A 107,432-nucleotide genomic window follows, 5' to 3' on the forward strand; every position below is an offset into this window, starting at 1 on the left:
TCGGTATGGAACTTTTTCCTTTTTTCCCTTACAAATAAACAAATCGAGGCAAAAATTTACCTTCCATTCAACTTTTTGGCTGAGGTTTATTATTCAAATTTGTAAAAAAAAAAACATAGAGGAGTTAGTAAGAGCTGTAGATTTAAAATGATTAAAAGCGTTTGACTGCCCATCTGTCGATTTATAAATGATACATATTTGTTTATTTATATAAATAATAATGAAATATTGATAAAAATAAATACATGATTTATATATGACTCGGAAAAAAATTAGATTATAAACAATTATGAAATAAATCATACCAAATTAAATGCCAACCTTTATTTCTAAAAATAACATTCATTTTTTAGGATGTGGTAACAATGATGCAAATGTTTTGTGAAGATATTTATACTAGAGTTGCTTTAGGATATTACTTTAAAACATATATTTGTAGATATGACCAGGGACGGACAGCCACGCTAGCCTGCTAGCCCGTGGCTAGTCCTTGTTTCGGATTGCTTTAAAAGGAAAAGAGTAACCTTGAGGATTTGTTGCGGAGTTGTAATTCTTGGTAGAACTCAAACTAGAATTCAAGATCGACATAGGAGTTATTCTGGCGTATGCCCTTGTTTATTTCCATCTACCCCTCGTCACAGGTGATCCAATGAAACGTCATGACAGCTAACCTGCCCTCTTCTAAGCCATTCTTCAAATTGTCAGGGTTACATTGTTGATTTTTCGGTTTCATTTTTTTATATGACTGGATTTCCAATAAAACTTTAGAAATTTGCCTTTAGAATGAAACCACGTCCACCTCGCTACTACTTCTATATTCTGATTACCATGCATGACTAAAAAGGAAATTATTATACTCCATCCTGTATATCAGACCCTATGTATTAAAATTATGTTATTACATCCTTTATACAATCTTATTTTTATAGTTTAGTCAATAAATTAACTAAAATATTGGAAATACTAAGATATTTTTCTCAAAATCGTTAATTAAAATATTAAAAAAATGGTACAAATCTAGCCCATTTTAAGGATTTTAAGTTCGTATCGCCTCAATTATGTATATTCAAATATTGTTGTTTATCATTGTAATCAAGTAAAATTCAAATATTGTTGTTTATCAATGTTATCAAGTAAAATTCAATGCAAGATTTTTTTATTCCCCTCTATCACCCAAATTATGTCAGAATTAGATTTTGAAATTTTTCTTTTAATATAAACCTGTATTTAATTGACATGTCTCAAGTTTGATACATCAGACATACAGACACGTATAATGAATGATATGGTCAAATATGCCATATCGGGCATACAAATACAAAATGTCATAATTTGTATTTATTAGTCGATAATACTAAAAATAATGATTACATGTGCACATTGCTCATAGGACAAAATTGTGAGAGTAGATGATGAGCAATCAAAACACGTGTACACCTTTTAATGTTTAGATGTAACTGAAATCCCGCGCATGTTTTTGCGCAGTATACAGTGTCAGTATTATTCCCAACGTGTACTTAACCACCCTGATAAGTTTCCAACAGATGCATCCACAGTTATTTGATTTATAAGTAATTTTCCAAATTTGTCACATTGGTTCATAAAGGGTTGATGGGAAGATGACTTGGAAATGTGTCTATTTTATGTAGTAAAAAAAAATATCAATAGTGAATCCCTAAAATGGAGTTTCCTTCAATTATGATGCAATGTATGACGTCAGTGAAAATGCTTTATATAGAACCAAAAATCTTGTTAAAATTTTGTTTAACGTAGAAGTATGGAATAAGTTGCATGGTATAATGGTACACACTTTTGTGGTTAATTTAATAACAACATGAATAGGAAAAAGATATGTTGAATAGAGCGGTTTGAGTGTCATTTTTTTTTCTCGAAATTCGATTAAGGGTAGTGCGGAAAAGTTGTGATCTTGTATGAAAATTACCTATGCAAAACAGCATGGTTCTACGATGTCATCTTTAGGTCGCACATCTCGAATGGAAAAAACCGATTAACTAGATAAACAGAAGACATTTTAGTTATTTTGCATAATGTAATTTTGATAGATATTTTTGTCATCTATAAGAACTATATTCTTTTTTCATTATTATTGTTCTACGGAATAAGGAAAAGTCAAGAAAGTGTGAAAAGTTGATGATCCGCTTTTAGTGGGCATTCTCATTTTACATTTTCAGAAATGTAGGATCGATTTTTTTTTTTTTGATGTTCTATCTTTTGGCTCCATAGGGTAGCTTAATTAAAAAAACTCTTTAAATATTATTTTTGTACTTTAGAATAATATAATTAATAAACGCAAAATAATGATTAATTCTAAATTAAACTCTTAAATTGACGAAATAAATTACTTTTGTATCCTTTCAAACTTTGTAGTGTATGTGATACCTAAAGATAACATTGTAAGAAAATAAAATTTTGCATAGGTTATTCTTTTACCATGTGATAACTTTTCCAAGCTAGCCATAATCGAAATTCGAAAATCGTTTAAAAGAAAACCACACTAATATGAAGTATTATTGTTAAAATACTTTTTTACCCGTGATAGTATTTATTATACACACATAAATCTACTACGTACTATGGAAAGATAAAGATTTATTAAATTGTCTTTGAATTGGAAAATGTAAAAGAAAGGTACGTAATACGTTAATAAGGTTCTTATCCCATTGAAAAGAAGCACATTATTGTTATAAAAATGAAGGTTAAGCCAAAGAATACTCTATACAGAGTAAGGACCAAGCATGCAGTAACATCTAATTAAGATTGCATCCATGTTGTTTTTAATTACAAGATTTCATAACACATCCAAACCAAAACTGAAACAAAACTAAGCAATTTATGTTTTTTTCCCCCATATCTCAAAGTTTAAAATGTCGGAGTAACAACAAAACAGACAAATTTTCCGTGTATTGTCAGTGACGAGAAGGCTGCAGAGTCTACGAGTATTTCCAACTGGACTGCCTACAACATTAAGAAGTATATTACAGGCCCATACAACCAAGAAGTATCAACACTTCTGCAGTAACAATAAAACAGATTTCTGCCCTACTTCCTCTTGTCCCTCTGTCCAGCACTCACCTCAATCCTCTGGACTTTATAGTAAGTATATATGTAGGTGGACTTCTTTTAGGGTGTATTATAGAGAAATGAAGGTCATACCTCTCATCCAAATTTAGATTCGATCCAAGCTGCCATAATGACACGTACTTCATCGTAAGAAACTGTCAATCTGTTCGGTGGCGTGTCGAATATGTTATTGATTGTTAAAGAGGACATATTGAATAAAACATTTAGATATTTAAACATATCACACATTAATTTTAGTCGTCTTTTCTTAATTCCATAAAAATCACATTTTGTGTAATTTAGTGATGCTATTACAAGTTTTGGGTCTCACTTTGTATATTGAACGGCATTATTTTTACCCTTTCTTTTTTTTGTGAGCACACGAAAGGCCATTTTTTTTATTTCATTAATTGTAGAATAGATATGAAATGAAAGAGATAATTGAATTAAATCAATGATGTAACGAGTAGACATGAAACTAAAATGGTATAAATCCTCATAAGTATAAATCAAGAAGAAAAGTATATCTTGGCAACTTTGATAGACGATATATCTGCTGACAGAGATACCTATAAGTATCAAAATTATAGTTTGACTTGCTCGTTAGTACTTTTTCAATTTACAAATAGAGATAAATTATTAATTGTCCAGTAATATGCTATAGATTGGGAACATAGTAAAAGGTGACCAGAAATAAACTTACAAAAGTTCAAGGAATTGTTTAATGATTTATCTTACTTTTGAATTAAAAATAGGTAAACTAAGAGTTCTATAAATACTATTTGAAGTATAAAAAGTATTTTTCCTCAGCCTTGACACGTCACCGAAATGAGAAGTAACCTGAGGTAATATCTTCCATGGACAGGAAATCCCATGCCACCCTGATGGATGACTTGAGAGAGTCAACGATTTTGTTTTTAGACTTGCTCTCCGCAGTGTTCCACCAATAATAGTCCAGAGGCTTGAAGTTGGGAGATGATGGAGGTTTACAATTTGCATATTTGTACATGAGACAGGCTCTTTTCTTCTTTACTTTGTGACAAGGAGTTCCATCTTACTGCAACAAATAATCACAATTAGGATAATTAGCCGTCAACCAGGAAAGACATAGGTAGTACCTGAGCAGTTTGTAATAGACCTTTGTATCGACAGACTACCCTTGTTTGAACAAGTAAGGGCGTTCTCTTCCCGTCACTGCATATGATATCAAAGACCATGATAGAGGTTTTTCTGTGACCAGTCCTTTTTTACTTTTATTATGTACCAGTAATTCCTACGGCTGTAAAGTTAGTCTACCGTGTCGATATTAAGGGATAATGGCAAAGATTTCCAGATTTTCTTGTTGTAAAATCATTTTTCAAGCCATTTGAACAAAACTCTACGAAAAGAAAGAAAAATAACAATACTGTTAGTCAAACTGAAAAAATGGATTGCCAAATATCCTAAATTATCATCAAAGTCATTTAAGTACATGTCCAGGCCCTCTGTACGTTTTTTTTAATTTACACTAACGAGAATTTCGACAATTTTTATATCCCTAGTAATGATCAACAAAAATAACTTTTTTTTTTCATTTATCTATTAATTTTATAGAATAATTATTAGTAAAACAAAGAGGTTTTTTTATTTGTTAAGACATTAATTACAAATAGTTTTGTGACGATCCTTATTTATTCCGTATTATTATTATAACAGATTCATAAAAAAGGAAATAAAGTCAAGTGACGTCATCAAGGCCCAAACTTCTTAGGACTTAATCGGATTGTACAAAGACTAAACTGGACGGGACTGCAATTTTCAGTTCTAAATAAGGATCGATACAAGACTAGTTGCACGATTGTTTTCATTCCATTGTCTCTTTTAATTCGTGTGGAGTATTTTTTTTTTGGTTAAACCTAATAGAGTATTTATATGAAAAGATATGATGGGATTTCCCTATTTGGCACTTTTTTTATTTAAATGTTGATAATTTGTGGTCTTCTAGAGGCTCACTCGCACTCATGTATTTTATATAATAAAGCTACATATCGACTCCTCATTCAATCCATTTCATTCACAACAAGATAGTTTAAATAAAACTAATTATATTGGTCAACATTCGAAAGGGATTCGAAATTTATATTAGTGCAGTTACAATATCAGATAATAGGTTAAAATTCATCATGGAGGAAAAGTGTAACTCTGTTGTTCATGTGGGAATCACTTTTGGGTCAATTTTTCGCATTTTTATTTCATTACAATTTCCATAAAAGGTTATTTTGTTATAGATAGTTTTGTGGTTCGGTTTGAGAACAATTTTTTTTCACCGTTCGGGATTACATACCTTTTGATACACACAGCAACTTGAAGAACAGTTTTCATTACATTTTAATATGTTTTTTGTTTTTTTAATTAGACTATTTAATATTATTTGATCATAGCAATTTTTTTTGTTAGTCAATTTTATTTTTTTGCTGTATGTACCGACATACTTACGTATATAACTGTATATGACTATACTATACAGACATCACGGGGGGTAATGTACATTTAACAGCTTACAAATCGACAAAAGTAATTTGTCTGACATCAATAAATTACATATAATGAATATAATTTACCCAAGTCTATGTACAAAATTGAATAATAAACAAATAAAAATAATTTCCCAAAATGGAGGTATACACATATACAAATTTTCATTTGTACAACCTTTAACTCCATTCATACAGAACACAAAAAATTATCAAAGTGAATAAAATTATTACGGCGATAATTATGTTCGACGTGTCATCAAAAAATAAATAGAATCTGTAGAAAAAACTAATTAATACGCCACCCCTTCACACAAAAAAATCTTCCTCACACCCCTGCAACATCACCATTAAATTATTTGGGCAGCCCTCTTCCCTACAAATACTTCTGATTTTAGTTGTTTTATAAGTTTCTTTTTGTAAGAAAGATTGCAAGATACCATGTAGATTGCATATGTTTCCATCAATATCATTTTCTAGTACATATACTAGCAAGAGTTCACAAATTGTTTTGGAGTTATTAGGCGTAAACAAACAGACCAAAAACAGAAATACTTTCCTTTAATAATATAAATATGTTCTCTCGCTACTATGATGCGTTGAGCTTTAGATACACATGCTCATTGCTACATGGGTTCATACATTTATGATGTCTAGTTGGAAGGGGTTCCCGATGGATCGACTGTGTAGGATGAGGGGAGAGGGAAGTGTTAGGGGATATTTTGAAATCCACAACATTGAGAACTGATCAACAAAACCTTTTCAATATGAAATATATCAGCAAGGGCGTCCCAAAGTGGGGAGACTACAGCCCTTCTAGCCCCCGCAAAAGAAAGTTTATTTGTTTTATACTTAAAATGAGGCTTTGGCAATGATACATACAAACAAACTTTGCTTTATCAATATAAGTATTGATTCTATTCTTGTGTGACTATTTTTAATCTGAAAGTATAGATGAATAAACTTTTAATTAGTATTTTCAGATATATTATTAAAACAAAATGAATATTCAAAATCAATAAATGTTTAAAGGTGCAGTTCTACAGTTAGCTTGTGCACATTACAACTCCAATATAAAAACTTGTAGAAGCAAATTGTACAATTCTATCATTACAGACTTACAACTGCACGCATTTCCACGAATCTAGAATAACTCACATTTATCTGTAATGAATTAAGACATTATGGTATATTGATCAGATATTCCACATAAACCTGAGTTTCTCCAATATGACAGAATGATCGACATACATGTTATCTCATGACGAGCCATTCTGAAAATATCATATATTTTCCATCAAATATATGGCGAAGCTTTATAGTATATATTGTACTTCATCAAGGTAGCTCATTTTAAAGCAATAAACAAAAACATGAGTTACTGTTTGATAGTAAAAAAAGGAATAGATTATAAATAAAACCGGGCGTTAATCTTAATGGTGAAACGAAGACCATGTGATTAATATTTCAACAAAGTATTTAGTAGTTACATTTTTTATCAGCTAGAACGTTGAATATTACTCTATAACTAAGGATGGTTTTTTTTTTGTAGAGCGCAAAAAGAAGGCAGAAGCGGAACTTAAAGTATTTTTGAAATAATACCCGTGTTAACTTCAGGTGCATGATATATGTTTTATGGGAGAAAAAGAATTGTAACTTCTTATAGTGAATTTTGCCAGCTACAGCCAAAAAATGAGATGAAAAATTTTGAACACATCGGATGAGGATAATACAATAAAAATAATATTACTTGGGCGGTCAATATGTTAATAACGATATTACTTTTAAATACAGTGTAATTTCAAAAGAATAAAATGAAATAATACAAACAGTTGGTAATTGGAATGACAAATTTTGTAATTATACGTAAAGATTGTACATGTACAGTCTACTCTTTCAAGTTACAACTTGTACATAAATTGAACACAAAGTTTATATTTTATTGTGTAAGAAGTAAAACTAAATATGAATTTTGAATCTATTTTAAGTCATAGATCATTAAATGTTGCTTGTAAATCGCTACTGATAAATGTGTAAATGTTATTAACTAATATTTCACATTTGCAAAGGGCGATATTTGAGCTAATACCGAGTGTAACAAATAATAAACATGAAAAAGCAATTATGAAGTTTGATTTTTTTCTTAAAACGTCAGCAATATTAATCAAAGATGAGACATATATATTTAATAAAATAATCGTAAAATCAAAGAATGAGATCAATCAATCTGCATTAAAACAATTATCCTTCAGAGATCCCCAGACGGATAGGAACAACCAGTGCGACCGTTTACAATGTTGAAAGGATGATGGAAGCCGATAAAGACATGGCTAGACATCATGGCTCAGGAAGGAAGCCTAAATTGACCATGACATTGTGAAGGAAACTGGTAAGCATGTCCAGTTGAAGAATATGCAAGCAAAATCAGGTAACATCAATATTTCTAGAATGTCATAAGCATACAAAAAATGGAAGGTTTTGCATCAGGACAATACCCCAGGTTACATACCCCGAGGTTATTCGAGGACAATTTGCCTTTTTGTAGAATTAAAAATGTGAAAAAAAGTTTATGTTGTCCCCTAACAACCCGGATCTCAACCTTCTGGTTTATACTTTCTGGTTTTAAATTGGTAAGCCTGTAGATTTCACCACTTAAGCATTGATACATTGCAGAACACAGCCAGTGAGTACTGGTTACTGATGTCCAAGGGGTATACAAAGGCCGTCTGCAAGAGCTTCCGTAAAAAATATAAGGCAGTTCAAGCAGCCAATAAAGGCTTTTAAGTAAAAACTTTGTTTCTTTCATATACTTACTGTTTGCGTAAGCAAATCGTAATGCGCCAATTATTGCTCTATAAAGTTATTATTACGTGTAATCAATGTTGGGGTATTAAATGAAATATTTTGAAATTTATTGGTATTCATACGCTGTATAATTTGCTGCGATACGTCAACAAACAACAACAATGAATGCAAAAAGGCAACATATTGCAGAACTTGTAAGGGGGCCATCACTCTGTAAAAGAGGATGCAGACATTGTGAATTGACTGGTTGACTTGTCCAGTAAGACAGAAGTGGAAAAAAACAATAAATTTGTCACTGAAGACTTCTTGACTAGTGTGTCCTTTGAAATTAAACCCACGCAAAAAGGAGACAATGAAAGAGTTGTGAAGCCCTTGTTAGATTCAATCTATACAAAAGTGCTATTAAAGTAGGAAGTAAGACTCAGCATCTGGACATATCGCTATAAGAACTACAATTTAGTGCAAGGAAAACCTCACAGATTTACGTCCTCCAAATTTGTAGGCCCCCCTCCCATCATCACTCGACTACATGCCACTGGACTATGGGTAAAGATGGATTTATTTAAGAGTGAAGGAGAAGGCAGGAGCTTGTATTACTGAACTAAGACTCATGTTAATATCTACTGTCTGTTTTATGATTTTTGGCGGGAGAAAATGAATTAATGTGATAAACGCAACTTCACCATTTAAAGTAGCTTTAGTAAAGGAAAAGTATTACAATTATATTTAAATTCATAATATTTATATTATTTTGCATTTTTAAATCAATTTAAACTAAAGGAAGACAAGCGTTCTTCATTTAGAGGCAGATGCTAACTCATTAATGAACAAAAAAAAAAAACAGCCTAAAACTGTTTTTCCTTTTGTAATCAGTTTATTTGTTGTTTTCTTTACACACATACCTTATTAAATATGGGGCTTCGTAGCATGCAAGACTTGCAAATGTTGATTCTCTGAATGTCTACGTTGAGAAGGTGGTGGTTAATATATCAAATGACTACGTCATCAAGGTGCGCAATGCCTTTCGACCCAGAATAGAGGCTAGGGTGTCCGCAGAAGTAGAAAATTTTCATACAGAATCGTATTACCATAATACAAAAATACTTATTGTTTTAGACTATGTTGATTTAAATGTTCCTATCAAAAATAGTACAATCATCTTACCCCAACTGTATGTAAAAATTATCTATTTTAATTTATTCATTTAGTACTAGCTGTTGTTCTTGATAAATCTAGAGAATTATTTTTTCCGTTACACCCGGCTTGTAAACAAATCTCTAGTAAATGGTGAATTATCCTTTAATGATGTCATACATTTGTTCATCAGTTTCATACGGATACAAGTACATCATGGAAATATACTACTCCTCTGAGTAAATGATATAGTAACTCTTTAGCAGATTCCCAGGTGTAACATATTTTACTCTTAATTTAACTCCTTCAAATCCTTTCCCCATCATCATAATCTGATTGTTGCAAATTACCTGGTCTATATATGCACATGGCATTTAGACAAAATATTATAAATCAGATGTTACAAGAGTAAGCTTTGAAAAATATAATCAATTAAATACAAGCATACAAATTAAAATTTTAATGCTAGGCTTTCAAAACATAATGCGTAAAACCTAGTCGATAATATGTATTGCCTTACTGTAGCACACGTCTTATATGTACGTTAGAAATAAGTGTGAACATTATTTTTTGGCAAATAACATAGCCAATAATAATAAAAATATCACAAATAACGTCTAAGAGGACATACTTGTAACTGATTTTTATATTTAAACATATAAATGCAAATTTTAATAGCCAAGGAATTAAATTAAAATATATTTAAGCTTAAACAAACAGAGGAAAAAAATTGGTGCTTAAATTGTTACAATTGTAGAGTTTTAGATGAACTCCCTTAATGAGAGAGTTACTCTTTTTTTCCTTTTCATTTTTGACCAACTTCGAGCTATTAGGGTGCTCTGAAAAGCTTTTTACCTCAACGATGAGGATGGCAGTACTCGTAAATAATAGGTATTCATATCTTCAGATATTCAGATATTTGATATCTGTTGACAGTTACTAACTAAAGTTTCAGCCATTTTGGACGTGCAATTGTTACGTCACAGTATTTTGAGAGACCTGATGTGAGTGTTCTTATGAAAATGTACAAAATCGAGAATTGAGCTGTCATTATATATTTGTTTTTGAAAGTGTGACATTTAAATAAACTCAAACACTAGGAAACAAATAAAAACCTTTTTATGTAAAAATTTGATACGTCTAACTCAATACAACTCGGAGTAATTGATCCCAAAAAAAAAAAAAATGTCTCGAAGACAATTATTTTGCAGAGAAAAAGGCCGAGTACTATTTTGACGGGTTACAAAGGTGGAGCATGGCTGGAAGAAGTTCGTGGAATTACAAGGAGACTATGTTGAAAAATAAATGAAAAATGGCGTAGTTACTAACGTCGTTTCTTGAGCTGTTCAAAATAACCTATTTCAAGAGGCAAGAAAGTTGTAGTTTAAAGTAAGAGATGTGTGGGTAAAACTTATTCTGATACTTTATAGCTATGATATATTTTTTTCTTCGTTTTTATATTATTCGATCTTAGTTATGAGTGAAAAATTGCTATAAGATAGCTAGAACCTTAGGACTAAAAGACAGACGTAGTCTCTCCAAGCTCAGTTTCGCTCCACTTTAGTTCGGTTCTGCTTATCAGTCCTAAAAAAATATAAAGTTTAGTCTTTGATTATTTTATTTATTCTTAGTATAAAGAGTTTTTGTACTGGCATTCCGAAGGACTTTCAGTCTTAATGACCGATCCTACGAATGGGCTGGACTAGAAAAAATAGATAAGGACTGACACAACACGAATTACAATTACTCAATCAAACCTAAGAATTGTCTTTGAAGTCCAAATACATGAAATAGATGTTCATCATCTACAAACAGCTGGGTATCCATCCAACAAAACTTGAGTTAAAGCAAAGATTTTTCCAGAGCGCATTCTACATATAAAAATGTATCTATATGCGATATTTTGGTGTTACCGAATGTTATGTTATGCACAAAAAAAAAATAACAACATTGCATGAGACATATTTTTTTTAGTTTTTTGTACACATAACTTTACTACAAAATGAGTCCATACCAAAATTTGAAGTGAAATAGTAACAGTTATAACGATCTCAGAATAATACTCTCATTCTAAATGTAGGCTATTTTTGAGAAATACACTATCAAATTATATAAGGAAAAAGTCATTGTTCTTTTGAACGATTTAGCTTCTTTTTTTTTTGTAGTTTAAACCCATTAGAAGAAATTTCCATAAACTTTTTTTTTTGATTTTACAATTTTGTATAATTACTTTATTACCAATATTCTCAACACGTGACATTACTTTCAGTTTATTATGCAGTCTGTGATGTAAGTAAATACGCTGTAAACATAATTTTTTTCTTAGAAATTTAGGGCTTTACAAAAAAGAGTGTAAATTGTTTGAATTTTTTCGCAAATTGAATTTATAATGAAGGAATTAATGTTAAATACAAATGTGGATCTATAAAAAATTTATGCAATTAAGAAAATAAACATTAGTTTATTTTTGTATGATAGTCTAATGAATTTAAAGTGATGTGTAAACAAAAGCTGGCTAATTGAATATAATTATCCATTACCCTGACAAAAACAAGTATTTGCAAGTCTATAATTTAGTAACGTTAGATATTGCCATGTGAATTAATGAAAGTGTATGTAATGCTTAGGAACTTTAATTATTCAATCAACACACACGATTTAGTGGATGAATTTACAGAGGGCACAACCCGTCTGTTTTGTAAACAATCAGTTATCAGTGTTGAAATCATAAAATTCGATTATGAAAGCTTGATGGATTCTGATTTATTTTATCCAACAAAATCACCTTCAGCCTCAATTACAGTATCTACACATAGCCAAAGAGCAGAAGCTGGACTTTGCAACTTGCTGCCCTGGTAAATCCTAAAATTCCTTCTTATCCAACTGATAAATTCATATATGGTATTACAGGTGGTTAGTTTGGTTTGTCATTCGAGCGTGCACCACACAAAAAAATCCGTCAGATTCAGATCCTGTGAGTTTGGAGGACAAAAGTATGGTGAGATGAAGTCGTCAAAATTATCTTGAGGCAATTGAGACTTTTTTTTTTTTAGGTGTGGGAGGGAGCCTAGTCTTGCTACCACATATTAGACCTCCCATTGGCAACCATCAGTCTCTAACATGTTAAGGTAGGCATCAGTGTTAACCCTGAGGTCATGCAGGAACACATGAGGAGACGCCAATTCTGGCGTCTGGACAGAGTCAATTCGATCTCTAACCTCAGCCCACATTGCTGTTGCTTCAAAATCATCTTTATATCCCTCAAATTCCCTCCTAACTAACGTATCACTGAGTCCCAGAGTTCAAATAATTGTTATGTTGTCGCGACCGGCACAGATTTCCACGAGGGCTCTGTGCATTTTCCAAATATTTGGGACAACAAATTCGTCAATTGATTCCAATTTTTTTCAACTGATGCAAGTTTGAACAATCTATCTTATAGAAAAATCATCTGCTTAAGTTCCCATATTTTCCCAAGAGAGCACGCCAATGTGGCGTCATAGATAGCTTGTGCACAATGTAATGTTTAGATTTGTCTTTTTTTAATAGTTTATAAATTGATTAAGTTCAAAATGAAATTAATGACATAAACGTCAAAGAGACGCAAAGTTAATTTATGTTTATAAAAGCGATGTATTAAAAATAGAGATTTCAGCAAATATTACTAAATTTATTATTATTTTTTAATGAATAGGTTTGACGTCATTTTGTATTATATCTTTTTTTCTAAGTGAAACTTGTATAATTGTATGGGGTGTTACAAAAAAGTATACGTACACTTATACACAATAACTTATTACCTGCAAATAACTTTTCACTTGTTATACAAATATTGACTCTTATTTATTTAATAAATGCTGAAAATATCCTACACTATTATTTTTATAACAACCTCTACTCGGAGACTGAAGGTATACCACAAGTTGCCTAATTACAGGATGTGGAAGCATACATTTCTGGTGAACAAAGTCAAAACTTTTAGGCTCAAAATTATTAACTGATTTGATAAAATATAGTTACAAAAGTTGTTGGTAAGTCAAAAGGGTTCTATCTTATTGGATATAACCTCCATTTGAAGCAATTAAAGCATCAATACGGTGATTGAAGCTGTTATTGGCTTTTACAATTTTTTCCTAAATGTAGTTAGGCCATAGCTTGGAGATGGTGACTTCAGATCATCCACCTTTTGGTTTTAAGTTGCATTTATGATAATCTCGATGGCACCCCAACAAAAGAAATCAAAGGAGTTCAAATTCGAGGATTAAGAGGCCACATGTCCTAGGGTCAGAAATTAACACAGTTTTGGGTGCAGAACTCAACTTCTTGGAGCTGTAAAGTTCCCCTTGTTAGTGGTCTTATCATGCTGGATATTGCAGACGTCCCTCACATTTACCCCACCGATTACAACAATGTATTTTTGGGCTAAATGTGCGTCAAGCAAGTTGGATACACGATGCATTTTGTTCCCAAACTGGATAAAAACAAAGCTAATTTTTGATTTAATCATATGGGTTAAAAAAATTCATGGAACATCTTACTCACACAATGTATTTTAATGTGATTGAATCGATTGGAAAATTTTTCCTCAGAAACCGTATATATCGTGTTTATAGTTATATAAATTGTCGTAAAATATAAATTGGTTCGTCCTAATTGTACTTTTCAGCCTTCTGATCCGATTTTCTACTTCTGACCAAATTTGAGCTTTTGGTGGAGATCTTTCTCCACCAATTAGCTATTTGACTCAATAAATAGTATTCCAGGTAAAACATTTAACTGATTTGGAATATTACAACGCGGACATCTGCGCACAAGCAATGCCAATATCTTCTACAACTTTGTTTCTATTTTTATATTTCTTTAACTCATGATAAAAGCTATAATAAAAAGATTTATATAGCGGATTTATGGTAAACATATTTTTATCAGACCCTCAGTTTATCTACCAGGCACGAATTTCAGAGTGTATACTTTTTATTTAATCACCTGGTACAGTTGTATAATATTACATGTCAAAAAGGTTTCACTTGTTCAAAAATATTCTCCATTCTAGTAGTAGTTGACAAGTTGATCACGAGTCTATAATTAGTTTCTACGGGCTCAGGAGAAGTTATTCCCTTGAATTTAATGTGTGAACGTTCGCGCCCAGACGATTCCGGGAGAAAGAAATATACTTTATGTATATGGATTTTACGAGAAGATTCTTAGTTTCGATAGAGTACATGTAGTACTATAATTTTTAGGTATACTTAATCAGTGGAATTCCATCTAACCAATTAAAGGAACATTTACAAAATAATAGTTGTTGCATATCAAATCTGTTTTAGGAGAATTTTTCATTTACATTTCTGGAATATTTATATCCTTTTTAAAGATTTGAGCAACTTTTGAAAAGGAAAGAAGTCAACCATCCACATAAGAAAATTCCTTGCAAAAATTGCGTAACAAAAATTACTTTATGGGTGACGTTGATCTCTCTTTTTTATTTTGGGATGTACTGTTTAAATATTTATAACCTTCCTGCAAAGTTTCATAAAAATAGATTTGTAATAGATTTTATAAAGTAAGTAAGAAGATTTAGATTTGTTAACTAGAAAATTTATTGAATTTTACTTATTGTTAGATTAAGGACAGAGTTATTGGTTTGAAACTTTGTTAGAATTCAAAAGATATTTTTTTTTGTAGTATGATTAGCAGTATCTGATATGAAAAGCAAGAGAGGAAAGGTAAAACCTGTAATCATTTTTCTGTACCAAATAAACGTATATACAATAAACAAGTTTCATATTAAAGTTGAGCACAAGTCCTATAATTATTCGAAAAATGTACGTTTCAACTTTGTTTGGTAAAAGTATATACTTGCAATGTTTGATATAAAAAAAAGTTACAAAGTTATTTTTTTTTTCTACTGCTCGAAAGATATTCACATAATAACACAACAGAACAAAAAAGACATCTCTCAAAAATACAAACTCGACTCGACTCATTATTTAATTATTCGAAGTCGATAGCTATACCACTTGCAAAGAAATTAATTATACATTAGTTTTGCTAATCTGTTGAATTGGTAGCAGATGGGCTGAAAAGTCCAAGCCTTAACTAAGAAAACATGTTTTTGAGCGAAGTCGACACCATAACACTTTTCAAACCATTGCTTCGCTAGAACAACATTTTTCTTATCACGAAGTATTGAAAAATTAAAACACGAAATCGTTTTTGACCCAAATAGCATCATACTTAGTAGCACAATAACTCACAAACTAAAGAACAGATTGTAATGTTTGATAGCTCTCTCAGGAAGGTTGGTGCTGATTGAAAATGAGATGAACTAAAAATAAGTGCCATCTATTTGTGAATCTCAGATATTTTCAAACCATGTTTTACCGGTAGTTACATAAATACGCGGACTATTTGTGGCAAATAATTAAATGTGTAATAAAATTCGTCTGACGAATTTTTTTTGAGAATTATATAATAAAGAATTTGTTCTGGTATAAAACTTAATATAATTACTGAATATAACCGCCATCAGCTGTTATGACACCCTCCAAGCGCCCGCAGAAGGCCTTGCACTCATTGATGATGTAATGGTCTTTCATGGCTGCCCATTGCTCATCGACGCTGGCCTTCAATGAGTCTAAATTCGGGCGGTGGGTAGCACAGGCATTCTTCTCAATTTGCAACTACACACTTTAGTCACGGGGATTCAAATCAGGTGATTGAGGTGGTCAAATGTTTTTGTGAAGGCCTCCTTCACCTCATCCACATTAATTTACCGTGGTCTGCCGGTCCGAACACCCTCTTTCAGATCTTTTCCCTCCTTGACAAGCTTCTGGAGTTTGAACACAGTAGTCCTAGATAGTCCAGTGTCCTTGATTATCTCCTTGACAGACCTACCAGCGAGGAGGAGAGTGGCAGCCATATGACGTTTGGCCTCTTCATTCATCGTAAACGACTTTGTTTGATACGAGTAAGAAAAACAAAAACAAAGCTAAAAGATTTACCGAGTTACTTGTGCTGAAATTTTTTTATTTCGGGTCACGGAACCTTGAGATATAAGCGTTTAAAATTTTGTCCGCGTATTTATGCAACTACCGGTATATTGATTAATCATATTGTTTCATAAAATCAAACTGCTTAAGAATGGATCATATGGTACTTTTTGTTTTAATCACTCTTCTACAAAACAACGAGACGAAAAAGTATCAATTTTGCTTCGTTCAGGATTGTCCTTATCTGAGATTAAACAGCAGTCTGAGGTCACCTGTGCCACCTTCTACAACATTAAAAAGCGTTTGGACGACAACAAAAGCATTGAATAGAATCACAATGAGCGTCTAAAGAGGTTGCTGGAGCTGGGGAGGGACAAGAAGCCCCTAACAGCAGAGCCAACAAAATCAATTCGCAGTCATGCAGCCAAAATGGGTTTTTGGGGGATAGGGGAAAGATTGTGCCAGAATCATAACTTGAGAAACAAAAAAATGGATGGTAAATAGTCCTTCTAACGTCCCAAGTATAATGAAGGCCATGTACCCTCAACAAGTTATGGTTCTTGGCGTTGTTAGCATCGTGGGTCACGTTATACCACCTTTCATCTTCAGGCAAGATCTGAAGGTAAACGCCAAGTTCTAAATCTGTGTTCTACGTACTAAAGTGATGATGGATCTGCAACACCATGAAAGATTGACCTTGGATCTTGAAACCCTGTCACACAATCAAAAGAACGCTCTATTTTCTTTATTTTAAGTAGTTAATTTTAAGAAGTCTTGCCGAGTTCCTTACCTCTTAACTTGCCAAAATTGAACCCTATATACTATTTTGATGTGAACAATGTTTCCAATCAAGGTCCCTACAGCATCACAAGTTTCCTGAAAGCTTGGATAAGGAGGGCATTACGGAATTTGTCCAGAAGTACGGTCAAGATGGCAGTTGGACATTTATAAGGACGTAATGAACGTATGGTGCAAGATTACGTCGATTTTATTAATCGAATGTCAAATTCATCTTATAATATTCATTTTTTGTGAAAGTTTTAATAAAATATGTTAAGAAAAAAAAAAGTCCCAGCAGAGTTTTACTTACTTTACTTTTGTGAACGTTCAGATGAACCACCCTTTATTCTACCGATAGAAAAAAGTGATGTCTAGTTGGTCTAAAGAAGAAAGGGAAAAACGGAGTATATGTTTCTTGTATAGAGTACTCCTTATATAAACATAGCAATGATCAAATAATATAATTAATAAACAACAGCCAAATAAATACATACGATGCATAAGAAGATTAGTTTATAATTGAATAACAAAAGATCTATAGATTTGATACTATACAGAATATTTTCTTAACAATAACACAATAAAAAAATATTTCTGAGAGCATCATAAATGAATTTCATTCAATATTTTATCATGCAAGAATTCATCCTTTGAATTATTACAATAAATGTATCTGAAATATAATATTTCATCTACGTATTTTATCTTCTTCTTTTCTTTGTCAGTTGTATAATAATATATAATAGAACATTAATGTACTTTTTCGAATTTTTTGAAAAAAATTGAATGATGAAACTTTACTACAACGACGCTCTTAATTTCATAGTTCTTTTTTTTTCTATTTACAGCTCATGGATACAGTAACAAACAGGGTGCACAAACTATCTGTGTCGCAAAAAGGATTTTCTTTTTCAATTGCAATTTTCTCTCCAACAAATTAAAACAATAAAACCAGATTCTGAAAGCTTGATGGATTGTGATTCTTTTTTAAAGCCCAATTATTCAATAAACTCACCTGCTGTCTCAATTAAAGTTGCTAAACGAGGACAAAAAAGCGCGAGTAGGACTTTGCCTCTTGGTACCTTGGAAAATCCTGGATTTATTTTCTTTTTGTCGTTTTGCGTATCCCCCACAAAAAAAAATCCATCAGATTCAGATCCGGCGAGTTTAGAAGTCAAAAATCGAGTTGAAGTCGTCAAAATTGTCTTGGAGCCATTCGAGACTTTATTTCTAGGTGTGGCAATGAGACTATTCCTCCTGCCACTTGTAAAAACCTCCCATTGTCAACCATGTTCATCCAGGGCTTCACTTTGGTCTCTAGTATGTCCAGGTAGGCATCAGTGTTGAATCTGAGGCCTTGGAGAAACATATGATGAGACATCACGTGGCTTTTTACTTCACCCGGATAGGTGCTGCCTCAAAATCACCTATAGAGGCCTCAAATTCCCTCTTAACCTTATGATCAAACGTCTGACTCTGTCCCAGATTTCGAGCAATTGTTGCGTTGCTGCTCCCGGCTCGGATTCCTAGGAGGCTCCAACCACATGGTATTTGTTCCATTGTGAGATCATCGAATAACTTTAAGAACAAAGATATTTTGTAATTAAGTATTTTTTTAAAACATACTTGACAAAAATGGAGTAGTTTCATCAAAAAAAATTAACTAGGATAACACTTTTGGGAAAGTATTTATTTTTGGAACCTTTAATGAATTTTTAAGCCAATATAAATGTTTTTATAAAGGATTAAATAAATATTTTAATCCTGTGACATTATATATTTCGATTTTTGAAAGAGAAATAATTATTTTTGAGGGTCGTATATAATACATTTTTTTAAAGTTACCTTAATTCAAGATAGTGAATATAGTATAAAAGTTTAATTGTTTTTTTGATTTTTAAACTTACTTCTTTGGCAACTTTTTCTTTTGATCCTCAGGAGGAGTCACTAAATTTACGGTCAAATTTAATATATATATGAACTTACATAGTTATAATATCCATCCATCAAAGTTCCTTCTCCATACTTTTATGTATTCATCCTTTAACTTTTTTTTCGACACTGACACCAATCTGGAGAACATTGCACAAACCTTGCATTTTGTATTGTTCCTCCAACATTTTTAACTTAAAGAAATGTGATAAAAACAAATCGAGTTAATTTTTGTTTCAGCTGTCGTTTGGTTACGTAATGAAACCTTATAATTAGGAATAACTGCGATAAAGTCACAACTAAAGGCTATGGAAAGGTTTCGTTCCCCACTTTATACCTTAAACAAAGCTCTACGTCACACATTATAAAATCTACTCTATGATGAGTGTGAACCTAATTTCAAAATTATTGGGACTCAAAACTCAAACTAAACCTTGGTTTTGACCATTCATGTATATGTGGCCATATGCCTACGAAATATGTCATAGGTAAATTATCTAAATTAACAAAAGTTAGGGTAAATAATAAGTGTATATCCATTAAACTTTTTTGTCTTTGCTTTCAATTGAACTATGTAACTTTAATAATTTTATTCGTGAAAAAGGTATTATTTGACAAAGAGTTAAATGTTTTAGCTTATTTACATAACAATGTTAGCTCATACAAAATACCTATATTGACATGTTCATGATATTGAAAATGTAATAAGATACTTTACTCTGAGTTATGTTACAAAAAGTAAGTCGTACACTATTATTGATATATCAAAGACTAGCGGTAGTGCATAGCCAAAAGTTATTATAAATTGTATTGTTACAAATAAATTATCTGTATAATAAATCAAAAAAGTTATATTTTTGTTTGATAATGGTTTTATTTTTTTTAAAGTTTTGTTTTAGACAGTTTTGACAGTCATATCATATAGTTAGCGTTTTCCTTTTTCATAAACAGAATAAAATTTGGTACTTTAATGGCACAAGACTTCTTCATTTTATTGTTGCTCTTAAAATAACATTTTTTATCGTTTTTTAATAATTGTGAATGATAATTTGATTAAGTAAATATTTTTTGGTGACTCTGCAAAGATCTTAACAATTTTGGGCTTTCCAGAATACATTCAGTTTCAATTACAGAATTTGGACAAATCCCACTAATTTATAATTCTTGCATGACAAAAAATCTACCGGCATCAGTTTAAGCTCCCTATATTTTGTGGAGTTATTCGCGTTCAATGTATTTAAAATAATGAAAATGAATTAGAAAAATTGTTTTCGGTATATTAAAAGTTAAAGCTTTTAACTGATTTTTATAGATTACAAAAATCAAAACTAAAAAAAAATCAATTAGTTTAATTTGACAAAATACTCTGTCAAACTTATATCTGGTAAAAAAATTCGACGGCAAATGTCTTGTTCCCATTACTATTCCAACACATGATAATGACTGACTTTATTTTTTGTTTAAATCTTTAGAACTTTGTCTCTAGAATTAAACCCCGGCGCCCATCCTGCAACTAACTCTACAGCCTGATTGCTACACATTATAAAAAAGGAAATTATGTTGTCCCACGCCATATAATGTACTTCCCTTATCTTTTATTTTGAATGAGAGCTTTAGCTACACACACTCGTTCATTTTTACAAACCGTTTTTATACGATTTTTCTATTTTATAAGATGTTTCTATTTCGAGGAAAGGTTGCAAAATACAATAAAGGTAACAATTAGTAATGGAACTAGTAATCGGAAATCTGAAAGTCTGGTTTTTTTTCTGGAATAGGCATTGGCAAAAATAATGTCAGAATTTATTTTTTTTTGAAAAAAAGTTGAAAAATTTAATTAAATTATCTTGTAAAAAGCAAAAGTTCTTTAATGTCTATTTTTTTCATAACTTAGAAAAGTAATAAAATGTTAAATACCAGTTATAAATGAGAATTGGAATTTTTTTCTTTCTTAATATGACGTACTTGCTCCATTCACTTATTAACTCTTAGGTCAAGTATTTACGCAATCCTAAGATACACTCAAAAATATCTGTGTGGAATTAAAACATACATTTACCAAAACAGACGAAATTTGCTTTATAAATGTAAATATATTCATCTTTCATTGGTAGCTATTATCCTCATCACAATCACAACATTTTTTAACAGTTCCATGACCAAAATTGTTATATTTATTTTCACAACTTTTTTGATGTAAATACATTAGGCTTGTGTAGGTCCTTAAAATGATTAAAATAAACCGTGTTCCTTCAACATACACTCTAGTCCCCATTATTCATGTTGTGTCAGCCCTTATCTATATTAGGACCGGTCCTATCAGTCCTTGGGATCGGTCCTTAAGGTTGTCGGTCCTTCGGGCTCTCAGTGCTATAAATAATATATAATAAGATAAAAAAAAGTTGTGGAAAGTCATCAAGGACCAAACTTTATACGTTTTAGGACTGATATAAAGGACTAAACTAACTCGACTGGACCAAGACTTAACTGGATAGAAATCCAGTTTTTAGTCCTAAAGAAGAACTGACACAAAGAAATATCTCAAGTGCCTATTAATTTATTGGTTTTCGTGACGGTTCTCCAGCAGGGTTCTTTTCATGTATATTTTATTTTCTTATTTTTTGAAAGAAGTGTTATGTATTGAAAACGTTTTGGAACCATTACTTAAATCAGATGATTGTAGTTGGGGTTTCTTTAATATATGAAAATGATTTAGACATTTCTCCAATTTTAGACTTTCTTTTATTTTAAATGTGAAAGCTCGACATTCAGCTTTTTATGATCTAACTTTGTGATAGATAACAGATATTTTCGCTCTATGTATCTTATCTATAAGACATAACTTTGTCTTTTTCTTCAGTTTTCACTTTTCTTTATCTTGTCTTCTACATAAACGTTTATTATGACTTTTTTTAAAGCATATACTATGTGCAATGTACATATTAGTATTGAGGTTCAGTATAGAAATCTTAGACCGGTCTGATATGAATAGAGTTATTACTAAATTACCGAGTCATCCATTAAAATCCAAACACTTTGAATTTTACAACTCAACAAGATATAATTTATTAATAAACGATAGAATTTTGAAAAATTATTACTATAAATAAATATGTGTACGAGCTACCTTAATCATTAATGTATCGGCCCTTAGCGGCAATAATGGCATAAAGGCGAGCCGGAACGCCTGGTATCCGCTACAGTTGTAGTCATCTTTCGTGGTGCCCCAGTCTTGGCTGATAGTGGCTTTGAGGGCCTCGATGTTTGAATAACGGACACTGCAGGTTCCCCTTGACATGTGCCAAAAGGTGTAGTAGAAGAAATTGGCATCAGAACTGTAGGGGGGCCAAAGAGTTCTTCAACGGAGGAGATGGGTTTCTTTCATTGCTAGTGTCAAAAGCGGCCTTTCCACCCTTGCAAGGCTCTTTCATCCCTCTTTTTTGACAGCTCCTTAGACAGTCTCGTTTGAAACCCCGAGATATCTTGCATGGCCCTCATCGACTTGAGGGGATTGAGGTCTGTATTCATTAACATATCCGGTTCCAGTTGGACATTCTTGACTGAACCCTTCTTCTTTTTTAACGTATACGAATTTCAGATGGCGTAGACGGTGGTCATAGAGATGCCCCAATGTTTGGAGCGCGCAAATGTAAATTCGTCAATCACGTTCAAGTGTCAATTTCTCGACTTGTACATAATCTAGAGATCTTTTTTGTCATTTATTGGTTATGCTTCAATATATCGAAATATGAACTGAACCTGCATTATTAATTGAAAAAGTACTTGTAGATTTCTATAATGATGTAATTTATAAAAGATAGTTCTATGGGGGAGCTTTTGCCTTCCACTTCAACTATAGAACATGACCAGACGAGGCAATAGATCCTTAAAAACCGTCAAACACAAAGCTATGTATGTTGACCGAAAGGTCAAAGTCGCCGTTAAAAACGCATAATCGCTTATAACTTTGGAACAAATTGAGTCATATAACTACAAATTCAATTGGTTTAGTTGAGATAATAAAGCCACTAATATTTATTTTGATGGAAACGAGGTGAAGGTAAAAAAAAAGGTTAAAAAATGTGCAACAGCTAAATTTTTTGACTATTAGCATATAGCTAAAATGCAGGTAAATTTCTGGAGGAAATGATTTTTAGGTGGAGATTTGCACTTTTTTTTTCGAGTGGCCATTTTAGTTTTAAAATAATTCGGTCCAGTTTCTGTCTGGACCAGCCTTGTAATAAAATCAGTCATTTTTTTATTTCAAAAATAAATTTTAGAGAAAAATTGGTATTTATTGTGGAAAGAAAAACGAAATGCAAATTCCAGTCCATTATTTTAATTACAGTCTATAAAAATTTCGTTCCGGTCTTAATATTAGTTAATATGCAACGACGTATCTCATTGAAGAATGCACTTGATAAAAGTTTTTAAAGTGCTGAGATTAGATCCACAGTTACTTCCAGAGAAGAAAATATACATCATTTGTTATGTAAATGGAATTACAAGACAATTCCTATATCAGATTATGTAATTTTAATATTATAAATTTTACTTATACTTAATCAGTGAAACTCCACCTGACCAATTAAAGGATCATTTGTAAAATAATAATGGAAAAAAGACATAGCCACCAGAATGCCCCCAAATATAGCTCCCCCTAGGCCAAGTAGATCTCAAAGGGGTCTAGATGAAGCCCCGTCCATACGGCCCAGATTATTCAGTAAGGATTAGAATACAATTTTGAATTTTTTGAGGAGTAGGCTGTCGTGTCAGATGCATACATCAAAAGCACTTGCAGCAAATATTGGCACACACATAAAAGCAGTAGTAATATTCAATGCTAATTATCATTTATATCAGTATGATTTATAATATTAAAAAATTTCCCTTTTTTGATTTTTTTTCATATCTTTTAATATTTGGTTTTTTCTTGTTCTCCAAGGTCTATAAAAACTAAATATACCAGTCAAATGTATTTTGGACCACGGCTATGCCTGCCGTATGGGCCTTGAAAATTTATTGTTGGTTGCTCTAAAAAAAAAGGCAAAAACACTTGATTGCTTGTATTCTTTTGACTATAGCTTTGCAATGGCTTGTTGTATAGCATTGATAGGGTTATCAAATCAAAGCCACTAAACTGTGCTTCAATTTGTATATTTATGTAATTTAGTCTTCATTTGTGCCCTTGGGTAAATTTCACCTCTGATTTTAAAAATACTCGTTTTTTATTTATTTTCCCGGTCTTTTTAGGTATTATCCTAAGTTATTATTTTCTGAACGTATATGTTCTATAATAAAAAAAACAATAAATTATAATATACTGATATAACACTTTTCAATTTCAATAAAAAAAAATTTAATTATTTTAGTATGGCAATCTATTTTGGCTTTTTTGAGAGCAATTTACGACACTTTTAAGTGTTATTTGTTAATAGAAATTGACGATAATTCGTGAAAATATACAAATATAATCCACACTTAATTTCAAGAAAAATAACCCTAGCTTGTTTTTGTGGTGATGGGAGACATATAAGCTTCATTTTTCTCAACTTGACATATATACATACATGTGTGTATATGAGTATACATAAATTCGCTGTTTTTTCATTCATTGGAAAGTCAGATGTTCTAAGTACATTTTATGTGACTATGTATCTTTTATTTCACTATAAGTATGTTGTCGTCGTTGTTGTTGTAGAAATAGCGAAATGGATAAAAAAATTAGGTTTACGCTCCAATGAAAAACATTTTTATTTCGTGTTTTAAAATTTGAATATAATATTTTATGCTTTATATTTATGTTCTAACTTCTCCTTCATTAGTAGAAATAGATCAAACTTTTAAATGGAAAAGATATGATTTATAATAGGCTGAGGAATAAGTAATTTCGTATTTCCCCACCCTTTCTTACCAAAGTACCAGACAGTCCCTTGAAATCTTGACCATCTATAATTCAATAATTAATCAAGCTTGAGTTATAAAAACTGATTCATATTTCGATATATCAAAACATATGGAATTAGTTAGAAAACAAAACACACATGAGCTTACGTACAAGTTGAGAAAATGACAATTGAACGTGTTCGACCTATTTCCATTCCCCAAATCTTAGCAGTTGGGCGTCTCCATAACACTTCTGAGCGCTATCAAAAAAAGTGGGTGGAGAGGCTACTTTTGACACCAGCAATGAAAAGCTTATCTTCTCCATTGCAAGACTCTTTTGAATGAGTATTTTGAGTTTTTTTTAATAACTCTTTTTTGACACTTTTGGCTCCCATCTCAGCCCTTATACCAATCCCCTCGACTACATCTTTTGGGTCCATGTCAATGGGAAGGCCTACAGTGTCCGTCATTCGAACACTGAGACCCTCAAAGCCACTGTCAGTCAGCACTGGGATGTCATCTTCAGCGGTGCTAGGCCTTCGGCTGCCACTTAGAAGGCATAGTTGCCGTTAAGGGAGGCTAGACCAATAATTAAAAGAGCTCAGACACAGATCTATTTATCGTATTAATTTTGTTGAAATTATATTGTTAATTAATTAATTATATCTTGTTGAATTTGAAAATTCAAAGGTTTCAGATTTTAATGGACCACTTTGCATATCTTGTTCAGTATTGGTCACATCTATTCAAACGATAAGGTGCAATAAATCTTTTGGGATATCATTGTGCTTGGCCGCATATTTGCATTATTGTGTGTCGAGAATGGAGCCACCAATGGAAGAATATTTTACATTATTACTACCTGAAAGGGAAAAACGTAACTCAAGTGACCAAGAAAATGTGTGATGTTTACACAGACGATAGCCTTTTGGTTCGTGTTGCACAACAGTGGTTCGAGAGATTCCCTTATGGTGTAACAAATATGAATGATGCACCACGTACTGGCAAGCCTTTTGTCCAAAATGTCCATATAATCATAAAAAATATTGAGATAGACTGCCGTGTTAGTAGTTGTAACATCTCCAAGGAGATGAACATCGATTATACAACTATTTTGAAGCCTTTGCAGAAGGATGGATACAAAAAGAAACTCAAATGGGAGAGGAATCTTGTTTTCATCAAGACAACGTCATGCTGTGCACATCGTGCACATCTTTGATGACGCACAAGAAGATCTGGGAGCTCGGATTGGTGGTTGTTTTATAACCATCCTATATTCTGGACATGGATCCAAGTTACTACCATCTGTTCCCGTCTAGGGTCAACGCGCTTAGATGTACCGATTTTCCCTTAAAATTAAGTCTGTAAAATAGATTGTCCGAGTATTTTGCTGATAGGGGTAGATCTATTAGGAATTAGGAAGTTGGAATCTCTGTTATCCGATCTTATCTTGCATATATTCTTAGAATAAACGGGGAATAAATAAGAGAGACTTCTACAAAGGTTCGCGTGTATTACATATAGGTATATTTATATTCTAAACTCGGTAAGAAGCATTAAAATAATCATGTCAATTTCATTGTTCATTCCAGACCACAATATTGATTCTCTCGTTCTTCTTTTGGTTTTCGTCATTCCTTGATGTAACAAATGGAGTTTAGCAAGGACGCTGGAGGGACGACAATTCCTGTTCGTTTCAATAATAAACCGTCCTCAACAGCTTAGTTTTCGATCATGTTCTGAAATAATCTTACATAATGATTTTCTACTCTTCGTTTTTCTTTCAAACCACATTTTATGAATTGTACGAGTGCTCGATAGTCTTCATCCACTTTTGCTATATTTCGTATCTCTTCAAGGATTGGATCTACTAAAACAATATTTCGGATTTGATTCTCTATTACAGCTATTCTCATTATGGCTAATCTAATCGTGTCTTTCATTCCACTTTCTAATTCTTCTTCTTCTCTCTCAGGATAATCTACTGGAGCTCGTGATAAAGCATCTGCAATGATATGGTATTTTACTTTCTTCCATGACACATTGAACTGATAATATTGAAGGTACTTTCTAATCTTCTGTACTTTGGCGTTTTCGATTTGGGTTATAAAATAGTTATTGAATATAGTAGAGAGGGAATGATGATCGGTTATTACTTCGAAGTGCATTAGTCCACTAAGGTAAATATAACATTTTTTAAGGGCCCACTTGATGGCAAGAGCTTCTAACTCAATCATCGTATATCTTGATAGTGTTTCAGTGACAAATCTCGAACCACATTCAATTAGTTTCCATCACTGTCCATGCTGTTGCATTAAATTGAATCCAAGACCTTGGTTCTTGATGCGTCTGCCTCTAAACGTGTTTCTCTTAACGGATCAAACAGTGCTAAGATGGGTGGCTTAAGTAAAATATCTTTAATATTGTCCATCACATGTGAGTGACCTAACACCCATTTTCTAAACATTCATCTATTTGAGCTTCAATACTCATTAATCTCTCTTTGATGATTGTAACACTTCTTATAAAGCATCGAAATTAAGTGACAAATCTAAAATTACTTTTTCCCTAACTTAATATTTATTTTTAACCCTTCATTAGTAAACTGCTATCTTGAGAATAGTTTAAAATGAGATATTTAATTTTTTTAATATTTGTGTGATTATCTTCCCCAATATTGAAGCTAGAGGAATCAAATTTTCCTTTTATCATTAATATAGTCCAGTAGTTGGATTATAAGTCTGATCTTTATGTATGTATGTTACAAATACCAAATTTATAAAATGCATTTATAAAATTTCTGAAACTTAGTATTCAACTGTGCTATTTGGTTGACTTGTATTAAAATGTATCTTTCATGTATATATAACTATATTAAAGATACTAAAAATGTGACTGTATACATGTACCTAGTACATGTAGCTATTGAAATTAAATAGTGTTATAATTATATTTGTTAAAGGCTAATAGAAAAAACTGTACACTGCTGCAACTATTAGTCAGTTTAAAATACTCACAATTTATCTCACTTTATAAATTTGGAAATTATAGCTTTCATCTAGTGCCTTTTATCTCAAGTTAAAAGTTTTTAGTTGTTGGCATTGACAGGCTTCTACTCATTAAGGGTTAAAGCCTCTTAGCATGGTCTTGTACTGAATAAATTAAAAACACATTGCAGTTAGGCTGTTTTTGCTTCTGAAATATGGAAAAATATTGACTTTTCGCAAAATTTATATATTTATGATTACCCCAAAAAGTTATGAAACTCATAATTTTTTTGATGTTTTGCTAGTTCTTATGTTTTTGGGTTCAGTCAACAAAATATGATGTAAGTATTCATAAAAATTTTCAAATAATATCTTATAGTACAAATAAATATTTTCTAAAAAGATTCTACTTTTCTATTTATATTCTTTGTTAACTATGCAAAAAAAAATATCTCCCACATTTTTAGCTTTCCTTGATATACTGTTGTAGTTCGGGGATCCCAAAACTACATCTTATGGTTAAAATATGGCTTCTAACATATCTACATTGCGAACAACAGATAAGGGATTATGAATTTAACCTTCGATTTTATACATTCAAAAGACAAATATTTTCTTTTGCATGAAGCTTTAAATAAAACACGACTCCATATTTAATTATTCAATAGTTATAAATCGAACTCAAGACTAATAAATGTTATATTCAGAGTAAAAGTGACCAAAATTATAATTGTAGACCAGTGGTTCTCAAACTTTTTACAGGATGTACCTACAAACAGGGAAATATCAAGCTCTCAACTTGCTCCACTTTTATGAACAAGCTAAATGTGCACTAGTTGTTACTTACTATATGTATGACGTTCCTCCACGTAGCAGTGTTTGAGAACCACTGAGGCAGACGTTAATTTTTATATGTTTACCGTAAACGAAAAACGATGTTACATTAATTTTATATTCGTACACAAAAAACTATTTGAACTGAGGCTTCCATATGATTTTTAGAGAAAATAAGTACAATAGAACATTGTACATGTTTGCAAATGTTTACAATAGGAGTAGTGATCAATATTATTTGGTGACCAAACAAGCAAAAAAGAATAATACAATAGGGTCTACAAAAAAACATTTACAATAATTGTCAAAATTCAAAACAAATATTGTTTACTAAATGATAGGGTTGTACTTTTTAGGGCTAAAGACAGCAGTCCTTTCCAGTTTAGGCTCGGCCCAGTCCATTTAAATCCTGCATATCAGGGATTAAACTTATAGTTAGAGTTTGGTCTAGTCTTGCATATTTTCCTTAAACTTTACAAAATTTGGTCCAGTTCAGTCCTGCATATGTTTCCTTAAACTTATATCTAAAGTTTCGTAATGTCACTCAGCTTTATTTCTTATTTTTTTAATCAGCTCTAGTTATGACAGTCCGAAGGACCAACAGTCTTAAGGACCAGTCCAAGGACTGATAGAACCCGTCCTTAGACTGGATTGAACCAAATAAATAAGGACTTACATATTTTCACTTAATATGGAGTTTAAAATCGGTTCTGTCCCACGTTCAGTGCCGACTCGTCACTCTAAATCAAGTCATCATTTTCATTAGTACAATAATAAAGTACATCATTTTCTTTTGAAACTTGAAATATATCCTGTATAGATTGTGTAATTTCTAATAGAGTGATTTTCTTTTTAAAACAATAATCACTATCTCATAGTTAGTCCGGGTACTTCTGGGACAATCTCGTATTTTATGTCAAAATATATTTTCGAAATAGTAAATAACTTCACATAGAAAAACCATACAAAGACATTATTTTAATTAATCAATGTCTTCTGAATATTATTTCTTTAAACTTTAAGACCAGTTCGTGGCTAAAACTCTTTTTTTTTTTTTTTTTTTTTTGAGCCAGTAAAAGAATGTAAAATTGGTCATAAAATTTCAATTTTACGCGTAACGCGTGATAAGTTTTACAAGGACTGGCCCTATACTATTTATTGATGTCTCAATTTAGCAATTTTAAACTGCCAAAATTGCTAAATTGAGACATAAATAAATAGTGTTGTATCAGTCTTTGTTTAGTCTGCAGTTCCGTCCTTTCAATCCTGTATATCGTTCGTGAAAATTATAAATTTTGGTTCTTGATGGTGTCACTCAACTGTATTTTTTATTTTTTTTACCAGTTCTAGTATTTAAAGCCCGAAAGACTGATAGTCTTTAGGATCAGTCCCAAGGACTGATAGGCCCGGTGCTAAGACTTGGCTGGTCCAACAACCCTAAAAAGGAATTTTACCATGTTTACCAAAATATTTCACGTTTTTACATGTGTGTAAAAGCGTTTTCTAACTTTGATACAGCAATAAACAATTCTATGTTCAGAGAACTAGGAATTGTAAAATCATAAAATGTATTATATTTTTAATTGAAACTTGCACAAGTGTAATTATTTCCTATTTAATATTATTTTATTTAATCTGGGGGGTTTTACTATAATCTAAGATTACGTTACATATATATATATTTATTACTTTTTTTAATTTATTTGCTTTTTAGTAATTTAAACCCCTAAAATCTAACAGTATAATGAAAGCAACTCCTTTGTATGTTAGTGCAATATTTATCCGAAGGAAGCTTCCTATATTGTTTTATATATTATTATTTAGCCTTTATTTTGAATGAATATCCTCGTGAAGGTCGTCCTTTAGATTTTTTAAATTCTTTTTGTATTGTAAATATGTTGAATCGAACAGGTTAACTATGACTATGATTGTTAAATATTCCAATAGTTTATCCAAGTTCCTTCATAATTATTTTCTATTATAATTTTTTACTGTTACATTATTTGAGTCATTGAATACTAGCTGGAGTCTGCTACATTGCTTGGATTCATTAGGCATCAACAGACAAACGTGGCGTTAATAATATACCTATAAGGTTTAGCTAAAATAAATGTGAAAGTTTTTTTTTTTTTGTTTGTTTTTTAAATCTTTCATTAATGTTTATTTCTTTGGCAACCCAAAAAGTGCTTACATGATGTTTGAACTCGACGATTTCCATTATTGTATCCATATTTTCTAGAATTGGCCTTCCAGAGCGTGGTGCATCTCTGACATCAAAATTAACAGATCGGAAACGAAAAAACCAAAATTGCTCGTGATTGGCTGTTACATTATAATGTCTATAAACATTATTTACATTGGCTGGCTTATGTTTTTGCTGCTATGGAATAAACACTGTTGAATATTCCGAGTTTTCTCTTTGCTGGTGTCCATTCAAGCAATTCATAGTGAAACAATCAGAAAATTGTCTAACAAAATTTTTTTAGTGCAAAATCTTACATTTATAAAGCCATATTTTGGGAAAATATTTAATTTTCGAAGCCTAATATAAGTATATGTATTCCCATTTTCTTTTCTTTTTTAAGATGAGGGGCTGTATTTTAGTCACACACGCTTGTGGCTACAGAAGTATGTCTAGGATCATGTAGACACGCAGTACTAAGATATTAAGTACAGGTTCCAAAAGAAAGGCATCGACAGACAAACATTGCTTCATTCATATAAATTGCAGTCTAAATTATCTTTTAGACAGAAGTGGCCATATTTGAGTACATGTTTAGTCTGGATATTGATTAGCACTTTTCTTGGCTATCCTTTACATGAAGAGTTTAAATGGAGTTTCACCTTTTTTTTCAGCTTGGCAAATCAGGTGATATTCCATAGTGATATTCATCATTTAGACTATATGAACTAATAATTGACCACCTTACAAGGTGGTCATTGTAATTTTGTCACGATGTCACCTCGTTGCAACTCACAAACTTTCTACCAAAAAGAGAAATCCTTTTTTAATGCATAGCAAGAGTTAATTCGAGTTCAACCAATCAGCATTCAAGACACAAATAAGAGAAAAAACTAGTAGCAAAATAAAAAAACAACAAAAGAGACATTGAAAATTTTTATTTTGGTATAATAATGCCGTGGTCTCCTTCTAAGTTATTAATTATAAAACTTGATATAGAATTATTTTAAATGTAAAAAAATGAATACACATAATTAATAAAAGCAATTTCTAAAATTTCAGGCTTGTCTATAAACATATGTAATGTCCCCATAATTGTTTTTATCTAGAAAAACAAAACAAAAATACATTAATCAGTCGTATTTACTTCTTTTGTATCTAGTGTTCCATTGAAATCTAAACATTTACTAATTTGTTCATTAATTAAGGCTGAGGGATTGAACCTAATTCAGATTTCAAAATATGAAAGCAGAGACAATTTGTTACAAAACAAAACATATTTGATCTTTCTACTTACGAACAAGTCGAGAACATGACATTTGAACGTGAACGACGTTTTACATTTGCGCACTCCAAGGACTAGGACGTCTCCACGACTACCATGTACGCTGTCAGCAAGTCCAAAACGTTAGAGAAGTTGAAAGGCTCTTTCAAAAAGGCCAAACTAAACTTAGATAAGTTAAAGAAAACAGCCTAGGCCAATCTTCTCAAGTCCTTGAGGGCCTATGCAAGAGATGTCGGAGTTTCACACCAGAACTATAAAAAAAGTGGGTGAAGATGCCACTTTTGACACTGACAATGAAAGAACCAAATCCCCTCCAATGCATGACTCTTTTAAATGAGTCTTTTGAGATCTTTTTTTTCTTTTCTTTTTTGACACTTTTGGGCCCCTACAACCCTGATCCCATCCCACTCCGACTACATATTTTGTAAAGAGGAAGGCCTACAGTGTCTGTCATCCTAACACCAAGGCCCTCAATTCCATCATCAGCCAGTACTGGGGCGCCATGACAGAAAACTACATCTGCAGTGGGAACAAGACCTTCCTCCGCCGCCTGGAAGACATCATTACCACTAGGGACAGCTCAGACATACATTTATTGATAGTATTAATTCAGTTGAAAGTCCATCGTTATTAATAAATCATATCTTATTGAATTCTAAAATTCAAAGTGTTCAGACATACCTGAAGGATACCGGTTCATAACACTGTTCATATACCCATTGCAAGATACAAAGAAAGAATTAATTACTTATAAATTCCTCCTTTTTATCTCAGAAAGTCGGGAACTGTTCTATATATATATTTGTATTTTTTTTTTTTTTTTTAATTCAGGCTGAATTTTAGATACCCCCCCCCCCTTTTCCTCTAGAGTCCTTTAATTATAATGGAAGTTATTTCAACTAATAAAACATTAAATTATGGCGCATTACATTTCCCCCCTTAATCCATTGCATTATTATCAAACAAAGTAGAATATTAAATCACTCTTAATAGAAAAAAATTGAAAACAATATGAATATTTTATTTCTTCCTCTCTAAAGATATGTATTTGATGAAAAAAAATCTTTTCATGGAAAGTAAGTTAAAAGGTTTTAATAAAGGCCATTATGGAAATAAAGGCAATCTAAGCTTTTATTTATTTATTCTTCAATTTTTTTTATTAGCTCGTTCATAGGACTGTAATTCTTAGAACTACTGTTTCTTGATAGATAAGTGATAAAGGGCAAAATATTGACTTTTTTTCGCATATTACTCACCTATTAGAAGTGATATTGAGATTTGACTTTTTTTTTTTTTTTTGCAAAGTTCAAATCCATATTATAACTTTTGGCACCAACTTTAAAACATATGTAGTTAATGGCACTTTAGCTATAATTTCAATTTTAATCTTCCCTCATCTATGGAAAATGTTGGCACAGTCGTGATTATCAATGATTAATACTAAAAGATAATATTACTAATCCAAATAAAAGAAGAAAAAATTAATTCAATCAAATTATAAAGTGTACTTCTTTTAAACGTTTGCAATTTTCTCTTCTCTGGCTTTATCCCATCCCCGTTGAAAAAACACTCATGGAGAATAAGTCTAGTATGTACCACTTCAGTTGTTCATTATGATTAGTCAGGAATAAAAACGTTTCGTATTTTGGTCCATTTAAATGGGAAAATAGACAATACGCTTTTGGCTAAATTGGTCGGATTCACTACTCAATTCGTCCAGAAATTGAGAAAACGTGTTGAGTAAGATGATGCAGACCTACTAACGATGCTTCTCCAGGAGTTGTGTGACCAAAAAGGGGCCCAAATCGGTCGAAGTCATGCTATTTTGCGGAAAATTAACAAAAAAAAAAAATCCCAAAAAACGATGAACCCAATCGCTGAGAGTATTGACGTAGCGTCCTACCCAACTACCCATCGTGATATTAATGAAGATCTAAGGTACCAGAGGTATGCACGTCCCAAATGACATAGAAAATAAAAAAATACAACCATTTTTGTAGTTGCAACCTGAACATATTTTTTTATATTCTAAAGCTGTTATCATTATTAAGTTATTATTGAGAAGGGAACATATAAGTATTAAGTAATAGTTAGTGCTTATGAAAGACAAAGAGTAATAATGAGGGTTTGCTTGGTGGTTACAAGTGAAAGTCTTTGCTGTTCTCAGAGTAGAATTGAGGATCGTCATCGAAGTGATTCTAGAATTATGTCCATGGTGTTTACGGAGTGGTTTTGTATTTATTTCATTTTACTCATGAATGCTTGCAGCTGCTTTAATAAAACGTAATGCCAAGTAAGCTGCTCTTCTCCCGAACATTCTTAACACAATCAGGATTCCCCTTTTTATTTTCGGTTTCTTTTATTTTACATACCTGCAGGACATATTTTATTCAGCTCTCCATATACCCATTTACTTACTTTATTTCTTTATTTTATTAAAGATATACATTTGATTCTATTCAAAAAATTCACATAGAAATAATTTTTAGAATTTATTTTTAAAAAGCTCAGAATTAGTAAAACTCATTTTACAATGATACAGCCTCAATTATTACATTTAAACTAGAGTTCGAAACAAACTTTTGAACTTCATAAGTAGTACATAGAAAAGTTATATTGTATATGATATTGCTGCAAATTGTACGTACGAATGATTTTTCCATTTTTTCCTCCTCAATACTTCTTTTTCGTCCTCTGTCTCCCACATAAAGCTGTCAAACTACAGAGCAGAGTCAATCACTAATCAGCGTCTGCATAAGTAAGTATGTAATGGTCGTGTTGGAGAGCATACCAACACTAACTACAGGTAGCTTAGAAGCCTTAAGTTGAATGGTAGAACATAGGAAGAGCGACCGCCCCGCTAAGCAATTGCTCGTAATGAAAAGAATTCTTACTAACACAACATAATATAACATTAATCATCATACATATAACCAATAACTACAAACCCTATATCATCGTGACCACGACATTCTCGTCGTATGAAAGGAATGAAAAGTTCGGCTCTATTTGCATTAATTTAAACTTGTCGAAAGACACCGCTGAAACGTGTCGCAAGTATAAGAGTCTGGAAGTTTCATATCACATTTGACACCAAAGAGTCCAACAGTCCTGGAATATGTGAGAGATTGTCTCCACTTGATTGCAATCAGCACAGTGCGCCCGGGCGTCATTAAAATGTCTCCCAGTAAAGAAGAACCCCGACGATCTCCAATATTTCAGGTACATTTCTGTTGGATATTTCTTGAGATATTGATCTATATTCTCCGTCTTCACTGTTGCTCTAAAAAAATGTATTTCTGAAATCGTCCTTCACCTAGTTGATCCTCATCTTTCTGTTGAGGATGTTTAATGGACTCCCTTGCCTCGTAATTGGGTTGGGTGTGTGCTTTCCATGTTGGGTTTGGACCATTATTATCATGGGTGAGTAGTCTGAATTTTTAAAACATCGTCTACCGTTTTCAATCCAAGAGATGTCTTCAAATTTGCAGATATTTCTATTTGGAGAAGCTCACTCTAATGGAGTATGGGAGTCACGGGATATTTTTTGGGAATTATGTAACCTTTATAACTATGTGTGGAGTTTGGGATGTGACTCGTTCTTTTATGACATCTGGTCAATCTTTTACAATTTGACTTACTTTGAGAGAGCCGATCAGAGTAGAAGATTTCAGAGACATTTTAATGGGTGCCACAGCAAGATACGTTGCTTTTAATATAAAAATACCAAGAGTATATGGAAAGTTATGGGATTTTGCCTCTGACACAGTGAGGTTCATACCCTCTGAATCAGAACATAAACTGAAAAATATAAAACATAATGTGAATTTTTTTAGAAAACATCATCGTTTCTCAGATAAGATATAGCTGTGGAAATTTTATTACAACTTTTATCGTTTTCCTAATATTTGTGTCCATTGTTTCAATATTTTTGTTCATCCTTTTCATTTTTATTTTACTTCAAATATTGTTAAATGAACACTTTATTCTTTTATAGAATTGTTTAGATTGAAACTTTTAAAAAAAACCGGATGAATTAGTTTATCCCTGGAGGGTCTAATTCTAAACTAAAATGTTTATTTATATTGTTATAATGCAATTCCTCTAGGTATTTTATTTAATTATTCATTGCTTTAAAATGTAATATTTAATAATAATAAAAAAGACCACAATAAAAAAGAAAAAAAAATAAGTGTTCATAAAATATAATATATTTTTATTGATAACATTTTTATCAATCTTGGGATGTGTAATATCCCAGTTCACTAATGGTGTTTAAAATAATTCACATTTAGCATTATATTATTCAGTACTAATTTAACTCCTGTAGAATATGTCTTACAATAAAACCATCTCAATGTCTACATATAATAATCAATAAATATATTAATAAAAATATATCATAGGTACATATTATATGGATGAAGTATGTTACCAAGTGAGTCTTTGCCTACGTTACATTATATGTATGAGTGTGTCAAATTGCTCTAAAATCCTATTCTATTGCAACTATTCAGACAGTAATTTATGTTCCAACAATTTCCTTTGATGATGAGGAAAAATTTATTTAGGTAAAATATGTACCATATAAAAAGTAATTGAATATTTTTGCAAATAACATCAACTTCTTTGTATTTTTAGGGTAGGCATGAGACAGTTGCTCCCATCTGGTTTTTACTCAAATTTCTTACCACAGCATACCTAATAGAATTTTACTCTAAAGTACCCGTTTTTCGGGATTTCATAGGGGTTTGGAGCTAAGGGAAATCAAGTGTTCAATTATTAATATTTCATTCAATTATTTATAACTAGTTATAGTACCCGGCATTGCCCGGAGTAATAAGGTGTCTAATTAAAGACAACTTTTGCTTTAAGTATATAAGAGATAACTCCCCCAAAATTTCCAATGTTACTCACTGTATTTCATGAGCACACTCATCCTTAATTACTCCATACTTAAATGTTCTCTCCTCAAGAATAAAAGAAGAATAATAGTGGCTTAATCAAATAATTGACATGACATTATGAATACTTTATAGTTTCATTTAATTATATATAGCCAGGGCAGTCACACTAGCCGTGGTTAGTAAAAACCTAGTCGGGTTAGTTCAGGATAGTCTGTATCTAGCCCGTTTCGCTGCGTAATGCCTAACTTAAATACTGCAAACACATAGGATTTTTTTTGGTTTTAAATCATGAGTGTTACATTCAGTAATACGTCTATACGATGAGTCTATACGATAAATAGACATTGAAAACATATATTATGTGTGTTTATCAAATTAAAAAATATTTTTATAAGAAAAATTCCGGATATTACATTCCTATGTATTTCAGAAATGTTTCTCTACAAAATTGATATTTCCAAGCACGGAACACAATTTCCATCCAATTTTAAAACCAAAAATTATAATATTCATAAATCTAAATTTCCATAAATCTTTGGACACGAATAATTACGCATATACTGACGCAAAAGAGTCAAAATTACTCCTTTAAATCTGGAATTTTGCAAGAATTTTAAAACGGTGCGGTTTGTTTAAATCAAGAAATCGAAATTGGATTTATTCTGATAAAAAAGCTTTTTTAAGACTTTTAAAAATTGCCAGTAAATAATTACTTAATGAACTAACAGTCCACAATTATGAAATAATATCTATCGTTTATTAAATTTTACATTTTTCTGTATGAGAGTTTCCATCCCTCTAAATCATTTCAATGAAAAGTGATTTAAAGTAAACAGAAAATTCAGATTAATATTATATAAAAACCCAGATTTCGGTTTATTCAGTGCATGGATAATGGGAGTTAATTCATATTTCAATATATTAAAGGATAAATAACTAGTTACAAAACAAAATAAATTTGAGGTATCTAGTTGAGACAATGATACTTGAACGTGTTTGACGCATATCCATTCTCCCAATTCAAGCAGTTGGGTGTTTCCATGACCTCCATCTATGCCGTCAGCAAGTATGAAACGTTTGAGAGGAAGAGGGGCTCTGTCAAAAAGGTCAAACAGGATCTGGAGGAGTTAATGAAAACAGCCTAGGCCTATTCCTCTAAGCCATGAGGGGCCATACAAGAGACGGGATTTCATACCAGACTTTACAGACAACTATGAAATAAGTTGGCGAAAAGATCGGTGGAGAGACCAATTTTGGCACCGGCAATGAAAAAAACTCATCTCTTATTTTAAATGAGTATTTTGAGTTCTTTGGGTATCTCTTTTGATAAGTTTTCCCCCTACATCCCTGATGCAACCCCCCTCGACTACACCTTTTGTTTACATGTCAAGTGGAAGGCCTACAGATTTCGTCATCCAAACACTGAGGCCCTCAAAGCCACTGTCATACATCACTAGGACGCAATGCCAGATGACTATATCTGCAACAGGTGCCGGGCCTTTCGATGCCACTTGGAAGCCATCATTGCCGCTAATTGGGTCTATATTAATGATTAAGAGAACTCAGACACGCATCTATTTATATTATTAATTTTGTTAAAATTCAATTCTAAAGTATATCTTGTTGAAGTTTCAAATTCCAAATGTTTAGTTTTTAATGTTCTACTCGGTATTATACCTGGATAATTTTTAATGTCCAAAAAAATGGGAGTGTTGCAACTGTCCCCTTTTGCTTTGTAAAATTGGATATTACACCAATGCTTAAGAAAGTAAAGAACTGAACTTTCTATAAGAAAATGTATTTAAATATTTATTGAACATCAGTCAGGATTATTAATATTACTTAATAGCATTTTGAAGTAATGTTTCAACAATAGGCCTATCATCGGTATTTCCCTTAGGATATAATGGAATTATTTTTCAGTGAATGTACTAAAAAAATTGAAGAAGAGAAAACCGTTTTTTCTAGAGGCAAAAGTATTACTTTCAAATAAATTTGATTTTTTATAAAAAAGGATATAGACGGGAGGCAATGTAATTTAATCAAAAGACAAGTGTCAATAGAATGTGTACGTACAAGAATAAATTTAAAAAATCTGTTTTTTGTAGAAAGAAGTATGATTATTGTTGTAATTTGTATGTGAAATTGAACAATTTTTGTAATTCAAGGATACACATCATTCGTGTTGTTTCAGTCTTTATTTTTAGGTACAATCCAGTCTTTGAACTCGTACTATCAGTCCTTCGGACGATCTTTAACACTATAGGTCCTTTGAACTCAAAAAATAAAGTTGAATGACGTCATAAAGGAGCGAACTTTGTAAGTTATAGGACTGATATGCAGGATTGAAGTGGGCCGAAGCGAGAATAAACTGTGTGGAATTGCAGTTTTCAGTCCGAACTTAAGACCAACACAACATTAAACATCATTATTCTATATCACGACGTTGTACCGTTGTTTTCCACCAGACTGTATAGAAAGCTAACAAAAAGTGGGTTGAAAGAGATTTTTGAGGGTGAGTAGTACACTTTGGCACAACCAATTAAAATAAACCCATCTCCTCTGTTATAAGACTCTTATGAATTTGTATTTTGGGTTCTTTTGAACTCTTTTTTGACACTTTTGGACCTCCTGCAGCCTTGATGCCAACCTCCTATGCTACTACGACTTTTGGGTACCTCTCCAGGTCCTCAAAGTTACTGTCAGCCAGCACTGGGACGTCATAAAAGAGAAATACATCCGCAGCGGTTGCCAGGTCTTTCACAGCCGTCTGGAAGCCATCATTACCACTAAGGACGGCTACATTAATGATTAAGAGAGTTGAGACACAAATATATTTATTGTATAAATTTTGTTGAAATTATATGGTTGATTAATAAATTATATATCTTTAAAGTTTAAAATTCAAAGTGTTCAGATTGTAATTGCTCACACGGTATTTTGTATTCTTTCCTCAAAAAAAAATCAAAATCAGAAAACAAGCCCATAATCAAAAGTAAGGGAAGAAATAACCCAAAATGAAATTAGAGTTTTATATTTATTGTGAATTGTTTATAGTTTAACAAAATGTTATTCGAATTTTACCAATCAAAATTTAAAACACTTATAAGGGAGAAAGAGGCAGAAATATCGACAGATGAAAACAAAATAATGTGTAAATTTTTATTTTATTGATTTTAGAAATCATCATTATTAAGTCTGCAAGTGTATTATAGGATTTGTATGATAATCTCAAATCCAAATACTTTCTTTAAAGCATATTTTTGTAGAATGTGTTCACCTGACATTAAAATTGTAGAAGTCACCATTTTAAAAGGCATACACAAACAAAAAAATATGGATAGGATTTAAATAGAGCTGTGAAGGCTATGTCCTGTCGGTATATAAAAATAATGTTGGAGAGGAGAGCAGTTTAGATGTCCTGACGTTTCATTCCATTAGCTACAAGTAGCTATTAGATGAGAAAAGACATATACAAAAATACACTTCATTTGTAGCAAAAAAGTAGGCCTGAATTACTTTAATGTTGATCATCAATTATCTTTTGAGTCCAACAAGGACTTATAATTATTACTCACCAACATATCAGCAATGTTACTCAGTGTCTTTCATGAGCACAGTCACATATAGTTACTTATTACTTAGATGGTCTTTCCTCAAAGTTAAAAAAATGATGAAAACTTAAAGTTTCCCAAAGATTTTTAGGGGAAATTCGACCATATTTATAATAACTGCATATCCCATTTGTAAAAACAGAATTTAAATTGTCAAAATATTTCCAAAAGCTTTTGAAAACTGTTTAATATTTCCTGAATGATGTATTTAATGATTTCAAGAGTTTCAAGAAAACTTATTGGGTCGTTTTTGAGGAAATCAATAAAGTACCTAAATCCAACTTTTCTATTTTTTAATGGCTCCAAAAACAACAACTCATTTTTTTCAAAAGTATATATCATTCAATGTGTAGCTCTGTAGAAAATTATTAATAAATTATATAAAAATGTATGTTTCATTTAAGTTTTTGTAAATATTGTTTTGGTATACGAGTATACCAGCAAGTCAAATAAACTGGGCCGTACCTGTTTTTTCTACAAAAAAAAGCTGTGGAATTATGGTTTTATTTATTTCATTTTTGTGATTGAGTAACACTTCTATTATATATGGTGAAGGTAATAGTAGCAAAGACTCTCACGATCATTTATGCATGCACATCAAAAAGGACTCCTCTTCCTGCAGGTCTGAACACATCGTGAGATATATAGACTCAACGGACTTTTAACCAATAATACACTTTTTTATTTTTATTGCATAAAGGGGATTTCTCCCCATCTTTCAAATCATTCATGCCTTTTGAATAAGCTTTTTGACAAAATATGTATTGAAGAAAAATATTAATCTTTTTATGACATAATTTTTTTCATTTTCAATCCATTCTTGTGATTGGATCAATCGATTTCAAATTTATTGTTTTATAAATCAATCTAAAACTGTTTTTTAAACTATATCCCATGCCAATTAGTGATATTTCCTATTAATCTAACATTTTTTTCGAAATTAAACACGTATAGTCCAGAATCAAGAATATATTGGATTTTGCTTCGCTTTCTATGACGTCAATAAAATTGTCTATTTATAAAATAATTATTATGCAATTAATACATTAAAACGATTTATCCAAAAGTACTAAAAACATATAAAACACAAATAAATATTCATTAAAATCTTCAAGACCTAAGCTTATCAGTATTTTAAATGCTGATAAAGTTTCTTAAAATATTTCTCACGCCACTGTCAAGCTTGGAGATGGATGCATTCATGGCGTAGATGCAGAATTGTATTTTCACAATCACTGCACGAGGATATATTTTGTCGTTGGAAGCTAGTGGGAAATAATCCTTTCTGCTCACTGAGTCTCCGAAGCATTCCATTACCAGCTCTCCAAGAGTAGAGTAAACAGGTTTTAAAACTGGGCACTTCCACGGAAAGTGAGAAGCTGTCTCTCTTTCTGAATTTAAGAAATAGCAATTAAGATTATCTGATAGATATCCTGATACCTTCAGTTTTTCCTGTCACTACTCGATACGGGAACCATTTCTCAGGGGGAGTAAGGAGACGATTAGCGTAACTCATACAAGCCTGAGGAGCAGACACATCAACACTCTTGAGGATTTACCGCATCCAAGGATCACCGCAACCATAATCTTCGAATTGATTTGACACTCATTGTTTTTACCTGACTCCTGAATGAGATATCAATTAAACAATGTAGTCTAAAATGGTTTTTACTCTGTAACCACGTAAGCCTTTTAAAAGTTAATGTAGCCAAAAGATTGGGATACAAACCCTCCAGGTCTCTAAGAACGTCCACACCATTTCTCAGAAACAAAGGATTCACTTCTGTAAATGCATCTAGGCGACAAAATAATTCAAGCAATTGGAACGTTTCTCGGGTATTAATGATAATTTTATTTATTATACCAATTGCACTTAGTTTTTGAAAAACCCACTTCATTCCTTGATGACAGTTCTCTTCATTTAGGATATTATCTATGACACAGTGGTTCCAAAAGTCCTTTCTTTTTAAGCATTTCAGTAACCACTTGGCTAGCATAGCTTTCCATATGTCTCAGAAACTAATAATTTCTAGACCTCCCCAACTCTTTACAGACATTTTTCTCTTCATTGAAATATTACTTTTTGTGCTGAGATGAAGGAATGCGAGAAGAATTTTGTCCACCTTATTCGACAAATTTTCATCGAAGTCAGTTAGACGCATGATATGTAGGCATTTAGAAATCACAGAGGAGTTCCATGGATCAATTCGATCCTATCTATAAAATCCAAGCTTTTTATGAAACTGGTACGCTGATATATTTTGGATAGAATTGCTCTCTTGTTGCAACTCATGATGTCTTTTCCTATGAATGCACCAAGTACCCTGATCCTGTTTTGGACTATTGGTCGATAAATATTTACGATGTATGGATGATTTGTGATTATGCTCGACTTCTCTTCATTAGCTAATAGACCTGACGTTGTGCCAAAGGATGATAAAACTTTATTGAGTTCTATGAATGTTGCGATTGTCAACACTGCGTTTCCATTGATTATAACAGATGTACCGTCTGCATATACAAAAAGACTATCCCTAGATAGGTTTTTCCTCATTAACTTGTTATTATTTATTTGAATGAGAAGAGGATCTACTGCAATTATGAATAGCAAAGCCGCCATCGGATCTTCTTGTTTACAGCCACTTGACACCTGTAAAGTTTTTAAGCTTTTAATTTGTGCTCTGTAGGGTGATCGGTAGCAAGTTTTGACATATTGGGGGTCTTTATCTTTTTTTGGAAATGTTATGAGCAGGCCGTCATTCACAAATGGAGGAAAGGCCCCTTGTAAAAAGTATATGGTCAATGAAAATTTGTAAAATCGGTGTTAGCTCGTCTGCAAACATTTTATAAATTTCAAAACCTATCCCCGATAAATCAGGTGATTTGTTCCTTTTGTTACAGTTTTTGATTCATTAATCATTTCTTTTTCATTAAACTGTTTTTCAGTCATCAATACTGAATCAGGAATATATGGCTAAGTATCAACAGCAGTGATAAAATCTGCACTGTTCAATAATCATTTTTTACATTTATTTCCCCCAAAACAATCTCTACATACATAGAGTTTTTCGTAGTAGTCGGTAAAAATAGTGTTAACATCTGAGTGACTTTCTTTTAGGTAGTTTATTATTGTCATCAAATAAGCAACCCACTGGGATGGTGGGTTTGCCACTGTCTTAAGTAGAGGTTCTTCTTCTACTTTGGTCCTCAAATTTTAGCTCTGATATGTTGCCCCTATAATTTTATTAATAATTTCGGAAATCATATTCCTGATTCAGTATTCAAGTATACTTTTAATGACGTTTTTATTTTGGTTGACTTTGGGACATGTAAAGGACTTTATAATTTTTTCCATGTTTTCTAACTCCTTTGAAATCTCACTCCCTCTATAATCCGAATCTTAGTGTTGAAAATTACATCATGTAGTCTTTCTCTGTATACACTGTCTTTCAGAATGGTACTATTCAGAATCTATCTTTTATTGTGTCTCCTCTCATTCATAGTTGCAAATTCTATAAGAATTGATTTATGATGAGAGATGACGTTTGGAAGAAGATCTATCTTCGATCATCCCACATTGCTCCTAGTGAGGGACACGTCCAGTTTTGATGCCACGATTTTATTTTTCTTTGTTTTGGTTGGGAATTGATAATTCTTATTAATTAAAAAATCTGCACAGTCAATAATCTTCTTTTTCAGCATCATAGCCCTGAGTGTTGTGGATGCCTTATGGTTTCCTTTTCCTTTTGTTGTGGAGTCTTCATTCTTAGGATGCAAGTTAAAATCACCAGCAAAGATTGAGTCACAGCTCTCCATACGTGGGGAAAGTAGTTTTGAGTAAAACTTAGGTTTGTCTTGATTCAGGCCATAAATCCCAAAAACATTAAATATACAATAATTAAATTGTATTTTGACTTTTCATATATTTCCACTCATATGGCTGAAGGTGCCACATACTTCAATACCTATTTTTGTTCAAATTACTACAGCTCTTCTTGCCTCGTTTGAGTTAGATTCGTTAAGACTATACATTTAGGGAATACCATGATAGTTTGTCATGCTTGTTCTTGTGTAACAAAGAATTACAACATCAGGCCACTGCAGATACCATAGATATTTAAAACGTCATTCTTTTTTTTATCCGAGATTAAAGAATTCACATTAAAAGAAAGGATTGTTAGAGTCATTAAAATATACTTAAAATGCTATTTCTTTTACTCCTCCTCTGACTTGTAAATAAGTCAGTTGAGTTCCATTGACTCGAACTCACTGATCTACTGATTTTCTGATTTAAAAGAATCATCACCTTCTTTTAACACATTACATGAATTTTTATTTACGTCTTTTGTAGATTAATATCCCCATTTCCTCTCTCATAAACATTTCCCCAAAGAGTTTAACAACGGTGTTCTGATATTTTTTGTTGTATTATCAATTTCTTTAGAAGAAATGCTCTGTACTTGTATTGATGCTTGTATCCTTATGCGTACCATTGTGATCAGAGATGGGTTTAAGGAGGTAGTTCTGATTTTCAGTAGGTAAAACCATACCAGAGAATTCAGCTGCATCTGATGGGGCTTCCGATACGAGTGTTGTGCTCCCTTTATCAATAGATTCAGGGGAGATGTTGTTGTTACTAAGTTGAGTAAAAATGTTATCCGAAGGTCAATGGACACTCACTTCGATGCCCTCAACACCCTCTGTTTGAGAGGGCATAATATTAGATTTTAAATCATAGTGAGGTTCATACTCTTTAACATAAGAATTCCCTACACTGATCTTTGACAAAATATACATATATAAATCTAAGTTTTCTATGCATTTACAAAAAAAATATAACTGCATTAATATTAATACAGATGCCTTTTGATTCTTAATTCTTATTATGTTTGTTTTTTTCATTCAATTAATATCAAATAATTATTTTTTTATGTTTGTTCAAATACCCATGAAAGAAATTTATTTGGTTAGTTTTCTCCTAATTTTCCAAGATATAGCATGTGAATATTATATTGAATATATAATTAGTGGTCCGTTATAATCTGCACATTTTGAATTTCAAATTTCAAACAAGGTATAATTTATTAATTAACGAAAGACATTCAACAAAATGAATACTATAAATAAATCTCTATCTGAGCTCTCTTAATCAATAATGTAGCTGCCCTTAATGATGGCTTCCAGGCTGCGGTTGTATTCCTTAGTTATGGCGTCCCAGTGATGGCTGAAAGTGGCACCGAAGGCCTTGATGTTTGGTTGGAGGACACTGCCATTCTTTACATCCACCCATAAATTGTAGTCGAGGGGGATAGCATCAGGAATGTTGGGGGCCAAAAAAGTCAAAAAGAGTACGAAATAACTTAAAAGCCTAACACAAAAGAGTCTTGTAAGGGAGGAGATTCGTTTATTTCATTGATGTTGTCCGAAGTGGCCTCTTCACCCTCATAAGGCTCTTTCCACCTATTTTTTTTATACCTCTCTGAACAGTCTTGTGTGAAATCCCAAGATCTCTTGCATAGGCTTTCATGGACCTGAGGAGATTGATCTTGGCTAATTGTTTTAACTCCTCAGAGTCCAGTTTGGAATTTTTCTCAGATTCCTTCTTCGGCCCAACGTTACAGACTTGCTGACGGCGTAGACGGTGCCTTGGCAACACCTAACTGTTGCGAGTGTGGGAAAGAAAATTCGCCAATCACGTTCAATTGTCAATTTCTGGACTTGTGCGTAGGCTAGAAAGCTCAGATTTTATGTTTTTGTAACTAATTGTTTATACTTTAATATAACGAAATATTAATACAGTTGAATAACTCAACCTTTATTAATTATTGAATTAGTATGTGTTCAGATTTCAATGAACCACCCGGTAAATAATTTAGATTATAATTTATATAGGGGCATTACTGAGGTTATAAATAGTAAGTATATTCGTTATGTAAAAAAAATGAGCACGGTAATCCTGACAAATTAAAGAATCTTTGATGATTGAGCGGCTAAGCTGTCATGAATTTTTATTTCATTAACTGTTAGAAGCAATGATAAAAAGAAGGAAATATATGTCCTCCACAGTATCAAGCAACGACTACATGAGTAGGAATTCCTCCTTTATCGATGCTAAAATTCTACTGTTAATATATTAGCCACTTGCATTTAAAACTAGTGCTGTGTCCTTAAACTTATAAAGTTTGATCCTTGACGAATTCACTCAACCTTATTTCTTCTATTTTTAAATCAGTACATAACAAAACAAAACAAAATCTGAGCATTTAAGCTTACATACAAGTTGAGAAAATGACATTTGAATGTGAACTACGTATTTCCATTCGCGCACTCCAAGCAGTTGGGCATCTCCAGGACCACTGTCTACGCTCGGACAGCAAGTCCAAAACTTTGGAGAAGAAGAAGAAATCTACCAAAAAGACAAAACTGGACCTAGAGGAGTCAAAGAACCCCGCTCAGGCCTATCCCTAAGTCCATCAGGGCCTATGCAAGAGATCTCAATATTTCACACCAGTTTATACAGAGAGCTTTCAAAAAGCTGGTAAAAAGAGCCTTGCAAGGGTGGAGAGGCCACTTTTGACAACATCAATGAAAAAAAATTATTTCCTCCGTTATAGGACTATTTTGAGTTGTTTTGAACTCTTTTTTGACACTTTTAGCACCCACCCTACACCCCTGTTGCCAAACCCCTGGAGGGAAGTACTGCAGTATCCCTTATCTAAACACCAGACCCCTCCCAGCCTCTGTCGCCCAGCACTAGGAAGACATGACAGAGAACTACATCTGCAGCGGGAGACAGGCCTTCTGCCTACGTCTGAAAGCCATCATTGCTGCTAAGGGCGGCTATATTAATGATTAGATAGCTCAAACACACATCTCTTGATAGTATTAATTTTGTTAAAATTCTACTTATAACTTATAAATTGCTGAAATTATATTTATAATTAATAAATTGTTGAACTTTAAAATTCAAAGTGTTCAGCTTCATCAACATTCATTTTCCCTCAATAATAATAACAACTTTTAACAACAAGAAAATTTGCTCAACAAAAAATACTTAGATTTTAAAGTCTTATATATAAGTTATCACGTAGTTACTTGTATTGTCTCACACTACCTTGCCTAAAAATAAAAATAAACTGGAAAAGGCCTAAAATCAGCTGTTATTTCGGCAAACTCTTCCCAAATATGAAATTATTACCTACTGAATGTTGGGAATTCTTCACAGCATAAATAAAAATCCTTCAAAATAAGAATTTTGGGGAGAAGATCAGTTTTGCTGTCATAAAATATAATTGCTTCAGCTGCAATTAGCCGTAAGAGGAATGTAATGAACACAAACCCCACTTTGTATGTAGTAAGGACATAGAATTACTTCGACGTCAATCCTCAACTCTACTCCGAGTTCAAAAAGGACTTACACTTATAACTCATCAGCGTACTCTCTCCGTCATTCATACTATAATTTGTTAAACTATATGGTGAGGACACGAAAATAAAAATCCTCTTCGAGACCCTTTAACCTCAGTTCTAAAAGTCTGACAATTGTTTACTTGGCGCCATTCGAAAGAACTAACAAAAAGCTACAATTTGATGTTTGTTTTGTGTCCTGAACAGGAAAAATTATTGCCTTTTGGCTGAATCAAGAGCTCAGGGCAAGGGAATCTTCAGGACCAAACATCCAGCTCAGATCATGATCTTCGGCCATAACAAGATGTCACCCTACTTATTAAATATCAAAGAGAAAGTCAATACGGACGTCTACTACAAGGACCTCAGGTACTACGTCTTACCAAGGTTATACAGCCAGGGACAACTATATGATTAATCAATACAACACCCTCCACCCCCTTCCAAGAAGGCTCAGGAAATACAGGCTGCCTTCAGGCCTTCGTCCTCACCCGACATGAATCCCCTGGACTTTGTTATTTGATGACCCTTGGAGGGAAAAACGAAGAAAACTTCTCACTGAATGTCGATGCCCTGAAGGGTGTGATTACGGAGGAGTGGAACAACTTGGCCTAGACTTTATCAAAGGTAGCTGTGCTTAATTTCAAAGTCTTTGTTCCCCGCATTCAGGTTATAGCAGTGATACTAAAATATGTCCTGACAACAAGATACAGTGCAAATAGATTTTAGAGCTAAATTTAACTATCATTAAATAGCGTTAATAAAATAATGAAACTTGTAGAAACCCATAAAAGTTTTTATGGATGATAATAATTGAACAATTAGACTTTTATCAAATAAAATAATAAGATATTTTTTTTACCAAATGATACCATTATTTTTGATCGTATATTTTGACTCGATAATAACGATGGGTAGATATAATATTATTACTTTAAAGATGGTAGATTTGAGCAAATATATCATTATTGGTTATTATTTTTTCGTTGACAAAAATTTAATAAAAATATCAATTGGTGTCTTTCTTTAATTGTTGATTACTAAATTTGTCATGGGATAATCAAATAATTTTCCAGCAAGATTTTAATAATATATATATTAGTTTTGTTTTTTCACCAATATTTTCTAAAAAGATGGATTTAATACATGGGCTGAAATGTCCCAGGCTTCACACATAGATGGACCCATTTATTTTTTTGATACAACTCATTTTCATTATGAACCAAGCTTCAAAATAACAGCTATCAAAATTTCATGATAATATGTTCATTAGGTTGTGAGTGATTGGGCTAAGTATGACACTACTTTTGTTATTTTCAAAACAGTGGATGAAAAATAAACAATTGTATTTTAATTCTACAATGCTTCTTGATGGGAAAAATGCTTTTCAAGCTAAGTTTTGGCTAGAAAAGTGTTATGGGAACTCTGCTCTATAAAGGCAATAAAAGGCCAACTTTCAACGATAAAAAGTATTTTCTTTGATGTACCTGGGACTTTTCAGACAATGAGTTACAAAACAGTTTCTTTAAATTCATCTTTGTCAGGACTTTGATCATTAAAATCATCGAATACGATTTGCTCCCAATTCTCACATGGTGCAGTAGCGATTATGGACGGAATACAAAGCTGTGAACTACAACTTGTAGTTGTGTGAATATTAGAATGTAGAAGTCGAACAGTCTTTTTCTCAAGGTTCAGAGTGTTTTTATCAATAAGGGCTGCTACAGCAAAGGACACACTTTTCCGGCGGGATTCATAAATATTACGAGAGAGTTCCGAGGGTATTGGATCGGATTCTGTGTTTGTGTAGCTTGGTTTATCTGCTGTGATTATGTGTGGAATGGAAGAATCCGAATATTCTTCAAAGGAAGGATCGTTGAATGAATTCCTTAATATTTTTCCACCTCCTTGGGATTCCCATGAGCGCCATAGGAACATAAAATATAACCAAAATAGTAGAGCTAATGAGCCAAGAACAAAGCACATACCACCAAGAATAAAGACCTACAAATATAGAAATGTATAACAAATTTATTTTTTTAATTTGATTTAAAATATACTTTTAGAAAGAAGAAGTTTCGTTGATATTCTTTCTCATCGTCCATGTTTTCATTTTCAGCCTCTGTATCATTGCTGAAATAAGTAACGGGTGAAATTGGAAGAGTGGTTTTTAAAGTGGACGGACTCGTTGATACGGATTCTTTTTCATCTCCAAGGACTACGAGCATTATGCCAAAAGTCTTTAGTTCACCATACTTTCGAGAGAATCCCAAATAATACTTTTCCATTTCACATAGCCATATCCCGCGATCCGATATATCCGCTTGATGAAGTTGAAGACCACATTCATTATTAGAATAGTTTCCCCAGAATGAGGCTTTGTTCTGTGGGAAATCACAGGATCGTTGATCTATTTTAGTTTTACTCGTTCTTTCGAAATCACAAAATGAGTTATGATGAGTCCATCGGCAGTATTCCCATGGATGATCCGTTTGGCATTTGAAGTTTACATTTTCGTTCTGCAATGTATCATTTATCATATAATTAAATGAGGAAGAACTAACAAGCAAAGGAAAAATGATGATAATATAGTTAAACAATTATCTATGACATAATTTGTTTATTTTTATAGTATGTTTCCATATTGCCTTGCAAAAACAAATTTGCTAGTATTTGGTTTAAGTATATGTATATACAAGCAAATTTTAGTATTTTTTCCTTAGTATGAATCTATTTCATTAAAGAGATATGTGGTCTGTCAATACAAAAGCAAATTAAAATAATTTTTCTTGCCCCTCTGTTAGTGAACTAGGATATTTTAAACCCCAATATTAATAAAAATACTCCATTAAAGCTACATTTCATTATGTGACCATGAGATACAGTATAACTAAATTAAGTACAATAATGGTTCATTGACAAGAAATCTTGCTAATTGTTTTGAAAAAGTATTTAAAAGGTAATATTGATTCAACTTGAGCAATCTATTAAGTAAAATATAAACTATTTATATCTGTTTGAATTAAAACACGTCACCAGCTACACCGTATATGCCTGATTCATTATTCAATACAGTATATAGAAAAATTGGGAGTCTATTATAAAAAGGGAGCACTGTACACAATAAATGAAATCTCCCTGGTGTTCAACACATATTAAAAAAAAAATAAAAAAAACGGAAAGTACTTTGACATTGAATTTTAAAAAATGAATGTGACTTTATATGAGGTTTAGGAACGAGCTAAAGTACTCCCTGGCTCATCAAATCATATTATTTTTTTATTCTTGAGGAAATAATGCTTAAGTATTGAGTGAATAGCAACGTGTGAATGTGCATACGAAAAAGAGAGGGTAACACAAAGGATTTGTTGGGGTGTTATCTCCTATGTTATTAAAGTAAAATGTGCATTTTTTCCCACGTCCTATGACTCAGCACCGTGCCAGGTACTACATCTTGTAATTTATTGCTATTATTAAGCAATAATCTGGGAATATGTCTAAAAGTTCATTTTTGATTTAGTGAAATTATCATTTCATAGCAAGAATTGCTCAAATTCCAAAAACGTTTCAAATTTTCGATCGATGGTTAAATTAATTGTACAGGGTGGTCCCGATAAATTGGAAAAATCTGGAAAGACTTATAATGAACGATCTACACGAGGTAGAACAATTTTTTTTTATTATTTGAAAGCTACATTTTATGATATTCAAATGTTCATAATGATATCAGCCACACGGTACTGGAAGCATTGGCAGACCTGTGCGACATCGAGCAGATCCAGCTTTGCCATTTTTATGGTTTTACCCAATCTACAGAGTGTTCCATTAAAATTTGAACACTTTTAGCATATAGAATTTCAACAAAGTTAATACATTAAATATGTAGATGTGTGTCTACGCTCCGCCGAAAGTGTCAAAAAGAGTTTTAAAAAACTCAGAAGACTCATTCAAAAGAGTCTTACAAAGTAAAAGATGGGTTTCTTTCATTGGTGGCGTCAAAAGTGGACTCTGCTCCCTCACAAGGTTCTTTCCAACCACTTTTTTGATAGTTCTATGGACAGTCTGGTGTGAAATGCCAATATCTCTTGGATGAGCCCTACTGGAATTGAGGGGATTGGCCTTAGCTTATTTCTGTAACTCCTCCGAGTCCAGTTTTGCCTTTTCCACAATGTCCTTCTTCCTGCCTAACGTTTCGTACTTGCTGACGGCGTAGACGGTGGTTTTGGAGACGCCCAATGTTTTGAGTCTACGAATGGAAACCCGTTGATCGCATGCAAGTCTCATTTTCTCAAATTATATGTAAGCTAAAGCGCTCAGTTTTTTTTTACTTACATATGTAACTAATTGATTATGCTTTAAAATATCGAAACATAAATTAATTTCAATAACTCAACCTTCATTAACTATGTATTGAATTAGTAAATGTTCCGATTACAATGGACCACCTGGTAGTTCGTGGAATCTGGTTCTCAATTTATCTGAAACACCCAGTAACTTCTTTAATTTGTTACATACTTTCATTTTAATTAATATTTTGCAACATTTCTTTAAATGTTTTTGGAATTTTTTTAATAAAATTAGTAAAAAACTAGAATGGACAATAAGTATAGTGCAAACCTTTGCCTAAAAAACGACTTCCCTAAAAATGAACATCCATTTGTTTAAAGGCTATGTTCGATTATGCATTTTAAAAGTTTTATGTGACTCAGATTAAATTTTGATGTAGATACATTTATCATGTGTGTATAAATAGTATAATATGAAATCATTTTATGGGAAACGTCATTTTTAATTTGATTCATAATTTCAAATAGAAAGCCACATATGTGTGTCTAAAAATAGCATTCAATATATTTCCACATCATTAAGTTAAATATGTTCTTTTTATTGTATGAAATTGAATGAATTATATCCTGATATAAACTTTTGAATGATATATTTTAATATCCTTAATGAAAAAATTGCAATTTTGTACCCGTTTCTGTTTTTTAAGCTTCTCAAATAGCTAAAAAATATCCCTACTCTGGTTTCTCTCTCGTGATCCTGTATCTCATTTTCCCGGGACGGCTAATCCTGCAGGAGTTATTAGAAGTCGACGAACAGATAAATTTGGCGTTAATAATTTAGAAGATAACTCCCCATCAAATCGTTGGTGTTACTAATCGTTTTTCATGAGGACACTCACACCTAGTTACTCAATATCTAGACGTTCTCTCCTCAATATAAAAAAAAAAATAATAAGAGATTGTGAAACAAAATTTAATATGATTTGATGAGCCAAAGAGTACATTAGCTCATTGTTAAACCTTTTCTATAGTCATATTCACTTTTTTAAATTTTAAATAAAGAACTTCCCTTTTTTTTTGGTTTTTGAATATGAGTTGAACTTAACGCCAGCAAGTTTTCATTCCTTTTTACAGACCTGCGTTTCATACCTTATACGACTCTTAACATATAATGTAAATGTATATGAATTATTACTAGAGTTGATATATTTGTAATGAAAAAACTACATATAAAAATTAGAAAAGTAAAACCGGTTCTTGCGGTACTCTTTCTTACTGTATTTTTCAGTATTTTATAGGTAGTCGTGATGTTAACTTCTACGCCTGAAGTAAGCACTATTGCCTATATTTAGAGTAAATTGTTGTAAAATGCATGATAAAATTAATTTAAATATAATTACAATAATTTTCCCGGCACTATAGCTGTTTTAAATGTAGAAGGACTCCTCTTTATAGCAGATATTCATTTTCTCCCCCAAATTAAACATATAACAGGCAGTTGATCAGTGTCTTTATTCAGTAGTACCATATGTCTCGCTTCTGTCTTCTCCTTGCACTCTTTATTTATTTACAAACATGGTATTATACACTTATATTATTAAACTTATAGAGTGCTCCCTGTATATCATACTCCCATTTTTCTTTATACAGTATAGGAATATAAGTTCCGTAGAACCTTAGGCTAAGGTCAAAGCTAAATGCCTTCAGTATTTGTGTTTATTATTATTGTCCGCTTTTGTTTTGACGTATTAAATGTTTAGATTGTTATATTTTAGATCAAAAATATGTATATGATATACATCATGGAGCACTATATACAGTGCCCCCTGTATATTCACTCGATTTCATTCATTTCCTTATTTTGTTATTTATGGATCAAAATGTATTTTTTTCAATTATCCAAATATTCATGTATACACATAAACTTTGATTTATTAATTTCAATTAATTTCATAATATGAGCTTCATTTAAATATTTATATAAAATTTATTAAACGCTCAATTCTACTTATTAAAGAATCACTCAATTTCAAGTATTTTTCTTTTTTCTTTTGATACCTTATGCATAAAATAACATACTTAATATAGAGAGTTTTCCCGGTTGACATTAAAATTTCCAATTAATCTGGAATAAACTCTATCAAATGGCTATAAGAATAATAAAAATAAAAAATATCTGGGTTGATATAGATCTAAAATTGTTTTGAGTTATTCATTTTAAAACAGTTGTTACATTTTTGAGAAAAGGTTTTTTTCTTAGTCTAATTACCGCCTAGTTTTTTTACTACCGTATTGAGGTAGTCAAAATTATTCATATGATGACATTAGTCGACTTGAACTCAATACTTGAGAACTCGAACTCGATAGTTATAACTCAAATCCAACTCTCATATTCTCCTCCAACTAAGCTTCGCATAAAATATTTGTTCTATTGACATCAAATCATTAATGATCTATATACTAAATTACTAATCTACTTCTTATATGGTTTGTTTGATGACATTATCATCAAATACAAATGATCCCCATTACTCAATGGAAATAAATATATAATCGGGTAGGGACCAAAGAATGGTATAAATAAGAAAAAAAATATAAAGTTTCCTTCCATGTAAATGGAAGCAATCTCATCATTAACTAAATCAACAAGGAGCCCCCAATAAAAATCGAAACATGGAAAATAACTAGCATTTATTTTTACAAAATCGGAGCAATGTAAATGAAAATCATCTATGTTATGTGATATTTTATGAATGATAATCGTTTTTATTTATTATGTTTTATAATAAATGTCCTTTGGAAAAAAGGAAAAAAAATAGATGAAACTGTTATACAGTTATTTCTCTTCGGATCCCGTTTTTCATGGAATTTTGAGGATTTTGACACCTAAACGAAATTGTCATATGGATCTCTGATTTAATAGGGCATAAGAGTTTCATTACAATTATTTTATCCATGTTTGGACAATTGTCCACATAGCGTAGTGTACCTTTGACATCAAAATTACCGGAACGGAATCGACCAAGCCAAAATACATCATTCGCATTTTGAACCTCCTGGGTTACGTTTTACTCTTGTCCCAAGATCAACAGTAACATCCGGCGCATGTTTTTACTTTTCTGGTGTAGTTCTGTAACGCCGCGTTCTCAGTCAACCCAATCACAAAACTTTCCTGGAACTGTTTTTTTGTAGAAAACCTTATTTTTCTAAAATTATTGCATGAAAAGGAATCATCTGTATACAACTCAAGATACACATTTCTAACTTCATCTCTTGAAAAAATTATATGACTTTTGTCATTATTTTTAGACTATGATAAATGATATAGAATCTACCTTTTATAAAGTTTCATCAATCCAATGTACTACATTATTGCACTGTTGGATATCAACGACTGTCGGACGCATATTTATTTCCTTCCTCTTTGGGAATTCGTAAACAATATTTAAAAAAACAAAAAAACATTTTATATAAAAACACGCACAAAATAATCAAAGATGTTCAAACACAATTTCAAATTAATTAAGATCTGTGATGGCTGTGAAAATACGTAGTTGGTTTGTCCTGAAGGACCTGTAAATGCATTTTTCCATTCACTAAAAAGTATTTCGAAAGAGAAAATTAGGAACTACATTACTCCACCTACCTCATCTGGTTTGAGGCGTATCGAAAAATTCAGTAAGAGATGGGGGATCAATAAATGTGCCAAGGTGATTTTAAAAAGTATTCAAATCCCTTTGATTTCCATTACACATGGTGGGTAAATCATAGGCTGATTAAAAATTCACTGCCTATAAATAATTGGATGGAAAATAACGGTACAAGTATTTGTAGGTTATTTGAGGAGATAGAAAAGGATGATGTTCATTTATTTCTGAAGTATCCATATTTAAAAGGTAGAAGAATGAGAATTAGAAAATATTTGGAAATCCATGACGAGTGGGATATCTACTTGTCGTCGGACTTAATGATATCTAATGTCATTACATTGAAATTTGTGTCTACGAATTACAGACTATTATCGATTGATAAGAAGTCCAATGCATTGATTGGAAGGTTTATTGACTATAAATGGTCTAGTTTAAGTGATAAACTAGTTTTAGATATGTAAATTCTTTATTTTGACACTTTAAAGCTTATTTTAGTTTGAATGTATGTTAGTTATTTTTAATGTTTGTTTGGCTGTTGGTTTTAGAAGGTAACTGTGCTGATGTTACTAATATGTGTTTACCTTGAGGAAAATAAACCCCCCGACCTCCAGGGCAAAGAAAGAAAAAAGATTGCCATAGGTCTTCTAAATGCCTGCTTTCTGAACCTTACATGTGCAATTTTGTTGTACCGCTTGTGGTACCAAAAATAAAATATTTTAATACCTTTTTGATCAAAATATAAAACAAAATATTTGTAAAGGACAGTTTACTTGCATCTACAGAGGAATCAGAATATTGCTATTTGGAGGAAAAGGCTATAAACGTTAATAAAAACTTCTTCCCGATACGTGTAAAATAATAAAAAAATTACTAGCAAAGATTTACACTGCGTCGATCAGGCCAAGGAAGGAGCAGGAAATCACATTGACAATAATAATCAATATTATTTTTTATTAATGCATAGAAACAGCGCCAGTATATCATTATGAATTTTTAATAAATTGTGTTATAAATTTCAAATAACTTACCAACGTATATCATGAAAAAAAATTAACTAGATGAGAAGTAAATCTGTAATTTTCTTTTTTGTCAAAATATTGTGAAATTGAAAACTAGGGAAGAAAATTATAAATAACGTCTTTGTAATAATTTTACAAAAAAAAAATGACAGAGATTTCAGTTGAACAACAATTTTTGTGTGAAATTTATATGTAAACGAGTTTCCAGGCAAATGTCTATAAACTTTAGCTTATCGACAAAATCCAACATTCCATTGGAAATCCATTTTTTGCACCCGAAAAAAAACTCCCAATGATTTCTTATTTTGCCTTATTTCTTTCTTATCTTATCCTTACCAGGTTTAAAAGAGGCATCCATACAAATTTTGAGAACTGATACCAAACGGTGTTGGCACCCTTTACGCCCGTATGTGACTAATTCGTGATACTATAAAAAAATATATATACATTAAGAATAAGAGTTTAGAAACATAACGAGGCGTGTTGATAAAGGTTCTGTTTACGTTTTAAGTTAATGGTGCATCAGAAAAGCGAACCACTTTTCAGTCAAAATACAACTTTGATGGTGCATTTACGTGCATTTCAGTTAATCTGGATGTCCATTTCATTTTACTGGGTAGATAAAATTCCGGGAACGCTTAGTATTTGTAGCAAATCATGTATGTTGATAAAAGTATCCATTTATGTTACTAAAGCAAAGAATAGGTTGAAATTTACAAAAATACAACCGTTTTTATAAGCTGGGAGTTTTTAGCCACATCTGCGGTACAACTGACAATTTTTACTTTTAAAGATGTACATTTTTGACGAGTGTCAAAAAAAAAAAAAAAAATATGAAATATCCACACCCTAATATTTATGTTTCAATAATTTAATTGTTATTTAAAATTAACAAATTATGGGCGCAAAGGGATGAAAGACGCACACATGCACTAATTTTACTATGTAAATACAGATTATTAGGCAATCTGCATTTATCCAACAACTCAGTTGTTAAAAATCATTAGTACTACCGATCAGTATACACATAAAGAACCAAAAAATTTCATAACTTGTTAACTGAAATTTAGTATATATAACGACATTATGCTTTTGTTTTTTTTGTGGTCTTACATATCACTAGGTCATATTTTTTACTACTTTAGAGCAATTCCTACTTTGCTCTTTTAAGATATTTTTTTTTCTTATAGGCGGTAAGTTTGGTAATTTGCAATAGCATTTAACTACAATTTTATCCCCATTATTTATAACAGCAAGACTTCACTCAGCAATCAACGACAGCTGAAACAAAATAAACACGTTTCGCTTTAATCCTATGTCCCTCAATGTAAAAGTTTGGGAGCAACAACAAAAAACACAACACGTGCGTCATTACATCCACGCCGCTGTCAGTCTCTAAAAGGCTGAAAAGACCGTTGGCATCCCCACCTGTACTATTTTAACATTCATAAGTTAATTACAGCCCCATGAAGCCAAGAAGTAACAAAACTTATGCAGCAAACATTACGCTAATTTGTAGCCTGTCTGTATGTGTCCCTCCCTCAGGCCTTACATCAGCCAGTTTGGGGTGAGATGGAGAAGAATACTGCTTCAGGTATCATTTAAATTTGGATTTGCTGCGAGCTGCAATCAGAACAATTTCTTACTCCAAAGAGAAGGCCTTCATAGTCAAAAGTGTCCAGTCTGTTCGGCGGCGTATAAAGGTTGTTATTACATGTGAAGGAGTACATATTGAATAAAATATATAGGTAAATATAGTATCATAAGATATCACAAATATTTTTTGAGTTGTCTTATCTTGATTTCAGAAAATATCGTATCTTAGTCATGCTATTTTAAGTTTTGTATCCCCACTCGGAAGAACAAATAATGATTTATTTCTTCTTTTTTAATTAGTTCTAGTACTGATAATCGAAAGTCTTGAGGACCAGTCCCAAAAACTGATTGAACCAATCCTGGATCTAATCATTAAAGATTGACAAAATACTACATAGAAACATTTGTTCTACCATGCATTTCAATGTGGAAACATTTAGCGAAATCCCGTTCATAATGTATGTATGCTTATCTATTAAACCAAGCAACATAAATATTTGACTATAACAATCTCATATCCGCTGTATCAACATTTTGATAAGAGATAATTTAATTTCCCTAGTATAATATTTATTCTATGATACATAAAAAGGTTCTAAGCAAACAAAGTCAATGTATACCTAGAGAACTTTTTACGAAGATTTTATATAGGTATATAGTATACATACACTTTTACATGGTTTCTTTTATAATATATATTTTTCCATATTTATACATTTCAAGCCCTTAACTCAGTATAACTTTATCTCAAGCGTATATCTATTCTTCGAGTATATTGTTCTTTTTATTTTCTATCTATTCAATCTTTCCGCTTTTATATTTTTTTATCAAAATAATGACCAGTCCGATCCATGGCCTCTAAATGACTTTTGGAGATATTGGAATAAAGCTTTCTCTCATGTAACTTATAAAAAAGGGATGGAACTATTGAATTAATGTTGTGAGCTAACACAAAAAAGCCTTGAAAAAGTATATAGGAAGATAGAAATGTCCAATATATCTTTTGACAGGATGTGAAAGGAAAATGAGCACATTCAGTGATGCGCAGTGATTCATAAAATATGGTAATTATGACCATTTGAAGAATTTTTGGAGGAAAACACCTGATCTGTCATGACGTCTTATTAGATCAGCTGCAAGCAGCTGTGAGAGACAGAAAAGGAACACAAATCCCATACATAAAAAACTGACTTAAAGACTAGAATTCCTTCAACGTTGCTCCTCAATTCTACTCCGTGTCTAGAAGGACTTATATTTATCATTCCTGAGCAAACCCTCATTCTTACTATACGTCTTTATTGAGTACAGCCACTAATTATTACTCTATACTTAGATGTTCTCCTATCGAGAATGAAACTATAATAATTACAACTTTCGAAAATAAAAAAAGCCTATTAGAAAAAGCCATTCCAGCTTTTTAGAACATATTTTATACAACTTTGGTGATGCGTATCTGTATGTGAGTGAACTCATGAACGATGGACAACAATCTCTTGAAGATTTACTACATAGTTATAAGTGTAAATCCCTGTCGGATTCGAAGCAGAATAGAGATTAAAGTAACTACTACTCGGTAACACATAAATACCATATGTTTTTTGCTGTCAGCTGACGATTCCCTCGTCTCACTTGAAGCATCATGGCTATTTCATTATGATTATTATTTTTTTGCTAAATAAACAATGTAATTAGTTATGAATATTCATGCTCCATTTCCAAAAGAACAAGAATACAATTTATTGTTGATCCCGCGTCACATATATATATATATTGGTTATCTTATCATTTCTATGAAGAAATCTTGGCTATCACATACAAATACTAATATATAATTAGGCTTTTAATAAAATATGAAAAAAAAAACAATATAATAATACAGTATCGAATAAAATACCTTATAGGATTTCAATATTATGAAATGTATATGTAGTATATTTAATTCATTTTAAAGATTGTAGAGAAATAATATGACAATGATACTCGGGGGTAAATAAGAGTTTATGTGATTGACTTAGTTGGCTAACTGGTAGATGATTTCGGGCCTTTTTTCTGCTTATTTTTAAATGAAAGATTGTGTGATATAATAAAAGTAATGACGTCCCCCGGTTATTATAATTTTGTATTTCTTTATTTCATAACAAAGCTTCCCACAGCTAACTTAACAAAATATAATTGTAGTGGTTTACCCTAACATATCTTATTTTAAATTAAAAGTACTTCTATACTAGGCTAAAAATGAACCAATGTTTTTGATATTCTGAGGCACTAATTGTTTCAAATGGCTAGAAATTAAACAATTTGGCTAGTGGCTAATTTTAACAACCGTCAAGCCCTATTTATATTATAGCTAAAAATAAATAATAAACTCTATATTACAACTTAAAAAGATTTGCCCTAAAAAAGTGGACTTGGATTAATTTGTAATTTTCCTTATGGAATTTGAAATTTTAATAGTCATTTTCCTGTTTTATATCTTAAATAACAATAATAAATGTGGGAGTAAGCCAAGGGGCGTGAATTATGTTGCATAGTGTTATTCAAGTTGTGCTTAGTTAAGCCACAACACTGAAGATAAAGGATGGTTCGTCTATTTCCTCGATTAACTCTGGCAGAAATGAGAAGGGAGTGCTCCCAACTGGGTTTGAACAAAGACAGCTGAAAAAAAATAGTACCATCTCAAATATATAAATCGAATGTGTGTAGCAACAACAGTATTCGACCAGTTGGGATCAGAGAATTATGATTTTTCTTTATGTGTCTGTTGATTTTTTTCTTTTTTTTTTCGACTGGCATCTGTTTGTTTTTTCCAACTTTAATATGCAATGACTTTTTTTTCGGAAAAAAATATCTTGATATTTTTTAATAAAATTTTTAATGAAAAGAATACTTTTTTTAAAGCCCAACCATAACCTTGATAATCAATTGTATCCATATTTCCTTTACTGCTGATTTTTATTAGAAAGTATTAATAATTTCCATTTTTAAATACTTTTCCACTTAAATATGAAATATTTTTTCCAATAATTACATAAATAATGCAAATTATCAGAGTAAACCCCCATTTTTTAGACTATAATCATCTATAAGAATCTCAGACTTCATATTACAGCATTAATATTTAACCTTCCAATTATTGTTTTTTTTTTTAAATTTATTATATTTTTTTATAAAGTGTGCAGAAAACACTTAATTTTAAATGCTTCAGTCCTCATTATTTGGTTAAAACATGTAAAAAAAACCAATCATATATAAAACATACTGCATACACAGTAATCTTCATTGCTTCTCTCAGTGTACATTCCAAGAAAAGTAGAAAAAGGCCTGAAATTATTTGGTAACTTGCCAACTATATAATTCTTCTCAAATATAGGGCTATCTTTTTATTTAAAAGTTGGAATATTGGTAACTCAACGAGAAATAATTTGAATTTATTCAAACTAATGTTTAGAACACAAATAAGGGAGATGTGTATGTTTACGTACAAATCAACAGCAGACAAAGATATAACATTGAATTTATAGAAATAACATTGTTTTATTCATGGTACTATATCAGGCCATGCAAACTTTCACAATCTGTAGTAGCCCCTCAAAAAGGCACTATTCATGTTTTGGCAGCACAAAATGAAATGAACTGGCCCATTTTTGACCTACAAAACAGCAACTGTTTTTTTTTCTACTTCCTTGTGCTCGGTGCTTCGTGAACATACGGCTGGCTCATGTGTACGGGGTGTGAGAGAGCAGGTGGAACAAACCTATAAATTAAGTGTCAAAAAGAAGACCTGTGATCAATATTTGTACAAAGTAGTTGTCTAACGGATAATTTTTTTGTCCGTTAAGAGCAATAAATATACTTGAATATTACTTTATAACTTCTTACTTGGGGAAAAAAATCAAATGAATACAGTCAAGCACTTCGCCATTATGTTTTAAAGATTTGGGACGGGAGAGGAAGAAAGATAGTATGCAATCAGGAGAGTGGTTATGTAATGTAAGCTAGCGCCTGGCTACACACGAAATCCGCAGAAGGACGTTGCCGTTTCCTCTCATCCTTGGCCATCCAAGATATATGTACAAGTTGTTGTTTTTTTCAAGTATGTATAAAATAATAGCTAGTGTGTGTGCTCATTAAAGACGAAGAGTAAAGATGAGGGTTTGCTCATGAGTAATAAGTGTAAGTCTGTGATAGACTCGGAGTAGAATTGAGGATCGGCATTAGAGTATTTCCATATAATATGTCCTTGTTAAATAGGGAGTGGGATTTGTTTTAATTTACGTCCTTGCAATGATGTTTGCAGCTGATCTAATAAAACGTTATGTTATCAATCCTACTCTCATTCCAAACATTCTTCAAATTGTCAAGGTGATCACGTTAATTTTTTCTTTATGGTATTTTTACAGGCTGGCTGGTGTATATATTATACGCCACTAGATATCCAGCATGCTGTCAGGCAGGTTGTGTAAAATTTTATTATCCCGATACAAAAAAGTATGTAGGCCCAAGATTTAGGCTAGTGATTTAGTTAGGGTTTTATCGATATTTTTTTTTCACAGATGAAGCTTTCTAAAATATGCAGCCTTATCTCATTAATTTGAGAATATGCAAGAAAAATAATTCAATATCATTTTTGACTCAACTGCCTTTGATCGAGATGGATAGTTTCCGTTATGAGGATTTGTGTGTGTGTAATCTATCTCTTTCATTTTAAATGTAATAACTCAATCATTTTATGTATAAGCAAAATATATATATATATGCACATAGTAATTTTGTAGTAAGGCTTAAAATGAATAGGTCAAATCATGATTATCCCTCTGTTAAGTAGTGTTGTGCTGGTCCTAATTTATACAGTCGAGTCTTTAGACGGTCCTATCAGCCGGTTCTTGGAATAGTTCACCAAAAATGACGATGGCTCCAATAAAACATATGGGTTGAAAAGCTCGGAGCTTCACACATACATATTGCTATTTTGTATTATTATTCACCTCATTTCCAGGCTGTAAGAACTTTCAAAAGACAGTTGTCAAAATCTTTGGTTAAAGAGTTATTGTGCTAAGATGACACTATTTTTGTTATTTTCAAAACAATAGATAAAAAATAATTTCATGGAATCGCTATAGCTCATGGACACGAACGTTCGGGATTTATTTTCTTGAATTTGATGTGTCTACGTTCCCGCCCCGGAGATTCCTAGAGAAATCCATATACTATATGTATATGGATTTCACCAAAAGATTCTTAGGTCAGATGGAGTAAATGTAATACAATAATGTTTACTTCTACTTAATCAGTGCAACTCCATCTAACCAATTAAAGGAACATTAAAAAAAATCGTGATTTAATTTTACAATGCTTCTTGATGAAAAAAAAAATACCCATCAAGCCAAGCAATGGCTTGAAAAGTGTTATGGGAGATCCTCCCCTTAAATATAATAAAAATGAATAAATAAAATAGAAATAGTTTGAAAAAAAAACCAGTTTTTCCATTCTTTAGTCCAGCACTTTACAGCCCATGTGTTATGTATTATTGCACATATCTTGGAAAAAAATATCTTGTTTGAAGTATAATCTATATTACGAATATTATATTTGTACTTATATGTTTTTATATTCTTTATTCTATTATATAACAGAGTAAGTTAAAAAAGGACAAATACACTCAATGACGTCGCAAGGGATCTATTTTAATTTCTTTAAGGACTTACAAAGGGCACTAGATGGGATGGGAAGGGAGTAGACTGGACTGCGGTTTTAACATAGGTGGCTGATCGATTTTTGTTATTATTTATCGGGTTCTGAAACATAATAGGAGTTATTCATTGGTTAGCTCTTTTTGATCTAGGTTTTGTTGGAAAAATATATAAAGAGCCAAATGAGAAGGAAGAATAATATACTAAAAAGAAGACTAAGACCAGAAAAACCTCTTAAAAAATTAAGAAATATTTTTTTAATCAGCACATTTATAAGGTTTTATAAACAAAATAAATGAAAAGTTTATAAAATTTGACTTTTATCAAAAAACTATTGTTTGTCAATAAATTTAATTAGTTTAATCGTCCAATATGTCTTTTCCAAAAATTATTGGTGAAACTTGGTTTTTCTAAAAAAGAAAGTCATTAGAAAAAATTAGTTATTTTGTCACAAGTTTGAAATTTGATAAAAGAGGTGGCATGTTTGTTTTTTATTTGCATAGTAAGTCTATAAAATATACATTATTATATGTCCCATAGATGGCTTTATTAATGTGCATCTCGAGTTGTATAAGTGTAATCGTTTTACAGTAGATGATGGAAGAAAGATAAGATTTCGTAGCATTCTTTTTTTTTTAAAGGTAGAAGTGTGATTATTTTACAAAGTATTGTTTGAGCATGCGCCAAAGATGGATACCAGCAAAGAGAAAATACGTAAAATTTTACCGCTTTTCCTCGATAAAGGATAAAACACAAGCCAGGCGGCTGATAGTGTGAATGTTGTTTATTGTTTTGATACTGTAAGAACCAACCAGGATCAATTTTGTTGGTTTATATTCTGTTCCGGTAATTTTGATGTCAAAAGCGTAATGCCAATTCTCCAAAATACGGATAAAATAATAGAAATCGACGAGTCTAATGGTTAAGTAAGCACTGTTTCTATTTCTAGTGTGTTATATTAATAGAAAAAATCCATTAAAATAATGAATTTCCTTATGTTACATTTTGAGAGACATGGGGCTGGTTATCCCGCAAACTCTGTCTATTCCCCCAAAAGAACAATCTTAGTAACAGCCCTGGATATGAAGAAAAATCAACGTAGGGTTAAAAGATAAAATATTAATTTGATTAGAGGAATATTCACATATATAGATGATTAATTGTATCTTGTGGTACACTTAATTTAGATTATAATAAATCGAAAATTTATTCGTCTATTGTCTTTCAACTCGGTGAACAATAGGTTTCGTGACTCCAAAATCCTTATGTAATGTTTTGACTCAATCAAGACAAAGGAAACAAGAACTGCCTAGTAAAATGAAGTAACAAAGGAGTGAAATTTTGATGATTCTCTCACGCAGCATATCCATCATTGCCATATCCAAGGACCTCGGGTGCAGCCGTACCACTATTTATCGTGCCAGGGACTTATTTACCGCCGATATGGTCTTTAGCTTTGTGTCCAGCACACTATACCTCTCATTTTGGTAGAGAGGAAGGAACGGCTTAATCCAAATACTCACATCGAACTTCTGGATAAGAAAGTGCTACCTTGAGTCAAAAAAGTTCGGAGACAGCATTGTTTTCACTGAAGACAGTTTCATCATGCCACCAAGACCAAGGCCTCCCTGAGAGACAACTTTCTGGACTTTTTTGACCTCATATTTAGTCTCCCTCCTCTCCAGAAGCGAACCCTTGGACTACTTTATTTATTCACGTATGTAGGTAAAGGGTGTTTGCTACTTCTCACAGGAATATCCAGTCTCTAGAGGCTTCCATCAAGTAGGAGTGGGCCAAGCTTGAGTCTGAAAACATACTCAAGGCTGGCAAAAGATGTATGCCTCATATGGAGGAAATTATTAGAGCTGAGGGTTCACATATTGGATAAAAGTTGTGCCAAGAACTATTTTCAAATGATTTTGTCAAATAAATGTCCTCACAAAACCTCTTGTTTATATTTTAATCTTCAAAAGTTGAAAATAATAATATGTGTCCCACTAGATAAGATCAACCCTATACATATTGAACAATTTTCCCAATTTAAAAAAAGAAAAAAGAAATTTTGTCAAACGATAAATTGATTCATAAAGTTTATTATATGATGTAAAAGTTTGTTTCTTTATGGAAGACATAAAAAGTTTGTTCTTCTTTATTATTACTTGTTCTTTTATAGATAACATAGTTTATTTTTACAGCAAGTACCTTCAGAAATGAATGACAAAATATAATCAAGACACGGGTTTTTTTCCTCGAACAAATGAGTCAATTAAAAATGATTTGAGATGCTTCTGGAAGGAACTAAATTCAAGATATTACATTACTGTATTGAAGTAAATGAGTCTATAAATATTAATAAGTTTGGAAGTTTGTACAAGGTGTAACTTGTATAAAGACTAGGGTGATAATAAAATCAACCTTTTTGGAAAATTTAATAGCCTAGGTTGAAAAATGGTTCTTAATTGAACAAAAAACATTTCAGAAAAGTTGGAACAGTGTCAAAAAATATTTAGAGGTAGCTCAAGGGCCCTTAAGTATTAAAAATTTACATTTTCAACCAAAAAACTGAATACTGTCCATATACTTCAAATGGCAGCCGTTTTGTAAAAACAATAAATTGAGCTTACTAAATTTACAATAAAATATATTTTATAATTATTCCAACAAAATTAATATTTATATGTTCAAAATAACGTCAATTGAAGTAAATTGAAATTTAGTTCCTTTTTTTTTTTTTTGCTTTAATAATGTAGAAACTTGTGTGTATTTTGGGCATGTTAAAAAAAAGCTTTAATCTCAAGCAAATGGACAGTATTCAAGAAAATACGCTGTTTTTTTATTTAAAAATGAAAATTTTATAACTTTAAGGCCGTTGAGCTATCTGTAAATATTTTTCCAAACTGTTCAAACATTCTTTAAATGTTTTTTTGTACAAGTAAGAGCCATTTTTTAACCTAAGCCATTTACTTTTCCAAGAAAGTTGATTTTATTGTCATGCAAATAATCAGATTGTAAAATTTCCAATTTATTTATCTTATAATGTATTATTTATTATGACATAAGTAATTCTAATTCATCGTCATTCATTGATGGTATTATTACATTTGCCCAGAGTTATTAGGTGTAGATGGAAAGACAAATTTTACTTTAATATCATAGAAAATGACTAGTGATGGAAATTGAGTGTATTTGGGTATGTAAATACACGCAACTGAAAATCAACATCGTAACCCTCACAATTTCCAAAAGAAAAAAAAAGTATAGCAAAATTTAAACTAAAATCTGTTGACGTGAGTTTGGATCACTTAAAACACCTTTTGACGACTATTCCATTAGTTATAATTTATAAAACAAAAATGCATTTTCATCATAAATAACTTACTTTAATCACCAATCAAGAAAAAGAAAAGAAAAATAAATAACAACCAAGTCGTTTTCATCATCCTGAATTAATAATATACTTGCATAAAGATACGCATATACACATGCATGGTTGTGTATAGTCATTGAGTCTATGCACTTATACTCACTTGATTTATTTTTAGTTTTAAATTTGACTTGGCATTAATTAAACTTTTTTGTTTGTGAAAAGAAAAAAATTTGGTGGAGAGCATCTTTACTCTCATGAGATTTCATAAGATCAGCTATAATCAGCTGTGACAAGGAAGGAAGAGGAGCAGGAATTAAAGTAGTGTATTGCCGAGAATTACTCAGAGGTCGATCCTCAATTCTGCCCTGAGTCCAACAAGGACATACAATTATTGCAGCAGAACAGTTGTTATGAATATAAAATAATGTTCCATTAGGTTTTGGATATAATTGAATGAGGTAGGAAAGGAAGTTCACTATTCAGGACTTAAAAAATTTTTGGGATAATAGCTAAGGAACCGAATGTTCATTCTTCAGATTACTCATTCCATAAATTAAATAAAAAATTTCCCTTACAAAGCCTCAATATTACTCTCCATTTTTCATGAGCACACAAACACGTAGTTACTCAATACTTAGATGTGAACCAGGGACTACTTTATCTCGTTGTTCAACCTCATCCAAAGTAATAGTCACTTTTTTTTAAATTTTATATAAAGTAATTCATTTTTTAATAAAGGCGATCTGCAATTAAAAGTTAGATCTGAAAGGAATACAAGAAAATCTTGTATCTAAAAAAATACCACTTTTTTCGACAATATTAAATCATACTCGATCATTTTTTCTTTGAAGTACTCTTGTTGTCCGACAAAATCTTTTACTACACGATACACAATTTCATGACTGATTACTAAAATCACAAATAAGGGTTTTCAATGGACGATCGAATAAGCCCCTATCTCTACCTTCATAATTCATCTCTTTTTAACAAGAATTAATTATTCGCTTCGAAAACTGTTATTTAATGAAATAATCATTTATTATTTATTTTAAAAGTTCTAATAATGAGGTTGCGTGCCTGGTGTCTATTTAGATGTTAAGTAATGTATGGTTTAACTAAACTCCTGCAAGATTTCATTTCTTTTTACACACCAACGTTTTATACTTTTTACAACTCTTAACATATTTTGCAAATTATACATATTATACTTCTTTTTTTTCTTTTTGCTGTATAGGTGCATGATATAGATAAGGGAGCACTGTATACACTCTCGATGTTACATGCAAAACCCCTCCAAGACTCCATTAATACGACTACATTGTTATTTCTTAGATCAAAAATATGAATATGATATACAGCAGCGATCACTATATATATTCCATATTACATTAATTTATATATTCCACATTACATTCATATATATATTCCATATTACATTCATATGTATATGCCATTCATTTATTCTATCAATAATTGCATTATTCTCAACTCAATTGCTGTAAATTTTTAATTTAAAATTGTCCATACCATTTTTGGGTAAAAGCCTGTACAATCCTCTTTTACAAGTTACAATTAGTGCAAAAGCGTAATTTGCACATTGTATGTGTTATACGGTCTTGAATAACGAACATAATAAGTGTTATTGATGTCTGCATGATCAAAAAATATTCATAAGTCATTTTTTACGAATACAAGTCAAGTCTCAAATTATTTTTTACAATACAAAATCTGAAGTCACGGTTAAAATAATCTTAAGTGTGAATCGAATCTGTATTGGTGAGTATCTTAGAGCCCTATCCTAATTCAGTCATCATGTCAATATTAAAGTTCAATGCCATAAAAAGATAAATGGTGCTCAAAGAGGAATAAAAAATATTTTTAATTTAAAGTACGTATGTGAGTGACAATCCTGGAAAATTATTCCATTCCCAGTTTGGAACTTCAAGTTCGAGTCAATGCTGTTATCTACAAATTCAAGTTTGTTCTGCAGTTTCCGTTTAATGAGTTTATAATCTGAACCGTAGAACAAAGATCACATCATTAAATAGCTCTTATTACAAACTCTGATATTTGAATTTATTTGTTTTTTTTTGTCAAAATGGCGGTCGATTAACTTTGCTTCATAACATAGATAGATACTACCGGGTTTTTTTCTTTTTTAATATAACATGTTGAACTTTGCTACACATATTTTTTATAATTTTTTTAATATGACGCGCTAAGCTTTAGCTGTACACACTCGTTGCTACGTTGTTATTTCTTAGATAAAAATTGAATTTACGCCAATCATCTATACATTTAAGCATCAAGACAAACTTTACTTTAATGATATAGATTTCAAAACATAAAATAATAGCCGTAAAGCTAATATTTGCAAACAGTTGCGAATAATATAATATACCAGTATGTAAAAAATAACTGAAAACGGACATAGTAACTTTGAGAAATTGGAAAAGGGAGCAGCCAAACTCTTATGGAGTTTTATCTGATTAGCTACAGGCAACTATGATAGGACAAATACTACTTCGTATATAACAAGGACATAGGTAGGTGGGAATTACTCCATTTTGGATACTTAACCCATTACATGCGATAGATTAATTAATTTACCACTACATATAAGTATTAATTTTTCAATATACATGAAACATTTATTAATAAATTTATGTTTATCCGTCGTCTGGAATAAATAATATATATTGATAAAAATAAGAGCATACATTATATATTGGGATGCCGCATTATTCAAGAGCCTAGCTAGTATAGAAAATGTTGCTTTATTCAAACTTATAGCTTCCAGGAAAAGGTGAATATCTTGTAAAGTATAAGATAAATATTAAATTTCAATAGTATAATTTTTTAGATCTATATCTGCCTTATTTATAATTTCTCCCTCATGTTTATAATTCTCCATCTATTTTTGAGATATGCAGCTAGAAGAAGTTTAAGAGGCAGCAATGGCCATCATTATATTAAGTCTCAGTTAGGAAATTTACGAAGGTAAGAATCTGGGATTTGTGGATGTAGAGGTAGTGTGGAGGAATTGCAATTTAAAATGGCTCCAAAAGTTAGAAAATAGTGCATATACATTGGCTTTAAGGCGGAGAAGTAGATTCACAGAAAAAGTTAGGAGCTCCTTACAAATAGAGAGTCTTTATAGATCCCAGAAAACTGCTAGAAGTGACCACAAAAATATGTAATAAAAGTCCAATATAGAAAATAAAGGCGAACTTGAATTGTTTCAGATGCAATATTGGGTTACATCTACATTGCTTTTATAATTATTACAAATAACAGCAATCAAATTAATAATTATGATAGGTTTTTTTTTGGTTTTTTTATTAAATAATAACGTCTATAATATTACAACATATAAATTGAAATAAACATTAGCTTCGGAATCTAAAATATTTAAATACTCAATAACCTTAATAAAAGGATAATTTTTTTTTTCTTGACTCGCCCTCCTCCTTCAAAGAGGATCACAAACGAGTAAATCTCCTGATTATATATTCTCAGAGAGATAGGGAAGGAAAGAAATAAACAACGCTTCATTGGATGGACGCTATTTGTCAACAGCTTATTTGAAACCTCCAATTGAGGAGTCCATGAAATTAATCAAGGTGGACACACAGCTTCGGATTCCAAGGGGAATAAAAATGAACTTTGGAAATAATGTTCTCTATTTGGAGACACTCCTCATATGATGCAGACGTGACGATAAGCCAATCCATCTGAATGAGTCTCACTCCGTTGTGACGCCATACGATGTCTTCCCCCGCCCCACATGGGTAAAGCCATCTGGCAAAAGTAAAAAATATGAGATGATGTCTCAGTATGAGGCAATACCTGAGAATAAAAGCAAAAGCGCATGAGGGGGCTTTTTTATATAATTGGACACTTCTCTCCCATTTTTCTTTTATATAGTCTTCATTTCTAATTGTAGCAATCTTCGCCATAGTGGATACTTTAATTACAAGAAGTGATGTTGACAGGGCGAATTCAATATTTTGTGAATGTAACTTCACAGTTAGTAAGTATTTGTGTTTTTCCTATATTTATAGATAGTCCTGATATTTTTCCAAACCCTTCTATTGTTTCAATAAAAGTCTCAATTGATTGTAGTTTTTCTTCAAAGATTGTTCGTGAATATACAAAATGAACATATCAGAAAAAGTTTATATAAGTTTTGCCACTTTGTTACAAAGTGTTAGTAATTACTTTATTTTTAGATGTTCCCTCCTTGAGAATTAGAGAATAATTATAACATATTTGAAGGATAGAAAACCACTGCTTAGATTGAAGCGTTTCAAGTCTTATTTTTTACAGCTCTATGATCACATCCAAGAAGGTTTTTTATATAATATATATCTACAAATAATATAAAATTATAGTTGCAAGTTTATTTGTCCGTTGATAAAAAGCATAGAGTATTTATTTCAAAAACGGAGATAGATACACACTTTAAACACAAAATATAAGTTATTCAAAATTTTAATTTACGAGCCCAGGGCTATGTTTCATTCTAATCAAGACCAAATTTCTGGGCTCTGGAGGGCAAGTTTATTTTTTTAAGGTGCGGGTTGTCCATTCGAAAATTCACTACAAAAATTAAAAGTACAAAAACGAATTATTTACTAACGGAAAAAGGGAGAACGTATATTGAATACGAATTAAAAAAGGGAATTAGGAAGAGGATTAGGGAGTTTGTCTTAGTTTCACTATGGTTAAAGGAGGAACATATTTCCAATTATTATGTTGTCTATCGACAATTTGTACTAAATTATGGAGTTATTTGAAGCATTAATAAAGTAATTCGAAATCAAATATATAATTCGGGTACGTCCTAGTATATATATATATATATTAGGAATATTCTTTAACAAATGGAATCTGCTCTATATAATGATACAACTTTTATATGAAAAAACTACTGCTTTACTTTATTTATGTTATTTGCAACTCTAAAAAGGTTTTTTTTTTCTACTACTCCATTGCCATTTACAAGTCATTAATCATTGGCTATATCTTTTTTTTTTTTTTTTTCCCGTAGAATGTGGAGTAACATTTGTACCTAATACATAATAGGTACAAATAAGAAGGCAAATAAAAGGTAAATACCCCATAGATATATAAACAAAATTTATTGTTCTCATTTGCCCATCATTGACTTGAAAAAAAAATCATTATATTGGAGAAGTGAAATTGCAAACATTTGTACAGTTTACTTGTTCCAGTCACAACTAGGATATAACTAGTGATGAAAATAGTGTGTATGTTGGGCATGTTTAAAAAAAATCAACATGGTAACCCAGACAATTTGAAGAATTTTTGGAGGAGAGCAGCTGCAATCAGCTGTGATTAGGGAGGAGGAGGGAGAAGAAAAACTCCGATGCCGATCCTCATTTTTTCTCTAAATCAAACAAGGACGTACAATTATAACTCTCCATCTTTTATGAGCACCCGCGAACGTTCAATCAGGTTTTGAATATAATTGAATGTAATAGGAAAGGAAGTTCAGTACTCAGGAGTTAAATGATAATGACAACAGGTAAGAAAAAGAAAATCCATTCTTCAGATTACTAATAATTAAAAAACGAGCCTGCTAAAAAAATATATACAATTGACATAATGAGATGTAACAACTTGTAACAGCAAATTGTATCCTCACACGATTAATAATAATGACACAAAAAGTATGTGCGATGGAGAAAATCAATTTTTGATCCCCGGCCGATTTTGTATGTTTTTGCCCATTTAAATTGAGAATAATCAAGATGGAAACATGACAATACAAAGTATCAAAATTTAATTAAAAAATCCCTCATTTTTTACCAATGACATAGTTTTACATAATATTTACATACATATTCACACCTAAGAAAGCAATATATTTCGGTTAAGGCCAACTTGTATTGCAATGCAGTGATCCCTTTAAACTAAGATTAATTAATATTTTGTTTTAAGTTTTTAATGTAACTTAGTGGAGGTATTCTATGTATACCTTTGTTATAGCTGAATAGTTGGACACCATTTAAATCTTAGAGCTCAAAAATCTTTAAAAACTTTGCTTCTATTTAAATAATAATTGAATTGTCAAAAAGATAATTCCATGTTTATTTCTTTTGAACATCTAACAGCTATTTATTAGAGTTGAATATATATGAAATAAAAGAGGGAATTATATCAAACGTGTAATGAATCTTTTTGTTGAATAAAATATTTTGCATAGGTTGATCTTTATATTTTATATCCTAAAATAATAGTTAATGAATAAAAAAAGTTCTGTTAAGACGTAGTTCAATGAACAACTCGCTCGGCGGATATTATTTTGTTGGACTCAATGTGCGTAGGTTCGCAGCCCGGTCGTTCCTAGAGAAGAAAATATACTTTATGCATATGGACATCAAAAATATTCCTAAGTCAGACTATAAATGTTTATTTATACATAATCAGTGCAACTCTATCTGACCAATTAAAGGAACATTAAAAAAAAAGCTCTGTTAATTTTTAGTACATTTATCATACGTTTGTTTTAATACGATTATCTATGTATTTCATTTGAGAACTATTCTACTACTATAATAGATAGCTTTGAGTTCTTAAAAAAAGAAGAAGAAGAGCTAACTAGAATGAGCACTCGGTATAGCACAAGCCTTCATAAAAATACCCATTTGAGTTCTGTATCTCAATATATTTTTAAGTAAGGGTCGATTTTCTATTTTTGTGCTATATAATTATAATATTCCTTCTTCGGTTTCATTTTGAATATTCCCTTTATTTTATTTTTGCTTTCTCAAATATTTTGAACAAATAACTTTTTTTGGACCCCATTTAAATGGTCAGTTTAAAATTTAAATAGCTCTAAAAAGCATATAATAATGTATGGTATATAAAATTTCATGAACATATTTATTTTATTATAACTCGTAACTTTTCATTGAAAAATATTTTTTTTTAAATTGAAATGAATTAATATTTGGCAAACGTCATCAATTTCAGGACCATTGTTTTTCAAATACTTGAAATATGCTCATTACATACCAAGATGCAATTCAATTGGAATATATCAGTATTCAAGACACTTATAAAAGGCAATAATAGGCATACTGACAGCTGACAAAAAGTAGTATACAAATGTTAACTTTAGTGGGAAACGTCTATAGTAAATCGTATTATAATCTATTTTTATTTAAGGTATTTAAAATAACGATTAAGGTCACTGATATGCATAACTACATTTGATATTTTATATGTAAATAAAGAGGGTTTTAGCCTTGAAAATTTAGATTATATTGTATCATTTGTCTTAATATGTAGGAGGTCTTAACTAACACAAGTTGAAGTCAAACAACTATTCTTAAACTTGACGTTATATCTTATTTTTATCTCCCATAATATTTATAAATAACTAAAACATTGCCATTCTTGAAGTCAGCAATTTTGGAGACTTAAACAATCAGAACTTTATAACAAGGGTATCATAATTTTTTTTAACTAATTATTTAGTTAAACTTTGTGGTCCAGTTTAAGGACATAAAGACACCCAAATCAAATATTGACATAGTCGAAAGTTGTTTAAAATCTTCACAACATCCTTTTTATTAGAAAAACTGATGACTTTTTTTGTATAATATATTTTGGTCTTTAATTGTCTCCTTGGGGTTATACGCATATACAAAGGGGAATTAATTATATATATAATTATTCACTATTTCATCTTTATTTAAAAGAAAAAAATTGGTTCACTCTTAAAAAAAGATTTATAAAAATACAAATATATTATGCTATATTATGGATTTATTGTAAAAAAATTATAAGTTTTATTTAACCAGATTACCGTGGGGGAAGTCAAATATTCACTCGCAAAATTTCAGCCTGATCTGTCCCTTGTTTCTCAATTTACCCCCGAAGATCAAATTTGTGATACATACATACATGATTTTTATGAATATTGAGATAGCTTTGTTTTTATTTTATATTTAAATATGTCAAAAGAAGTATTCTGAAGATATTATCAAATAGTAATTATGTATTTGTTTTTCCAATGTAATACGAATACAGTCTAAAGTCCTCTATAAAGTATTCCAATGAACGGAATAGGCCAACTTTATCGACAAAGTAAATTGCTTCTACTAATTATACTTTCCCCACTCAAACATTATCTATCGAGGTCGCTAGTACTCCCTAAGAGACTTGCTCCTATAGTTCTATCCTATACTCCTATCTCATTAACATGTATTGACTTTTTAGAACAAATGTAAGTAAACCATTCAAACCTATTAAATGGTACTTTAACTACTCTCTTTGATTATAATCCGATTGGTAATTTAATTTTAATACATAGTTACATATGGGCAGTCATTCAAACAATATGATTCGTTTTTACGGTCTCAATGAATAATATAATCATGTAATAATTAATCCTATTATTATTTATTAGTCTTTTTTTGTGCAGTTACATTCGTTTGTTTAGTCGAATAGAAGAATGGGAATAGTTGACATGCCTGTCAGCGGGTATAGTTCAATTTTCTAGAAGATATCTGCAAGTTGTGCTCCAGTACCGCCGTGGAGTAACCAACTATATGTGCTGCATTGACTACGATTCTTTGAGGGTGGTATAAAGACCCAATCATGAAATGTCACACATTCTCTAAAATTATACTCTCAGAGTCATGTCTTCTATGTTTATTAATTTTATTCTGCAATCCAAGTATTTTTATAAAAGTTCAAAAAACCCTGTTTATTTGATTTCTTAAATGTAATTATTTATGCTTAATTTACGAGTGTAGTTAGTTGGTTAAAAATTCATTAATAAATTAGTATTGAAGTCCAAAAGTAGCTCTAGAGCAAGTTGGTTAGATATTTGTTGTTTAGATTCATATGATATTCAAGTTAAAAATTGCGACATAGGAATACTTGGGTCATAAACAAATTGTGGGGAAATCAATATACTTAATTTTTATATTCTATTGTGCGTAGAAAATAACACTTTAACTACATAAAAATGTATAAAAATGTTTAGAATTATAAGAGGCTCACAAATAAAATAATATATTTTTTTGAAAAAAAGAAATTTCACTTTAATTATATCAATAACCAGAAATATCTGTCCATATCAGTTTAGAACAAATCACTTAAGACAGAACTGAAAAAAAATCGATTTCGGAACGAATTTTTCAATAGTAAAAATTAAAATTAACCATATAAAGAATTTGATTCTGAAAGTTGCATATTTTTGGGGTTTTGCAAGAATAAAAAATCAGGTCTCAATATCTTTTCTACAAGCTGATATGCAAAAAAAAATGTAATCTTGATACGAACTATTCTCCTTTTTTCCACAAAAATATATTTCCAAAAAATAGTTTAACTTAATAAATGGGTATGTACAGGTACAAGGCAACTGTTGACAAAAACGATAAAGGTCAATTTCTTAACTTTTTCAATCAAATGTAGACAAAAATATATTACAATTGACGAATCTATAACATGTGTTATGATATAAAACATACCTGGCATTAGCCAAAAGAGATGGCACTGGTCTGTATAGGACAAAACACTCTGCCTCAAGTAATTGTTTTGGGAGTTATTTTTTCAGCCTGAAAGAGAATGTCCCCTACGGGGCCAATTCACTACCATCAAATCAACTATTCGTTGCCTTTGTTGTGTTTGCATCGACATATTTATTTTATCATTTAAGAACTGATTACTATTAGAATAAATAAATAGAGGCAACAAAGGGATTTTGTTTGTGATTTCGGCTTATGAAGGCTGGAGTCCATGAAAATCTTTAGTCTGCAGGAATGAACGTCGGCTATATAAAAGGGTAGAAACAAAGATACCTTAGGCCCACGACATATGTGCAAACTTTTATTTAGATACGAGGTGGTCGAAAATTGGCAACAAAACGCAAGAGGCTCTTCAAGCTTATTTTTTTATGGTTATTTCTTTTAGGATACATTTCTTGACTTACGAACTCCTGTCCAGAAATGAATTAAACTTGTACCATTCGGTACATTTAAATCTGAACACTAAACAAATTCAATAATTAAAGAAATATGAGTCATTCAAGTTAATTCATATTTTGATATATTAAAGCATAAGCAATTAGTAACAAAACAACACAAATCTGAGCTCTCTCGCTTACGTACAAGTCGAGAAGATGATGCTTGAACGGTATCGACGAATTTCTATTTGTCCACTCCTTGAAGCACCATCTACGACGTTACCAAGTCTGTAACGTTTATGATGTAGAAAGGCTACGACAGAAACGCCAAACTAGGTCGGATGAAGTTTTAAAAAAAACAGCCCGGCTAATCCTCCAGTCGATGAGGCCCTATACTGGAGATCTCGCAGTTTCACACCAGACTGTATAGAAAGCTATCAATAAAGTGGGCGGAAAGAGCCTTGTGAGGGTGGAGAGATTACTTTTGACATATCAGCAATGAAAGAAACCATCTCCTCTCTTGCAAGACTCATTACACAGTTTGGGTGCATATCAAGAGAAAGTCCTGAAGTGTCAGACATCCAAACGCCGAGCACAGGGAAATCATGACAGAGAACTACATCCGCAGAGGATACCAGATCTTCCTCCGGCACCTGAAAGCCATCATCGACACTAAGGACGGCTACATTAATGATTAAAAGAGCTCAGACAGACATATATTTATATTATTAACTTTGTTGAAAATATATTTTTAATTAATAAATTATATATTTTTGAATTTTAAAATTTAAAGTGTACTGATTTTAATTTACCACTTGGTATGCTCTACCTTAAACTGTATTGGGACAATAAGTGTCCACACTTTTCTAAATAGATGGCAAATTTTGAGATGGTGCCAAGAATCAATTGATGACATGTTATACTATATCGCTGAAATTGTATAAAAAATCGACCCTTAAGAATACTTTGTTAATCATGATTGGAAATCAAAGGGAAGCTGTAACTTCTTGCAATCAAGAGGAAATAAGTTTTCCAAAAAATACTGATCTTAAATAAACATAAGGGAAATAACTAATCGTTTGGATTATTTTACATAGGGATATCTGGTAAGAAATGCTAATAAATACAGCTATCATGATTTTAACTACCAAAAACGTACTATTGTACGGGAATGGAACAAAATTCCTCCAAGAAATATATTCATGACTCCTGCAACGCTCGGAAGAAACGTTTCGAGACTATAGTTCAAAAACAAGCCAAATATATTGACAAAGTTGATAATATTTCTTAATAACATAGATATAATGAATAAAAAAACAAAAAACCCAGAATAAGGCAACTATTTCCTCATGGTGTAAAAAAAAGTGTGCCGATATAATGCCTATATATTAGTAAACTCATACCCACAAAAAAAAACATGCAAATAATTCTTAAAAATTGACGGTCTTTATTTTTTGTTTTATATTAAGCAGCATAGTTTTAAATTAATTTTAATTTCTTAATGTCCTGGGCAGCGATGGACAATATGTGAGAACCATGAAATATATTTTTCAAGAAAGCAATAACTTAACAAAATTAATCTTGGTCTTACTAATATTTATTGTCAAGGTCCCTTTGAACATAAATAAATCACATCTTTAATCCTTTTACAAAACCCACTTACACACATATATCAAACATATCTCTATAAATTTTTTATTTCCATCGAAAAGTGAAAGCTATTGGTAAAAGAAATAAATAAGAAATGACTTGATAAATTAGATTAAACATATATTGAATATATTGCTTTCGTATTACAAAAAAAGGAAAAGGACTGTCAAAAATACATTTTTTCTACATGATAAATTGAAGTTAAAAATAAAAATCATAAACAAGTCCACTCATAACGATTGACTTAATTTTATGCTTGGATGGAATGAGTTTTCTATAATTGAGGTCTAAGATATGTACATATTTATCATAAATTACATGGAGATATATATTTCCTAACCAAATAAATAACTTATTTCCTCTTACAAAATGGCATTTATATGATAATGAACTTGTTTGATTATTTTGATCCTTTGGTGCAGAACCTGGAATAGCACCAGTGTAGTATAAGATGTGCCATTAGCACATCTTGCAGAGTAGGCAGCCAAAAAAAATAATTGGGCTGTTTATGGAAGCAAAGCAGTGGTTCCAGCGATTCCATTCTGGCGATATGGACGTCGAAAAAAATGATAAAATAATAGAAATCGGTATTTGAGTTCTATTTCATTGCAGAGAAACTGAAGATTAGTCAGAAAGCCGTTTGGAACCATTTAAATCAGATAATCCTAACTATGTTAATTTTATTGTCAAAATAAAGCGAAAAAAGGCTAAGAAATTCTTACTTTACCTCTTATTATTTTTTTTTAAATATGCTACAATACATGCAATTATAAATTTAATGTCTTATCAGTAATCGAATAGTTGTTATTAGAAAATGTCTTAAAGGAGAATATCATAGCTGTGCTTTGTCAAATAAAAAACACGCACAGTACTTCATTTTCCCAAAAAAACGGCCACAACTATTTAAACTGATTTTTACAATCCAATTTTTAATTTTAAGTTTTATACAACATATTTATTAGAAATATATTAACTTTGACTGATTTCATATGATTTATAAAGCATTTATTTTGATATTTATGAAAATAAATAAACTGTAATCTATTTGTTGATACAGGACAAATAAACGAAAACATAAATTGAATCTATTTCATATAAAAGTGTATAAAATATATAATATTATCCTCATCATTTTCTGTATCAATATATAATAATGATTTAGAATCTACCGATAACTTTTGTATATTTCCTTAAGAGTTATATGTCTTAAGGTGAGATATGAAGAGTCACTGCTTATCAGAAGATGGTGAATTTGACTTGTAAGGTCACTAATTCTTGTGATTTTCTTGAATAATTAAGTCTGGTATTTCTAATTTATTTATTTATTGCTTCTACATCTTCTTCAGAATATGGGCTAATTGGAAAAACAGGTGAATAAATCACTTGTTTTCCATTAATCAAAACTTTATGGAAAGAGGGAGGCATTATGGACCAATTATATAAATCGACATAAATTTCTGCCGTTTTGATAGTATAATCATGAAATGTATCCATATTAATAGGAGAGTTTGCAGATATCACTTGAAGAATAGTGTAGAGTATTTTCATGAACTTAATGTCAAATAAAGTAATTTCAGTAAATTTTGAACGGCTCTTTATGCAGTGTTGCCATCATGGTTGGCTCCACTTTCCACACTAGAATGATCTACAATTAAGCTAAATTGTTTGTTTTATTCTTCTTTAATTTTTTTTTTTTTTTTGATCTGGCAAAACTGTCTTTTTCTTCCTTTGTCCTTACACTCCTTTAATGTCCATGTTATATCCTGGATGGAGGATAAATTCAAAAAATTGAATCCAACAATCCAGTACAGAAATGCCAAACTTCATTGTTAAATGTTCGTTGATTTTTGTATTTTTTACAAAAATGATTCATTTCAGAAGGTTTTGCCCGCCCTATATTACATGATTGTGCGGGCCTTATAATCGTAAGGGCATTAATTACCTTTCTATCTGACGTAGTGATTACAAGATTATGTTTAATATGGAATATGATCTCCTTCTTTTCGACAATAATAGTGTATGATAAGTAAAGTCTATAGTTTCAAAATTAGCAATTAATTTATAACATACTTCTTTATAAATATTTGGTGTTTCACTTGATAATTAAAAGAAAATAGATCTGCAATTAAATCTACTTGATGGAACATGATTATTCCACACATTATTATTTTCAATGTCCACGGGGAGGGGAACATGTTCAATGTTGGAGTACACTCTCAAGCATAATCCATATTTTTGAAATGTGCGCAAATATACACTGATTTTTATATGTTATAATCTTGTTTAATGATGTATCTAACTAACCTAAGTGAGTTTTTTTTTGTGCACACTTATTTTTCTATACAAAAACGTAAGGAATATTAATAGTTGTGTGTATTTAAATCATAAAAATAATAAAATTTAAAAAAAAATGAATATACTTCACTAAAATGTATATCATAATAGGAAAAATTACTTTAAAAAGTTACCTTTTCCGAAAAAATCGACGTATTTTTATTTAAAATTATGTTCAAACTTATGAAAAGTCTTTAAACGTAAACTGTAGTAGATTATATGGTAGGTATATTCACATACGTATAATAAACTCGCAAATTAAGATAATAAAAAAAAGTTTTAGTGTTCATTAAATTGATTTTTTATTCCTTAACAACAAAATATAGACACACTTTTATAGATGTTTGCAAAAAAGTATGCCCTATAAGAAATATCAATATTTAGGGGTTTTATCTGTTTAATGAAGTACTGCGTGACAGTTGAAAAAAATCACTTTAGTAGCAAAGATATCTTGTGCACTCTATATATTGATGAGAGGTTTTCAACCTCCATGAAATTGTTTCAACCTCCCCCCCCCCTCTCAAGGTTTAAAAATACTTGAAGTAAGCTATCTCAATATATATAGAAATAATAATTACTAATTTGTATATATGTAAGTGCTTAAAAAGTAGTCTTATTTTCATAATTATCAGAATATTGAAGGGTACAAACTCTTTAAAACTTGATTAGTCGTTTAAAATAAAGTTATGTCCATAGAAAAAAAACTTTTATTTTTTTAAGCTTTACTCTTATAGAACGATTTTTTTTAATTAGTTTAATTTAACTGACTGCCAAGTTTTTTAAATACCTATATAATATAAATATATATATATATATATAATTAATGATATATTTTTTAATATTTACTTTTCAAAAAGAGTTTTTTTATGATTTTTTTATATCAATCTTATTTCACTCATTATTTTACGAAATACAAATGGTTCAACACTAGCATCTATAGTGGACCGGTTGATATCATTTAGTAATCACTCTTAGAAGATAAATAACTAGAAAAGTAAAAATGCACATATTTTTAAAAGTGCAAGGATACAATTGTACTAACAAATTGCACGTGAAATATGAAAAATCATTAAATTTCATCTCAATCAAAAATCGTTCATCTTGTGATTTTGTATTATCGGGGATGACATTTGACCATTCCTGCCCATTTTAGTTTTAAGCCCTTAAAAAATAAGTCAATCTTACTTTATTTACAACAATCCTCGTTGTGAGATTCTCCGTGAGTTCAAAAGGTCTTGGTATTCCAAAATAGAAGCCGTAGGATAGAACCATATAGAATGAGAATATTGTAAAGGAAATTATGAACGATGTCATTGTTATACACTCACAAAATCGTTGTCTGTAAATTAAAAAAAAAAACATATTCATTAATTACTAAATTTGTTTTGTTCAAATCCTTTTATAAAAAGATATCTAGTTAATTAGGGTCTGTATTCATTTGAGCTGTGATTTATTTAGGAAAGTTTTCTTTCAATAAGGTTCATTTTAGCGACATTTTCTTACTTAGGAGTTTGAAAATTGTCAAAATCCTCGTAAGCATACTTTTAAATAAAAAGTATATGCTCCTATCCTACAAGATATTACGACTATTATTGTTAAATACAAAATGATAATAAAAAAAATTGTTATATGGTATGTCATATAGATAAATTAATTTTTGTTATTTTGTAAAAAAAAATATTTTCTTATTAATAATGATCATATATAAACAAAGCATAGTTGCATATGGTTCGAATGTAGTTTGCATATTTACAATTGTACATCTTTACATAATTAAAAAAATACTATAGCATGGGTAACTGAAGATCTTGTCAGATTTCAACTCAACTCCGTAGGCTTTTGCGGAGGAAATAATTTAAATGGAATCATTGAGTATAAAAATGTTCCAGCACTTTCACCAATGGGTCTTCGTGGAGTAAGATCAATTAAAATGATTGCACTATCTCCGATTATTCTCGTTGTCCATATTATACACGTTAACCTTTTATTTATGGACCATTTTTGACTTTGTTGAGAACTAAATGTTTTTTTAAATGTCTTTTAAACTGTACTCGCTGAAAAAAAGCCTGATCGAACGAATATCGCTCAAATGAGCAGACAGGGATTTATTCCAACTCATATTGCATTAAACAAAAGTCCTTTTTATCATTTTAAGTAAATGTGAATAAATAATATTTCATATTAAACAAAAATTGGCAACCTAAGTATGTCAAAAATATAAAATTTAGGAGTTATATTCTAAATAAAGCTATACAATTATACTAATTTGTAGTTAAGAGTCATTTTCACCTATTTAAATGATTCATTTAGTCAATAAATCATGGAGAAAATTAATAGGGATAGCAAATAAATTTGAAACATACTCACATGTTTCCAATATTCTCTACTTTTTATAGTTTCCTAATGTTTTTCGAGGGAAAGTATGTTGAAAATAGAAAAAGTCCTTAGAACTTTACACCCAGGATATTTCAAAAAATGACAGCACGTCCTATAAATTTGGATATATATTCGTATCTATAGGCATAAATCAAGTTTTTTTCTGAATGTATAAATATATGACAAGTCAGTGGATATACAAAATAGAGTGCTTCACGATGTATACCATAAACATATTTTGATCTAACAAATAACAATACAGTCGTATAAATGAAATATTGCAGGCGTGCATGTGCATGTAACATTGAGCATATATACAGGGTGCACTATATAACACTACTTTATGTAAAACGTATAAATATTTTTAATAATAATAATGCAGTCGTATTAACTAAATATTGCAGGCGTAAAATCACTGTTTACGTTTGTTTTTCTTAGTGGTCTCTTATGTCTATCATAATTAGAGTTGATTTTTTTTTGTTAGGAAAAAAAGAGGGCGAGGAGAAGGCGGTAAGTCGCTATAAAGAGAAATACCCTTTTACATTTCAAATAGGAGAAGGAGAAGCTAATGACTTTTTAAATGGTGAACAAAAAAATAATAGACCACACAAGACAACTGTTCTTCCTTCTCTGATTTTTAAAAGTAGTTTTTTCATTACAAACTTTTCAACACCAATCATAACTCAAGTCAATTTTAGGTATACGCCAAGGGTAATAGAAATACAAGGTTAGAGCAACATGTAATCGGGCTTTCTAGAGTTTTCAATCTGATATCTTGTACTGACTCATGGGCAAGACAGGTATATTTTGACAAAACACGCAACTACTTATAGTATATGACGTCACTATTGCTACAATTTTCATTTTAATGTATCGTACCGACTGCTTGGGAAGAAAAACAGATTTTGACAAAACACGCAACCACTCATATACTATGACGTCATTATTACAAGCGTGGTGAAAGTCAAACATCAGTCATACACGGGTTATGATTAAGGGTGATAATTTTGGTAAGAATAGAAAAGCGTGCGAGGAGAAGAGAAGAAATACTTTGGCATCATTGATTAAATAATATACATCTTCTTCTATCAATCAAGAACGTTATCATTCCCGTCTTTATTATTCAATATTAATATTATATTAGATGGTGATAGTCGATAGAGAACTGAATAAAAGGCCTAAAATAACTTCACCTTCTGCCTGGATTTCTGAAAATGGAGGCCCAGGAATTTGGAAAATACTTACCGGATGAGAAACAGATGGTTGGTCGGATTTGTTGATATAAATGTGCCTTTAGTCCCCTGTCTAGAAATTACACGCCACTCATTATCCTCATCTCATATCAAGAGCAAGGATTTTCATCTAAAAAATCAAGATAATGATGAATACATCAAGTCAAACTTTAAATTTGATCTCACAAAGATGCTTATTGCATGTTATATAACCTTATCCATTGCTAATCATCTACGTCCGAAAAATTTATGGAGAAATACACGGGTAAACCTATCCCTTCCCAAGGAACCATCATTAAATTGATGGAGGATGTTGGTACTGATGTCATTTATATAAATACATATAAAAATGTTTTGAGTCATTCACACCAAATGACGATCAAGTTATCAGTAAAAAGTATAAAATATTTACTCATTTCGAAATGGAACTCTGAATTTTTGTACTATCTAACATTAAGTATTCAATTTTTTTAAATCTAACCCTAAAATATGATCTATTTTAGCTAAACATATCAAGAATTATGATACACAACTCATTAAATAGCAAAAGCAACTGTTTAAATGGTTACAACAACGGGGGTAGTAGCTTTGGATGGTTTGCAACTAGTTTGTCCTCACTTAAAGACTTGGGTATGATAATTAGGTATTCCAATATTACTTAGTCAATAAATATTACTTTTTTTATCACTTAAGGCTTAGCTATGGTTGATAGGCTCCAAGAAATGGTGTTCAGAAAACTCATAAAAGGCAAAAACAACTGCTTAAATGGTCACAACAACGGGGGTAGTTACATTGGGTGTAGCATTATAATTAGCAATTGTGTATATCCTTCATGATAATAGTATGTTGTTATATAAGCATAAATAACGGGGGAAAAATCTTTTGATGCTCTTAATAAAGAGTAATATCCCCGACATTACTACATAATTAGCTTTTGCTCTAAATCTTTAAGATGTATTTATTTGTAACATTTTTTTTTATTAGTATATTTATTTTCTAATTTTATGATTTTGACATTTACTTTATTATTAATAGTTAGTTAGATTCCATCGGTAGAGATATATCTATCCTGTGCACAATTGTATATAGGAACTTCCACATGAAGAAAAGGGGCTTTTTGATTTGATTAAACTCCATGTCTCGCTTGTGTTTTGCAAGCTAAAGTTATGACATATTGAACTGGATTCTGGTGTCAGAACAAGAAAATATTATTTGGATCAATCTATTATTTCAATATTCTGTATATATAATTTATTGTTATTAGTTATATGATTCCAATTGTTTAATTTTGTATATTTAACATAAATGTATGATGGTATATTTTTTATTATGTAGATTATATTTAATTAAAGCCTTCTTTTTTTTAAACTTGGAACTTCAAATATATTTCAAAATACTCTACTTTGTCGTTTCATTAGCTATTATTCCGAGAATAAGGTTCATAATGAATTACAATTTCATGGAGTATGACGTTATAAAATCTACTGTAACGGATAAAAAACGTCGAAGTCAATTATACGTGGTATGTCTTCATTAAACATTTTGCTAATAAATACTTTCGTTATACCCTCAAAAATCATAATAAAGCAGGCAGATGATAATCACATCAGTGTTTTAAACAATGATACCATTTGTTTTTTTCCCCCCTTCTCCTTGCACGCGTTTTTCTCTACAATATTATCAACTTTAGTTATGATATAACCTTGTAGCTCTATTAACGTTGGTATATGTTAAGATTTGAATAAAATATAAACGCTGTTATGTTGAAATGAATCGTATTTGGTTTTATTAGTGAGTACTCTTAGTACTAAATTACTTCTCAGTCATCCCAACATATAAATTTTAGGATTTTTTAACTCTTATAACTATTCTCTCATTTTAAAGTAGAGAACACGTCATATAAATGTATATAATTATTATTGTTTTGAGTTATTATGTGTTAGTGTGCTCATGAAAAATGGAAAGTAACCCAAAGGATTTCCGGGGGTATTATATTATATATTAAACAGGGAAACACTCATTTTGTACAAATGAATTCAAGCCAAAAAGAAATTTTTCTATGAGTGCAGAATTCAAAACTGATCTCAGTTTTTTTTCTTCAGTCATCTTAATTCTGAAATATCTATGATTACAGTGATTTAATTCTATTCTTTTTCAGTAACAATGCCCCAAATTAAAAGTAGGATATATAAAGTTTATCTCAAAGTGTTTTTTATGATTAAAAAGTGTTCTTATTGATTCTGTATCTTGTTTCGGACTTGATCTGTTTCCATTTTTAGGTGGAAAAATGATGGCAATAGACACTCTTCTTTGGACACTTATAACATATTCATTATACATACATATTGATGATAAATATTATAGATTATATTATAGAAAAATATTTAATATATAATTTTATAAAAAGATCTATTTAAAAAATGTGCATATTCAAGGATTTTGTTCCATTTTGTATTTTTTAAGTGATCCCATATTACAATATTAAAATTCTTTACTCATCGTGGATATTTCACTTTATTGTTACAATCTTGGTATCTCATTTCCAAGAAAGGAGTCCCCTCTACTTCCTCATGCGGTTTGGTAGTTTTCCTTGGATAAATTCTCCTCACATCGTCCCTGGTAGAATTTGGAATCGTAATTTGAATATCTTTTGAGATAGATGATCAAGTTCGAAGTATCCTCCTTTGATTACCTCGATCTTCCTTATACGAGGCATGCCGTCATGAAATTGGCGTTGATATCGGAAAAAATAAGATGATAATGTTGACTATTTGCTATAACAATCCTATAAAAAATTGGATCACACTAAAATGAAACAAAAATTGCACTTGAATGGCAATATCAAGACCACAAAAGAATATTAACATTTTCAGTCAATGTAAAATATGGCGTATTTTTTCTGTGCTAGTGTTAATCTTTGACACGCGAAAAAACAATACCGAGACAAAAAAATTACCGAACTGGCTAAAAAGTTGTTTTTTTGATACAAAATCTTCTCTTTTTAACATCGTCTAGTGTAAACCAATCACAACTGTCCAAAACACAAGATACACATTACTCAATCAATTTATTCTGGCAACTTTTCCTCCAAACAAAACAAAAAAGGACTAAAATCAGGTACTATTATTGTTTACTGATTGTTAATATTTGTTCACAGCCAAATAGTACTTAATTCTAATTGAACCAATCAACGTTAAGAACATTAATTAGGAGAAAATATCTAGAATCGTTGACAGCTAACTTCAAAATACATCTTATTTTTTTGTATTAGCGATGTAAAAAAATTGGCTGTCTACTAGCGGATTTCCCCACTTTTTTCTATATTTTTTTTGGAGGAGGAAATGTTAAAAGATCCTATCTAAAAATCCCATATTTAAAGGTTTTAAATATGTACCTTTCCAATATGAACTGAATATACTACTAGCTATGCATGAATATACAAGAAAATGTAAGTAGAAATCTATAACTCTTTATATGGACTTATAGGAAATAAATATGATTACGTCAACGAATTGGAATTTCCTTCATTTCAAGTGTACAACTTTGTTTCTATCGATATGTATACAGTATGTACAATAACGACAACCAATGAAATCTTTGCGTCTTTATCCATTGTTTCTCCATTGTGATGATAAATTTCATATGAATAAGTTAGGGGAGTTTATAATTCAACCTTTTTCAAATTTCGATTACTCTTAGGTACTATTAAGTTGCACAACTCTTTCAGTGAAAATATTTAATGCAAAATAACTAGAAATGCATTTTAAAGATTTATATGGTCTAAGCAAAGTTTTTATTGGTTTTTTTATAATTTGTGTGCGACATAAAATGACCTTGTCAAGGGCGTCCGCAGGGGGTGGGCTGAGGGCTTTGTTGTACTAGAGTAGTTTTTGTTTTGGAAGAAATAAGTCTATGGTGAAAAAAAGGATCCACCATCGAAGTTAAAAAAAAAAAAGAAACAATGGAACCCCCCTATTAGTAAATTAGACTCAGGTCTCAGTCGATGTGTACTTTTATAATTATACAACATTAAGCTTACAAAAGGCTAATGTCTTTTCTTATATTCCCCTCCATTGTAATCTAGGCCCTAGTCATACAATGCATAATAATAATAAAGATAAACAAGATTTAATTTTATACACATTCATGTCCTTGTTCCAAGATGTACACAGTAGAGAGTTTGCCTCCTTTTTTTAATGATATTATTATGGTATGTAGTGTATAGAGACATAAATTTAAATGATACATGTTCAATGTTCATATCTTTATCTGTACATATGTCTAGTAGTCGCAAGAAGCGAAATGTTCATATCTATATATACAGGGTACATTAGCTATATATACACCAATTGAGCAAACGCTGTCCTTCCGGCGAATATTTTTTTTTTTTGCACAGATCGTTCAAACTTGCATCAGTAGATAAAAAAATGAATCAATTTACAAATTCGTTGTCCAAAATGTTTGGGAAAGGCCCTCCTAGAAGTCTGTTCAGGAGCAACAACATAACAATTGCTCAAACTCTAGGACTCAGTGAGACGTTCCCTCATAAAGTCAGGAGGGCATTGGACATGCTGACGAAGTTACCTGACGATCTTATCAGGGGTGGTTAGCTCTGAAGGCCACGTCATCCCCCTCATATGTTCACCCAAGGCCTCAGCGTTGAAACTGATGCCTACCTGGACTACCTAGAGGTCAAGGTAAATCCCTGAAACGGAATGAGTTCCAATAGAGACCTAAGGATGTGAAACCAGGACTCCACTCCCAGCCACACCCTCTAAAAAAGTCTCAAACGGCTCCAAGACAATTTTGATCATTTCATCTCACCGGACAACTATTAGCCTCCGCCTCCATACTTGCCGGATCTGAATTGGATGGATTTTTTGTTTGGGGTGCGATCGAACGACAAACCAACCGAAACCCCCGCAGCCCCAAAGACGAACTTATCAATCAGATTAAGAAGGAATTCGATTGTTTTCCAAGGAACTTACTGGAAAAGGCCTGCTCGCACTTTCGGCTCATATAGAGACTGTAATAGAGACTGGAGGTGATCTTATGGAATACAATAAACCATAATCTATAAAGCATTTAGAATCTAACTGTATTTTTTTACCCTGATAAATAATCGGAGATAAAATTGCGTTTGAAAAAATCCTTTCTGGAGGACAGATAGCTTGTGCACCCTGTGCAGAGTGGGGATTTTAAATCCGGTCCAAATTTAGATTTCACTATCTTACCAATCTTATAATCTATATTTATGAAAGTGTGTTCATCCTATTCAGCCCACAAAACTGCATAAGAATATATACCAATTTCAGGCATGTCCTCCGAGTACGATGGCCGTACGGCCATTATTGTGTGCCTCTGTGCCGGGCACACCCCCAAAGAGACTATTGAACCTACAAAGCTGTCAAATCAACCTTTTACTATGTTGCCAAGGCTTTCAGGGAGTCCGATGGATCGGGAACACCGTCAAGGAAACTAACTCATGATCGTTCTGAAAGCATTAAACGTACTCCAGACTTTCTGAAAGCCTTGCAGAGCATGATCAACACAGGTTAACACAGTTGAGCAAAGTTGGAAGCTCTGAATCTCTCTTAAACATGGAACACTGGCAGGATTCGGTTCCTTTCCGATGAAAAGTTGATCTGTATGGATGGAAAGATCAACAGAAGGAATTACATGTAGATCGTGAGTGACCCCGAGGCTGCCCCAATCATAGGAAGAACCAAGTTTCCACACTCAGTCCACGTCCTCCCCCTCGTTTACAGTGAGGGTGATATCAGGAACCCACACTACTTTATAAAGAGTTAAAAAAAAAACCAAGAACGTCTACCTGGATATCCTGACGGACGTGTGCAAACCCTGGCTGCTGGAAGCTTTTTCTGAGAATTTGAACATGTTTTGAACAAAGTAAATGTGGTCTCCTGACCAGTGGAATCTCAACCCCTTGGACTACTATGTGTGGAGCGTCTTGGAGAGAGAGTCAAATACACGTGCATACAACAGTACTGTTAATTTTTAGCAGGCTTCCATTCTCTAAGCTGTTGCAATATGAACAAGGAGCCCTCATCAGGGCCTGTGTTAGGTGCAGGTTTGAGGCTGCGATTCAAGCTGAAGGTGGTTGTGTTGAGTGATGTAGCTCACCATAAAACGCCGTCTTGTACGAGCAAAATATTTTAAATGCTGAATTAATTTATGGGAAATAAATTGTAATATTTTACAGATTTAAAATCCCCACCCTCCATATATGTAGTATCAGTAGAGTTCTATAAAATATAACTTTAAAGCGGATTATATTTCTTTCTAGGAGGTAATCGGTAGAGTGTTTTTATTCACCTTTTAAATCGGCTATAATTATTCTTTAATTCTTAAAGAAAGACGAAGAGTAACAATGAAGATTGTTTCGGGAATCATGTGTGTAAATCCTTTTATCATATATTTATAGGGTTGCAAATTCCAAGCATTTTTTTAGTGTGCAAATTTTGTTGTTTTTGACAACCTGTTCTCATTGTTCTTTCATTATCGAGGAGTATAGATAGTAACTCGGAATATAATTGAGGTCACCATCAATGTAATTTCTATCTAATTCTTTGCTAGATAGAGAGTTTATATTAGTCTTATCATAGCTAATACCAGCTAATTTCATAAAACGTATCTTGCAAGAACATAAATGGGAATTACCCCAAAGGCAATCCTTAATTCTTCCCATGTCCAACAAGGACTTACAATTATAACTCCCAAACAAATTCCTAATGTAACTTTTTGTCTTTCATGCAATAGATATTAATTTATGCATAGATGTTTTATCTTCAAGAATTAAAGAATAATAAGAGCTTTGGAAACTAAAAAACAATTGCCAATTAGAAAAAAATATCATACCCATTAAGTCATATTATATACAACTCTAAAAATAGGTATAAGTAGTACTGTGAAGAAATTACCCCAATTATTCTGATGGCAACAGCTTTAGAAAAATAAATACCCGTCAAATCGCACAACTAGAAAATAAATCACACGCATTAAGGTGATATTTAATACAACTGTAAACATGGGCATTAGTAGTACAGTGCTCATAGTTGAGTTCACTACCTCTTTAGTTAAAAATAAAACAATTTATTCGTGAACTCTATAAAAGTTTTATATATTTTATGGTATATTCTAATTCTATGTATTTTTGATTTGGTTGATCAATTTTAAATTTGGCGCTTATAAAGTTTTATAAAAGCTTTTTGTGGTTACATTATTATTTTATTTTATAATCTAAATTATATATATATATGTATATTTAATATAATTATTAGAAGAAAAAAAATGAAGTTTAACACATTTATAAAAATATTTAGATCATATTATACAGGTAAAATAATTATTAAATTATAAACATAATTTCGAGACATTGTATAATTGGTAAACGTTAGTTCGAATATTTTATGTATGTATAGTTTTTCATTAATATGAATAAAACAAAGTTCGTCTATGTATGCGCTATTTTTGAGTGTGCACTTATAATCTTAGAACTGCATGGCTTCATGACTTAAGAAAAACAACCTAGCAACGAACGTTTATAGCTAAAGCTCAGTGAGTCATATTGAAGGAAAAGAAAAGGGGAAGGAGAAACCTATTGTATTAGTTGAATAGAAAATCGAAGGTGAGTCATTTCCACCTATGCCCTTTCAAGATACGGAGAGGGGTTTGTGTTTATTTTCTATGTCTCATAGCTACTGGCAGATGATCAAATAAAACATCGTGACATCTAAGCTTGCTTAAGATTAAATTGTCATTGTTACCACGTATTGGTATTGTGCAGCTTGTCATATAGAATTTGCAATGCCTTAGTGAACGACACTTGCTTAAGATTCACAAAGGAGCAAACGCTCATTGATTTTTAAAAAATGAACGGTAGTGCGATCATGATTTTAGATGAGTGGGAAAAATTGTTCATTAATTTTTTTTAGGAAAAGGTTTTTTGCTTTTTTTAATGTCATAAAAAAAAAGTTGGAAAACAAAATAGGGTGCTCAATTTAGGAAAAGTGAGAGAGCACTCTCAAAATATGTTAGTGAGCGGGAGTGTGCTTGTGATTCCTTGAGTGGCACGAATACATTCAGAGTTCTTCATTTCATATCACAATCATTTCTCCAATTGAGACGAAAAAGAGATAGAAATAAGACCCGACTTAATTATAATGAATCATTAATGGGGGGATTGTTAACCAATGTTGTAATTCCCCCCCAAGTTCGGGACTCCATAGATAATTGTGCTTCAGACTTTAAATTGATGTTAAAAGAAGATCCGGTGTCATGGTAAAATTTTAAATCGAGTCGGTTTGTCCAAATCGGGAAATTGGAACCGGATTTATTGCGGCAAAACCAACATTTTTTAGGCCTTTATGTTTTGGGCAAAGGAAATGTGGTCTCCAAGCTCACTAGATCTAGATAGCTTGAACTACTATTTTGGGAGTGTCTAGGAAAGATCTTCCAATAAACAAGCGCATTGTAGGCTTCCATTTTCGAGACAATGAGTTCCTCATGAACTCCTCTCCCAGGTTGGAGATAGTGGTTGAAGCTGAAGATGGTGGGCTTTAGTGATTGACTTACTATAATGGAACGAGTCATGTAGGAGGAAATGATTTTGTGTATTGCTGAACAAATTTTCATATTTTGGTACATAAATTTTAATTTTAATTATCCTTAATTTTTTGTATGAATCGTTGATGCTTTGGGTGTATCATCTTAATACGAGTACAATTTGATCTCTATTTCCTCATATTTTGGTTGGTTGCTTACCTATAAATAATTATAGGTGAAAGATAATTGGAGTAAGTACAAAGTACAAATTAATACTCAGGGCAGTAATTAAGTCCGACCTAAATTGAAGTCATTTAAGAAGTATCTGATAGAGAGATGAAAAGCTTGTATGTTGGAGAATCTCTACAACAAAGACTTAGGGGTGGTGCAGCCTTGTATAAATTTCTTGAAACCCCCTTTAAAAACCGTTTAATGTACCCATACTATTTGAACTTTTTTTATGTCATATTTTATGTGCCTTTCAGATTTAACTAAGAACCTTCTTTGGTCTTTCTTTTCCTTTTCTAATGTAAATGGTCTTATCTTGTGATACACATTTTATTTTATTTTCCAGGAGTAAAATTTAAGCCAAAGGATTTTGAGCAAATTTATTGAACAAAATTACCTGAAAATAGTGATCGTCATAACTTTCATTGGATATATGATCTCCCACCTCTAATAATTGCATAAATTCCTTAGTAGATTTTAACTATGTACTAAGACTCGAGCTGGGTCTACTCTTTCTTGATAGAAGCCTCTAGAGACTGGGAACTTCTGTGAGAAGTAGCACACGCCCTCTCCTCCAGAAACTCTTAGATAGAGTAGTCCAATAGGTTTGTGTCTTTAGAGGAGGGCGGTCACATATTGACATATAGCGGTGCGATAATATGGAACTCCGTCTATAATGTGTAAAAAAAAATAGTCCCCAAACTTTTCTCTGGTCCAAGGAAGCGCCTTCTTATCCATAAATTGGATGTAAGCATCTGCATTGAGCCGATCCTTCCTCTTCACAAAAATTGTAGGGTAGCTTTCGCCTGTGCTGGCCACAACGCCAAATGCCTTAATTCGGGCTTTGTTTTTACCTGAAGAGGGCAAAACTTTTCCCGATTTTTTTATTGGCCTTGATAAAATAATTTTAGAATCTACTTTGCTCTTTCCAACCATCTCTGCTTGCTCTGTTCAGAGATAAGATGTCTTGGTGTCCTCCTCCGTGATTTTGCACCAATGTCAATCCGGATTGAAATTAATAAAATGTGTACCACTAGATATGATGAACCCTGTATAGCCACCCATTCTTGTTTATCGTGGGGTTACATTACTAACAGAATAATTGACACTGTAAGCAATCATCCCATATTTGTGACAAATTGGCCAACACCTACCAACTAGTTCCATGTCTTTTCGGTTACAAGATCCAATAAAAGTGACGACGTGTTCTTTGGCACAATAGAAGAAATAAATAGAACGTAAAATTGGCATAAATACATAAATTATATAATGCACAAATTTAGTATTGTGCGGGAGTTTATTCACCTCTGGTGCATTTTTATTTTAAAACCATTTTTGACTATAATTTTATCATCCATATAAAGGAATTAGAATATGAATCAACTGTACATTTAATAAAATATATAATTAAGATAATATTTATAATTATCAAATGACAATATTGTAACTAACAGTTGAATCAGCATGTCTGTGTGTCTGTATATGTACAACCTACATTCATTTTTGAATGTAAATTAGGGCAGCGTATATACGGGATGTAAGAAATTTCATTACAATCAAGCGTGCGCCTTGTTTTAAAAAAGAAAATAATAGAGATTATTTATCTATAGAGTTGTATGATATAAATATGAGTTAAGGATTCTATTTTAATTACAACCTTGTGTAGGTAAACCTCATATTAAAAAGAAAAAGAAAAGGTAAGTGCATTATGTGAAATAAAAAATTATGAATTTGACATTAGATGAGGTTTAATAATGAACTTATTTAAGCTCAGTGCATTTTTTAGTGTTTGAGTGGTTTTGTAGTTGTTGTCGGCAAACTAATCAATGTATTTTTCAACCTATTATCATTCTTGAAGTATAGGCTAACTGCGTCTGCTCATGAAAAATGGATTATAAACCGAGGATTTTTCAGAGAGTTATTTCTATATAATTAAGTTTCAAATCATAATATTGCAACTTATGCTGAATCAGCTTCTACAATCTATATAGTACATTATCTGCAATAATTGATCTGTATTAATAAAGTGAAGTTTGTCTGTTTCTATGTATGTCTGTATGTGAACACTGTATAAAATGAATTATATCTTGCAAGCGTTTAGTTCAACTGCTATTGAAAAAGAAAATAAAAGGAAGCACTTTCAATAAAATTTTAAAAAATGAATGTGACATTAGATGATGTTTAATTAAGGGCGAAAGTACTCCTCGACTCGTTAAATCATATTAAAAACATTTATCACCCCTTATCAAGATCCACATTAATAGTATCATTCAATTATAATAGATTCTAAGTTAATAAACGTTTCATTTACAAAGTAATCATTACATCAGTTTTGAGAGTGTTAACGTTACAAGTTCAATGCAAACCAAAAAATTATTCTTCTTCAAAAACCAAAATAACCAAAAGAAATTTAGTATCAACTATTTTTTAAATGTTAAAAAGTATATATAAGGTATCGAGACTAAAAGAAGAAAAAAAAATGTACTCCATTTTTATGAAAAGGTAATTTTTGGATCTTGTTGTTTGTTCAATGCAGAGTTGATCTCATCTAGTGGTACACATTTTATTCTTTTCAATCCGGAATGACATGGGTACAAAATCGCGGAGGAGGACAACAAAACATCTTATCTCGGAACAGATCAAGCAGAGACAGTTTTGCTCTTTTCTGATGAAAAAAAATTCATCATTGATGCCATTGTGAATAAGCAGTACCGCCGCTATATCACAACCGAACACCCAGCTGTCTTCATAACATAATCCAGCTGGAACCACAATGCTGGACGTAATGGGCAGTACAGGTGAAGTCTGCTCTCCCATTTTTGTGGAGAGGAAGAAGCGGCTCAATGCAGATACTTACATCGAACTTCTGGAAAAGAAAGTGCTACCTTGGGCCCTATAAAATTTCGAGGACAAATTAATTATCCCCTCAAGACAAAGCTCCGTGTCATTGCGCCGATAACACAAAAGCATTCCAAAGAGACAACTTTCCGGACTTGTGGGACCTCAAATTAAGGCTGCCCTCCTCTCCAGACGCGAACTCCTTGGACTACTCTATCTAAGTGCGTATGGAGGAGAGGATGTGTGCTACACCTCATAGTAGTATTCAATTTCTAGAGGTTTCCATAAGGAAGGAATGTACCAAGTTCGAGTGTGACTACATAGTGAAGGTCTGCAAGGGATGTATGCCTCGAATTGACACAATAATTAGGACTGAGCGCTCACATATTTTATAAAAATTGTGCCATGCACAATTTGCAGTTGATTTTGGTAAAAAAATCTACTCACAAGACCTCTTATTTAAATTTTACTCTTGAAAAATTTAAAATAATGAAATGTATACTACCAGATAAGATCAACCCTGTATAAATTTTAAGTTGTACGAAGAGTGATTCATCTTCTAAGGGTTACACCGTACAATTACGACACTCTTAAAATATATCCGCTATAGAGAGCTCATTTCTCCAAACGAAAATGAGAAGGAACATCTCCTATGACGGACTTCAAGATTGGAGTACTGTCTGTGATGAGTGTCTCGAAAATATAAAAGGTTCTGAACTTTTATTGGCTTATAAAAATGTGGAATAGCGAGAAACCCTGGTATTTTATTCTCCTTTAAATCAAGGTTAGGTCATTTTAAGGGGGTCAAAAGGCCCTCATGTACCGTTCAGGATGAAAGCCTCGTTAGTTTTTACGTCAGAGATCAGGAGATTTTTCAAATAAATAACTTTGGTTCCTCGTTGTGATATTTGGAAAGGAGAAACATCACCAAAGAAACATGTAACAGCATCGAAGTAATAAAAAGTAAATATTTAACATCTTCTGAGAGATGGTTCAAATACCGATTACTCTCAGGAAATCTTTAAAATTATTTAATGATCAGAAGAGTATTTGACCGTTTTTCAATTATGCAAGAGAGACTAATGACCATCTCTTCTGGAGTTGCAGGCTTTTAAGTATAACTATGATCAGATCTCATATGGACTACTAGATAATTTTGGAGCAACAACTGGTAGAGATGAATTTTTAGGACACTATTGTTAGAAGGGGTAAGCCAAGGTCAACACCATCATTACAAAAGCCCAACAATTAATATATGCAAAAAGGACTATAAAGGACTAAAAAACCTTACAGACGTCCTCCCCATAATTAATTTACATATCAAAGTCATTAAAAAAATGTACTAGTTCTTCAGTTAGATGAAGACTATGCCACGAACGTTATTTAGTTTTTAATTTTCGGTGTGTTTTTATCTTTATTTTTATTTTGATAATTTTCTTATATTAACCATTGTTTTTTTAACCTTAAAATTTTATGCTTTATGCGATGTGCTAAGCTTTGGTTTTGTCGAAAAGCTTATATTTGGTTCTGAATAAATTTACGCCATATGCTCAAAAAAAGTTGTACATTTAAGTATCAGAATTAAGAACAATCTTGATAAATACATTATTAGTGTGATTAAGGAACATGTTGAAAGTAATTAGCTTTTAAACACAATCATGGAAATAGGTACACATACAGTCAACCCTTGTATTGAGAGGTCTGGCAAAGGATCAGATAAGCGACCGCTTAGTACAGGTGACCTCTTAAATAGGTTTTCTTAATTGTAACAATTCTAAATTTGAAAACTGGATATGGCAGCTTAATGTGGTGACTCACTTATACTAAAACCAATGGCCGTAAGACCCGGTTTGAATGTACACATATTGTGCTTTCGAACGTGGATATGGATGAAAGATCATACCTTGAATAATAGAGAGCCTTTTTCTTCTTGAGCCTTTTTACAAGAGCTTTATGTTCATTTCGTCTTAAATTCCTCAGAGTTTTTCTAAGAGTAGCACTCATTATTCGAGCGGATGTTCTCCTGGAGCGATACGAAGAGCTTTGAGAGGAACGAAGGGACGGTGTATACTCCACACCATGATGTGGTATATCCAGAGCGGAGTTAAGACTCGGGACTCCAAGAGATTTCTTCAATCCATTACTCGCCTCAGATACTGTAGTATGCTCGTCAACGGACATGGTAGTGACTGTTTTAAATACAGTTGAAATTTAGGTCATTCTTCGTTAAAGGAGTTCTTTGGACTGATTGTGAGTTGTTTTTTTTTTTAACTTGTTCTTTCTTATTTCTCGATAATAAAAAAAGATGAGGATCGTAAATATATACTATAAGTGAAAGAGAATCATGTATAACAAAAAAGAAAGCCCACTTCTCAAACCTCCCCCCGCACACTAAACAAATTTCATGCATTACACATAAGGGACTCTAACTCGTATGTAATAATGTCAAATGACCCTATTTTTGCGTTGTGCATGAAACTTTATCATTTATTATGCAGAAACATCTTATTAACAACAACAAAAATCCGAGATTTCAACGTTTAATCGATAAATAAATACATAAAAGTTCAATATGAACATTATATAACTAAGCCATTTACTCGATGTATACTTGTGTTTATCTCGCATGATCCCTTTTCTCCGGAGTTTTACCTATGGTAATATCAATGAAAATAAAATATTTATTTACTCAATAAATCTGAATTTATTAATTTCATAATTAAATGAATCAAACATTCTTTACTCACAGCTTTACTCACGCCGGTCTTTAACATCTTACGAAACTCTAAAAATACCCGGTAAAAATAATGATAGACACTGGATATTTACAAAAGATATTTATTTATATGTATTGTTTAGATTTAAGAGAGAAAATCGCCGTCATCAGCCACAATCTCCTCAAGGTGGTACAGGACACAGGCACAGGCGTTCACGACATCGTCTCTCGGTATCTTGGAGAACACGTACATAATGGAGGCGATGACATACTCATTTTTGCTGCTATGGGGAACCTATTAGCATCCATCTTAGCCACACTTCATAAAAATAGCCAAGCAATTAACATCGGGGGAGCTTGTGGCTAGTAATAGAGTATATTATCGGAGAGCCACAGCAAGGTGTTCTGACTCATGAAATGGCCTTATGAAGCAAGTATGGCTTGTGGCAGATGTCCTTCTTCACCACCTTCCTCAAAAAGAAATCTAAGACCCCAATCTCTTGAGCTATAACCTTCATGTACAGTCTAAGGTTATCCTTAATGCTATCCTGTATTTAATTGACGATATCACCGCTATCAATACTATGGTGTCTTCCCATCGCCTTCTTCAAATCAAACTCATCAAGATTACTACGATCCTTTAGGTAGCTCATATAAACTCGTTTATAGTTCTTGATGTTTTGAAGGGGGTGTTGTTGATCACAGCGATCTATGAATTGGTCTTTTCCATACAGAACCCACTTATTAGGATTCCTCTCTCAGCCTCCTTTACCCACACATTCATAGTTACAACTCTAAGGGAACTGTCCCACAATAGTCTATTCTATGTTAAATCAGCTGATATCAAAGTCGGCCCAGTACAACAATTTTCAGGGGTAGATACAGCCTTGTCTAAAACGATTGTAACCTTGTTAAAATAACCTTCTAATGAAGTTTTACCAAAATTGGTCCCTAACTTTTTCTGTATTCGCCTTACAAACAAACAACCCAAGGCAAAAGCATAACCTCCGTTTAATTTTGTTGGCAAAGGTAACTAAAATTGGTACTCGTCGAGCACAAACCTCAGCCTAAAATAATTTTACCTGATAAATTCAGTTATGTATCTCAATTTGTTTCAAAGTTATGATTGATTATGCGATTTAATACTTTGTGTGACTTTTGACCTTTCAAAATTTAATGACCTCTTAATGTTAACATTTATAATCTTTCTAAAAGCTTAACCAAAATCAGTCTTTAGCCATTTTCGTAATACTGCATTAAAAGAAATCTAGGAAATTACATAACCTCCTTTCAACATCAATGGTGATACAAAACCTTATGCACGCATAATCAAACAAAAAGGTCAAGAATATTAAATATGGCAAACTTTTGACTAATGGCATACAGCAGAAATGTATGTTAATTTTTATGGGAAACGATTTTAGTCCGAGCTTTGTGCTCTACCAAATTCCCATTCGACAGACTGAGTACCCAAAACTTGTAGTAGCATTTTATACCTGTTAATATTAATTACAAGGTTTCATTACGCAACCAAGCGACAGCTAAATCCAAAATATGTCAGTTTTGTTTTTACTTTGACTTGAAGTTAAGCTAAAGAACTCATGTTTGTTTTGTATTGTAACTAATTATTTTTGCTTTAAAATTGATATGAATTAATTTCAATCACTCAACCTTCATTGATTATTGAATTAGTAAGTGTTCAGATTTCAATAGAACACCCAGTACTCCATTACCACTATATGTAGTACCAATATACCGTACACAACTAATAGCTTCTAACAAAATTAATATAACACTATATTACTTTTTTGTAATGGCTACGTCTTCGGTTTAAATGTTTAACTTTTGCTAGGTCGTATTTGCATCTATTTTAAGCAAAATGCTCATAATATGATACTCCTTAGTTATAACTTAGTATACACAAAAATATATTTAATTTATGTTTACCATTTAAATATTTTAATATATGTTTGCTATTTAAATATTTACATATTTCTCATTAATATTCATTCTAACCATAGGACATTTTTCTTACATAAAACTATTTTCGTTTACATACATAGAACGATAGGGGTTAAGTTGATGAAAAAGAATTTTTTTATTTAACCCTTCATATTGGGAACATAATGAGATGATAAGGATTTTGTACCTGCAATTATTTTTTAGCATGTTAATATCGAGTTACCTCCGCCCACGAAGTTAAATGGAGATTATGTTTTTACGTCTGTTTGTTCGTCCGTTGGTCACCCGGACTACGGCAAAAGTTACATATCTTAGAATCACGGCAAACCAACGGATTTTCCTGAAATTTTTCATGTAGTTTCTTAAGGCTCAAGAGATGGTTCTGGTGATAAATATTTTGACCTTCAAGCCTATGGTGGTCTAAAATAATATTTTCTAAAGACGAATTTTTTGACTAATATACGACTATTTCATATAAAACAAAAAATAAAAACCGTCATAAATTTCAACGAAACAAATTCATTTCACTAGTTTAAAAAAAATGTAATTCTTTCAAATTTAGTGTCTTCTGAAAAATTTTAATTCTAAAATAAAATAAAAAAATTTTTTGTTTCCTCTAAAAAAAATTATTCCTCAAATTTGGTATTTATATTTTTTTTTATACTTCTTTTTCAAAAATGTCAAAAAGTCCAACGGCCCTGGCAACACAAAAATACAATCTACCGTTGGTGACAACGGCCCAGTCCAGTCACACTTCTCAGTCCTTAAAGAAGATAAATTAGATCCCTCGTTATGTTATTGAGGTCATTTTTCCTTCTTTAAATTATTTTGTTATATAATCGAATAAATTATATAATTAAGTAAAAATAGAGCATGTCCCTAATATATTGCATTATAATGAAAACATGAATATTTGTTGCAAGATTTGTAAAATGCTCTTAATATATCACTCATATACGTAAGCCTTAGATTTCTTGCGGAGTTATAATTATAAGTCCTTGTTGGACTCAGAGTAGAATCTGGGATCGACAACGGAGTTATTCTAGCAAATGTCCTTCTATATTTCCTTCCCTCCTTCCTCCATTGTTAAAGTTGATCTAATGCAACGTTATGACGGTCGGTATTCTTTCTCTCCCCAAAAATATTTTTCAAATTATCAGGGTTACCATGTTGATTTTCAGTTTTTTTTTTTTTTTAACATTCCCATTTTACACTTGATTTTTATCATTACTCATGTCCTATTAAGTAGAGAAATAGTGGATAGTATATGGTAGCTATGCTACAAAATGCAGATTTACGTAGAGAAAAAAACTTGCAGGGATCGTTTTGAACATAATTGAATCTATTAAGGAAATTATGCTCACTACTCAACTATCACCCTTGGACACAGTCACATTCTTGACATGAGAACAAAGCCTGACTCAGGTCTTCTAGATGTATCCCTTGCACATCTGGTTCCATGATGATGACATTTAACTTATCCCCATGTCAGTGACAGATCATAAAAACGTTTCTCTCCAAAACGCTCTATATATTATACTCAAGACCATTCCCCCGGCAGAAGGACTTGCCCTAGAAAGAGACAAAGTATGTATATAGACAAAACTTTTGTGCTTGGTAAGAAATATAAAATGGAGGAGGTACGCTGGAACCCAAGAGCTAATTGCCCCATAATTATAGTGAAGTTTTAATATTTCTATATAATAATATTGTTAGTTTGCAATTTCTATGACTTCACCGTTATATAATTTGGTCCTGACCTCCCTTCCAACATGCAAATAAATTCCAGCCTCTCTGAGATGGATTCCTGTTCCGAGTCCATACATAATTTCTTGAAAATAATTTTCTCTTACATCTAGGTAACACAGTCGACTTCAAAACCATGTATTAGGCCTCAGAATTAACTCTTTCTTGTGATTGAAGACATATAATGACACTATTCTTGTCATCAGACGCTTCGATGCCTAAGCGCATGACCAGAGAAGGTGCATGCTTTGTAATGAAGGTCTTCTTAATTGCTCCGAATGATTCTACAATGACCATGGAATTTTGGCAGTTTAGAACCTTGTTCATAGTGAAGATATTCGTCCCTTAAAAAATTTCATTGCTTACAAGATCTGACACCCGTGAAGTTTAGGAGTAAAAAATTAGGTGATTGGATTTTGATTTTCTTTTACCCATCAAGTAATGCTAGAATCGAATAAAACAGCGGATAATTATTACCTCCTGCACCCTATATTTTTGTACTCACCCAAAAGAAATGCTCTAGCAGTATATGAAATTCAGATTTACTCATCATTTGAGAGGTAAATTTTTGATATGCAATGTATACAGAAATCCAAAGAAAAATATGAAAAAATCTCAAGTTTTATGTATTAAGTTAATTTCATTATGCTAAATATATATTTGTAGGTACATTAAGTTGTGGTTCGATGGGGAATAAGCGTTGTTTACTTTTATTTGTTTGTTTACAAAGCCATATAGAGTGGCGCCATCTTGCAGAAAATCATGCAACTCCTTGAATGATAATAATATTACTAGTGATGGAACAATAATAAAAAAATCCCAATCCCAATGTGTTTCTAGTAAAAATTACCGAGTCCAATTCTTTAATATTTTAAATAATAGTTAAAAAATACCATTGTCCTAAAAAATACAATTGATAAAATAAATCGCCTTCCTTGTAAATATTATTTACATTAAATAATACAAGGCGATTCCTCTGTCAGTAATCCCTTGGTAAATTTCCCAGAGGCAAATTTTGCATAGGTGAACTATCTTAGATCCCTTTACAAAACTTATTCCCCCAAAATAACCATATCTCCACCGAAAGCACTTTTGTTCAAGTGTAGTTTGTGTTCAATTTATTTCTTCTCAATTTTTAGCATTTTTTGTCATAAATTATTTTAATACAATATTTATAAAATTAGAGGACTCAAGTAACAAATTCACATGGTCGTTTTTTATATCTTGACGGACATGTTTACTATTTTTTTTTTTTTTTCATAACTTAGAAAAGTTATAATTAGTTAAATATTAATAATAAATAATACTACCTAAGAATAGGAATCGCAAATTAAACATTATTTTCCTGACGCCGATTGCAATTCCAGAAAAAACCTCGATTCTCCGATTTGGATTAATCGTCCCATCTCTAATTATTACAACAAAGTTGAACGGAGGTTATGTTTTCGACTCGGGTTGTTTGTTACTAAGCAGGACTGCAGGGGATCGTCCGTAGGATTTTATTGGGGGGAGGATCCGCAACAAATGAATTTTGTTAAAAAAATCTTCTATTAACCTTTTTTTTGAAAAAGTACTTTATTTTTTTTTACATGAATTACAAATTGATTTTGGGGGCTAAATAGAAGTGATTTTTTTAAATTTCTCAGCCCCTACAGCCCCCCAATGTGGACGCCCCTAGATTATGAGATAAGTTACAAATAGACTTGGTTGTAACTTTGTAAGTCATGCTGATCTGGAGGATTTTGTGTATGTTATAAAAAACAACCGAAAAACGAGAAATTTGAAGAATGTTTTGGAGTAGAGCAGCTTAGATCTGATGCCGTTTCATAAGATCAGCTATAAGCAGCTGTGACGAATAAGGAGGGGGAAATGGAAACATGCAAGGACATGGGCAAAAAGTATGGATAAATAGTCCTTATTTTATAAGGAAATATTAAATGTCCGTATTTTTACTCCGTGACTTTCATTAACATTTGACAAAAACTTATTGTATTTTATTATTTTGTAAGAGTAATGTTTAGATATAGCTACTATTATCTTTATAGCAGTGTTTTTAATCTGGAAATGAACTCTTGGCTTCATTGTGATAAGTGGTCAAGATGACTCAGATTATGTTTAAAATAACAAAAGTGAAAGTTAATATAATGGCATTTACCTATAATGATCTTTCAAACAGAGTAGATTGTTCAAATATATTCATGGCAATTACGTTTCAGTGGATAAACGTAATTAAAAAATACGATTGACGTCATAAAATATATCAAAAATAATTATTATTATTCATTACAATGATAATTTAGTGATTTATAGGAATATTTTTATGAATAAATAAAATAACAAATATTTCATGTTTAAAGGTCTATATTTTCTGTGACAAAAACAATATTTAAGTTACATCAGATACATCTACATAGATAAAACTGAAAAGGAAATAATGGTTTCAAAATCGCCACACTGGGAATTTTTACTTCATGAAACTTAGTTTATAACTTTATTAGTATTTATAACTTGGCTTGCCACAGGCTTAATCTGATCTTGGTGTAGAGTTAAATCATAATAAACGGGATAAAATTTATACTGAGATGGGCGGTCATCTTTTTTTTATAATTTTGTACAAAGTATTCTATCATGGATAACTAGTATATAGAGACGACAAGATTCGGGAATTGTTGAGTTAAGAAATAAGCTGACAAAAAGGGTATAATATGACGTCACATTTGTTTATTTGTCTTATATTTATTTTCAGCAATTCCAACTAGATAAATTACATTCAACTCTCATGCGGGCAAATTAAACAACAGAGGAAAAATAAACATTATTTCAAATTTTATTAAAAAAAATTTCATTTCTTGTGAATAGCTATGGATTTTGAATTTTTTTTTTGGAAAAGTTTAATATTTGTACTTCCATGTTTATAAGCAAAAAAAATTAATTTTTCAATTTTTTTTCCACAAAATTTAATTTTCTGTAAACAGGTACTTTTTTTTAAAATTGTTTTCAAAAAAATTAATCTCGAAATTTTTTTGGCTAAAAATTTATTTTTCATTTATTTTGTTAAAAATTTAATTTTCTGTGATTAACTATGTTTTTTTTTTTAATTTAATCTTTGAAATCTCAAACTTAAATTTTTTTTTTTTTTTTGATAAAAATTTAATTTTTCAAATTTTGTCTAAAGTTTTTAAAATTTGAAATTCAAATTTTGATATTATTTTTCCTAAAAATTTAATATTATAATGGGACACAGAATTAATTGAATTGAACTTCATGAAAAAGTACTTCATAAAACAAAATATTAATTATATATAGGCCAAATCTAATTTTTCAATGCCAAACTGCTTCAAAAAAGGCAAAGGCAAATCGGGCAACTCTGTTCAGGGGCCTCAGCAGGATTTTTTTTTTTTTTTTTGGGTGACGGGGAGGCCTTGTTTTTTGGAATTTTTTGAAAAAATTAAAATTTTTGATCGCTTCATAATTTAACCGAATTTCTTTGTAATCTTTTTTTGTTTTCTCATTAAAAAAAATTCCAGAGGGATCATTTTTTTTAAATTCATTTTTTTGGGAAGTGCAAAAAAATACTTCTTTAAGTGAGAATGAGTAGTGGGCCGCATTTAAACATTAAATGGGCTGCAATGGAGACCACAGGCCACAAATCGGACATCCCTGTTATAGAATCTTTCTTTGATTTAAAACACTCTTCCAAATAAAGTACAACAATTTCTCATGATCTTATATTTACAATCTATTTTGGTAACTTCAAGTGCAATTTGCAACCCACACAGAGAATTAATGCAGGGCCGTTTTAGAGGGAGGACTGTAACCCTACATCCTCCACCCCCAAATCAAGGAATTTTTGAAAAAATATGGATTTTAAAACCAAAAATTATTGATGTGG

General features: G+C 31.5%; 1 protein-coding gene across 3 annotated transcripts; it reads right to left on the reverse strand.

Annotated features, from left to right (window-relative positions):
- Nucleotides 1-3,746: 3,746 nt before the first annotated feature.
- LOC121129810 (uncharacterized) lies at nt 3,747-99,362 on the reverse strand. 3 transcript variants are annotated; one of them, XR_011783641.1, is made up of 8 exons: nt 99,020-99,362; nt 83,063-83,216; nt 50,400-50,858; nt 49,827-50,343; nt 18,321-18,883; nt 17,616-17,685; nt 4,200-4,457; nt 3,747-4,138 (listed from the first exon to the last, which is right to left on the reverse strand). XR_011783641.1 is itself a non-coding variant. In XM_040725530.2 (4 exons), the coding sequence occupies exons 1-4, from the start codon at nt 99,295-99,297 to the stop codon at nt 49,849-49,851; spliced, it is 1,386 nt and encodes a 461-aa protein (XP_040581464.1). In that variant the 5' UTR covers nt 99,298-99,362; the 3' UTR covers nt 49,355-49,848. The 3 variants fall into 3 exon arrangements, 1 of the variants encoding a protein (XP_040581464.1); XR_011783640.1 differs by lacking the exons at nt 3,747-4,138; nt 4,200-4,457 and having other exon boundaries at nt 17,685-18,270; XM_040725530.2 differs by lacking the exons at nt 3,747-4,138; nt 4,200-4,457; nt 17,616-17,685; nt 18,321-18,883 and having other exon boundaries at nt 49,355-50,343.
- Between the last annotated feature and the right edge of the window lie 8,070 nt (nt 99,363-107,432).

This window comes from Lepeophtheirus salmonis, chromosome 14 (assembly GCF_016086655.4).
Source record: "Lepeophtheirus salmonis chromosome 14, UVic_Lsal_1.4, whole genome shotgun sequence".
NCBI classification, from domain to species: domain Eukaryota; kingdom Metazoa; phylum Arthropoda; class Copepoda; order Siphonostomatoida; family Caligidae; genus Lepeophtheirus; species Lepeophtheirus salmonis.

What these genes read in the sequence shown, in the direction of transcription:
- LOC121129810 (XM_040725530.2), bottom strand. Translation starts at nt 99,297, where the DNA reads ATGTCCGTTGACGAGCATACTACAGTATCTGAGGCGAGTAATGGATTG. An exon ending in AAGGCTCTCTATTATTCAAG is followed by an intron (nt 83,217 to 99,019) that starts GTATGATCTTTC and finishes TTTAATTTACAG; the next exon opens with ACAACGATTTTGTGAGTGTA. An exon ending in GAAACTTCTTCTTTCTAAAA is followed by an intron (nt 50,344 to 50,399) that starts GTATATTTTAAA and finishes CTATATTTGTAG; the next exon opens with GTCTTTATTCTTGGTGGTAT.